Raw genomic sequence first — 121,896 nt, forward strand, 5'->3', positions numbered from 1 at the left:
GGGGAGAAAGAAAACCCTACAAAGAAGAAAGGCTCAAGAAATATCCCCCATGAATTTATTTTTATATCAAACTAATTAAGGAGAAATAAAATAAAACCAAAGAAAATTTGTCTGAAAAGAAAAGAAATGCTAAGTCGAAACATGAATAAAAGGAAGTAATTGAAGGGAAAACTCAGAGGATCTCTCCCACTGCAAACCAGTCAACCTATATGAACCCTAAGAAACCAACAAATTTAGAGCCAAATTAAAATCCAACACCATATGTAATGTAATGAAGAAATCAAAGCAAGAAAAAGAAATGAATGAGGCGATGAGGATATGAACAATGCATCTCCTGAAAGGAATTCATCCAAAATAGATATATAGTCATCAAATCATCATCATGCACTATGCGATGAATAACTGGAGGAATCTCGCGTTGCAGATCCTTCTGCCGTGTATCGGAATCCAAGGCTTTGGAGCTGCAATTCGTTCTCCAGCGGCGGCAAGTTCAAGTCCAGCCACCGAAGCTCCCTCGCACCACCTTCCCTCGCGGCATGCGCGTCCGGCGCCGCCGTCTTATGCCGCCGCATGTGGCCGCCGAGAGCCTGGCCCATCGGAAACACCAAGCCGCACACGGGGCAGGAGTGAAGCTTCGGCCTCATCTTCTGCACCGGGTTGCACCCGTCTCCACGTCCCCTCGGCCTTGTGTGGCTCGTCCGGTGGCCTCCGAGCGCCTGGAACGTCGGAAACCGGCGGCTGCAGGTCTTGCACTCGAACTGGCGGACCCCGCCGGCGCCACTGGGCCTGCTCGTGCCGCCGACCTCGCCCCGCTGCTTCTCTTCGCATGAGAGCAGCAGTAGCAGACTATCCATCTCCGTGCTCCGCGTCTCCTGCTCTATTCCTCCTCCGGCAGGGACGGAAGCTTCGCGAGGAAGAGTCGCCGAGGAAGTATCCGCTTCTTGCATGGAGTTTGGGACACGGGATGAGGAACAAGTGCATGGAGGTGCATGTTTTATAGAGGCATGACATGAGGAGCTGTTCGTGTCACGTTCGCGGACTAAGACGGGGAATTTGGGGAAGCAATCACGCAAACACGACTTGCAGTACACGACCGCGTTGTCCTCACATCAGCAACAGTGGCTGCTAGTGCTCAGTTTGCGTGTTGTTGTCGGCCCCCCTTCTCAGGCAAGCTTTGGCCATCGGGAATACCGATACAGCATTAACATGAGAAGCTCAATGATGTGATTAGATTCCCCGAGTTCCTCCGAGTGGCCTACTTAAGGTGTGTCTCGCACGCAAGAGCCTTTATTATTGTCGAGGACAGTTTCGTTGCAAGCCCGCCTTTCTCTGCTTCAATCAGTGCAAAGCCTAGCATTAAGGCACCACAAAAACGTTATGTGGTGTCAAGGTAATGAAATACCTCGGGTTGACTTGACTCTGCCCTTTTGGGCTTATGACCGCAGGAGTCCTTGCTTTCTCTTCTCTCTCGCTCGGTTCTACGTAAAAGAAGGTTCTCACAGCGTCAAATGGGTCAAGAAGTCAACTTGGACTAGCGAGATATGAGCTGTGATTTGCTTGGCCCGAGAGGAAACACACGGTTTACTGCTGATTGCCAGGAATTTGGGACAGTTGGTGCCAAAGATTTGTTGTCACTTGAACGCCTCTCACTACGCGTGGAGTGGACCTGGGAGTTGACCTGTGCTGTCACATTGACGTGTGGGCGGCATTACGTGGACAATCCTCGGAGAAGCGACGGTGAAGATATCTTGGAGATATCCGAGCGATGAATCAGCAGCAGCTGGTAATGGATTTTGATGGGTGTTGATTTGATGACGGTCTCCCTGATGGCGATCGCTAAGTGGGGAGGCACGCATTTAGATGCATATGTCGACCTCCAATTGGAACAGCGTACGCTTCACTGTCTCCCTCCCTCCCTCCCTCCCTCCATTTGGCATCGTTGGGCAAGCCTTTCCTCCAAAGCTAAAATGCCATGTCCTATTACACATTACTTTCCTTGAATCTACCGATTTTGTCGAACCACACCATTTATTATTTGACATCATCAATTGTTTCTAAGTTAAATAAATCTTTATTGGTTTTTATTTATTTTTTTTATGTTTTATAAGTTGTCACGTAGCGACATCTACCGTATTTTTAATCTATCAAGAACCCAACACTATCAAGTACATAAAAGAAGATAGGTTAAGAAGACGAATCTGAAAACTTAACTTCTCCAAATAAGTTAAGATATAATTTATTATTCTTATTAATTTATTTATTATTATTATTATTATTTCTTCTTCTTATACTTGGGTTCTATAAATAGGGGTCAACGAGAGATCATGTAATTGACTTCATTTCCTCATACTATGTGTGAGTGGTGCAGAGATTCCATCATCCACAGAATAGACATGTGGAGGTGCAAAAGATGCATTTTGAGAGTTTTCTTCTTTAGTGAGAATGAGTCTGATAACTATCCAATTATTTTTCTTATTATCTTCTTTTATCTCTTTCCGTCCTCAATTATCATTAATAAAAATAAAAATTATATGTGTTCATCCAATATTTGGTATTGAGAACTTTTGGTTGGAACAAAAAAAATTGTATCATTGCTGTTAATTCATATTTCAATTTATATAAATTCAGGATGAATTCCTCATGAACAAACAAACAAACAAAAAAAGAGACTGCGGATTGCACCTTTAATCTCTCTTCTCGGAGGACGAATTCTCACCTATGTTTCCAATTCTTCATGCATGATGAATAGCTTGGTATCATAATATATATTCACTTCTTTTTACCATGTATTTATTATCTTACATGGCAAGTGGAACCTTTGTTATTCCATTGCTGGATGATATTGTTGATGGGTGAAGACCAGTGGCACATTGTCTTTCTTTTCCCCCACTAAGGTTCACACCAATCTTGATGTACAATATTGCTAGATCAAAGGAATTGGATACGTGGAGCATTGTTTTTTGGGCGAAAGGCAGTCTCCACTTACCAAAAATATGACCATGACTCCACCAATTTTACTAGATTCTTTGAGGAAGCTTTCTTCAAATATTGATATGGTATAGATAGATAGAGAGAGAGAGAGAGAGAGAATCACATTTGTATTGCATGATTAAATAAAATCACATATTAGCAATATAAGCCCTCAAGAAGTATTGAATTAATCCAATACTTTAATTCTATTAGCTTGCAAACAGTGCTTGTGGTACTGATTCGAATTCAACGAAGTACTCCAGCGGTCGTCACCAGTGGTTGCCTCCCGACGGGCGCTCAGTTTCCTCAGAAGCTTCTTCCGGTCGTTGCTGCTTTCCAAGTTGTACATCCTCAGGGTCAGTTCATGCTGCTCCCGTTCTCATGTATTTTGCTGACTCAGGGGTTCTTCTAGATAAGCTTTGGCCTGTTGGAAGTCAACAAGTGACAACATTCCGGTGTCATATGCTCTCAGGACTTTGAAGCATTACTCCATTCTTCTACCTCGGTGATGCCTTCTGGTGTCTATGGTTTCAGATGTTTTGGCCAATGGCAGGTGTTCCCTTCCTCGGAAATCTAAGTCAAACCCACCTATGTTCTCTCTTCGTACCTTCCATGCTGTATAGTTATTGTTTAAGCAGCCGAGCTTCGCTGACTGCCACTTCAGTGGCAGGCGGTAACGTCGGCGATGACGCATCATGAGCAAAGCCATCACAGCACGGAAATTGATGATCTAAAATAATTATTCTTTCGGTTTCTGGATCAACCAATTGGTCATTTTCAATCAACTCTACCAGCTTATTCGGATCTGCGAATCTTTATGTTCAGATATATACACTGCGGCAGTGAATTCATGTGATGGTGTGGACGTGAAAAAAATGGCTATGGTAGAGCACAATAAGCTGATTGAGTAACCTGGAACACATGGAAAGATGCGTCATTTGTGGTTGGAGATGGGGAAGAGAAGAAGAGCGGAGGAAGGTGGTGAGTTTTGGAGCTCGGTAGTGGTTAGGTTGAAGACTTGGAAGAAGAATCGGAAGGCTGGTGTCGGGTATACTACATTGACACATCACCTGTACCGGATTTGCTCAGCTACCACGCCATGGATTCAACACACGTTTCCTGCGCAGCTCAGCAAATCCGTGCTTCCATCTCGTTGGGTTCTCTCGTTTCCGTGAGTCGCAAATCCAGTGCAGTAAAACCTCATATATCTATCTAACACACTTTTGCTGACTCTTCCTCTCTCCCTTTTCAAACTGCATCAGATCGAGACCACTTCACATTTCTAGAAGATAGGACGACCAAGTCACCTCTCTCGTCGTCGTGTTTGCTTCCATCACCACGATCTCATCCTTACCTCTCACCTACGGAACATTGTAGCCGAATTGACTTCCTCCCACAATTTATTGCCATCACGAAAACGAACACTTCTTTGCCGCTACAAAAAGTCACGACTGGCGAGTCCTGAGAGCCTAAAAAGCCATTTCCTGCCTCCCATCCGCAAGTGTGCTCGGAGCTCTTACCGACGTTTCGTCCAGCATGAAGAGAACTAGGGTCGCAGGGGAAGGAGAAGTGGGGAGCGTCCACACCATGGCTCATGCACTGATGCAGCTGTCCCATGGCAGCGCCGACGACGCCGACGTGTCGTCGGTGTCGCCACCGGCACGTGTTTTCGAGTGCAAGACGTGCAACCGGCAGTTCCCGTCGTTCCAGGCCCTCGGTGGCCACCGGGCGAGCCACAAGAAGCTGAAGCTCGCCGGGGACGGCCGCGGCGACGGCGAGGGGGCGAATCCGAGGGTGCATGAGTGCTCCATTTGCGGGCTCGAGTTCGCCATTGGCCAGGCCTTGGGAGGTCACATGCGGCGGCACCGGGCGACCACCGCGGCCTGCGGGCAGGGGCTACCGGAGACGAAGAGTACTGAGGGGAAGAGGGTGCTAAAGATCTTTGGATTTGAGCTTGTATATACAAACCCAGTGGCGGTGGATTGCTTGTATTGATCGATCTATATTGACCTCCTCATATACCTAATGTAATACTTTTCATTTTCTTACATGTTTTCTTTTTCCATTTGTTCATTGTGTACTTATTGCATGAAAATACTAAGAATTATACCGATAAATTATGAGATTATACATATTTGATGACAATAATTTGTCGTACGAGAATATCTCGATGTAAAAAAGACTAATCTATATATGGCTCGAGACTCCTTATCTATGTTAACGTAAAAACAAAAAAAAAATCATACGAGTATTTAAAGTGTTTTTTCTCTGTTTCTCATTCTTAATTTTAAGATAGATATGGTATTTATAAAATAAATAAATTATAATTCACAAAAAGATCTTTTTTCATACTTGAATTCTCGACTTTAAAGATACTTATCGATCCTAACATAATTTAAGTGTTAAATTTTAAACAAAAAATAAATAGAAAATAGGAAATTATAATTCAACTGTGGAAAGGTACTCTTCTTCTTGCTTTTGTCCTGTTTTACTTTTTGACATTTTCTTCTGCCCCTTTGGAGAAGCTAATGGTGCAATTTCCAGACCTCATTGTGTAACAGCTATTATGAGATTGACAGATGCATCTTTTTTTCCTGACAAAAGTTTCAAGTGACTTTGTTGGTTTGATTTTGTTGTATTCACTCTAATAGTTCATTAGCTTCAACCATACAACCCCTTTCTCTGTCTCATCTTTGGTGAGCATTTTATATCTGAATTGGGAAAATTTTACATCTTTGCATGAAAGTTGCTGTTACTAGAAAAATAAGATAAGTTTCATAAAATTATGCAAAAAAAATTCTTTTATCATACTTTTTTTGAAAAAATAAGAAGCAACTATACTTGTCCTTAAAAAAGGGTCCCTATTTTATTGGCAGTATAGGTGGCTTATAATGTTGGGGAAGTATAGTGCACAACACAATCATTCTAGAATCCTACAATTAAACACAGACTTGTGGACATCTCATACACAATCTCTGTGATAGTTAGAACAGGCTTTTTGCGACTTTAAAAGCATAAGCTGACATATTGGCATACAGGTAAGTTGTGGCCTAAAAGGTTGATGCTGACAATGCAAGCAACATACATGAAGTTTGTTAAAAATTAAACCAAAAAAATAGAAAGATGAAAATTGTAGAAGAAACTATGAAATGTATAAGATGTAATTATCTAGTTCATTTTGATAGTGAGCTCTTGATAGCTATTTATACACACTCGGGGAGATTATACACATTTAGTATGAAGGATTTTTCTCACCTGCTTAGAGATTTCCTCAATTGCAAATCCACAAATTCCACATACATTATTATTCCTCCTTCAAAACCTTTCAGATTGACAGTCTATGGGGTTGTGATTGGTTTTTGTTTTACTTTCTAAAGGAAGAGCTATGTATTACCTTAATAATTGACATGGCAAATGGCCCGACATGTGAAGTTCAGTTTATCCTAAAATGATAAAACAATCTATTATGATTTGCCACATTAGTATTAGTAGAAAATATTCTTTGAATAAAAATAACTCAGTGAATATTTCTTAATTACAAGCTATAGGGACTTGTAATTAATTCATGTGTCTTGTAGTTTTGATTGATTCATGGTTGTTGACTTGTAGCAACATTGACGCTTCAGAGCTTGACTTAAGCTTTGTAACCCTTATCACTCTTTTCGGTATACATCACCACTCCTCTTTCTTTAATGGCTCTCAGCAAATTGCCGGACTACCATTGCCATGCACACCTCCCTTTGTTAATATAGACTAGTAGGAACTAACTGCACACGTCCGATAATGGTCGTTTACCTCAAATATTTTTTTTTATATGTGATTGCACGATGAAAATTCGAGTCACATAAAATTAGTATATTTGAATTAATGATCCCCAAAACATGGCATATATATATATATATATATTTATCCAACATTAAATAAAGATTATAAAATAAATATTCTTTCATGAAATCCCAATATATATTGCATATATGAACACACCGTCACGTGCCCGACGCGTGCGATCTCCGTTCTCTCACGGCCTCCGCAGGCCGGGAATGGTGGGCCTCCCAATAACTCGTGCGGGTCCAGACGGGACCCGCCGGTTGAAGACAGTCACATGGGCTGCCGCGGCGAACCCACCCCTTCGTCCACGGGGAACAGAATACGGTTCCTTCTCCTGCTTAAGGGGACGCGTCGCTCCCACGCGATCCGCTAATCACTGTGATCGGGGCAATATGAACCATCGGATGTCACGCACAGGCCCAAAGGTGGACGCGTCACGGTGGTTAATCGTGTGCCGTGACGTGCCGGGTAATTGCACCATAGCACATCGACGAACGGTAGAGGCGCGTCGAGATCTCGGTGGGTCCCGGAGGCACTGTCCGAGGTGCGGTGGCATCGCCAAAGGTGCCGATTCCGATACCGTGGGATCTGTTTTAGACGTCCTATTTAGTGGGGCACAGCGGGAAGGCAGACACCATCTCCCGTTCTCTCTTCTTCCGGTCCTCTGAACCGATTCATATTTACTACGATTCTTCTCGTTTTCTCTTCCTGTCTCCGGTTCCGAGAGCGGCTCCAACTCCTCTGTCTGCGTTGCGATCTACCGATTCCGGTAAACCTCTGTTCGGAACACGTCGGATCTCTCTTTCTGCGTTTTGCTTACTGTTCGAACTCCAATTACATGTAACCTTGTTGTTGGGATCGGATCATTTGAGTCTCTTTGGGATTCTTTGTTTTAAGTTAAATAATGCTTATTGCACCGGATCGGAGCCACAGTTATGGGCCTCGATCGAGGATTGTATGCTTCCGTCTCTGTCTGTTTAGTTCTGAGCCGAATCGGATCTTGTTCTGCTATATATCAAGGATTTTACCTGCGCTAGTTGCTTGTGAATCCAGATATAGAAGTTTCAACTTTCATGTACTTATTTTGCTGGATCTTTTGTATTGGAGTTCAAGAAATATGTCTGATCTTGCTTTCACCATTTTCTTTCAAATGTCTCTCCTGATTAGGGTTCCAGATACACTAGTTCTATCTTCCTCGTAGTAGATCTGCAGGGATGACTCTGGTTTTCTAGAATATAACCGAACTTTCTTTTTCATCTAGACTATAGTATTATTATATATTGCTTTGTTGCAGAAAAGAGTTGGTGCATCAAATGCAGAAGTCACCATAAGTCCAAGTCAGTTGTGCTGTGTTTGTCCCGCATTTGTCCCACATATGCACAAAGTAAAGTTGGATGAATTTTGGCTGTTTTATTTCTTCGGATCTCGTGACTGGCTTTAAGATCCTAGAGATGTGATAGCGTTGCTGTTTCCTGATCTAATACTGTCCTTGAAGGTCATTGATCTGCCCAATCTGTTCTGATAGAGCCCTATCTACCAAATCATATCAATGAAAATAAACCTAATAATTTTCGTTAATTTTTTTATGCTGACAACAATGGCATTTTGCATAGGCTTCGAAGATTTTGAACCCCCATCGTGTGTTCTGAACATATCATATATCTGCCCTTTGCATATGGATGAGTGATGCCTGCAGGCTACTCATGCCTTTGGGCCTAATTTAATGCGGATGGGGGCAATGACAGTCACAATAATAGTGATAGTTATTTTATTTTCTTTGTAATAATAATTCTCAGTGATGGCTTTTAATGTTCGTAATGCCACAATCACTGTCCCATTTTTCAATAATGTGCACGATGTGCAGACTGTGTATGATACATTATGGATGTAGTTTAAAAATGAGCCATGGTTAATCTAGGGCAGCAGAAGTCTCAAAGAACGTTTCTGTTTGGAAGTTTTTGTCTGAATACTTTTTCTGTTTTTTTCTTTTTTTGCATTTTACTCATGACCAGCAACTTCTATATTCTTCAATGTTCCAACAAGTATACATTTAAGATAAGATGATGAATTGTTTACAATGAAAATTCATTGTATGTTTATCAGATTCTCATTATGGCTCCACCTCCTGAAGTACCAACCAAGGCTTCTGGCCTGCAAATTTCTCATCCACCACTCAATGAGAGAATACTTTCATCCATGTCTAGAAGGTCTGTTGCAGCACATCCTTGGCATGATCTTGAAATAGGTACTCAATCTCATAAAAAAATTTTCATGTGGTCATCTATTCATCTCTTTCTATGTTAATTCCTTTCTTCATTGGACTTTGGATTTTGCTTACAGGCCCTGGTGCGCCTACAATATTCAACTGTGTGAGTACATTATACCTTTCAATATTGAGTTGTCCTATCACAGGGTTTGATGCTAATAAAAGGACTTCAATGTGGTGCTAGAACATAAAATTTGGCAACTTTGCTTGTTTTGGCATGAAAGTAATTGTGTGTAACCTAGCTAAAATATTCAACTGATGGTGTCTTTAACAATTAATATCTTAATTCAATAATTCATTTTATAGGATCTTTCGGACTTACATTTATGTGGATGAAAAGGATACTATATATTTGTACTTGAAACAGGATGCTGTACCTAATATTATAAACAAAAAGTTTAATTCCTGCAGGTGGTGGAAATAGGAAAGGGAAGCAAAGTGAAATATGAACTTGACAAGAAAACTGGGTTGATAAAGGTATGCATGGTACTTTACCCTGTTGCTTCCTTTCTGCTTTCTGTTGTAAACTTCATATTTGCTTTGTGTACGCAGGTAGACCGAGTGCTTTACTCATCTGTGGTGTATCCTCATAACTATGGTTTCATCCCACGCACTCTTTGTGAAGATAATGATCCTTTGGATGTATTGGTTATCATGCAGGTTTGTAACACTTAGCTCTCATGGTCGTAATACTCATTTACATTTGTGTATAAAAGGAAATAGTTTCCCAACAAATGCCATCACATAAGTCTATCAGAAAATTTTCATAATTTTTAAGTCTAAATTTTTAAGTTATTTCCCTTGTATTTTTTCCTTTAACATTTGTAGTTGTTAGTTACTTAATGGAATCTATTAGAATAGTAATTGCTGATGCTGAATCAACAGGAACCAGTACTCCCAGGATGCTTTCTTCGAGCTAAAGCCATTGGTCTAATGCCTATGATCGATCAGGTCTTGTTTATGCATTAGTATGTTGGACCATTTGATTTCATAATTCAAGGCATTTGATTGCTTGACATTGATATAAAAGGTGCTGATGCAATTCATCATATCATAAACAGGGGGAGAAAGATGACAAGATAATTGCCGTCTGTGCTGATGATCCTGAATACAAGCATTACAATGATATCAAAGAGCTCCCACCACATCGTTTAGCTGAGATCAGGCGTTTCTTTGAAGACTGTATCCTTGTATATTTGTGAACATTTTTAAAAGGTTATCCACAAAACAAAGTAATATGGTCAATTAAATTTCCAGACTTAGGTCCGCCCTACAATCTACATCTATAAATGCTTGTCATGTATAATTCATTGATCACTCTCATTTTTAAGAAAAGGATAGACTAGTGTGTAAGACTCTGGCCAATGTAGAATATAGATAAAATTAATATTTGATTTCTTACATTTACCATAGTGTTTTCATGACTCGAACCTAGATCATTAGTAGGTAGGTATTTTGTGCTACAATTTACTTGTATTTTTTACTTATGCTTCTAGAGCACATGCTTGTAAGATATATCTTCACCCACTCATTGTCTTATGTGCTCTCATCTCCTTCGGTTTTGGTGTATCTTATGCAAAGCAGGAGACAAGTATTGATCTTATAGAGAAACTACTGATGGTTTAGCTCATGAAAAATGCAACGTTGTCCTCTATATCTGAAACTCTTCCCAGAAGTATAAATCCACAAGTATTAAACTCATCAAATTTGATTCTCCTTGACCATAGAAAATCAGATAAGAAAAATGAAAACAAGGACGTTGCCGTGAATGACTTCCTGCCTGCATCTTCAGCTTACAAAGCAATACAGCATTCCATGTAAGTATTATCATGTTTGTCATTTCTTTATATCTTTGGCTTGCTACCTACATATCCTCAATTATATTACAGGACTGGTATATCTTTACAATAAAATACTTACCTAAAACTTGATGTTGCTTTTTTCAAAATACATAAGAAATTAATCCATTTAGTTAGAGTCATTCCTGCCTAATGCTTGGGGAGACATGTGATCGGGGATCAAAATTCGGACCATTTTCACAATATGATCCCTAAGCACAACTGTTTATGACAAAGCATATAACATTGCCCTACATGTGATAACAACTTCAAATTGGACCGCAGTATTATCTTTTTTCTTGTTATGCCCTAATCAAATTTGCGGAATGTTATTCTTGGTCTTTAGGTTTTAGAACATTCAGACTGGAACAACTTGGACGGTCTTCATTTCTGATTGCATTCCTGTACTTGGGATGTAAATCATATTCTTTTATTATAAAAGAGATTTGTAGTATTTGCTATTTTTCACATAGTCTATATCCCCTTTTGATATTTGAACTTACTTTCAGGGACCTTTATGCTACTTACATTGTTGAAAGCTTGAGGAGGTAGGAGGCATTTGGAGGGGCGATTATATATATATATATATATATATATATATATCTAGGAGGACCATTCAAACAGTTCTTTGTTGATGCTTGTTACATGACACTTTGCCAATGAGGGTATATCAAAGTGGACACTGTTACAACGAAAGTGCTAGTTGTTTAATGTAATTGCGAGCCTGGTTACTTTATTAATCGCATAGGAAGTTGCTTGCTTATTCATGTGATTGTATAGACTAGACTGGAAGTTGCTTGTTCATGTGATTGTAAACACTTGGTGTCTATTTTTCTCCTATTATCAAAAGCCAAACAGTGTACTGCATCTCTGGTGATCTTTGCAAAATATGATAACCTGTATGTTTTGGAAAATGCTGGACTGGTTACCTCCATTATTTGAGTCATAGGAAGATCGACTAGTTACATTACTTTTGACATTAATGCTAAAATAGATTATAAATCCTTGTTAATGCTCTTGACATCATTCGGGATTGTTAAACCGAGCGGGCAAATTCTACTGTATGAGATGTGTCTTATGCATATCTGCCATCCCAAAGCCATAGTGGGTTCTGTATGAGATGTCTTGTGAAATCGCATAGTGCGAGTAAAGATGTTAGAGCTAGTCTCTTTGTTTGGTTGTCAGCCACATTTAATTTTGACCCGAATTGGACGTGAACGCTTCGGAGCTGGATTAGGCTTCGTAGTTATTTTAATTGTTCTAGTCAACATTGTTATAGTTATTTTAGTTGCTAGAACAACAAAACACACTTCATCCTTTCAACTTACTTAATGAGCGAGATTGCACCTTTACATTACGGCGGCAACGTGGAGCCATCACGTCGAACGGACGCGGGAACGCGAAGGTTCGAACTTAGCGAGGTTACAATAAAGCGCCAGAGCCCCTATTTAAGGGGAGGAAGCGGGAAGCCAAAATCCATCTCGTCTTTTTCTCTCTTCTGCCGGCCCGACTCCATTTCTAGGGCTTGGTTCTCGTTTTCTCTTCCCTTGCTCTGATCTCCGGCTTCGAGGAGATCCGGAGCGGTTCCAGCTCCTGTTCCGATCTACTGATTCCGGTAAACCTCTCTTTGGAACACCTCAGATCTGTCTTTTTACGTTTTTATTACTGTTTGAATTTCGATTACATGAAACCTTGTGTGTTGGGTTGGGTGTCTTTGAGGGTTCTTTGTTCGAAGTTTGATGATGCGTTTCGGGCCAGATCGGAGCCAGAGACATGGGCCTCGATCGAGGATTATATATCAAGGATTATATGCTTCCGTCTCTGTCTGTTTAGTTCTGAGCCGAATCGGATCTTGTTCTGCTATATATCAAGGATTTTACCTGCGCTAGTTGCTTGTGAATCCAGATATAGAAGTTTCAACTTTCATGTACTTATTTTGCTGGATCTAGTCTTGGAGTTCAAGAAATATGTCTGATCTTGCTTCCACCATTTTCTTTCAAATGTCTCTCCTGATTAGGGTTCCAGATACACTAGTTCTATCTTCCTCGTAGTAGATCTGCAGGGATGACTCTGGTTTTCTAGAATATAACCGAACTTTCTTTTTCATCTAGACTATAGTATTATTATATATTGCTTTGTTGCAGAAAAGAGTTGGTGCATAAAATGCAGAAGTCACCATAAGTCCAAGTCAGTTGTGCTGTGTTTGTCCCGCATTTGTTCCACATGTTCACAAAGTAAATTTGGATGAAATTTTGCTGCTTTATTTCTTCGGATCTCATGACTGGCTTTAAGATCTTAGAGATGTGATAGCGTTGCAGTTTCCTGATATAATATTGTCCTTGAAAGTCACTGATCTGCCCAATCTGTTCTGATAGAGCCCTATCTACCAAATCATATCAATGGAAATAAACCTAATAATTTTCGTTAATTTTTTTTTTATGCTGATAACAATGGCATTTTGCATAGGCTTTGCAGATTTTGAACCCACATCGTGTGTTCTGAACACATCATATATCTGCCCTTTGCATATGGATGAGTGATGCCGGTCGGCTACTTATACCTTTGGGCCTAATTTAATGCGGATGGGGGTAATGACAGTCACAATAATAGTAATGGTTACTTTATTTTCTGTGTAATAATAATTCTTATTGATGGCTTTCAATGATGTGCATGACGTGCAGCCTGAAAACAAATCCTCAGACATTAATAGCTGGGCAGAAGAGGCTCAAATTCTATACTGATTAATTAGCTTGTTGATTGACAAACTATTGTCTTCTGTGATACATTATGGATATAGTTTGACAATGAGCCATGGTTAAGCTTGGGTGGCAAAAGTCTCAAAGTACATTTCTTTTGCATGTTTTTGTTTTAATATATATTTTTTTTTTTGCATTTCACTCATGGTTAGTAAATTCTACATTCTTCGATGTTCCAAAAACTATACATTTAGGATGAGATGATGAATATTGTTTATGTTGAAAATTCATTGTATGTTTATCAGATTCTCATTATGGCTTCACCTCCTAAAGTACCAGCAAAGGATTCTGACATGCAAATTTCTGATCCACCTCGCTCAAAGAAAGAATACTTTCATCCATGCCTACAAGGTCTGTTACAACACATCCTTGGCATTATCATTAAATAGGTACTCAATCTCCTAACAAAAATTTTCATGTAGTAGCGTGTTCATCTCTTTCTTTGTTAATTCCTTTCTTAATTGGACTTTAGATTTTGCTCGCAGGCCTTGGCCAATAATATTCAACTGTGTAAGTACACTAAACTTTTCAATAATAAGCTGTCTTATCACAAGGTTTGATACTAATAAATGGACTTCAATGTGGTGCTAGAACATTAACTTGGCAAAGTTGTTTTGGCATTAAAATAATTGTGTAACCTAGCTGACATATTCAGCTGTTGGGTTCTTTGACAATTTATAATATCTTAATTGATCAATTCATTTTATAAGGTCTTTCAAATTTATATTTATGTGGATGAAACTGATACTTCGTATTTGTACTTAAAACAGGATGCCATGACTGAGAGTAAACAAAAAAATTGAATTTCTGCAGGTGGTGGAGCCGGTAAGGGGAAGCAAATTGAAATGTGAATTTGACCCAAAAAACAAAGTGGGTTGATAAAGGTATGCGTGCTACTTTTACCTTGTTGTTTCCTTTGTTCTTTCTGTTGGAAGTTTTGTATTTATTTTATATATACAGGTAAACCATATGCTGTACCATTATGATGTGTATCCTTATAACTAATGGTTTCATCTCACACACTCTTTGCGAAGATAATGATCCTTTGGATGTGTTGGTTATCGTGGAGGTTTGTGGCACTCTACCCTCATGGTCATAATACACATTTACACTTAAGTATATGAGGCATATAGTTTCTCCACAAATGCTAGTGCATAAGGCTATATGAAATGTTTCATAACTTTAAGTCTTAAGTCTCAAATAGAATTCAGATAAAATTCAGGCTGCAACCTTAATGCTCTTCTAATACAAGCTATTTTTCCTTGTATTGTCTTTTTATCATTTATAGTTGTCTCTTTATCATTCAGTACTGATGGCTTCTCTCAAGAAAATGTGTATTGATGTCCAGTTTATCTGAAACTCTTCCCAGAAGTATAAATCCATGTTTTTTGTCCAATAAGATATTGATGTTTTTTGTCCAATAAGGAGAACCAAATTTGATAAGGAAAAACATCAATGCAGATGTCCAGTTTATTTGAAACTCTTCCTTATCAAATTTGGTTCTCCTTATTGGACAAAAAACATCAATATCTTATTGGACAAAAAACATGGATTTATACTTCTGGGAAGAGTTTCAGATAAACTGGATATCAATGCACATTTTCATGAGAGAAACCATCAGTACATATACTCTATGAGATCAATGCCTGCCTCCTGCTTTGCATAAGATGCACCAAAACCAAAGGAGATGAAAGCACATACTAAGATGATGAGTAGGTGAAAATATATCTTAATTGTTTGTGCTGTAGAAGCAAAAAGTAAATGTACATTCTAGCGCAAAATACCATCCCATTAGTGATCTAACTGAGTCATGAAAATACTTATTTGCAAAAGTAGGGCATCAAATATTTTCTCTATATTGTACACTGGTGGGAGTCTTATGCACTAGGCTATCCTTTTCTAAAATATGAGAATGATAAGTGAATTGTGCATGACAAGCATTTAAAGATGTAGAGTGTCGGTTGGATCTAAGTTGGAGATTCAGTTGGCCATATATCTTTGCTTTGTGGATAGCATTTTACAAATAAGTTTATGTTTTAAGACTGTTAACAAATAGTGTTTTAAAACTCCTCAAAGTAACTGAACAATTATAAATGATAAAAAGACAATACAAGGGAAAATAGCATGTATTAGAAGAGCATTAAGGTTGCAGCCTGAATTTTATCTGAATTCTATTTGAGACTTAAGACTTAAAGTTATGAAACATTTCATATAGCCTTATGCACTAGTATTTGTGGAGAAACTATATGCCTCATATACGTAAATGTAAATGTGTATTATGACCATGAGGGTAGAGTGCCACAAACCTCCACAATAACCAATACATCCAAAGGATCATTATCTTCGCAAAGAGTGTGTGGGGTGAAACCATTAGTTATAAGGATCATTAACTTCCAACAGAAAGAACAAAGGAAACAATAAGGTAAAAGTAGCACGCATACCTTTATCAACCCACTTTGTTTTTTTGGGTCAAATTCACATTTCAATTTGCTTCCCCTTACCGGCTCCACCACCTGTAGAAATTCAATATTTTTGTTTACTCTCAGTCATGGCATCCTGTTTTAAGTACAAATACGAAGTATCCTTTTCATCCACATAAATATAAATTCGAAAGACCCTATAAAATGAATTGATCAATTAAGATATTATAAATCGTCAAAGAACCCAACAATTGAATATGTCAGCTAGGTTACACACAATTACTTTAATACCAAAACAACTTTACCAAGTTAATGTTCTAGCACCACATTGAAGTCCATTTATTAGTATCAAACCCTGTGATAGGACAGCTCATTATTGAAAAGTTTAGTGTACTTACACAGTTGAATATTATTGGCCAGGGCCTGCGAGCAAAATCCAAAGTCCAATTAAGAAAGGAATTAACAAAGAAAGAGATGAACACGCTATTACATGAAAATTTTTGTTAGGAGATTGAGTACCTATTTAATGATAATGCCAAGGATGTGCTGTAACAGACCTTGTAGGCATGGATGAAAGTATTCTTTCTTTGAGCGGGGTGGATCAGAAATTTGCATGTCAGAATCCTTTGCTGGTACTTCAGGAGGTGAAGCCATAATGAGAATCTGATAAACATACAATGAATTTTCAACATAAAGAATGTTCATCATCTCATCCTAAATATATAGTTTTTGGAACATCGAAGAATGTAGAATTTACTAACCATGAGTGAAATGCAAAAAAAAAAAATATATATTAAAACAAAAACATGCAAAAGAAATGTACTTTGAGACTTTTGCCACCCTAGCTTAACCATGGCTCATCGTCAAACTATATCCATAATGTATCACAGAAGACAATAGTTTGTCAATCAACAAGCTAATTAATCAACATAGAATTTGAGCCTCTTCTGCCCAGCTATTAATGTCTGAGGATTTATTTTCAGGTTGCACGTCATGCACATCATTAAAGCCATCAATAAGAATTATTATTACACAGAAAATAAAGTAACCATTATTATTATTGTGCCTGTCATTGCCCTCATCCGCATTAAATTAGGCCCAAAGGTATAAGTAGCCTGCCGGCATCATTTATCCATATGCAAAGGGCAGATATATGATGTGTTCATACCACACGATGTGGGTTCAAAATCTGCAAAGCCTATGCAAAATGCCATTGTTGTCGGCATAAAAAAAAATTAACGAAAATTATTAGGTTTATTTTCATTGATATGATTTGGTAGATAGAGCTCTATCAGAACAGATTGGGCAGATCAGTGACTTTCAAGGACAATATTATAACAGGAAACAGCAACGCTATCACATCTCTAAGATCTTAAAGCCAGTCATGAGATCCGAAGAAATAAAGCAGCAAAACTTCATCCAACTTTACTTTGTGCACATGTGGAACAAATGCGGGACAAACACAGCACAACTGACTTGGACTTATGATGACTTCTTATACAAGCTATTTTCCCTTGTATTGTCTCTATCATTTATAGTTGTTCAGTTACTTTGAGGAGTCTTAAAACACTATTTGTTAACAATCTTAAAACATAAACTTATTTGTAAAATGTTATCCACAAAGTAAAGATATATGGCCAACTGAATCTCCAACTTAGATCCAGCCGACACTCTACATCTTTAAATGCTTCTCATGCACAATTCACTGATCATTCTCATATTTTAGAAAAGAATAGCCTAGTGCATAAGACTCCCACCAGTGTACAATATAGAGAAAATATTTGATGTCCTACTTTTGCAAATAAGTGTTTTCATGACTCAGTTAGATCATTAATAGGATGGTATTTTGCGCTAGAATGTATATTTACTTTTGCTTCTACAGCACAAACAATTAAGATATATTTTCACCATACTCATCATCTTAGTATGTGCTTTCATCTCCTTGTTTTGGCGCATCTTATGCAAAGCAGGAGACAGGCATTGATCTCATTGAGTATGTACTGATGGTTTCTCTCATGAAAATGTGCATTGATGTTCAGTTTATCTGAAACTCTTCTCAGAAGTATAAATCCATGTTTTTTATCCAATAAGATATTGATGTTTTTCACTTATCAAATTTGGTTCTCCTTGAACATAGAAAATCAGATAAGGAAAAAGTAAAGAGGGAATCTACCTGCCTGAATCTTCAGCTCAGAAAGCAATACAGCACTCCATGTAAGTATTATCATTTTTGTCATCATTTCTTTATTTCTTCAGCTTGCTACCTACTTAATCTCATTCATATTTACTATTTGCATATAGTTTCTCTCCTTTTGATCTCTGAAGTATAATTGCAGGGACATTTATGCTACTTTGTTGAAAACTGAGGCAGAAAGCATTTTGAGTAGTGATTGATTGGTACTGCAGCAATTGGTCTTCGTTTGTTCTCTTCTTTACAAAGTGAAATTATATATGTAGTAAGATTTTTAAATTCTGAAAATTTTGCACGATTTTCTCAAGTAGATACATATACAGGAAATTTTTATGTTCTGAAGGATCTCTTTTATACAAATATCCCTTCAGATATACATGCTAATGGCAAATATTACATATCTCTTGGGCAGGATAGCCAATAATGGTGTATCGAAGTGCGCAGTCAAATGTTGCTTGTTGTTTAATGTGATTGCCAGCACTGGCTGCTTTATTAATAGCATATGGAACTTCCTCCCTCATGTGATTGTAAATGCCGGAAGTAGTTTGGATTTTCTCCCATCACCAAGAACCACATATAATATCAGAGACAACGATGTTCTATCAATGTGATGGATGATCAAAGATACAATTGTTGAATGCATGGCAGGAGTCTAATGGTGATATGTTCTCTTCCTGCCGTGGCACCTCAGCTATTGGTGAAAAGACCAGTGACCATGAAGCAGAAACATGCAATATCTAACATTTCAGGTTGTGTACTCGGCATTTATCTTGACATAATCGTAACTGAGATCACAACCCCAAGCCTTTCCGCATCCCTGGCCATTCCCTGTTATAGAGCATGAACAAAGGCATCAAACGTTTACACAAAAAGGAACAAGAATAGAAAGCCATGTTCTTCACATGACACGGGTAATTATACTGGATAAGATGCTGCAATGTGACTATGTATTATTAAGCACAGAAATTGCATTTGACACAAATCAAAAGAGTATAAACGTTTTCTTCCTATTTTTTTATATAACAGCAAGGATTGAAATTTTATACTGTAATAAAATTTTGAAATTCGCTCGGTACAATATTGTACTGTATACTGAACGATATATATATATATATATATATATATATATATATATATATATATATATATATATGTTGAGCGCAGGTGCAATCGTCTCATTGCCTTTTTTTTGACACATGGGGAGAAGAAACCGTTTCTTTCTCCCCATGCAAAAAAGGGCGATGAGGCAATGTCGTCGATTGCCTCGTTGCCTCGTTTCTTCTACTTGTGTGGGAAGAAGAAACGCCACCTCGACAATGCTCAGTTTCTTCTCCTCGCGACGTCACCGAGGACTCAAGTCGTCGATGACACCGAGGCCTTGTCGCCTCAGACAAGAAGGAAGAGCGATGCCGGATCTCTAGGTTCACTTCTCTCTCTTCTTTCTTCTCCCTTGGTTAATACCACCCGGTAGCGAGCGATGACGATCAATTTGGGATGGTAACGGAGCAGAAACAACCCTAATTGACGGTACTGCCCGGTAGCGGATGGTCAGCGTACTGGTCTGCTGGCGGATCAATACGTACCCCGAGACAAGCGGTATTATTTGAAATTAAAATCCTTGGATAGCGGTAACAAACTAGATTCTTATCCGATGGTTAACATTATACAGTATACAAGTGCATGTGCTGTGCAAGTGACCGTATACTTTTAATGAAGTCTCGTGCAAGAATGAACAAAAGAAAGTTGCAGCTTAAATTGTTCTACGTTAGTCAACTAAAACTTACCGACAGATACATGAATTTTAACAGTTCCGTGGGATTCGCCAGCCAGCCTAAGATACTTGCTAGCCAAAGCCCTGTAACATTTAATAAGTATCAATCAATACAAGAGTTACAATATTATACATTATAAAAATGGAAAATAAAATATTTCTTTCCCAGATGGCATATGTTGAATAAACGGTAAAATCCACCTCCACTGGAGGTACATATATGTTATGTATTGTACAAACTATACTGTATGCCTTGCAAATGCTAGACAGCTAAGCATAATATTTCGAGACATTTAGTTAAAAGCAAGCAGATGATAACATGGAGCAAGAGATTACAAGCAATAGGTGAACAGATGCCAATATAATCATGATCATGATAAACAACATTTCTAAGCAAATCAGGTATTATGCAATTTATGATGCATCATCTGAAAAAAATTTAGGTATCTTAAAGTTTTATGGTGCTTATGGATATAGGATTTCTCTAAGCATCATTTTGTACAAACTCTTATACTGGCTGGGCTATAAATGCTTTTTTGCTCTGGAAAAAGGTTGTGCTATCGCCAAGATATAATTATGATTGCAGTAAATCTGTTCCGCAATAGAGATGGAAGACAACTCTTGACCTGTCAAATGGCAGTGGCTGACCATCTCTCATGAGTGGAATATCTCCAAGTGATATGTGAAGTTCATTTGGATTGAAACGAATGCCCGCATAACCAACAGCACATGCAATACGTCCCCAGTTTGGATCTCTTCCATATATAGCAGCCTGCAGGCATCACTAAATCCGAGTTATTGTTGTGGCAAGTTAAGATAGTAACACAATAACCAGTAAAAATTGATGAAACAATGTAGAATTGTTTTTTATCATTCTCTGTCAACAGTCAACACGGTGCTGGACAACAAATAATTTGACAAAAAAGACTACCGTACTTTGACAAGTGAAGAAGATGCCACAGAGTGGGCTATCTTTGCTGCTTCTGCCTCTTCACCCGCACCAGTAACAGTAACCTAAAATCATGAAAGACGATTCATAGGCATCGACTATTTCATCCTTTATACTGAAAAATATCATAAGAAGAAAGTTGACGTTATAAAATAAAATCCATCAAATTTAAATAACAGCATATGTTAAAACTTTAACCAGCTGAACTTCAATTAGTTATGCAGTAAGTTGAAACTTTACTTCATCTGCTCAGGCCGTGTTTAGGATCTCATGCATAAAATATATATTGATTTATGACAAAGGAAGAAAAGAAAATTTTGCTTCATCATATGAAACCTCAATCAAGCATGTTGCGCCCTCCCCATCCCAAGCTATTGATTTTGCAAGACCTTGCATGACCTGGAATGAAACAAGAATTTACAATTCATAACTACAATAATAGATTCCTATACTGTATACAACCAATTTAAATTACCAGCATCCATAAACAAAAGGTATAATATAGTGGTCATTCCATGAGCAGAGAATCTGGGTTTAAATTATTGTTTGAACAACAACATATTTATGTAAAACAATCATAAGAAAACTGTGAATTTTAAAATTTCTTTAAAATTTCTTCATTATTCCCAACAAATTTGTGCATATGAAACACAAGTTTGATTGTTTAGGATGAACAATATTTTGTTGTCCTCAAATTGAGTTAAAAGTACAATCAGCAGATCCATCTTTTGGGTATCTCATACAGTCCAAAAGAATTTGCAGTAAGAACACTGAAAAAGCTTAAGAATTGTAATGATCTTATATCATTACGTCCACAGTAAGATACTATTTCATATTTTTTAGTTCAAATGAAGTTGCTAAAAGAATCATCAATTCAGTGCCCATTTTCTATAACAGCTATACAGGATAAATCAAATAACAACTCTCAATTTCAGATGAATAAATGTAAAGCAATAACACAAATGAAAGACAAAAACATAACAGTATCCAAAATGAATACATATTCTTCTAGAATTTAAGTTCAATATCAGTTTTGGCAACATATTGAACTGATATGGTACCAGCATACTAGTCAGTTTACCTTACTGTGACACCTGATAACACTAGAAGAAAAGTCCATAAGAAAATAACTCTCAGTATTTATCATCCAGTCGTCGTCCTGTACTGGGCAGTATTTTTTTTTCAATTTTTTTTCTTTGAGTACTGGATAGTACACGTCAATATACCATTTAGTATCTAGGTAGTTAGGCACTATATCAATCAGACTGATTATCAAAACCATTGAGATTTAGATTATTGGTTAACAGTAGATTACCAAGAGTACAACCACAAATCAAGTTAGTAATTTTTTCCACTTGTTACGCATTAAGTTATTTTCAATTATAAGATATCCTTACCATCTCAACAATATTATATTACAAAAGTGGTATTGTTCCAGTCCTATTTAATTACTAAGATAAAAAATGATTCCATAAAAATAGACATTCCATGAAACTTTACACTCTGTGACTAGAGTAAGTCTACTCAGGTTGTTGTTTGGTGGGGCTTATTTGATGGTAGAAGAAGATCCATGCAGTCAACCCAAAAGACTTGGTGCATTATAGCTTCTATAATTCTAGTCACAAACTCCCACCTCATTGAACTTTTAGCAAACTGTGTAATATAATCATTATGAGTGAAATTGGTTAAAGCTATTACACATATTAACACAAGATCAATGTGAAGTCAATGAAAAACAAAATTATTGCAGCTAGAGTCTAGAGATATAGCAGAAGTGTCATGCATAGCACTGCTTTTGGGATTCTCAAGCTTTCATGAGATGGTAATTATATTGTGACCAGAGGATTCTACATATACAGAGAACTACAACATAATTCCACAAAACAGGTTATCATAATGAAATTTTCAGAAAAGAACAAGGTAAATAGGAAAAATGGCATGTCTTATGTTCTGTAATCCAAAATCTTTATCATATAAAAATATATTAATCAACAATTTTCAGATAGTTGTGATGCATATTTAAACAAAACTGAATGTTAGTAGTTTGGTGGTAATCCCCTATCTATTAGAAATACAAACACAAAGTAGACTCAACATGTCTGATAAAAATGAAAGATTAAAAGCCAGGCCATTAGAAAATTACATACAGCATCCAGACACGCTTGAAGTTGAAGAGCCTCATTGCTATTAAGAGAAGAAATACAATTTGACCTGGATAATCCACTGGCCAAAGCAAGAACACAATCATTTGTACTTGTATCTCCATCGACCTTGAAAGATTGAATGTGAACTGAGTTAGGCTATAAAGAAAGTTCAATACACATGGCATCTCTGTGAGATGCCGAGATAACAAGGAAAAGGTAAGTAAAAAATTGCAGATTACTCATTCCATCATGACTTCAGTTCAAGATCTAGAGAATAATTGCATAAAATGAAACAGTTATCAGACAGTACCAAGATACTGTACTTACCATTAATCATTGGTTACATGAGAAACAATTTGTTGCACATGGATTCATATTCACATACTACACAATCATGAAAACTAAAAGTTCAATTTGAAAGGCTGCTAGCCCCCAAAGATTCTCTTAAAGTTGACAAGTAACAAGAAAATAGTAACTTAATGACTTACGGTGATTTGGTTAAAACTTCTATTAACGGATGTGCGCACCATGTCTCTCCAAATACCACTAGTGACCAAAGCATCAGTTGTTATAACCTAAAATATCACAAAGTAAACAACAAGAAATGAACGCACTTCTATGATTTGATTGCAGCATGTTTGCATGTATACAAGTGAGGAGAAATTACATACACCAAGCATTGTGGCCATGTTTGGGTTAATCATTCCTGAACCTTTTGCCATTCCACCAACTCTTATAGGAATTCCTCCAACCTTATACCATCCAGAAAAGCAAATAGCTAATTACCAACACATTTATCAAACTGAAACTAAGTCAATCAAATCATGGAACTACTTTATAGCTAGACAAAATCTAATAACTGAAGCAATCAAAACTTCAAACCTTTGTTTCAACAGCTACACTCTTGCTTACAAGGTCAGTTGTAGTAATGGCAACAGCTGCAGAGTCGGCCCTGCAAAAACAGAGAAATGATAGAGCAATACTAACAAGAAACGTAAATTTCTTATAACAGAAATAGATAAAGATCTAAATAAACTAATCATGTAGTAAAACCAATTTATTCCACTTGCAAGATTGATTTCTTACATGCTTGTTTAAAACATTGCCATAATCTTTTAGAATTAAGATCTAAATATCTGCTTATCAGGATGAGAATATCTTTTATAAGCATGTCTATAGTTCACATTTCCTATAATAATCATTTACAAGAAAACTTGAGATTCGATAGAATAAAAACTTGTATATCCTGCTTTTCAAAGCAATTGATCAATATTGAGTGTAATTAACATGCCACTTTTAAACCACACTTTTCAGGATACCCAGGATGCTTTGATGGATAAAACATTGTAAGAACACATCAATACCATGTAGCTAGAACAATATCGACAAACTTCATCATGGTTAGACTGTCCATTGGCACAAAGTCATTGATATAAGAACGTATTTTCATCTTACTATTTACAGGCTTGTAGTAAATCACACATCCACGCATCTGATATGGGAACACATATCTTTCTAATGAGAAAAGAGAATTCATTATAAAAAGGAAATATAAGAATATAGTGGTCGCCAAACAAGTGCCATGGTTAGAAGTATGTTATTCAATCAAATGCAAAATTTATAATGACAAGTACCCCTCAACAGTTGATGATAGTGAAGCAACAAGTCTTGGAAGCGAATTAACAAGAGCTTCCTGCACAAACATAACCAAGTATGAACCAGAAGGAAGAAAGTTTTGCAGAAGAAGATTCTCAGAAGACTTTAAAAGAAGGAAATATGTCTCCACTAGTATTTACAACATGATCTAGGTACCAAATTGCAGGTTATGTTTACCTTCTTTATCCGATGACCAATAACACCTGTGGACTGAAGCAAGACATCCTCTGACCTAATGTGAAGGAGCTGTATTAACAGAGTAAGAAAATCAAAGCCATGTATAAATATTTTGGACCAAAAGCTAAAAGTCCGAAAATTAGAAAGAACCTCAGCAAGAGCATTTGCACATTCTATGGTGTCCTGGTAGCCTGCATCTCCCTATAATGTACAAAGAATCAGTTAGCATCACAAATCTCAACTGATTAACGAACAATCATATTTACTGAGAAATGCATATTTCGACAAAGCTGATAAATGTACTTACTGTAGCAGCATTTGCTTGACCAGCATTAATTAATACAGCACGTGCCTAAACACAAAATAAAGCTCTATGCTCAAATGACTCCATGTACGGACTTGTTTGACAAACTCAAAAAAGCCAATTTAACCTTCATTTGAAGAAGAAAAGTGTCATAATGAGAAAGAAAACTTTTTACAGACCGTAGTTGAGGTGTCCAGGACATTTCTGCAATAGATAACTGGCGCGGCTGCAACAATGTTGGTAGTAAAAGTTCCTGGAGATAGAAAAAAAATTGGTTTTCATCATTCTATCATTGGTAAGAGTACATTTTCTTGTTTAGATATGTTAGATCATTAAGAGTACACTATAGCACCTAGGAATAGTGACATCACAAATATAGCATGGCTGGCAATCATAATAACAGTGAATTCCTTTTACTAAATAATATTTGCTGGTTATCTTCAGTCTAATAAAATTTTATGTCAAGTACCTATGCTATGATGGAATAAGTAAACTCACCAGCAGCAACTGCATCAACTTCACATGTCACCAAAGATAAATCAGGTTTATCTCCTTTTGCCCTCAGCCCACCATATATGCCTGCAGCTTTAAACCCTTTTGGTGCTGTAACACCACCTGGTATCTATGAGATAGTGACAGTGACAGTAAGAAATCTTATGATATGTATCTAAAATGCTTTTTACTTTTGCATACTACTATCTCTAAAAATTGAAGCTTAAAAGTAGAAAAAGGTATATGTGATGCTGATGTTAACCAGCAAGCAGCATCTAAGTACCATGAACTTTATTTGTCAAGCTCAATTTATACACAGAGAAACATCGACCTTCTAGGTGCAGGCTATTAACAACTACAACTAAAGATATAATTACAGCATACAGGAGAGATGAGTAAGAAACTCTGGAAAATTTTGGAGAAAGTTGCACTAACAAAAAGACTGGGGAGCAACCACCTTCTTGAAAGAAAGTTTTGGATCATGGAGTTCTGTATTTCATTTAATGGCTGATATATTTTGGTTTTCTATTTTCCAAATAAGCATTTTACTATGCCGTTACCAAGTTGATTTTTAATGAAATCAATTGGTGTTCATCCTGTCACACAGATGCTCAGAGAGAAATTAGATTGATTGGATGGTCAAGGCAGAAAGGGATGATAAAAGGTTATTCTTGCTATTGGGCTGGTAATTTCCTTCAGAAGAGTCATCCTATTCTACACGAAGATGGTATCAGGATTGCAAGACAACCTATTACATATCTATATCTTATCTTCTCCTTTAAATCTCCCCTTTATCCCAACCCTTCAATTCCTTTCTTTTCTGACTTTTTCTTTTCTTCCACTATAGCCACCAACCTACTAGACTAGCAGGTCCTCTAGTTCGATCTGCATCAACAGAGTGTTGGAATTTTGGAGATTGATGCGGATACATACAGCCTTTTCGGTGTGTTTTCTGAAGCTATGTGCCCTAAGTCACACGTTGAAAGGCTCAATTACACCATTCTATCGTGAGCCCTTTTTCTCTTCATATCATGGTCTCATTATCAACATGGCAGATTCACAACAGAATCTGCCAAATCCAATCTCAAAACCCTCAATAACAGTTCTTGGATATCAACTGAGATCAGCTTCATCCAACAATCCATTTGGTCATGCCTATTCCAGATACTCTGAGACCAATCCTGATCAATGTCCATCTGATCATATTAATTCCGAATTGGGATATACCCTCACAAATTTCTAGCATTTAAATAAGAAAGGTAAAAGGAAACTATAATTTAATTTAGCAATCTGCTTATTCATAAGTTCAAAAATCTATATCCTATGATAGTTGGAACTTCGGCTTTATTGTTTTTGTTGAACTTGTAATAATAATCAAGTGACCATGGTTTCGAGAGAGATTTTACCACTATACTTGTCCTTAACATCATATCCGTAATAGATTAAGATATCTTCTGTTATTCATGTCAAGTGCTCAGAGATAATCTGCTTTTTATATAGCACACGCAGCATAAAACTTTATATGTCCTAAACGGGATTTGTCGACGACAGGGAATACAGGGCACAGCAGACGATAATCGCATTGCCACACACGGAACCGGTCATTTCTCTACGGGCATCGAAGTACAGCTATCAAAATTTTAGGGCGAGAGAAAGGAAATGACCTGCGTCCACGGTCCCTCGGGAAGAAAAATCGGAGCCGCGGGGATATAGCTCGACGCCGTAACGGTCTCCGGAGAGATGGTGGCGGAAACTCGAAGCCGATGCCAAGGAGCTGCGTGGGTTCCACAAACCTGTAGGGTCGCACACCCACGCGCTCAAGAGATAGGCGAGAGATGCTGAGGAATGAAGAGAGATGAAATGACCTTAACGCGATGGAAGCGAGACGCCGGCAGCGAGAGCGGGTGGTTTAGAGCAAGAGCCATCGCCGGAAGATTACCCTTGAGTCTTTCGTTTCTTGGTCCGGGCGGCGCAAGTGAAATCTGTTTCCCAAGTGGAGTTTGGAGACCGGGAGTGATGAGTGGGTTTCAGAGGGCGCGATTAGGTTGGAGCTGCGCGATTAGTTATTCACGATCGTAGGGGACCGAATGAGGGGTAATCATAGATTAACCCCTCAAGTTAATTATGATTAATATTTTTGATTTTTATATTTAAAAAAATAGTTTTGGGATATCTGTATTGGTTCACTTTTCTGGAGTTTGACTCTACTGTGGCAATTTTCTATCAATCTCTTATTAATGTTAGAAGTTGTCACCTCTAGAGTTGACATCTTCTGCTACATTTGTATAGTAAAAATTGTAACTAAAAACACATATGAAACATAATAATCATAGTGGTAATTTTTATACAGTAAAAATTATTGATGAGCAGGTTGGAAAGAGGGGCGACGAGCGAGCAAGTACATGGGTAAGCGATAAGCGAGTCGGCACAATGGACAAGTGACATGTGGGTAGGTGTGACGGACGAGCGATAGTCAAGCAAATACAGGGAGGGGGGGTGAGCGAGTGTGGCGAGTGATAGGTGCGACAAGCGAGCAAAATCAACAAATGCAATGAGCGACGGGTGATACGAAGAGAAAATGAAAGTTTATGTATAATTAATAATTTAAAATAAAAATTATATTTTTATTCTTCATTCGTATTATTTTTGTACGTGACAATATATTTACTTTTTTTCGTTGAGAAAGTTAATGATGTAAAGAAAATCAAGATTAAATATTTGACTGACTCAATATTACTTTTAAAAATATAGATATTAGAATACTAATCATGATTAACTATAGGGAATAGTATATAATTATCCCTTGTTTCCAATGTAACTGTTAGCTAAAGATTTTAATTATATATATATATATATATATAGTTTCGATTGATGGTGAATAACTATGAAACTATGTATGTGTTATGTGTTATGCTGGCATGTTGTGTCCATTTGATACATTAGTAGTTCAAGTAGAATCTACATATTGACTTCTAATTGGTAATGGATGGCTTAAATATATCTTAAGCTTATTGATAATGGATTTGTTTTTCAAGCTTAATAGTAGAGAACATTATTGCTAATTAAAAAAAAGGACATTACATATCAAATCATATTAGTTTGTCGTGATTTTTTATTTATACAACTTCAATAAAGAAAATGTTTGTATTTCGTCATTGATAATTATATGAGTTTCATAAACATTTTAATAGTACATGATAGGATGTATTTTGGCCCTAGATGAATCTCCAACAAGCATTGTAAACTAACAATCGCGAACGCAACACCGTACTGACACGGACTTAGCTGGTTTTGCCTAAGTCGTGCGGCACCCTTGCGCGTCCGTCCGCAAAGGTCAGCCTCCCCGAAGCCTCCCATTGTCCCTTAGGACCAACAAAAGAGAGAACGGGTTAAAGAGAACGCCTCAAACGGGATCCACAAGCAAACATGTCCGAAAAACACTTCATAGACAAAGCAAATTACAAACAGACTTTACAAGCTCTGAACAGTGGCACAACAAAGGGTAAAATGGTCCATTACAGACCGAAAAGCTCTCGCACGTGTCTACATGACACAACCTTTATTTACAAGCCTAAAGAGGCCACCAACCCAACTAAAATGGGACTTATAAGCCTTCGGCTGCCCCTTTACATTCTGTACAAGGCATGAACATGCCAAACGACACGGACATACATAAGCATTACATCAAACACCTTGTTTAGAAGTTTGTCCGTGACATTCTCCCCCACTTATCCCTTCGACGTCCTCGTCGAAGCCTTTGTGAACACTGCAATTCTTCACCTTTGCTGAGTCTTCGATCTTCTGCTTTAGCTGCAATGCGCCTCCTGGCTCCCAGCTGCTCTCCGCTGCTGTTTCTGAGTAGTCGAACCTTTGATCCGCCATGCTGCTTCAACTCACCAATGACTCTTGACTCTGGTGTGGGGTTGGCTGAGTTGTGTTGATCATTGTTGATTCTTACGGATCCCCCAAATGAAGGAAAAAGACCATCCTTACTACGCCAGTCTCTCAAAATTTCCACATGCTGCTTGAACTGGGTGGATGCTTGTTGGAGCTTTAACGAGCATCGCCTCGCAAACTTCTGAAGTTTTGGGTCCTTCCTCCACAAAATCTGCTCATTGACTCTTTTTTCAGTTAGTTGTCACATCCAAGTAGGTTCGCATCACTTCCGCTTTCGATTGGCATTTCGTTGGGAAATGAGGCGGACAATCTACTCTCAGTAGCACTGATCACCGTTGGTGAGGATTTGACAACTATTGTCTTCCATTATCTTCGAAGGGTCTTTTGAACTTGTGCAGAGCTCCTCTGCTAGATAGATAAGAGAACTGGGGTACTCGGTTTCGCCCATTCTCTTAAGAGTTGAGAAGGCAAAGGTTACTTGACTTCGCCCGCCTCCTCGAGGTTGTACTTCATGCATCGAGCTGGTTACTGGTCTTCGCCTGCTCTTTGCTCACACTTCTGAAGCACTTGAAGTGTTTGCACTCCTTGCGTTGAGTTAGCTACTGTGATTCACCTTCTCAATGCCATTGAACTTCTGGAATGCAGGAAGTTTTCACCCCAACTTGGAGTAATTCTCTGATAGATGAGGTCGCCTCTGGGATTGTACCGTCTTCTCCATCAACCCTGCCGCCTACTACACTGAGTAGCAAAGGTACAGCACCGCGTACTGCTTGCTTCGTTCCTTGGTCGTGCACTCTTGCATGACCCGAAGTCCTTCACTTACGGCTATCTTGATGAGAAACTTGTTGACACCGGTCTTACGAAGTTTCTTGGCCTCTGCCCTTCAGCCTTGTCTCGGTACTTGGAGATTGCCTCTGCATGCTCCACCTCCTCGGCCCCTTTCACGACCAAGCACTCTCCCTCCGTGAGAGCAAGGGATCAATGACTTTCACGAAAGTCCCGCCTCTACGGTACCATGGCGCTGCCATGCCCATGGCGCTACTATCCGTCGCCTCGCCTCTGAATCCCTTTTCTTCACAATCAGTAGATATGTCTCTGTGATACTCCTCTGAGTCCACCTCCATTCTCACTGATTGCTTGATTTTGGGTAGCTAAGTCCCTCTGGACTTGTCGTCGCTTCCTCGCCCCTTTCGACCTCCTGCTTCAACACCTCTGTGTTCTCCAAGCAGTCTGTTTGTTCGATGGAAAGACAGACTGCAACTCCCATGCATGGCCTCTACCATCACATTGTAGGGTTTGCACCGATTCTGTTCTCCTTAGCTTCCTTGGTAGCAACGTTCGCTTACTCGACCTTGTCCTCTGACTTGTCGGGCTCCCTTAAGCGAATATGAGCTCTGGAGCAGTCCAACTCTCCAGCTGCTTCGATCATACCTCTGCATGATCAAGTCCCTCTCATGGGACTCACTGGTACTTGCATTCGAACTTTTCCCTTGGTGGAACCCAGCCCCCATATGCTGATGACCAAGGTTTTCATCCGATGCAAAATTCGGTGCACGCCCGGAAGACCCGCCTGTGCGGTACCATGGCCTTCACTCCTTGAATCCATAGCCCTTCTTGCCGTCGTGTTGTTCACCAAAGCGGAGCTCCCAGTAGCTCCCGATCATACCTCCATATGATCTAGTCCCTCCCGGGACTCTATCGTGTGTATCGCATTGCCACGAACTGTCCCACCACGATCCGCTGCACCATGTCGCCTCCTGGTGACATCTCCATTGCATTCTGATCCTTGTGGAATAAACTCGAATTGTGAACCCTCCATGTGTGGCCTCTGCCAATACATCGCAGGGTCTCCTCCACCTTCGATTTTGTTCGCTCCTTTGGCAATCGACCTTCATCCACCCACTCTTGGGTCACACCTAGATGAAGCACCGCTCTAGGACAGTCCGTCGCCTAGAAGCTCCCGAAGTCCACCGACTTCGCTGTAAATTGTGCACCATTGCCTGGATCCTGGGCCTCTGCCCCTACCAGCACAATCTCCGCTGCGCACCGCTTCCTTCATAGCAACTCGAATGGCAACACTATGGCATATTCTTCAAGAGTACCCGCCTCTGCATCCTCTTGCCCCGTGCTAAGGCCTTCTGAACTCAATTTCGCCTCCGCAAATTGAGTCGCCTTAGTTCCTCCATCAAATGCTCCTCCGAGATAAGGTGCATGTGCCCCGAAGCTCCCTTCGTCTTTGGCACCATGCAAGATGAGTCTGCTCCGTCAGAATGAAGGACCCATGGAACAACATGATCTTACTCTTGCCTCTGCAAGAGTTCATGTCCTTGACCTCTGTCTAAGGAAAGCACTGTGCCTCTGCTCCATGTTCCAACTTCTATGCTAGCTCCCTTCAAGCGGCTTGAGTACTTCGCCAAGTTACCCCCAAGTTGCTCCACTCCTCGTTTTTTTTGCATTGAGTTGATGGTGGCCCTCACGCCCACCATTCCACGGGTCAGCCCTCCCTTGAGTCCGATCTCCATATCGACTCTAAGTGTGCCTTCATTTAAGTTGCTTCAGGTCGCTCCCCCACTTGATCTCGCAATGCATCCACCCATGCATTCTCTCGAGCGATATCATGTGACAACTCCTCGCTGCTTGCTCGGTCCATTGAGCTTCGTGGAGTTGTTGTTTGTGAGGTACTCCTCCTCAACATGTGAAGTCCGTCTCACATGATTCTCCCTCTGGAGAGCCGAGACTTATCCCTCCTGGATAACTGTCCCGTTGGAGCAACATCTCTCTTCGTTTCGGAGACCACCATCCCCTTGGACTACTCCGATCTGCTAAACAAACTGTGCATTGTTCTGCCTCTTGCAAACGCACTTGCTAGATTGCGCCTCCACGTCAATACAGCCACCGCTGCACCCCTCCAGGCCTAGCAACATGCTGAACTCGTTGCACACTTCAGCCTCCTCCGGACGTATCCTTCGCATGCCGAAGAGAAAGTTTCAATGCTCCATGGCGCCGAGTCTCGGTCGCCTTGGGATGGCCACGAACAATCCATCGTCCGCATACAAGCCCATGCATGAGTACCGAATTCTTCGAGTTAGCAATTCCCCTCACCTCTGTGAGCTTTGCACAACTCTTTCGGTCGCTGAGCAACTCATTCCACTTTGCATGGTCTCGTCCTTTTGCCAAGCGCCTCGCTTGCCTTGAGCACCATCAAGTAAAGTTGTCAACGTTGAGCCGTAGCTCAAACTCAGCCATCCCAACCTTTGTGCGCTCCAGATTCTTCCAAGCTTGCCTGTTCTCGTGGTGCCTCTTGCGCGAAGGGTTGGCCATTCCTCTGAATGCCAATCTCAGATGCCCGCTCCTCTGAGCGACTCTTTTCCCTACATCTCCATGCCCATTTTCCCTCAAACGGTCGCGCATGTGCTGACTGCCCTCAACGCAGCCCCGCTAGGTCCCCCACGTTTGCATGTCAAGTGTTTCTATGAGTGCTTGTCCCGCTCTGATACCATATGACACGGACTTAGCTGGTTTTGCCTAAGTCGTGCGGCACCCTTGCGCGTCCGTCCGCAAAGGTCAGCCTCCCCGAAGCCTCCCATTGTCCCTTAGGACCAACAAAAGAGAGAACGGGTTAAAGAGAACGCCTCAAACGGGATCCACAAGCAAACATGTCCGAAAAACACTTCATAGACAAAGCAAATTACAAACAGACTTTACAAGCTCTGAACAGTGGCACAACAAAGGGTAAAATGGTCCATTACAGACCGAAAAGCTCTCGCACGTGTCTACATGACACAACCTTTATTTACAAGCCTAAAGAGGCCACCAACCCAACTAAAATGGGACTTATAAGCCTTCGGCTGCCCCTTTACATTCTGTACAAGGCATGAACATGCCAAACGACACGGACATACATAAGCATTACATCAAACACCTTGTTTAGAAGTTTGTCCGTGACAGTACGTCACCAGAACTGTGGAGTGCATGCTACGTCAAGCTTCAACTGTGCAACCTGACCACCCCAAGAGCTTGGGGTGGTGTCGTCTATTATTAGGGCAGTGCCGTCTGACGCTGCTCAAGCACCTCCGAAGACACTATCTCATCAAAGGGGTTGTCCCGCCCCCACGAAAGTCAATGGCCATGTCAAACCAGGGCCCAACCAACTCCCGCATGCAGGTATAAATACCCTCGGCCCGATCCCAAGAGGGGGGGGGGGGGAGGGAAGGGAATCAGAACCAATCTAACTTGCTCGTCGGAGGGGCCAAAGTCGGGAGTCATCTAACGAATGTCGTTTTGCAGGGAGGCGATCGCCATCAAGCTGCGAGTGTCTTCATCCCAAAGTCGTCACCCAATACGTAGAGAAGGGTGGCCCAGCGGTTCGGGACCCGACTAGCGCCAACCCGCACCTCCCATCTTAAGGAGACGCCCACGTCACGAGGAAGATCGCCAACTATCCCGGGGACGAGAGGACGCATCTCGCCATAAACAATGCTCGGGTTGATTGGCTTTGGAGTGCTGACCTCCAACGAGGACCCGACTAATCTTACCACCTCAACCCTCGCCCGAGATGCTCCAGGGGCGCAGCCACCTCATCAACCTACTTATCCCGTCAAAAGTTCTCGATGTCGGCAAGTGGGCCTAACCATGCTGACTCATCAGCCACTGTACTTTTGTTCATTAACCGTACAAAAATGAAAACTTTAAGAGTTTGAAAAATGTTGCACATATAAATTAGGTTTATCGACAAATATGCAGTGTAGATTTAAGAAGTATACGTATGCATATATATATATATATTTATAGGGGTGTATATATATATATATATATATATATATATATATATATATATATCTTTTTTGGTCACTGGCGTCGCTTCAGAGGAATACGAAACGATACACTCCGTTAAAAAATAAGCAGGTATTTACCGCGCGCGACGTCGTTGCCTGACGGCGTGGGTTAGGTAGAAACGTGGCATAATGTAATTGGCCAGACCTTGCTTTGCGTGGGCGCCTCTTGTGACGGTCGTCAATGATCCATCATTCCCCCAGACGAAAAAGGAAGGAATACTATCACCCCACCACCACTCTCCTTTCCTTTCCTCCCCTCCTCTCTCTGCCTCTTCGCCACCTCCGATCTTCAATCCCCATTTCTTGAGCCTTAAATTTTCCCCACCGATCTCTTTGCTCGGACCGCCGTCGCCCACAAAATGGTACGTTCTTACCGCTCTCCTCGATGCCAGTTTTTTCCCGTCCCTTCTTGTTTACCGATCAAGAAAATTCCGGTCTTAATGAATCGACCAGTGGTTGATTGTATAATAGTTCTGTGTTTCGCGAAATCTGTGTATGGTTTTGTGGAATTCTGTTTGATGGTCAGTTGTGTGTTTGATTCCGTGAGGCTAGGGTTTGTGCGTGCGTCTGATGTGATGCATGTCTGATTTGTGTCGATTTGATTGTTGGAAGTCCGATCGTTGTGTCCGATCTTGGTGATGCGTGGATCGTTGTTCTGTTTCACTTATCGTCCCATCTCGCGCTGTTCTTCGTTGGTTCTGCTTATGCCGATGGAAAGGTTGGGCCAATTGTGCTTTGGTCTTCGTGACGATCGGTGATGGATGGAGTGGATTCTGTTTTATGGTAGGATTTGATTGCAGTGATGCAAGGCTTGATTTTGTTTACTTGATCTCTCTATTTATATACACACGTATAATTCTGAACTGGTGGGGATTGGGACTGTCTTTTCCATCCTTTTTTAGCTCTTACTTTTGTCATCATAATATAGATCGATTTATGGCATGTTTTATTGATCTGACTCGGTGTCATGAATTTATAATGCTTATGCTGCTAATATATTGCTTGTGGCATGTTTCCTAGTAAATCTAGTTTCAATGTATTGTCTCAACCAGATCAAGATTTGCTTGTTGATCATGGTATCTGCATTTGTGGGTGTAACTTGTTATGTTGTGAAATGGCAGGCTAATGCTGCATCAGGAATGGCAGTGAACGATGACTGCAAGTTGAAGTTCTTGGAGTTGAAGGCAAAGCGAACTTACCGTTTCATAGTCTTTAAGATCGATGAGAAGCTGAAGCAGGTCATCGTGGAGACGCTTGGCGAACCCAATTTGACATACGATGATTTTACCGCCAGTCTTCCTGCAAATGAATGCAGATATGCAATTTATGATTTCGACTTTGTGACCGAGGAGAATTGCCAGAAAAGCAAGATCTTTTTTATTGCGTGGTAAAGTTACCTTTGTCTCTACTCTACATTGTTTAAGATCCATCTAATTCATAGATAATGACTTCCAATTATTTTCCCTTGTTTGGTATGAAGGTCCCCTGACACATCAAGAGTGAGAAGCAAGATGCTCTATGCGAGCTCCAAGGACAGGTTCAAGAGAGAGCTGGATGGCATTCAGGTTGAATTGCAAGCAACTGATCCTACTGAGATGGGCCTTGATGTTATAAGAGGCCGTGCCAATTGAGTGTGCCTATGCACCTCTCGCTTGTGTGGTCGAGTTGTTCTTCTGTGGTTGTTCGCTTTCACTGGAATGTTCATAGTTTCGTGGAACAGTCAGTTCCCTAGATATTGTGTGGGCTTATGGTTCAAGTTACCAAATAGAACCTATATGAGGCATCTTCCTTCTTCAGTATCTCTTGTGATTTCATTGATGGGATTGGTTTCTCTTCACTGATGTCTACAAGCTAATGGCAAGCAACAATTTGTGGGGTAGTAGGCGATAATTGTAGCTATTTCAATTATCTTCCCATGGATGCTTGACCCCAATTGATGTTCTCTGTCGCGCTGATTGCAGATTAATTATGTTGAAGTTTCCAGTCTTACTGTTTTTATATCTGCATCACTAATCTTTGTTTCTGTTTATTTTACTTGTGGGTCATCAGTTCTTGTAGCAAATTTGCTGGCAAACTTGTTACCAAGGAGACAACTATTAAGTATTTTGGGTCATCTTTCCTCTGTTTATATCCACAATTCTGTGGATTAATTTCTTGGGGAACTTTAGCTGAAGAATTGTTTCAAGCTGATCAAAGCAATGTGCAAATCTTCTTCGTGGCTCATCAAGTGATATATCTACGTTGTTGTATTTAGTATCTCTTACTGGTATATTTTGGCATCTTAGGATTCAGCTTCTTCATTGGTAGTATACGTTTCGAGCTTCTGTGTGTGTGTTTTGTGTGCCATTTGAAGGAAGCCCTTTGAGTTAATTCCATAAGCAATGGCTTCTTGAAGTGCACAAGCATTGGTCGTCACCATGTACGTGAAGCAATTTACCTCTTAAGGGCTGTACTTCCACACGAATATGACAACTAGGATTTTGCTCGGCGTGTTTTGTTAACCCTCCGAGAACTCACTGGCATTTTAGGCACTCGATGATTTTGTGGGCGATATTTCTTGAAGTGGTGCACGAAATGTATATATTTTAGCTTTTGTAGTTGACCGAAAAATCGTCTTTTAAAAAAAATATAAATATTAAATTAAAGAAGAGAATGGCGTCGCCCGGACTCGAACCGGAGACCTTCAGTGTGTTAGACTGACGTGATAACCAACTACACCACGACACCAGTTTGTTTTGGTTTTGTCATTCCTATATTAGTAAGTTTAAACTATTCTATGTCTCCTCCCCTCGAAACCCTATTCCTCATCGTCGCCGCCGCCTCTAATTGATTACAACCATCTCTTCACCCCCAAACCCTTTCGCCTATCGACTCCAAAATTCTCCCGCCCTTCTCCGAGGTGTTCGCCTCACGATCGTTCGGTGATGTCGAGCGCACTGGATATGTCCCTCGACGACATCATTAAGAACAACAAACAATCGGCGCCCGGGGGGCGTGGACGGGGCCGTGGCTCCGGTGCCGGCCCCGCCCGCCGCGTCCCTAACAGATCGGCGAACCGATCCGCCCCTTACTCTGTCGGGAAGGTATGCGATTAGGGTTTCCTCCGGCGCTCCGAACTTGATCCCGGCCGATCCGATCGAATCGCCTCCTCCGGTTTTCTCACTTGATCTCCGATCCCAGGCTCCGGACTCGGCGTGGCAGCATGACATGTTCGCGGCTCAGATGGGCGGTGTTCCTGCTCCAGCGGCTAGGGCGTCTTCCATAGAGACCGGCACCAAGCTGTATATTTCGAACTTGGAATATGGGGTTTCGAACGAGGACATCAAGGTGAGGACCCTTTCCTCCCTTTTATCGTTTTGCGGACATCTGGGTTTTGGTTGTTTGATCAGAATTTTGATGTATTGTCTTTAGCAACATGGGATCCATAGATGTTGTCTTTTTTTTTTTCTTTTTGTTTGTCACCCAGAAAGATTTCTGTATTTGTCGTGTAATAGATTTCATTATTTTCTAGCAAGGTGTATGAATCCGTTGATTCTACAACAGAAGTTATATCGTGGTTTGATTGACCTCGTGTTGGTGTGTTACAATATAGGCCCTCTTTTAGACCAATTTAACTACTTAATTTGTATTCGATGAAGGGATAACATCTTAGAACCCAAAGGTTGGAATAGATAGCATCATGTTGAAGGAAAAAGTTCAGATAGAGGTAGACAGAACATGATGATTAGAAAACTAGATTATTGCATATACATGATTTGTTGAATCACTGAGGCTCAGACCCTATTTTTCTATTTGTTTTAACCATAGTCTACCTAGACACCGTGTTTCTCCAACCAAAATTGCAGTCTTTCTTCCAACAAAATATTCACATCTTTTCGTGTGCATGATCATGTTTGATGTGATATCTTGGTTTTCAGATGCAAATTCTCTTCATAATTTTTTTGGTCCCATTTACTTCATAGTTAGGATGAGGATCTATAATGGTAAGCAAGAAAAAAAAAAGGAAATTTGATAATTTGATTTGTCTAAGAAGAGTTCTATGTGTACTTCATCTGCAATTCTGTTTATTAGTGACCACATACTTTGGACATGTTTATTAGGATATCCTGTTTAATCTAAGAGCTTGCTTTGTGGAAAATAAACTACTGTGTGCGTGACAGCAGAGTAAATGTCCGATGTTCGGTTGTAAGAATGCTCCATATCTTTAATTTTGCTTATTAAGTTCACTTGCTCTTTTTTCCTAGTTTTACTGTCGTGGTTAATTGGTTATGGGCCTTTCTTTATGATGTTATGTTTTATTTGTTCCAGGAGCTTTTTTCAGAGGTGGGTGATCTGAAGCGCTATTCAATAAATTATGATAGAAGCGGAAGATCTAAGGTAGTCCTTCAGCTTGACAGTAGTTCTTTAGTTTCAACGTGGTAGTCTCTTCTCATGTTTGGAATAAACAATTCAAGGGAACGGCTGAAGTGGTATTTGCAAGGCGGGCCGATGCTTTAGCTGCTGTAAAGAGATACAACAATGTGCTGCTTGATGGAAAGCCAATGAAAATAGAAATTATTGGAATGAATATCTCAACACCAGCTGCTGTGCCTCAGTTATCTAATGGCACTTTTGGGAATTCTAATGGTGCTTCCAAAAGGTTTGCTATACTCTTCAGCGTCTCAGATTTAATTTGATCTCTTATTTGATCAAGCCTTGTTATTTGCAAATATTATATATATATATATATGTATATGTATATGTATATGTATATATGTGTATATATATATATATATATATATATATATATATATATATATATATGAAATATGTTTAATCAATTTATTTTATCTTGTGCATTTCTTTCCTAAAAAGTTGTGGATTTTATAGACAAGTTCCGAGCTGATCATGTTAGCACAATCACCAATATATGATCACAATACACAAGATTGCATATGCCACCATTACTGTTTTATTTTTTTTAGCTTAATGAGTTTTATATACTTCAATACAACCATTGTTGTTTTGTCGTCATCACATGTGGACTACTCTGTAGGATTCTTGCTCCAGTGAAACTCTATGCCATCCCATCCTATCCCTTTCTTTTTCTAGTATGTAATGAGGAAGGTGTATATTAATGAGTAATTTTAATGCATGATTTAGATAAAACTGTGAATGGTGAACTTTATTGTTTAATCATCATACATGAAATCTCATGAATCCAAATTGCCGTTGTATAGGGCATGTGCTTTTTGACAGATATCAACCAAGTCATCTTTCTAAACTTTAAAATTCAGAAAATGTGTGATCATCTTGAAATTTGCAGCTATTTTGCAGTGCCAGAGGAGCTATTTTTCAAAGAAATTATAACTTAGGATTGTTCACCAAACTCCACATAAATATCAGATATAGTGTATTTACTCGAGTATCTTGGTTTGTTCCCTTATACAAATTCTAATTTGAGCTGATATTTCCTAATGTTAGTGGTTCCTGTATGAATGCCACACCTATCTAGTGATTTTTTTATTTAAAGTAACTCAAGCTAAATGCTTTATTTATCATCGTATATCTGGGTTTCTATTTTAGTTAGCATGACTTTTCTTAACTTGCTTTGGCATTGCAGCACTGGGCCAGGAAGGGGTTCTGCAGGATGGCCACGAAGTGGTGGCCGTGGAAGGGGGAGGGACCGTGGACGAGGTAGAGGTCGTGGTGAACCAGTATCTGCTGCAGCACTTGATGCTGAGTTGGACAAATACCATGCAGAAGCAATGCAAACCAACTGAGTGGTCCTAATAGGCTTCTTTAGTTTATAATTGTTGCTTGCTTGCGTGATAGGGCTTGCTAGTTTATTGTTCCGTAAACACGCATAATGTAGGAAGGGAAGATGATACTGTTAAAGTACCGACTGGGTTTGAGGGCTTTCATTTTCTTACTATTATCGCACTTGATTTCAACGTGCTACTGGATTAAAGTGAACATCTGGTGTCTGGCTTGGTGATTATTTTTATTTGGTCAGTCAAACTTCTTTCTCTTCAATCTCATTGTGATACGAGCTACTGGAGTTGGACTTTCCAAGAGGAACCCGCATCACAGACGCTCGGGCGGTCATGAGTTATGTAGCCTGCACAACATGAAGGTATCTTCTTGTTTGCATATGCATATTAGTTGCTGAACAAGCTTCCTTTTTCATATTGTGCTTTCTTGTTCAATAATGCTCTCTTTTGCTTTTTGGGCAGGCTGATCTCATGGATCCTTTCATTGGTGAGATAGACTTATATGCCTGCAACTTATTCTGGAAATTTTGTGGTATGTGAGGTTCCTTTGTTCAACACGACAGTTTGTTTGATTTGTTGTTCCGCCGGTTGTTATAATGCTGTTACCATACATGGTGCTGCACTGGGCTCTCTGTGAAACATCAGTTAGGAGAAGCTTGCTGCTTGCGGAAGTACTCACTTTGTGGTGCCCAGGAGACCTTTTTTTGGGGATGAATGACCAATTATTCTTTCTTGTAGGTGTCCAATGTTGATCTAATTTTGCATCGAATACCATTTTATTAAAAGATAGCTGCTGCTTAAAGTTTAGCCCATTTTTGGATTGTTCACAACTGAGATTCTCCCTACTCAGGATAGATCCACCCTGCCATTTTCAATTTGGTAATTTTTCTTTTGGCTGAATTATTGCTGTGAGAAGTCTTAATCTTGTTTGTATTGTACGGCAATCCAAAAGGAATATCTTATGTGCAGTTTGGTAGCAAGAAATTAAGTGTGGAGAATTTAGCAAAAAATACTTGTTCGGTTGAAAAGCGGAAACCATTGCATGCAAGCAATAGCAGCAGACAGTACAACATGGCTGTTTGAGTTAGTTAAAAGCTGTAGATTTAATCTTGTTTGTATTGTACGGCAATCCAAAAGGAATATCTTATGTGCAGTTTGGTAGCAAGAAATTAAGTGTGGAGAATTTAGCAAAAAAGACTTGTTCGGTTGAAAAGCCAAAACCATTGCATGCAAGCAATAGCAGCAGACAGTACAACATGGCTGTTTGAGTTAGTTAAAAGCTGTAGATTTAAGGATTGTTCTTTTTACAGTCAAATGTGCTGCCATACCGTGGTGTCTGCTGGCATTTGTGTTATATGGTTAGTCTGTGGTTTTGTTGAGGGAAAATGTGACAAGTGCCGGTTCACGCATTTATTATGCTTCGTCACAAATCTTCATCACCAAGGGCTTCGCTTTGCCTTTGCTGTGAAAATGCTTGGTGGTTAATTGCTCCTGTAGGTGTAACATGCTTGGTGGTTAATGTGCTTTGCCTTTGCTGTGGAAATGCTTGGTGGAAATGCTTGATGATCTTATGGTGTTCTGTCGTTCTCATGTTCTCATGTTCACTTTATTTTTGCCTGAGCGTCAGCATTATGGGCTTGGGTTTTTGGGATGGTTTCTAAATGCATGCATGATGACGGTGGTGGCTTGGAGTGGTCTCTGCAGGCCCGTTCATTTCAATTGCATGTCACATTCAAGATTATAGAAGGTGACTGTTTTCAATTGCATGTCACATTCAAGATTATAGAAGGTGACTGTTGCACACATGGAAGGTCTTGTGACCCTTCAAACCTCATCAAGAATTGATGAAACCCGAGTTGATAGTGACGGGTTTGCTTGATTGATGAAACTATGGCATTCTTGTGGATGCTGATGCTTTTGGCCAGGACGGAATCCGAGAAGCCTGTGTGTGGTTAGAACGACTGCCCGTGAATGACGCGTGTGCATCATCCGGAGGGCTTCAGGATGGGTGTGGCAAACCTGAGCCGTCCGATTTGCCGTTAGTTCAACAGAGTGGAAGGCCTAAACTAAAATATTATGTTTTGGATTCATATGCACACATTGATGAAGATTATGTCCATGTCATCAGGTTCGAAATGCCAACTTGATTCCTTGACCGTCCATGCCTCCCTGGAGGGACCCAAGCGATCAATCATGCCATTTTTATTGTCTGCTTAACGACACACACAGACTGCCCCCCACAGGCCAAGAGAAAAGGCAAATCAGCACCAGATCATGCGGTTCTCATGGTGCTTTCATTCAATGGACGACACTGATATCCGTGGCATTGGCCGACAAATAAATAATTGAGAGAGCTATCATTGCAACGATGAGAACAACGGTGAACATGCCTACTAATTCAAACAAATACCTTTGGTGTAGAAAAGAAGTCTTCTTCGTATAGAAGAACACCAACAAATGCACTGTACAACACCAAATTGGGCTGCTTATAGTTTCACCCTCAGGCATATAATAATTGGTCACCAACCCATCATTGTTCGCCTCACTCTATCCACAATCTGACTTCTGGCCTGGCTATTTGCCGGTGGCAGCTCCCCACTGTCATCCAAGAGAAACCTGTAAACCTCCCATTGCCTCCCAAAAGCTGTGTGCCTGCCAATCTCAGCCTGCGCATAACATGGAATGGTGTTTGGACTAGTCTTTGAACAAGTCAGGTAATGCAGGAGAGGAAGCTGCATTTTGCTTACTGAGAAAATGCAGATTCCGAGCAGTTTCAGTGCAAGCGTGACATCATGAAAGACACGGGGCCTCCCCTTTCCGCACAATTCGACAGGATTAGCTATGAGGAGTTCAGCATCGGGTCCACGATTGGCGATTACAACTCTCAAAGGATGAAGCATTTCTAGCTTCAATCGGGAAGAGAGGATATCCTGCTTGTCAGGATCAATTACCTTCTTTCCATCACTTTGCTGGACGAAAAGGTCCACCTCTCGTGAGCCTCTCTTGTCTGACAAAAATCGCCCATAAGCTACCTGCAGAACAAGCAATAGAAGACATTGGTGAATGACACTGCTGTCTAATAAGATGGATTGAAGACATTGATGATAGTGGCACCATTTGGGATCATTTAACAAGTATCAGAGCAAGTCCGCAATTATTTGTCAACTGGTCTTATCTAGTATCATGAAAGACGAGTAGACAAGTGATCGAGTTGAAGATGAAACATAAAATACCTGAATGCTGCAGTCCTTTAAGGTCCTAAGAATGTCGTAGAGGAGGCCCTTCTGATCAACACAGTGGATTTGAATTAATGTGTGGGAATGGCTCAAAGAATTGTCGATGTTTACATCAGCCTTCTTCAGCCTTTTCATCTCCGGGCTTAGTGTCTGCGAACATACTTCACCACCTGACATCTCCAGCCTAAATAATTCTTCCAATGCAGCTGGCGGAAGAGAAGAAAATCCCTGTTGAAAGCTTTCAGCAAGCTCAATCTCGCAGCTATTCACAGACTCTCCTAAAACTGCACTTAACCTCCCACATGTATCATCCTGTCTTGCTTTTGTGTGCAACAACTCCCTAATTACATGTAAAGAAGTCTTTAGAAAATTATGAAGAAAACATTATCTTAATTATTCATATGCCAGGGGATTTTTACAACCTATTTCCTCATAACAAAGAAGATTGAGTAAGGTTACAATCTATGAACTAAAAGAATTAAAACAAGATATTCAACACATGCTCTTCTTATTAGTACATCATCATCTGTAAGCCAGAAGATTAGTATTTATTGCAGCAAATCAGTAAGTAGAATGCAGTATATGGCAAATGAGATTATACAAGGGACAGAGATACAGATACGGTCGAATTACTGGTTTGGTAGACACGATATTATCTGTTCAGAAGCAGCAAATATACAGTAAAACTAGTCAGACAGAAGTTTAATGGACGATTACAAAAGTAAAGCCAACACAATCAGTCTCGGAAAATGAAGTTTTATTGTTGTAGAAGCAGTTCTTAGCTTCTTATGTGCTATGGAAATTAGGAGATCAGAGCAGCTACACAATTGCAGTCAACACAATCAATAAGCTATATCTGATAGATCCAACTTACACGGCATCTGTAATAAAGAAAAGGTCCACAACTCTACCATCTGGAGTTGTTGATACTTTTACTCGATGAATCGTAAGCTCGAGCTCACAGAGAACTTTAGTGACATCTACATTAAGATTTCACAGGTATCAGAAAAATCCAATCCCCAACCTGAGAACCAAACAGATAGGTTACAGTTGGTTACCGTGCAGCAATCCCTTCCGGTCGACAGAGAACAGCTTCAAAAGGTACATTTGTGATGTCATGGGCCTATTCGCCATGTCAAAGTAGAACGGGATGGAACAAGGTGGACAAAGAGACAATAGCCTGTTCTTCAAGCTCGGCCATTGGATGTTGCCGGAGGTCGAACGTGGAACGACCCAGAACACCAAGTAGCACCATTTCCCATCCGTCGATACATCTTTCAAAGAACACCACAGAGTTAGATCGTAAATTAGACAAGCAGAGCTGCCTAATTAGAAAGAAGCGAGCAAGTGCCATAAAACAGAGTAATCAACAAACCCTAAACCCTAATCCACGAAACACACCGTAAAATCATTACAAACAAAAGAAATGAGCAAAAAAAATCCTATTTTTGATAGAAGTACGGTGGAATCAGAAGTAATTAACTCAACAAGAAGCCAATTGAAAGGCAGATGGGGAACAAAAGATTATTGTCGAGATAGAGCTCACAGACGGACCTCCTCGAGTGATGTAGAGGCCGAAGTCGAGGATGGCGCGGCAGAGGTCGCACCCGAGGCCGGTCTGGTCGGGGCAGTTGACGGTAACGACGGTGGGCTCCCCGGCCCGCTTGGCCGGCTGGATGACCACCGCGTCCTCGCTCGCCGCCACCATCCCTCCTCCGGCGCTGCTCGATCCCGATCCGACGGCGGTCGTCAGCCCCCCGACCGCATAGAAGGCCGTCCCACTCGCCGGCGTCAAGCGGTACACTCCCTCCAGATTCTCTCTCTCTCTCTCTCTCTCCCACTAACTCGCCATACCCTCTTCCTCTCGCTTCTCCCCACCCGACGTCGCGGTGCGTTGTTATATGATGTGTCGGCCGCCGCTACATTCTCAGGCCACGTCACTATGGATAGCGTCGGCGCTGTCTACCAGGTGGCGCTCTCTGACACGTGGGCCAATGACGACCCAATTAGCCTGCACATGACGTGGACCTCCTCCTCCTGCTCCTCAGTGACGCGAAGAAGATGGGTTACGTGTTCTCAGACTTAGTCGACTTCCATGGCTCGCAAGTTACAGGGGGATGCCGCAGGGATGGCTGGCACAGTTCACTTTCTTTGTTTCTGAGGAGAGTGACGTTCATCGAAAATAATTTCGAATAGAGTTAAGTTGACAGACTTGTAGCAGAGAATCGTAATAAGAAACCAGTGATATTGCTTGCCCATCAAATGACGACCTAACAACAGGCGCAGTAAGCGACATAATAGCTAATCTAGAACAGAAGAAAAAATATATATTTGTGCATGGAACTGAAGCACTCAGAATACTTCAACATGGAGATTGCCTAACTCGACCCAGCAACATCTGGAAGTGGACTTTTGGTGCTTCATCCTTCTGGATCCATTAACAAGTCAACCAACATAAATGCTACTGTTTGGAGTTCGTATCTTTCTTCTTCCCCTCCACCAATCATGTTTGAATCAATCCATGGTCAACAAATGCTGCAAATGGTGCATCCACTCTATATAACATGCTGGGTGGCCGGCCAATGGAGCTCGCAGATCTTAGCCTTATCCAAATGGCTTTGTTTCAGCGTCTCCTCCTCCTCTCTCTCTTGCTTCCATTATCGGCTGCTGCTGCAGACTCCATCTCGCAGTATTGCAGCAAGAGCTTTAAGAGCAAGCAGACCCAGGCCAACATCGATCACGTCCTCGCCGACCTCGTCGCGAGGGCCTCCGTTGGTGGCTTTGCGACTGCTTCTTCTGGCAAAGGAGCCAGTGGAATCTACGGCCTCGCGCAATGCAGAGGCGACGTCAGCGCGGACGATTGTTCGACGTGCCTGGCGGACGCAGCGAAAAAGCTCCCCACCACCGCATGCCCGAGCCAAGCCGACGGGCGGATCTGGTACGACTACTGCTTCATGCGCTACGACAACGAGAACTTCGTGGGGCAGTCCGACACCAGCGTGGCCACCATTCTCATCAACGTGGAGAACGCGACGGACCCCGAGAAATTCGACAAGAAGGTGGGGGTCGTGATGGGCCGGGCGAGGGCGGACGCGGTGGCGCCGGGGAACAACGCGCTCGGGAGGGCCAAGATGCAGTTCACCCCCTACATCACCATCTACGCGCTGGCACAGTGCACGCGCGATCTGCAGCGGCTGACGTGCGCCCAGTGCTTGTCGTCGGCGGTAGAGAAGTTCCCTGACTACTGCCAATACCGGAAGGGTTGCCAGGTTCTCTACAGCAGCTGCATGGTGCGCTACGAGATCTATCCCTTCTATTTCCCTCTCGACTCCACCAAAACTACTGCCGCAGTTGGTACCTACTACAAGGCCACCTTGCATCCATAGGCCATCTTGTTTTCTTCTCCTGTTAATGGTGAAGAAAGTGATGATGCTACTGTAATCCATATGAAGAAGCGAATAAAGAGTTCTTGAACCTACATGTCGTGATCCATATGAGAAGCACCGGTAGCTTCATTTTATTTCTCTTTTGATGGATCTCAAAACAAAGTGATATAAACTGATCGTGCACAATATAATATGATATCAACGCAACCATGCAAACTTGGAAACATTATCTCTCTCACATCATGATTAAAGTCAGCAAAAGCTTAACCTATTACAATGGGGATCTCAATCGATATATCTATCTCTGTGCGTGAGTCTGTTCATCATGTGGGACTGAATCTCTTTGACATGTTCACTGTCTGTAACGCAAGAAAATGTAGGGATAAATACAGGAAAAATAAATGTTGAAGTAACTAACATGCATCTGCAAGAATATATAATACACCGTTCCACCTTATGGAACATGGCACTATCAATCTGAAATACTATTTGAAGATGAAATAAAGGAACAATTATCGAGTTCTCAGCCTTCATGGCTGTTAAAATGTATCCCACCCATCGACATGAAGTATGTATACGCCTGAAGAGATGTCTGGTAGTGGAATTGTTCGTGTCTAATGCCTAAAGTCAACGCGAATGCTGGTCGTCTTTCCATACCTGCTGGCAAAACCAACCAACAGTCAACAGAAACAGCCAATAGTATATAGTTATTCTGATTGAAATAGGTCGCCTTGTTTGACGAAAAATAATGGGAGTCAAAATTAGATCCAGTCTGATTAAGTAATTGGCTCAGGATGGCGAAAAGACTTTGGTACCTGCATGTTGAATACCCGGTTGGTACCTTACTTTTCATGGGTGGCGATAATGGCTCAACGTGAGCTAGTGTAGTGGCGTTGAGCAAGAGTAGCGTTATGATTCGTTTTGGGGTTTTTGTTTGTATTAAATTCTGGAGGCTCGAGCTGCACTCGATTAGAAGTAGTTCAACATTTACCCCTCAACCGCTCGAATAATTGCTCGGCTTCTCTTCTCGCCGATGTCTCTTTTGGGATGGCAATTATTAGTCCTCTCAATTCATCGCTCATTATCTACCTGATCAACTCAATAAATTATTTATCCTTTTTAACAAGATATTGATTATTGATCAGGATGTTTTGAATTTGTTATAATTATATTTATTGTGTGGATGTTTGTCGAGTTTATCCAGCTACATATAGTAAACTATTGTTTGAATTCTAGATAACTTTATTCAGCTACATATAGTAAACTATTGTTTGAATTCTAGATAACTTTATTCATTATAATCTGAGGAGAGATTAGAAGAACAATAATAATTCAATGTTATTATGATGATTCATTAAGATATAGTATGGAGGTTTCATATAAGAAAGCATCATTTTCTTCTCTCATGTAGATAAAGATTATGTCTCCTAAGCTAAAACTTTATATTAGGTTCTGGAAGACGAGTTTTGTTGTTTGTGAAGCATTTTATGTTACTGTGATCTACAGGAAAAAAACTTAGTTTTGGAGGTTTTAGTCATTTTTACTAGATTTAAGAAGAATATTAATATGATGATAACATATTAGAAATATTCTGCAAGAATTGACACACATCAGGTGAAACTACTTGCTTCTTATGAATTAGATTTGATATTTGTGGGAGACAACAGTGGAATGCTGCTATGGGTTGTTGTTGTTGACATGATTGTACTGAATGCTACTAAAGCCGTCTAGTGAACTAGCATTTGTTGGTCCAAATGGTAAAAGTCACATAACATGGTTCAATCTTCATGAGATTATGCAAGTAGAACTTCTTAAAATGCTCAAAGACGCATAAAAGAAATCTACTTGTTATTAGGTCTTCAAGTGATGTCCTCTATATCTTTGTCAAGTATTCAATACTAGTCAAAATTTTACAAGACATCATATAAATTAATTATTTGAATGCTATCGAGGATTTTATCTTCCTGACTTTTGATAAGCCTAGTGAACTATTTATCATATATTTTTTTCTTCTGGATGAATCGTGCACTTATCTGTCTTTTTCTTGTGATCCTCTAATTTTAAAGTAAAAAATTTTAAGACACATTTTACAATTAATTGTTCAAACTTCTGTTAGTTTGATTCCTCTTGTTTTATCGGTCAACATCATTTGCCGAGATTTCATGGACAGATGTGCCAGAGACACTAGGTGTCTCACTCAAGCTCTTCCTCCCTTATGCATTCAGTATGTCTGTATCATCATCGACAAAAAGATCTATCTTTTAAGTCTTGCTTAACCCATGGAACAATCTTAGAACCTCTTTTCCACAGTATAGGCTACAACCTTTGCACAATTCAGGTTTGTTTTCATATAGTCATCGTATGGTCAATGATTATATGTTCCTCATGTCAAATGTTTAGCTCTTCCTCTAAATCTAGCATCCCTCTCCTCCATCGTACCTCCATTACTATTGCTTTTTCTCTCTTTTTCTTTCTTCTCCTCTTATTCCATCATCCCGAGATGGAAGAGATAGAGACGGACATAGAGTTGACTTGAACAGGTTCAAAGATAGAGGGATGTTATGAGTAAAAATTAATTATTTGAGACTTTTCTAAATAAACTGCGCGAGATATATTGGCTAATATATTCATCATGTATTATTATGAGCCATGCAGAGTATTTCCTCTTGCTGAAGATCATAAAGAAAATAATATGTAATTTGTTGAGGTAATTGGGTTAGCTTGTGTATTGTTACTTCTTTTATATGACTATCAAATATGATAGTTATATGACTGTCATATATGTCATTTAATGTAATAAAATTATTTTTTTTATAAAAAAAATAATCATGTTATGGGGGTGAATTAACTTGCATTGTTCCTTTTTTTAATTTGCTAATCACAAGAATATAACTAAAAAAAGGAGACTCGAGTGAATACATGACCAGATCTACACTGTGATGGAACACAAATTCATTGCCAAGTCACACTCATAGAAGAATATAGCCATGCCACAGGGAACTTTCACTCTCAAATGCCTTAGTTATGATAAATATGAGGAGTCTTAGATCTAATTACTACTAAACATTATACTCGTTTAATCGATTGATCATAGCATAAGATGACCAACATGGTCGGTGTTCAAAGAATCTTAACTCCATAATTTCTACTCTTAAAGGTGTCCCTACTGCAATTCATGTACAGCTTGTCTCATGTACAGCTTGTTTAATCAAGAACAATGTCTTTGATTCCTTCTTTATATTCTTCCTCAGTTTGATTTCATCATTTGGATCTATATATTCATTATCTATAAGTCCTGAGACTTGAATAGAGTCTTCATCTTGGTACTCCAAAATTTATAACATTTATCCGAGAAGATAAGAATAAGGGGTTGTGACATAGAATTACCATCGAAATTCATAATGCCTAGTTTAGATTGAAACTTAACTCTGATATTACAAATGTTAAGGATGAAGAGCAAGAAAAAGATAAAAATATAATATTACGAAGTAATTAAAAAGAATCCTTTTGATCAAGAAAACTATTATAATATTTAAATAAGAGATAAAACAAGACACTTATAAGATATTATTATGTGCACACACATCATTTTTCTTCTTTATAAGACCTAGTGGTAACTACCTCATTTCTATCATGTCAGTTATGATTGAGTTAAATATAGAAACTACCTTATAACTACCTGTAACTATCTAGATAATTATTATTAATCAATTCAACACTCGGTGATGTAGAGGCCGAAGTCCAGAATGGCGCGACAATGGTCGCACTGGAGGCTGGTCTGGTCGGGGCAGTTGACGGTAACGACGGTGGGCTCCCCGGCCCGCTTGGCCGACTAGATGACCACTGCGTCCTCGCTCATCGCCACCATCACTCCTCCAACGCTGCTCGATCCCGACCAGATTTCCCTCACTCCCACAAACTCGCCATACCCTCTTCCTCTCGCTTCCCCCCACCCGTCGTCGCGGTGCGTTGTTATATGGTGTGTCGGCCGCCGCTACATTCTCAGGCCACGTCACTATGGATAGCGTCGGTGGTGTCTACCAGGTGGCGCTATCTGAAACGTGGGCCAATGACGACCCAATTAGCCTGCACATGACGTGGACGTCCTCCTCCTTAGTGACGCGAAGAAGATAGGTTACGTGTTCTCAGACTTAGTCGACTTCCATGGCTCGCAAGTTACAGGGGGATGCCGCAGGGTTGGCTGGCACAGTACACTTTCTTTGTTTCTGAGGAGAGTGACGTTCATCGAAAATAATTTCGAATAGAGTTAAGTTGACAGACTTGTAGCAAAGAATTGTAATAAGAAACCAGTGATATTGCTTGCCCACCAAATGACGACCAAAACAGGCGCAGTAAGCGACATAAAAGCTAATCTAGAACAGAAGAAAACACATCTTTGTGCAAGGAACTGAAGCACATAGAATAAATATTTCAACATGGAGATTGCCTAACTCGACCCAGCAACATCTGGAAGTGGACTTCTGGTGCTTCATGCTTCTGGATCATATTACCAAGTCGACCAATACAAATGCTACTGTTTGGAGTTCGTATCTTTCTTCTTCGCCTCCACCAATCATGTTTGAATCAATCCATGGTCAACAAATGCTGCAAATGGTGCATCCACTCTATATAACATGCTGGGTGGCCGGCCAATGGAGCTCGCAGATCTTAGCCTTATCCAAATGGCTTTGTTTCAGCGTCTCCTCCTCCTCTCTCTCTTGCTTCCATTATCGGCTGCTGCTGCAGACTCCATCTCGCAGTATTGCAGCAAGAGTTTTAAGAGCAAGCAGACCCAGGCCAACATCGATCACGTCCTCGCCGACCTCGTCGCGAGGGCCTCCGTTGGTGGCTTTGCGACTGCTTCTTCTGGCAAAGGAGCCAGTGGAATCTACGGCCTCGCGCAATGCAGAGGCGACGTCAGCGCGGACGATTGTTCGACGTGCCTGGCGGACGCAGCGAAAAAGCTCCCCACCACCGCATGCCCGAGCCAAGCCGACGGGCGGATCTGGTACGACTACTGCTTCATGCGCTACGACAACGAGAACTTCGTGGGGCAGTCCGACACCAGCGTGGCCACCATTCTCTACAACGTGGAGAACGCGACGGACCCCGAGAAATTCGACAAGAAGGTGGGGGTCGTGATGGGCCGGGCGAGGGCGGACGCGGTGGCGCCGGGGAACAACGCGCTCGGGAGGGCCAAACTGCAGTTCACCCCCTACATCACCATCTACGCGCTGGCACAGTGCACGCGCGATCTGCAGCAGCTGACGTGCGCCCAGTGCTTGTCGTCGGCGGTCGAGAAGTTCCCTGACTACTGCCAATACCGGAAGGGTTGCCGGGTTCTCTACAGCAGCTGCATGGTGCGCTACGAGATTTATCCCTTCTATTTCCCTCTCGACTCCACCAAAACTACTGCCGCAGTTGGTACCTACTACAAGGCCACCTTGCATCCATAGGCCATCTTGTTTTCTTCTCCTGTTAATGGTGAAGAAAGTGACGATGCTACTGTAATCCATATGAAGAAGCGAATAAAGAGTTCTTGAACCTACATGTTGTGATCCATATGAGAAGCACCGGTAGCTTCATTTTATTTCTCGTTTGATGGATCTCAAAACAAAGCGATATAAACTGATCGTGCACAATATAATATGATATCAACGCAACCTGCAAACTTGGAAACATTATCTCTCTCACATCATGATTAAAGTCAGCAAAAGCTTAAACTATTACACTCGGGATCTCAATCGTTATATCTCTCTGTGCGTGAGTCTGTTCATCATGTGGGACTGAATCTCTTTGACATGTTCACTGTCTGTAACGCAAGAAAATGTAGGGATAAATACAGGAAAAATAAATGTTGAAGTAAGTAACATGCATCTGCAAGAATATATAGTCCACCGTTCCACCTTATGGAACATGGCACTATCAATCTGAAATACTATTTGAAGATGAAATAAACGAACAATTATCGAGTTCTCAGCCTTCATGGCTGTTAAAATGTATGCCACTCATCGACATGAAGTATGTGTACGTCTGAAGAGATGTCTAGAAGTGGATTTGTTGGTGTCTAATGCCTAAAGTCAATGTGAATGCTGGTCATCTTTCCATACCTGCTGGCAAAACCAACGAATAGTCAACAGAGACAGCCAATAGTATATAGTTATTCTGATTGAAATAGGTCGCCTTGTTTGACGAAAATTAATGGGAATCAAAATTAGATCCAGTCTGATTAAGTAATTGGCTCAGTATGGCGAAAATACTTTGGTACCTGCAAGTCGAATACCCGCTTCGGTACCTTACATTTCATGGGTAGATATAATGGCCCCGCCAGAGCAAGAAAGAGTAGTGGCGTTATGATGCGGTTGGTATGGTTGCGGGGGCTACTTTCAAACTTTGAATTAAGCTTGAATGATAAACCATATCTGGTGGCTCGAAAGGCTGCCCAAGCCCATTCGACTTAGGTTGAGTTCAAACTCGTGAGTGTGACTGTCAATTTAAATCATTGGATTTGTTTGTACATGATTAGGCTTCATATCGAGTTGATTGACGCTCAAATTTCTATTTTTCCATCGCCTCCGGTGATAGTACAATCAAGAAGTCTCATTCTTGTCGTCGCCCTCGTCCTTGCTATAGAATTTGCTATTGAAATGAAATAAACCCCCCCTCCTTGTCTCTTTCATTTTAGTACTTTTGCACTCAATCAAAAGCAGTTCAACACTCGTTTCTCAACCGTTTGAATAATTACCTGGTATCTCCTCCTGTCACTATCTCTCTTGGGTTGACAATTATTAGTTCTCTCGATTCGTCGCCCGACCAACTAAGTATAATTATTTATCCTTTTTAATAAGACATTGATTATTGATCAAGATGCTTTGAATTTGTTATAATCATGGATGTTTGTCAAGTTCATCCAGCTACATATAGTAACTATTGCTTGTATCCTAGATAAATTTATCCATTATACTAGGTTTAAGAAAAGAAAGCATAATTTTCTTCTCTTATATAGATAAAGATTATGTTTCCTATGCTTAAACTTTATATTAGGTTTTGGAAGAGGAGCCTTCTTGTTTGTGAAGCATTTTATGTTACTGCGATCTCTTGCTTCTTCTAAGCTTATATCAAAGTAGGAAAAAATTTAGTTTTGGAGGTTTTAGTAAATTTTACTGGATTTAAGAAGAATATTAATATGAAGATAACATAGTAGAAATATTCTGCAAGAATTGACACACATCAGGTGAAACTACTTGCTTCTTATGAGTTAGATTCGATCTTTGTGGGAGATAACAGTTGACTGCTGCTATGGGTTGGGTTGTTGTTGTTGATGATGTTGTAGACATGATTGTACTGAATGCTAGTAAAACAGTCTAGTGAGCTCACAGAACATGGTTCAATCTTCATGAGATTATGTAAGCATAACTTCTTAAAATGCTCTGAGACGCATAAAAGAAATTTGTGTATTATCGGAAGGTGGATGTCCTCTATACCTTTTGGAGCAACTGAGTATTTTTCTTTTTCTTTTGGAGTAGCAACCTTTTAAGATTACTTTGCATGTTGTTGATTTAGTATTATTTCTTGTCTATGTTGCATTACATTGTTGTCTTGCCTCAAAAGACGAATGAAATAGGCCTTGGATGTTCAATTGAGTTGAGATGGATCAGGATGAAGCTGAGGGTGGTACGTAGGAAACTATATGATTATGCTCGCTCTGATATGAAGGTAATTGCTTTTCCTTCCTCTCTGCCTGACGCCTTACATATCAAGAGAGCGATAGTATATCTTGAAAGAAGCGTATAGACTTTATACTGCTAGCAAGATCGAATAATTATAAAAATATCATAAATGATGATGGTGGACTTTGTCAAGATAAGACTAAAGAGAACTATCAACCATGGAAGATCTTGCAGTAGCAGCTTGAGGTGGAATGGAGACATTAAGGCCTGTCCTGCAAATGTATATATGATATATGCCTCAGCATATAAAGATGGAGAGAAAGGGATAAAGCAAGCTATGGAAAGGAAGGAATGTGAAAAGTCACAAGCTTAAGAGAACGATTTAAAGAAGTTTAGTTGATATTTTTTCATAAAAGAAAGTTTGTCAAGTATTCAGCAGTCAATACCTAGTTAAAATTTTGTAAGATATCATATAGATTAATTATTGGAACGCTATCAAGGATATTATCTTCTTGGCTTTTGATAGACCTAACCAATTATTTGTCATAATTGTTTTTCTTCTCGATGAATCATGGACTTATCTTTTTCTTGTGATCCTTTATTTTTAAAGTGAAAATTTTTAAGATACAATTTTCAATTAATTGTTCAAACTTCTGTTAGTTGGATTCCTCTTGTTTCATCAGTCAAACATCATTTGCCGATATTTCATGGCTAGATTTACATGCCACAGGTGTGCCAGAGACACTGGGTGTCTCATTCAAGCTCTTCCTACCTTATGCATTCATCATGTCTGTATCATCATTGACAAAAAAGATCTATTTTTAAGTCTTGCTTAACCCATGGAACAATCTTAGAACCTCTTTTCCACAGTATACGCTACAACCTGTGCACAATTCAGGTTTGTTTTCATATAGTCATTGTATGGTCAATGATTATATGTTCCTCATGCCAAATGTTTAGCTCTTCCTCTAAATCTTTTAGCTTGATGTTATTAGGAAATTTTACCACTGTTTTTCCAGGATCTAAAAGTATATCAGTGTCCTTGACTTATGATGCATACTTCACCATGTATGAGGTCTGTGATGGCTCACATTGGTTTTTACCATATAATATATGGGCAAATTATCTAGAAAACCTTTCACTGATTGGTTTTACTGGATGACCTCCATCTTTTTTTTTTATAAACGAATAAATATATCTTTGAATTTTTAATCTTATTTTTGTGATTTGTGTCAAACCAAAAGATTAGTTCGATTCCATCTTCTCTCCTTTTTTTTCTTAGCACCCCTCTTTTCCATTATGCCTCCGTTGCGATTGTCCTTTCTGCCTCTTTTTCTTTATTCTCCTCTTATTCCATCATCCCGAGATGGAAGAGATTGAGACGGCAATAGAATTGACTTGAACAGGTTCAAAGATAGAGGGATGTTATGAGTAAAAATTAATTATTTGAGACTTTTCTAAATAAACTGTGCGAGATATATTGGTTAATATTTTCATCATGTATTATTATGAGCCATACTGAGTATTACCTTTCTTGCTTAAGATCATAAGGAAAATAATATGTAATTTGTTGAGGTAATTGGATTAGTTTGCGTACTGTTACTTCTTTTATATGACTATCATATATGATAGTTATATGACTATCATATATGTCATTTAATGTAATAAAATTACTTCTTTTATAAAAAAACAATCATGTTATGGGGGTGAATTAACTTGCATTGTTCCTTTTTCTTTATGTGCTAATCACAAGAATATAACTAAAAAAAGGAGACTCGAGTGAATACATGACCAGATCTACACTGTGATGGAACACAAATTCATTGCCAAGTCACACTCATAGAAGAATATAGCCATGCCACAGGGAACTTTCACTCTCAAATGCCTTAGTTATGATAAATATACAGAAATTTGAGGAGTCTTAGATCTAATTACTACTAAACATTATACTCATTTAATCGAGGATCATAGCATAAGATGGCCACCATGGTCGAGTGTTCAAAGAATCAACTCCATAATTCCTACTCTTGAAGGTGTCCCTTATCGATCCTGACTCACTTCAAGCCCCTCACATGAACATAGTAACAAACCAATAACTTGCAGATCGTCAGAGAAGGTGATCTTCCACCTCCAAACATTGCAAAGATACCATCATTTCAATAAACAGCACTCCGATTATAACTATGAATCATCTGTAATCAAAATCTGGCAAAGCTGGATTGCCCGACTGCTTCGCTAGTGCCTGAGCCTGAGCTTGAGCCACTCTCTTTTGTTCCAAGAACCTGTTCATGCGCTGGATCAACTGCGCTGCCTTCCGCTTGCCTCTGTCGGTCCCATTCTCTGCCATTTCCTGCATTAGACCCATCAGTCCTTTCTCGTGTGCCTCTGCCAGATGCTGCTGCTGCTGCTCCCCACTGCAGAGGTGCAACAGTGTAGCAGCTGCATTCTCCTTGTTTCTGGGTGACCCACTCTTGATCACCTCCACAAGCACAGGCAGCGCCTCAGCAGCTGCAATTGCTGCCTTGCCCTCAGAGTGGCTCGAGAGAATTGCAAGTATCGCGAGGGTCTCTTCCATCATGCCTGCTTCTGGATCCATCAGCAGTCCCACCAGTATTGGGACCACTCCAGCCCTCACAGCCTTTCCCTTGTTGCCTTGGTATATGCACAGGTTGAACAATGCTGTTGCTGCATCTTTCTTGCCTCTTGGGCTGCCCTCACGGAGCAGAGAAACAAGTGGAGGAATTGCACCCAAGTTACCGATTCTTACCTTATAATCATCCACCACTGAGATGCTAAACAGTGTGGCCGCAGCATTCTCTCGTGCTTCCATGCTGCCCCTCCTCAGCACATGCACTATTCCAGGCACAGCTCCTGAGATGATGATCCTTTCCTTGTTGTCCTCGAATATGGAGAGGTTTAGAAGAGCAGTAACAGCATTCTCCTGCGTGTGCACGTCAAGGGTAGATAATAACTTCACAAGGAGGGGTATGGCACCAGCCTCAGCTATGCAGAGACGGTTCTCAGCACTGCGCCGTGCAAGGAGGCGGAGCTCTGCAGCAGCTGATCGTTGATCATCAATGCTCCGTGATGACAGCTTGCTAATAAGATCAAGAACCTTAGCATGTTCTCCTGATGAGCAGGTTGGTCGGGACTTGGCTGTCTGAGCAGGGAGCTTGGGTGGATCAATACCATTCGCCTCGGACCATTGCACTATAAGGCTGCGCAGCACATAATTTGGAGTCAAGGATTTGTTGGACAGCCTTTGTCGAGTCTTCGGACATGTGTCATGTCCTGCCTGAAGCCATTTCTCTATGGACTCCCGTTCATAAGTCTGTGTAAGCAGAAAAAGAGAACTGAGTGCAACTTGTAGAGACACAAACGGAAAGCAGTAACGAAGTTAAAACTCAGAATTTGCATTTTAAAAAAAATGAAAGCCAAGCTTATACAGAGACCTGTCCGGTAGCCACGATCACTGGATCTTTCATTAGCTCCAGGGATATAGGACAGAGGAAATCATCCGGGATAACAGGAGGCTTGGCCCTTTCATTGGACGGGAGAGGGCCTTTATTTGTAGGTGTGCCCATTTCAGGGTTCTGAGTCTGCATGAAATCCTTTACCTTCTTTAGCAGCATTGACATCTTCTCTATTATCTCTCCAGGATCTCCATCGCTCGCAACTACCATCTCATGCAATGCTAGTGATTCTTGTTTGAGATCTGATATAGTTAACAGCTGCAACTTTTCAGCCAGTCTACGCAGGGTTGATTGGTCCACATTGGCATCAGTGCTCATGTTGTAAGCAGATAAAAGATCTCTGTGTAGATCCATGTCGATCATGTCAACCCGTTCTTTGGCTCTTTTGAATTGGGCATGCACAAGTTCAACCTTGGATGCAATTGTACACTTGGTGAGTATTGGATTTTAAAATAAATAACAAGGAGGTAGGGGGGATGGTCCTCTACTGTTACTGATAATAGAGGCTGTAAAGTACAATGGAATTCTTCAAAACAATTGAAGTTCCGTATAAACAAATACTTTACTATAATACTCTCAAAAAGCTAAATTTCTTGACAAATAGTTTTACCTGTTCTCTAACTTCATCTGATATGTTTAGCATATCAAAAGGAACTTCGCTCAGCGCCTGCTCCAGGTGAACAGTGACCTCCAGGAACCTCTTTGTAGTTTTCTCCCTTTCCAGAACCTAAATCACATAGGCACCCACAGATATGTACACAATTCTTACATGGGGACGGTCAAATTTAAACAACCCACTATGTATTTACGGTTTGCAAAACCTATAGAAAAACAGAACTTTCAAGGAAAAAATAAGTGCCAGATGCTCCTGCCAGGAAACGTTCATGTGCAAGAGCATAAAAAATGACTGTTTAAGCTAAAATGAAAGGCATCCAAATACAAACAGCATACCAAGCCCAACCAAAATGCCGTAATAGCGTATGCTTGACACGGGCAGCTTAGATGTCAATCATCAATCTCTTCCAAAGCAAAATAGAACTTATATCCCGGACTACCAACACTGTTTTAGAAACAATAGTGTATTAGCTAACACTATGTATTATCCATGCAGTTTGCCTTACGCATGGACTCACTCGACGCTCACAAAAGGTTGTATGTTAACATTGTTTGGTGAGTGCAGGTGTTAGGTAGCATGTCCTAATAATTGAAAATGTAAATCAGGTTATATGTGCAACTCTAGATAATTTATTCCTTGAGACATAATATCTGAGACTAAGGATCTTGTTGATAATTTATTATATATGCTGTAACAAACTTCTTATATGCACAGTAAGAAATCAGCAGCTGAAGAAAATCAGTCTTAAATTGATTGGTTACAGTTCGCTCATACACTTCATATGTATGCTTAAATACCTTATTGAATCTCAATGAACCAAGTGTCACCAACAACGCGATAACTCTAGGTTTATTTTTACATTCTACACCCTTCTGATGCAGAACTGTTAAAGACCCAAAAATATCCTTTAGCTGTTTGATTCGATGATTAATAGAAGACAAAACTATACAATTCAACCACTCTGTGTTCTAAAATAAGAAACACAATTACCCTACTTTGATTTGTTATGAATACTCTGAGCGATCAATAGATCTATTATTAACCTTTGACTTCTTATACTCCGTAATTTTCATCAGTGAGATCTGTTTTGCCCAAGGACCTGCGGTGGCTTAGTCCTGCTTCGTAATTTTTGTTCTTCTGCTGCTTTCATATCTGTGTATTTCCTTAATTTAACAAACCAAAGCAAACTTTTCTGACAAATTTGACAACTTTGAATATTGGTTTTCACTTGTATCATTTCTTTTCCTGCTTGCATAAAACCTGAGCATTTGGTTGCCAGTTTTCTTTTCTCTTCAGTCTTAAACATCATTTGGTTGCTTCTTGCAGCTTAAATGCATACCTGTAAGAATCATGTGAATCTCAATTACAACTACCATGCGCTTTTACTTACTAGGAGTAAAAAGAACTCTAGAACATGTTTTCATATATTATACCAATGCCGAACATATGTGTAAAATATCTCAGATATAGTTCAATCTAAATTATCATCTCGAATGCTCCTTTTCTAACATAATTTGAATTTTGATTGATATTTTTATCGTGAAAAGTATGGGAGCAGAAGAAAACTCCAACAAAGTATCAAGATGAATAATTTCCCCTTCGGATCAAGGCTCTAATTTTGATCCTGAAAAGCAGAAGCTTGCGTTCGGAAGAAACCTCAAACATTCCAATTAATATGTGAAACCAAAATCCATAATTTTTCTAACTTTTACTGTTGCTGCCATGGACATAATAATTAGAAAATTTCGATTTACGTGATCAGATCTAAAGAAATAATCTTTCTTGAACTGAAATCGACTTAGTTCTAAGAACAGCAGTAAAGAGAGAAGCAACATTTCAGTGGCAGGCTAAACGTACGAGCGGTCAACATACCAGGCATATCTTGCTTCCCTCGTTCCCCAACCGGAGGAGCTCCCTAGCGGAATCGAGCGCCCGTTTGAGCAGAACAAGGGACCGCACCGCCTGCTCCGGGATCGGGTCCTTGCTCTCCTTGAGCTCCTGGAACATGGGCTCCAACAGCTTCATCCGCCGGGAAAGGTCGCAGAACTGCTTCCTGTACGCGTTCCGGTAGTCAGAGATGGCGGAGATCTCCTCTGCCGCCTTCGCCATCCTCTCCACCAAAGCCCTCCCATCTACTACCGCCGTCGCCTTCACCTCCTCCGCCATGGACCTCCAATCGACCAATTCCTCGACCGATCTAAAGATCAGCCGCAGCTCAATAGGGAGACGTGGGGTGGAATCGCTCGGGAATCGACAGGCCCGATCAAATTCCGCGTGGATTCGAAGACATCGCCGCAAGAAATGGCCAAAAGTATCCCCTTTGGAACGCAAGAGAGGAAAACTCAGAGCAATCAGCTGTTGTTTTGTTTATGTCCGCATTAGTACTCGGTGCTACGTGGCTCAAATTGACTCGCTCTGTATAAAATATTTACAAATTGTGAGGCGAGGAAGACCCAATTCCATTGGCTGATGTCGTTATATATCTATCCTTCCAAAATATTAAATACAATACATTTTATTTATCTACATAAATTTTAATATTTGATGTTATGGAGTTGATGCCACCTCATCCTTTTTTTTTTTCCCACATCTAATCACGTTTGAAGTCAGGAAAAAAAGAGCTTTGGAGCCAAAGTGTCTTACCATCAAAGATCAAACATGATTCTTAATGCTAGGAGTGTGTAGTTGGACAAGCACATATGTATCTCTAATTGATCATTTATATATAGGAAATAAATCAGTGGTTATTAATTTTTGGAAATTTTACAGGAATATGAATAGTAAACTCATATTAACATATATGTTGTGGCGGCGATATTGACAGGAGGCCAACATTGACTCGCTATGTGATGGAGGTAAGCCGGTCTCTGTCAACAACGTGTTCCTATGCCTACTACTGTTCCTCGTCAACTATATGGGTCGGTTCGGAACCATACAACTCTGATTCGATCGTATATTTTTGACCAAATTCGAATCGAATATTAACATTTAGGGCATATATATGTATATATGGGAACAAAGCATCGCAAACATCCCTGATAATGTCTGCTCACCAAGTCACATCCTATGGAATAGAATTAGTCGGAGGTTTGCTTCCACGATCTGACATCTTCGATCATCTAAGCTTAACACGTCCTCTATTATATTAACCCGAGAATCGAAGAAGAAGAAGAATCACAACACCACGTGAATTGTTCAACGATCAAGGGAGATAACCATGTGTTTTGCTCACGAGGAGAAGACGATAAAGCTAATCTTCTAATGCTTTTAAGCCTACCTGCATCTCAAGATAAGTGGCCTAAGCCTCCTTGGTGCCTATCTTTTTGCAATAGATAGGAGCTTGTAAGCCCAAAGAACTTTGCTTGCAGCTAAAGGAAGCATTTAACGCGTGAAGTCCTCATAATTTTCTTGATTCTTCTTCTATAAAGTAAGATATCCAAGATCCATATCCTTGATATTTTCTTATAAAGCAAGACTCGACAGACTGTTTCAAGAACCTAATGGAATGACCAAATCCTGGCATTGACTGGGGCTAAGTAATTCATATTAAAGGTTTGGGCATGATAAATATGGATATATGTCAATAACAAAAAATAACATACCTTTTTTTTTTTCGTTTTCAGTGTGGGGTCAAAAGTGCATGACAGCAGCATCCTTTGGATTAAAGTTGCAGTAGGTTGGTGACCATCCTCTTCCCTGTACCAAAAGAAGGTGCAACTTGAACAGTCACATGAAGGGAACTTGTATTCAAGCAAGAGTAGAGGCATCCAATTCCTCTCACCATGTTCTACTCAACAGATCATTCCATTTGCGTGTCAATCAAGCTATCGCTGGAAATACATAACAGAAGGTTTTAGCTTCCCCCTAGCTTCAAAAAAGGTACCTAATTTTCGGACAAAGAACATTATAGAGTCATATGGTAATGCATCCAAAAAATGTTGCTTAAAAAAAACACATCCATAAATGTGTACATAGGTCCAGCATCAAGAATTGCATATGATGAATTACCTGGGCAGCCCTACATGAAGTTGCTATGAGAATTAAGGAAAAGAACTCATGAAATAATCAAGAAGTCAAACACAAATACTGAATTATGGCATTCGCTGTCTTTGCGAATCTGGCTGCTCCACACTTAAGGTGATCCACACAATATGCTGACAGAGATAAACGAACTCGGATGCAATTAAATCATGTCATGTCAAAATTTATGGTGGCCGAAGAAACTACTTCAGCAGTAATCGTCTGATTAAGTAGAAGCTCACAGAACAGAACACACAAAAATCATGTCACCGTTTCCTACAGAATTGGAACCTAGTGCCTCGTCTATTTCCGAAACTGTCTAGCTGCAAATCCACACTACTTTTTCTTCTCACTCACTCCAGCAGACCTGCATGTTGAACAACCACATTGGTTAGGATTAGTTCAGTATCAGTATGCATATTGGTTTCGTCAACCACATCCCAGTATACTAAAAAAGTATCCAGATACTAAAAAGAAGCATAAGAGTGAAGAGAAAAACTAACACTCACCTCATCTTCCTCAGAACATTAGCCATCTCCTCACGCTTCTTCTTGGCCCTCTTGTGTGTCCCTAACTTTCGCTTTGCCACTTTCAGAGCACGCTTGTCCTTTCCGACTTCGAGAAGCTCCGTAATTCTTTTCTCATAAGGAGCAAACCCAGCAACTTCCCTGATTAAGTTTCTGACAAAATGGACCCTCTTGCTGGTTTTCTGGTAAAGATGAGAGTACATCATTTCAGACATGAAAACACAGTACCATTTGATCCAAGCCATCACAATGAGTTGATATAGTTCAACTTGTCACCTAAGACTCTTACTAAATAAGAAATTCCAGCAAGCATGTAGTTGTTCCAATTACAGGATACAAGAAAAAATTTGAGCACCCACAGAGAAAGACATAGTTTAATACGAAAAAATAAGGTGGATGAGATATTCAAAAACTCCAAGCCAAATCATTTAATGATGAATCGTATGATTTAACATTGACATTTGGGAAGAACATTTGCCAGCATAATAGTTCTGGTGTTCTCACGTAGCAATGATTTTTAATTTCCGAACATGGACAATGTTGATACTCGTTTAAACCAAGCTGCCACAAGGAACACACTTGTAAACAGCAGCGCTTGGCAAATGCAACAAAGTACATTGTTATAGTTGAGCTACTAATGCAGATTGTACATAGTTGTATGAGCTACCAAATCAAGTTCGAGTTGGATATAAATGTTACGACAAAAAAGTCATTTTCCCTACCAAAAAGAGAACAAAATTATCTTAGAAGCCACGGTCCAAGACTCTCAGGTAACTATCCTTTTAAAAGTTAATCATGATGGAACTTGATTAAGACTAAACCTAAAAAGGAAGTGCTCCCAGACTATGTGGCTCCGTCCCCATATTCTTTCATCCTAGATGAACAACTACAGAGTACAGACAAGCAATTATTGAATCTGCATTGATGAAGCTATTTCCAAATCAACTGCAAAGAAACCATAGATGCTCTCCTATATCCATGAATGTAAATATGCAGCAAGCAAACATCTGCCAATAAATCTAATCCCAACATATTAACCTGGTTCAATTATTCATATCAAAACTTAATGTAGATTATGAAGCAATAAATAAATGGGCACAATATCAGATTTAGCCGAGGGAAACAAATGGCCATTCCTTGCATGCTTCTTAAAATACAACTAAATCCTAAATATTATGCCAATCAACAAGATACTTGTCACAACTTGCATTACAGATTTACTTCCCACAAAGAAACGTGAGCAAGGTTACAAGGTAGACATTCATTGGCAAACTAAAAGGACTTGCCGATCTCATTCGACTGAAGAAAGATCTAAAAAATTCTTGGGCATACTAAATCTGGCAAAAGAAACATCCATGTTAAAGGAAGCATTGCTTGCAAATGATTTTTCTGTCGAATTAAGTATCTCCTATGTAAATATCCCATCAACTTAAAATGGCTTGAAACAAATTGATTTAATGATTTATCCGCATTTATTAAAAGAATGAACCTCACTGAGAAGAAATCACTTTATTTCATAGCAAACCATCATTAGATGGATTCTCACCAGAGAAAGGTAATGTAATCTTAATAAACAAGTATGGATTTTCGTAAACTCGATAGGTAACTCAGACATGAGGTTCATGAACAACATAAAATTTCACATTATGGCTTGGGCTAATTCTGAAATGGTCATGTGAACACACAACTCACGATTTAAGCCACTATATTGATTCTAAACTTTGATTCTGAAGTCTAACAATGTGCTCATTTAAACATAAGAGCATGGTATGTCTTCGATAGGCACATTTATTACGTGGTATAATGCACAGTGACGTGACTGAAATGGTGCACCAGAAGAATGTATTAACGGAAGTGCCATTAATTCGATCGGAACCGTCCAGTTTCCTGGTTAATAGTTGGACGGTTCCGATCACCTTTCTATTTCCACGTCCGGTCTAAGTTTATTAGGAATGTCGAACTTCTCGAAAAATATTAATATTACTACTCCTGAAATAAACAAATATTTAATTTAACTTTTGAAAGAGAAGATGATGATTAATATTTAGATTCTCTCGTGCCAAGACTAGCCATAAAATTGGGTTACTTGTTGTTGGTGTAAATAACTTTTAGCCATGGCCTCGGGGCCGACGCGGCTTGGGTCAGATCCGAATGACGGGTCGCCGTTTCCTTCGGGAATGGGCTCCTTGCCAACGTGCCCGGAGAGAGGCGCCTCGCCTTCGTCTTTGCACGCAGGTCGGGTCGGGATGCTCGACCCAACCCCTATGATGATTAAGTTAGTCGATGATCGTGGAAGTTTTTTTTCCCTCTTTCCATTCAGAATGCAAGGGTATTTATAGGGGAATTCGGTGTTACCTGATGTGTCTGCTCGCAGGGGGTAGGATCGTACCTTCTGATGACGTCTGACATCGTTGTTGGCGTGGCGTGCGGAATCGAGCCTGAGCGGTCGTTAATGGGTCTCGGTTGGCGTTACGACCCGTGTCAGTCACGCGCTGTCAGCCCGACAGGGACGCGAAGCGTCAGCAGGTGTCACACAAGTCTTATCGTAATTATCACCCTCATCATTTGTTATGTTAATTACCTTTAATCAGTGATGAGTGAAGAATACTTAGAAGCCAATATTAGACAATTTATGCAATTATAATTTGATTTATCTAATTATCTTTTTACCAAGTTTAACTTAATTTTTTTATGATTAAATCAATTTTTTAATGAATCTGATCAAACCGATTTACCTAAATTTAACTATTTAATTTAATTAAGTCATGTATTACCCTTTTATTCTCTCAAATTATTTGTCTCCACCTTTACTCCTCCTTGCGCATCACCTTCTAAACCTCCTCTCACTCGACCTTCGTCTCTTCTCCTCTTTCTATTGATTTCTCCTTCTCATCCTCCGTATCTCTCTCTCCCTCGATTTCCTTCTCTCACTCTACCTCCATTATTATCTCTTCGATCGACTCCATCGTGTCTTCTCCCTCTACCTCCCCCATTTGGCTTTCTCCTCCTTATTTATTGTTTTTTTCTTCTTTTTTTTTCCTTGACTCCCTCTCCCTCTCTTTCATCCACTACCTCTTTCTTATTTTTCTTCTACTATTATTCACTATTTCATTCATTTTCTCCTCCTTCTCCTCTTTTGCCTCACAATTTACCTATAAAAACGGTTATGCTCGAGTTATACTCATTCATATAATATATTAAAAAAATATTTTTTATATAAAATATTTTACATTTATCATAAAACTAAAAAACTAGAGTTATCATAAAAATATATTAACTTTTATATAAAATTATTTTAAATTAATAAAAAATTGAGTTACATTTGGATTGTACTCATTCACATAATATATTAAAAAACATATTAGTTTCTATATAAAATTATTATAAATTAATCATAAAACTTAAATTATCCTCAAAATATATTTCATTTTTATATAAAATTATCCTAAATAATTCAAAAACATTATAATCAAGTTATACTTATTTATGTAAAAAAATTAATTATATATAAAATTATCTTAAATTTATCATAAAAATAATCATAAAATTCTATATTTTTCTATTTTCTATCTTCGTTACACTCAAAATTAAAATAAATTAAATTCGATTACCTAATATATTTTAATATTAATAATTTAAAAAAAATATTATTAAGATAATTAATTATCAAAACTTTTGGAATTCTACTTAAACTGATTTATAAAAAATTACTAATTTTCTATTTATATAAAAATTAATATATTTTAAGGAATTTTACGAATAAGTATAACTAGATCGTAACTAACTTGAATGTAAGGGAGTCGACTCGACGATCCGATGGGATTCGACTTGAATCAATCTGATTCGGATTAAACTGATATATAAATTTAAAATAATTTAGTTTAAAAAATATTATTAATATTTTTTTAAAAAATAAAATCCTTCATAAAAATTAAATATAAGAACACCATCCGATCAAAGTCATGCCTTTTGTTTTAAGGATTAATTGCTCTTGTATCTTTTAACACACATAATATTCAGAGTCGATGAGGCACTGGGAGCTACAGACAGCCGTCCGTTTGCTTCCGGATATAATCTAGTATCTACACGTGTCCCGGAGCAGCCGGAAACCCCCTTTATAGCCGTCCATTTTGGTTTCGAGTAAGCCAGAGAAAGAAAACAGTGGAAACCGGTCAAATGTCGCGGAAAAAGACGAAGGCGGCCAATTAGTCGGTTGCTTCCTCCCCTTCTGGCCGAAAGGGAAGAGCTTTATCCTCCTACTACTCCTCCTCGTCCTCCTCTTCTCATGGACCCCCTTCCTTACCATCCTCAGCACATGAATCCCCCGTCTTCCCCTCCGCTGCAGAGGGAGCCCCCGCATCCTCCTCCGCTGGCATCCAGAGATCCCCAACGGCCGCCAACAGGAGGGCAACCCGTAGCTCCCAGGAAACCCACGCCTCCCCCTCCGCCACCCATGGATCCCCCACCTTCCCCTCCGCAGCACAGGGAGCTCCCGGATTCTACTCCGCTGCCTCCTCCCCGAGAACCCCGGTCCGCCGTAGGGTGACGAGGAGTTCCACCACCGCCAACAGGAGTGTGGCCCCCTCCGCCGCCCAGGAATCCCTTGCCTCCCCTCCAGCCTTAAATGAATCCCTCGACTCCCCCTCTGCCGCACAAGAATCGCCCGCCTCCTCTTTTGCTACCCGGAGCGCCGCCGTCACCCGTAGAATGACCAGGAGCGCCACGATCGCCAACATGCGCGCGACCCATAGCGCCAGCAAGGCCGGTGGGATTCGGCTGCTCGATGGCCTGACCAACGAGCAGCTCGAGAAACGGAAGGCCACTCCGGCGAAGAGGCACTCCAGTGATCGTCGGAAGGGGAAGGACAATACCACCGACGATAACCATGAAAAGGATAAGCCCTCGGCCGGCGGCGCCGCTTCTGTCGGTCCCTACACCATCTTCGTCGAGGCGAGGTCAGTGGCTATCGTTTCTTCTAAGGAAGTTTCGCTTGTTTCCTATGCTGAATCAGATAAACCGATCAAAGATTCATGATATGGTGCCGTCTTCTTGTTTCTTTCCGTTCTAAAAGGTGGTTGATTTGATTTCTTGAACCTTGTTAAGATGCTTCTTTTCTGGCAAGAACTACGATCTTTAATGCATCTAAAGAGAACTCTTTTTTTTTTCCCCTTGGTTTTCTTAACTTTTATTCGCAATTTTGTTCTCGTTTAGCTTCTTTTTTCAGTTTTCTTAACAAAAGGAAAGAACTTTGGTTTTGAATTGGGATTTTTGGTGGGAGTCTATCTCTGCTCTAAGTTTCCTGTAAGAAAAAATATATGGTAATATTGATATACGGAGCAGAATATGCTATAGTGGACATGTTACAAGTAAGGCCGAAATAATTCAGATATTTATAGTCTAAGCTATCAAAACTGACTTATACTTCACTGTATAGGAATGATCTGTTTCTGTGCTTCATTGCAGACTCCATTTCTGTAAATTTTATTATCCTTAACACTATTTCAATATATTTATAGAAATGCGAAAGGAAATTCTCAGTTTTTTCGATTTATTCGCATAATTTTCATTGTTGATTAGTTGTTCATTATGATGTGCTCTGAACTGCATTATTCTCAAAATCCATCTTGATGCTCACATTTGGTAGTCACATAGACGTCTTCTCTTTTCCCTGCTGATTACTTCCTTTTCACCAAAGCAATCTATGTGTGCCACCGTAGATGTTGGTCATTTTAACATGTACTAACAGTCACAGGATCCTGAGTTTATCCCAGATACCTGATTAGTTCAAGTTCCACATGTTTGGTAGATGCAAATTTATGCAGATAAAAATACTTTATTGTGCAAAAGAACCAGTGATGGATTGTTCTTTGGTACATTTGTTTGGTTATTACTGAAAGAACAAGGTTTTATGACTGTAATCGTGACACACCCAACCCAACGGAAAGTCGGGAACGGTATAACGTCATAATCCTATAGGTTTCCCATAAGAACGCAAGGGCCAGAATCAGAACAAAATAATCTCTACAGTATAACTATTGCATAATTAAGTTCATAATTAATCAATGCTTAGGATATTAATAACATAACTCAATCCATAATCATTCCACCCATAGGACATTCAATAGATTCAAAGACTCTTTAAAATTCAAAGTATTCCAATCTAAATAACATATCTACAAAATAATCTCAATGTACAATAATCTCAATAAATTAATTACATAATTTATCAGTAATCGATCCATCACGCTTCTATTGTGCAACTATAAAAAATCAAGAGAGAATCATATGAGCAAATCACAGCCCAATAAGCAAACTTATCATAAATAAACATAAAAAAACACATGAATTCTTTATGCATTTAACACATGTTTTTGAAATATGCATGGATATCAAATACTTTTTTCATTTTACATGCATTTCAAAATCATGACTTGTTATCATAAATTGTTTGAAGATTTTTCAGAACAAAATGCATGCATTTCAAATTATGAAAGGAACATACATTTACATGTATTTTCATAATGAAAGCATAAGTATAGTTAATGTCAGATATCACAGCATAAAACTTTGTAGTGTGAAAACTATCATTCATATAAATAGAACTAAAGGTTCATAAACATGAATACATTTAAGGTGTACATGTCTGAACAAAAGTCGCATTAGTATCAATAGCTGTGACCAAGTTATGTTTAACCCTTATGGTATAAATAACACATCTGTCTGTGTTAGGGTCTAGAAGAAACTAGTTTCTGAAACATATTCCGTTGTATAACCCTCACTGGTGGACCACATTTGTTTGGTTATTTCTGGAAAAGCAAGCTTTTATAACTGTAATTCAACATGCTGAGCTGAGACCTTGACAATCGAGTATCAATTGAATGTATCAGCAAGTATGTTTTGGTTGCTTGAAAGTTAGCTCTCTAGTGCATTGTTTGGACAAAAGTTTATCGAGTCCTGAGAAGCAGTAGATAGAGGATCTTAGTGGAAACTATATGGTGGTGATTAAATTAGCTTTAGAAGTAGCAGACTGAAAAAAGATTTGGTTTTCTTAAACTCTACTAGTGCCTTTAGTGTATCCCACCCCAGTGGTCAGAAGCCTTTAACCTCAAATCCTATATGTAGATGCTACTTTTTTGACCACTTATGATTAACCACTACAGGTATAATCCGTTTTAAGATCTTCTTTGAATAATTCTTGTGGTTAATTATAAGGTGCTGTTTGGACACAGTCATGCAGCGCATTCCAATGATTGTTCTCACGTAACTGAATGTATTGGCATTCTGTTCAGATGTAAACTTGTCGAGTGATGGACAATGTGAAGCATGATCAGTGTCTTCCCGCATTATTGTAATGCTGAATGAAATGAGTACCTTTTTTAGGCACAATTAGAGAAACATATTATCATGATATGTTAAGTATGGTTAATCTTTATGTTTCATACAGTCATTCCTTATTAAGCCTCTCATGTTCTTCATGCAGCAACCTAGATGGCAAGTTCCTGAAAGCAGCCAAAAATGTCACATCTGCTTTGAACTCTGCTTTTCCTTCAATATCTACAAAGGTGGTGGTCGAGGTATGTTTTTCCCTTTATATTATTTTCTACCTATATTAGTTCTTCATAGCATTAGTCTATTATGTGCGAATTAAGTGATGGGAATGAACATAAAAATTTGTCGTTATCACCTGTGATATGCTGTGAGAGGAAACAAGAAATCATCATACAAGTAAATATTTTCATGACATAAGCTAAGGCACCTAAAATTGTTAATATGATGTTTCTGATAAACTATTATGTAAATTAATGAACTACTTATGGGCTTCTTCTGTTTATGTCTGTTGATAGTTAAAACAATATCATTCAAATGTCTTTCCAAACAGGCAAACCCATCAAAAGCCTCAATATGTGCGAGTCAGTGTGTGTATAGACAAGTCGAAGAGAAGTAGCAAAATTAGAAGACTTGAAACAAGGAGCGGTAGCGGATGGGAAAATATAAACAGAAAGAGAAAAAAAGGAACGATTAATCTGGTCATGTAGAACTTATCCATTGGATCTCTTACTAGAAGGAAACTTCTTATGCTCCATCTTTTACCTATGCCTTTCTCGATGATTAATACCTATCGCTACCTGTACCTTTGAATTGATACCATTGATTATTTCAGTTAGCTATCGTTTCAAGTATTATCTTTTTATATATTTTCAGCCAAGAAAGGGATGCTTCAAGGTTCACGATGAAGAGGGTGAAATTTTTCTCCAATATCTGGTAATCCTTCTATGCAAACTCTAAAAAACTATTGATTTGTGCATTATATGTCTGCTGCACATATGAAAGAATGGAGTCGTGCAGCCTAAATTTAGCTCTTGGTATCATGTCATTCAGGATTTAGAAGAACCATATTCTGAATTGGAGTCCATCGACATACCCAAAGCCGTCAAGGATGTTGGCAGGAAGATTGGTTGATCAAGAGGCAGAGATATTACCGTAGCTGCACCAAGATTCCTCTTTTGACTGCTAATTTTGCTAGCCTTTCAGTGGTTGGGAAGCATAGGACGGGAGAATACTTTTCTTCCACCGACACATTCAGATTTGTCGTCTTCTTTACTGGATCTCCTCGAAATGGCTTAGCCTTGTTCTTGTGGCAGGCTCTGGACCATGTTCATCTTTCCACCATACTTCTTCTTAGCGAAAAAAGAACCTCTAACGTTAACAAATAGCTGTTTACTGTGTCGGTGAATTCTGATGAAAAGTTAACGATAGAAGATGTGCCGTATTCATTGGACACTTTTGTGGTACACCATATGAAGCCACTATGATTTCTTCTTAATTTGCCGCGTTCTTGCATGCTATCATAATTTCATGTTCCAATGTGAGAGATTAGGGGAGGAAGTGAGATGGATTTACGTGAACTATGATGTGTTTATCCGGCAATAATAAGTGCATTCTCCTCTTCTTTTTGTTGTTTTGAGGGTGAATCGTCTCAGCAGATACCATCAAAACGCAAAGATGGAAATCGTAGTAATAAAAGATCATTACGATACTCAAATGTCACTTGAGGAGAGCAACCGTTACATGATGATCCAATATGGCTCTGCTTGTCCTCTTATTTAGATATGTCACCATGCCCCCTCCCAAATATGATTGATTCTGAATGACGCTTACGAAGCAGGGCATGGCGTCTCCTTCCCACGTCTCTCAGTTACAGCCGCAGCAAGAACAGCTGCACTTGCCGCTGCACTTGCACTGGCTGCAGTTGCAGCCTCCTCCTTCGGACTCAGCTGCCATCTCGAACCCTTCAACGCTCCTGCAACAGTTGGTACGAGGAAATAGAATCATTTCAATGGGGTTATGATAGATCCTACTCGTCTTTTTGTCTCTCTCTAAAACACTGATCTTTGTCTTGTTAGATAGAATTAGAGTAAGTTTGGGAATCACTCTGACCCTGTCATGGCACCAAGGTTGATGATGCTTGCGGTGGTGGTGCCACGCTCTCCGCCCAAGTCAGGGTACATACTGCACCTGCATCCAGAGAAGAGAAGAGAAGAGAAATGTTTCGTGTCTCGTGATCTTTCGATTCATATGGTTTGAAGAAACATGGAGGAGGTGGTTCCTACCCTCCGCATCCACTGCCGCACTTGCAGCCAGAGGTACACCCGCAGTTGCCGCCGCAGCAAGACATCTTCTGAACTCCTCGGTCAAGTCTTGAGAGCTTCTCCTGCTGTGGCTTGAGAGATGGTGGAGACGAAGAACTCCTATTTATAGCACCTCCTGAGGAGAGTTCGGTCAATTTACAGTCACTGTAGCCTCGACAACATCTTCATCCTTTTAGACCCTTTCCAGCGTATACACATTGTAACACCTCAGACTTAGATTCGATGAAACCGATACATATCTTGTGGTCGACAGTAACAATACATAAAGTGGAGTTAAGAGTAAATGAGCGGATGCTGAGAATATTATGGCAATGCACACTGGGAGGGGGGGGGACTAAGGAGGCATACAGATTAGAGATGAATCGTTGTCGTTCATGTTCTTCCTTTGTGATAGGGTTTCAGCACTTCAAACATGAGCTTCTGCCGTTCAGCTTCCCAAAAGAAACTGAAACTGTAAAGAACGATTTTGTTTTGGTATTTCTGATTTGCTGAATAGCAAATGGAAGTCATTAGCTCTCATGATTTTTGTCCCTTCTTAAAGATATGTAAAGCACAGTCAGATGCTTCCTCTCTGATAGCACATAAGCTGAAAAGCTTTGATGCAAATCTTGTATGATCATGGCCTGTCTTTTTTAATGACGAGAACCTTGAAGTGACACCACCATGAACAACATGAGATGGGAACAACTCCTCCTCACCACTGCATGCATGAATGATGGGAAAGGACACTGAGAGCTACGAGGCTCTCCATCTGCCATTAAAGCACTCCTAGGTCAGGTCAAGGCACAAGCACCGAGGAGGAAGAAGATAAATTAAATGTATGTGACGGAAGAAACAGCAAGTATAGCCCGGGAAGCTCAATGGATGGTCTAGTGCGAAAGAGAGAGACAGGAATCTCATCCTTCGTCAAGCCGTAGAGAAGGGGGCAACAAAGAATGGCTGAGGAGAGTTCGTCCCCCACATGGATGAAGCTTTTTCGGTCATCAAACGATGCTGCTCCACCATTTCCAATCTAAGTGACGTCATATCCTGTCGAGGGTAACGTTCCCAACGGGCATACACGGCGGTGTAACGTTGATGTATAATTCATTCATATCATCATCATCTCCATATCAAACAAACAGGGTGCAGCAAGCAGAATTAAGGGCATTCTGGTCTTTTTAGCCAAGCATCGAACGATAAAAGCCGCGGGGTTAGGGTTTCGGTGGGCATAGCCGTCGGCGAAGCACGTCTTACGCTGTGGTTGGGTTTTTCGTTTTCCTTTCTCGTCTTCTTTTATTCTTCTTGTTATCAGTCGTCCGGGGGGCGGTGATTAGAAAGAGAGAGGGCTGGAGTGGGGTTGGAGGGCCCCCGCGATCTGTTGTGGCGGCGACGGGGGTGGAGGTGGAGGGGGCGGAGGGGGGGAAGCTAAGGTGCCGCTGTATTGGCTTGGTATCTTTCCTCCTCCTCTTCCTCCTCCTTCTTCCCTTCCCCCTCGTTCCCGCCGTAGATCTCCGGGCGTCCGCCACGATGACGGCTTCTCCACCAAATACACTTGATATGAGCCCCGTGCTTGCTTTGTTTCGGTTATTCTTTTTCTTGATTTTTTTTCCCCTTTCTTTTACGTTTCATGCGTGTGAGAAAACTAATCCCATATTGATTGATGGTGTTAGCTCTCCTCCATCTTGAATACTTGTGATCACCTGATCACCCACCCCTCCCCTTCTATTAGCATGTCACATCTACTGATTTCAATTTTTATGCGTAATTATATTGATCGATATCAGAAAGAAACATTTGGGTCATGTTTATAATGGTTTTCTTTAAACTGTGTCATTCACTCATGAAGGGGGAGTCAAGAATATTTTTAAGAATATAAATTAATAGATCATGTTTTATCTACTGATGTAAGTTTTTAATGTAATTATATTGATAAAAAATTAAGATCAATTTTCCCCTTTGAGGAGAAGGACAATTGATTCTAGCAGATCAACAGAGTTGGCAGATATGTTAACATCAAAGTAAAGGACATTATGCTTTTGTCAAAAGGTGGATGTGAGGATGATGTTTCTCCAGCCTCTTCCACTATGCTGGCCTCTTACTACTACCATCATGGCTGCAGCCACAACCATGAGAAACAAGTTTTCTTGGCCTCAGACAGAGATCATACAGGAGAAATGACAAGCATGAACAATCACAACTTTTCATGCATAAATTTATTCTGAAAAAAATTGTGTAGGGTAAATCTGATAACTGACTTTTGTACACGCATGTATGTGCTAATTAAAAAAAAAAAAAACAACTGGTAGATCTGAATTTAAATGAGTATACCAAATAAGAGACCAGTAGAATGGAATGAGTGTTGCTTGCTAACTGCACAGCTGATAACACAGGTCATCCATAGATTGAGTTGCATTTATGAATATTCGGCTTCTCCCACTGTCTTGGCAGGTTATGTTCCATTGGTTACCACTTTCGAAAACCTGCAACAAGAAGACATATATGAGAATTATCAAGTGCATGAAAACACAGATTTCTGTCATTAGGTTGTGGATGTGTCCAATTGTCCCACAATGTGGCCCTTGGAATGATAACAGTGGTAACCGGATCAACCTATTCTCACGAAGTTAATAAACAGTGCTTCGGCTGTCTTTAGGATTTAGATTACATTCATGTGCAGAATTTACCCCTGAGCTCAATCAACTAAAGGAAGTATGCTTTGCAGATTCATTTGCTCCTGTCAATGTATACTATGCTTGTCCAAAAAGGCATCTGCCAAATTGTGGTGCTGACCAAAAGTCCAAGGAGCCATAGCCTACTAACTGATTTAAGAGACAATCTTTGACTTCAACATGGAACTAGATACCATCAACATTCTTCTAAATAAGATGGGCATAATAAGACACCCTACCTGGCATGATTCTGTTCCTTGTTTGCAGCTCCATTTTGAAGTGGGTACGCAGCTTAGATAATGGCACCATGAGCAGTGATCATTTCCATTGAACCCTCTGAACAGCAAAATCAGAGATACAGTCAACCTGCAGATATTGTACAGCAGCTTATTAGAAAACAGTGAATAAATGGACAGATTCTTTGAATAGGAATTTAGTTTCTGATAAAGCCATTAAACTGGATGGATTATCTTTGGGCACATATGTGTTAGATATAGACAATAACTAATTTGAATCAAAACATACAGAACACAAAGAACAGCATAACAGCAGAGAAGATGGATTTCTGATCGTTAAACTTCTTTGCCGTTTTCCCAATGATGCAACAGGTAGACATAATAACGTGCACAAAAGTTTTGCAGAATATTAGTGAAAGGAATGGACTCCAGGCTTGACTGTAAAAACATGTTTCGGATAGTTACCCGACAATTAATAAGATGGCACTAGCAACCCATAGCACATATTGGTATATCATGTGTTTGTTCTTTGCTGGGCCATTATATCCGAGAGGATTGTACTTTTGGCTTCTATATCCATATTGTGGGCGGATTAGAAGGACAAATCCAAGAAGGAACCCTGTAATGAATCCTCCTATGTGAGCAAAGTTGTCGATGTGGGGGAGGATTCCGAGACCCAAGTTAATCGAAACTATCAGGATGAGAGATATCAATGCGGCAAACTGACATAAACAAAGGCTTATTAGATAATTGGTTGTAATAAGGCAAGAAATTAAGATCAAATGAACGTCCTTACTCTCATGCATTGCAACATTTTTAGATACCTTATTAGCATAAATTGTCCAATTTGTTATAAGTTCTGAAAGCATGGCTCCAAGCAACCCAAAAAGAGCACCAGAAGCACCAACAGAGACACTTGCTTGGACAAAAAGAGCAGACAACAAGCTTCCACCAACTCCAGCGATGACATATAGAGGGCCAATTCTCACTGTCAAAGAAGTATTAATTTGGTTCTCAGATGATGCATCATCATTCAAGTGATTCAAAACACAGTAGAACAGACAAACAAAACAGTATAATGCTTTATGTGGTCAAAAGACCAAAAGATCAGTTATGATAATAATCACCTGGCATATACTTAATCAGCTACCACAGGGTATGATGCTAGAACAAAAGATGAATCCAACATAAACATGTTTTAATTTCTGCTAACATTTATAGCCTCACATTTCAAAGAAAGTGAACTCCACATGTGTTAGGTAAATTAACCTGTTGCAAACAGCTAAAGGGGATGATACAACTGGCCGTTGCTGCTAATCAAGATATTACCATACTATGTGTTAGTAAGAACTTGTAAACGAGGCTGATTACTTTAACACTTACTAGTCCCAACCTTGTCATGCACCAGGCATGAGGCTCTTACGGTTAGTTCAACTGAAACCTTTACTTGCAACTGTTAAAATTGATAGTACATAAATACCAGAAGTAGATAAGAAAATTGCAATTTACCTATATCATTGTGGTGTTATAAAATACAGGATCAGATGTGTGATCGACAACTCAAATATGTCTGAGATGCTGGAAGGCCAATCCCAGAACCAGAAACCAAAATATTTGAGGTTTTCTATGCAACCATTTGGTGAACACTGCCATGTCAATCCTACTCTTAGATGATAAGTGCGCACTTGATAATATCAACCGCTAAATATACAAGGACGACATATGGTAGGGGCAACAGAATTGCTTATCTTTCAGGGATATATTACCATTTGTGCCTCTTGAGCATAAAGTATAAACTATAAACCTGAGTTACTGCAATTCATTAGTTAATTAAGTTCTGCAGCAGCAGGCAACAAGGTATAACACTATAACTAGGATGACTAGAAAAAGCCATGAATGATTAAACATTAGTTAATGCTCCTCCAGTGTCCACTTGCAACAAATGTTTATTCTGAGATAACAATCGTAATAAGTGCTTATAAAAATGATCCACAATCTGAATTAACAATAATTCCAATGTATAATTTCGTAGCATACCGAATCCAAATTCTTGTTCGAGTCTAATTCCAATCAATAAGAGGCACAACATATTAGCTAGTAGATGGATGACTCCACCGTGTAGCCAAATGCAGCTAATGAGACGCCATCCTTGGTGACCATGAACTACTTTGTCAACTACTAGGCCTCCCATCTTTTGTAGCCTGCATCATTGGAAACAGATGATGTCACTAAAACTGTATCGATGGAGGAACATCAACACATGCCAGGAAATATCAAAGGCGATCCACTGATATAAATATACTCAATATTTCTCAAATTAACATATGAAGTAAAACATGGCATGAGCATTACAATTATTCATTTTCAGTTTAACAGGAAAGTAACTTAAAACGACAATGCCACCTAAAAGGACGAAACATAAAGAAATGGGTATAATCACACTAGATATGCATTAATCAGCTAAAAGGAAGTGCCTCAGGATGCAGAGAAAATAAGCGTTCTGTATAAAGTGAAGAAGGAAGATGGAAACAGTATAACAAGAATGTGAAATCATGATGTAATGCGAGAAAAGCTTGCAGGAAAAGGATCAAACATAACACACTGACATCAAGCACAGCAACAATTCACCAACAAAAACCCTTCGCATCTACCACCATCATCTGGAAAGCGGATTCCAGACCACATAATAAATCTAAATAAACAAAACCATGTAAATTTGTTCAGCGAAATAAAACGCTAAAAAGGGAGCGGAGATGGGGGATTGACGTTTTGGCAGAAGGGCCGAGGAGGGGGTTCTGCTTGAGGGGCTCGAAGGAGAACCGGCCGAGCGAAGGGAGGACGCAGGAGCGGATGGAGTTGTTCTTGCGGCAGTCGTTGACGTACATCGTGATCACGAACATCGCCACGTTCGCCACGAAGATCGTGGGCACCAGCCACGGCCGCCACCGCTCGTCCCGCTGCCGCTGCGGCGGCTTCGCCCGCGCGGTAGGCGGAGCCGCCACCGGGTGCGGGGGATCGATTTCGTGCTGGTGGGCGTCGCCGCCGTCCCCCCGCCACGGCTGCAACTTGGCCTCATCCTCCCTCGCCGCCGCGGATGCGCTCTCCTTTCCCATTCCCTCCCCGACCAAGAAGTGGTTGCGGTTGAGAGTCGAAGAACAGGATTAGAAGACTTGGTGGGAAGAGAGAGAGCAGGAAGAGCACCGAGTCCCTCTCAAAGTCAACCGGGGGTGGTTGTGGCTGTCGTCGTCATCAGGCTCTCAAGCAACCTAACCGGACTCGATCAAATCCGCTCAACATCTTCTACCGACTCGCCGCCTTGTTTGAAGTACTGTCCGTTATATATATATATATATATAAGCAACAATTAACCATCGCCAATATACCAAAGGACACGTGGCTCGATTTCAAATAATCATTGTGATTCGGTCGATGCTCTCCTCGGTGATTATAATAATCCTTCGCTTAATGACATAGTTTTGGTCAAGAAAATTAACCCTTTTCACATGTAGACTTTGTCGTGCGATCGATGACCATATGTACGGCGCACAGTCAAACACGTGTACAGCTTGCTTTAACGCAGAATTGGCAGATTTGGGCCAACATGGGCCAAAAGAGAAACGTTAATGGGCCAATGTGGACCAATATGAATCGTGATTTGGTATTTGATATGACATCCGTTCCAGTTAATTATTAGGTTAAAGCACTGTTTCGCCAATGGCGAAATGACACGTAATGGTAATAAGGATTACTCCGCTGGTCATTACTCCCCATCGCAAGACCTGCGGTCAAGTAGAATCTCCCAGCCCTGACGGGAATAGCCAAAGCAAACCCTAAGAGTTCCTTGCGGTCTCCCGGAGATCCGATCGAAGCGTACGCTCCTCGCTTGGCAAGCAGCGATCGGATTCGAACATGAAGAAGGTCAAATCAACCAAGCAGCGGCAGCAGAACGGGCACGCCCTCCCCTCTAAATTCGCTAAATTGCTTGATCCCGAGGCTTCTTGGGATAAGGTACGCACGCGTCCATCCCGTGGGGTGGTTGTGTTCTTACTTCGGTAACTAAACAAGTCGCGCCAGATTTAGGACTTCTGTTCGGTCGAATTTGATATCATCTTCTTCCTCTGCGAGGCGCGTAGATTCGATCTGTTGTCATTGTGAATCTAGCGTGATTTCTGTAAGCTTCTTGTTGTTGTAGGATCAACTGGGGGATGTTCTGCACTGGATCCGGCAGGGGTTGGGCCTCGCGTGTGGACTGTTGTGGGGCGCCATTCCCTTGGTCGGTGCTATCTGGATTGCTTTGTAAGTTCCGCGGCTCACCACCCCAGATGTCATATTAGAGATAGACCGTTTTAGTGATTTGTTCCAAAGAGTATTTCTTTCATCGGTTAATTTATCAAATAGTTTGTATCCGATACCTAATTTTGGTAGCTTCGAAAATAGTGATTCGTATACTGCCACCAAAGTTCGATATGGTATGTTACTCTGATGAAAAACTGAATTTTCAGTTGATATGTAGTAGGGAGGGTACGATTTTATGAGATACCTAATTCTGTATTGTATGGATAGTCAACCAGCAGTGGATTAGCTTGTTCATTGATTGGTCAGGTTTAATCTAAAGCATGTTTGATAATTCAAGATGTTTATTAGTTCTAGCAAGAAGCTACGATTCATTCATCCATGTTCTGATGCAGAAACTATGCATTTTTTATTTAACATATTTTAGTTTTTGTACTTGTTAATGAGTTATTAGCAGGTTTAGTTACTCTTTCTACTGAGATTTTTTATTGACATTTTATGAGATACTTTCAAACATATAAGAAAAAAAAATTACAATGCTGTGTCTCATTGTTCCTAGCTCGGCAATTATGTGATGACTGGTCTGCCACAAAGTAATGGCAACCGTACAATCTTGCCTTTCTGTATACTTTTTGCTTCTTCAAGTCACCTTTTTGTGCTTGCCATTCTTCATCAATTGATTATGCTAATTTATAAGACATAAATACTTTTAGTTTCTTGTCACATAACTGATTAGATGCATGCAAGATACTTTTGGGGTATGTATTAGATGCATGAAAGATACATTCGAAGTAACTAGTTTTTTAGTCATCGTTAAAGAGATCAGATGTTTTAGGAACTTGGCATAATATATAAGTAGAAATAATAGGTTAAAGATGTTAGTTTAATTACTAAGTAGTTAGATGAACTATACTATATTACTACTTACTATAGCACTTTAGACGTGTCAAACTTTGTCATATATAATATTATAGATTCAAAATATGTTTATTGCTGCATCCATTTCATTTCATATCCTTTCTTTTTCCAAGATTTAGTGTATGGGGGGGCATATCTATGTTGTGTGTTTGATTGGTGTGTTGTCTGGTATTCACACTTCATAGGTGCTAATACCACTTATCCTAATTCAAAACCTTTTTTGCTCAATCACTTTACCTATCTATTCCAAGAATCATGGCCTGTTCTTTTCAAGGGTTGATGCGTTAGAGTATCCACATAGTATTTTATTGATATCCCGAATCTGTATTGATGCTTCTTCGCAACTAATTTCCTGTATCCTTGTTTACCCAAATCAAACTCTCTTCCTTTCTAGTGCTAGCTTGAAGTTGGGGTCTCTATCCCAATCCCATCACCTGTCTACTCAAAGACCTTCGGATAGGAAAGTTTGCTGCTTACAGGATGCAATGATGCAGTGTTAGGTAAGACCCACCAGTTTGGCATTGACTCTGATGTGGGCCTTGGAGTGTTTTGTATCACAATCTAGAATGGTGGTGTCATATCATAAGGCTGTGACATCCTTTGGGTACTTTAGACTGCAATGATAATGATTGTTCTCTTAATTTATTACTCTTTATTATATAGTTGATTTATTATTTTATTGAAGTGGTTGTACCAGCCTAGTTGTGACAACGTTTTTATTCAAAGAGTGAGTTCTCTAATAAATAATTAGCAATCTCATCTCCTAGCTTTTGTTCATATTTCTCTTTTTATTGTATAATACAAATCTTTTATGACCCTTGCATATGTCATCAATTACCTGACTTATAAATAGTGGAACTATAAGAAGGGAATGCTATACATATTTCCACTACTGCTCTTTAGAATTTTATTTGATTAGGCACTGAAATTTAGAGATCAAGATTTGTTCTAATATGGTGATCAAATGACAGATCAGTATAAAATATTCAAATAGCTAATATTTGATGCTAACAGCTAATTTTCTATTTAGTAGTCCAGAACTATCCGTATTTTGTTTCTGTTTGGGTTTTTTATTAGGAGGTATTGCTCTTCTATCAGGGATTGTTAGTCCCCTAATCATGCGTTGTATGTCCGGTACAAGGAGGTCAATTGTGAATTCTTCCTGGTCCTAATATTTATCTTGTTTTAGTTGTGCTTTAGATCTTCTTATAGTATTAATTCAACTTCTGCAAGGAAGGGTTTCTCAGTATCTGGATAAAATTGTTCGAAGATGCTTCCATTATCTTGATGTGTATATATAACAACCAGATGATTCTACAAGATATATTCAATTTTCATATTGCTGCTCTGTGGTAATTAACTGATATAAGCAGTCGAAACATATTAATGTAATATTGTCCATAAAATGTGGATTCTCTGTTGCTTTCTTAAGGTCTGGCATGCATGAGAGGAAGTTGTAGATTTGTGCTGCAGCTACTAGTCATTCTTTGCACTTGCAACAACACAGACAACATAGCAGCCATAATGTCCCACGTATTTGGGTATTAGTCATACTTCGTACTTGTTTACGTATTTTGTGGATTCTTTTTCTTGGATCTGGCAGTGGGATCTAAATTCCAGGTTAGGCTTGTTGTTTCTGTATCTTATGTATGTATGTTTGTTTTGACTATTATCATATTAGTTGTTCTGCTGGTTGAAGTTCCTGCAGTTTGCTAATATTATATGCTTTGATTTGAAAAATCTCTAGTTATACAGTTTAGAATATAGAAAAGAAAAATTTTGTTACAAAGAATCACAAAAGCAGTATGAAAAATAAATGATTCATCATGGTCATATAATATGGTGAAGCGTTGACTTTTCTCTTGATGTGGCTATGTTTTCCTATTATGAACATAAAGAAGAGAAATGATAATTATCAGCAGGCAGAAATAACAAATTATCCGTTATTTTTTTCTCTTTCATTTTCAGTATCTCTTATGACAATTTTTTTTTCTGTCACTATCTACAGATTTTTGCTGCTATCTTCTGGTATTATATATGGGTATTATACATATGTGCTGAAAATTGATGAAGAAGATTTTGGAGGTCATGGAGCGTTACTTCAGGAGGGGCTTTTTGCTTCATTCAGCCTGTTTCTGGTATAATTTCTTGATCTTGTGTTTGTCATTTCTATTCAAGAATCACAATTACACCCATTGCTAGGTTTCCATGTTATAGTTCTAAGATGGCCACAGTTCATGCGACAACTAGATTGCGCAGGACAGCCATTCTTGGCATCATAACTAATGCCTTGTTAAATTTAGCTTGATCATAAGAAAGGCCTTTTTGGATGCAGCTCGCTTGGATTCTGGTATACAGTTTGGCACACTTTTGAATAGTTAGAGTGTAATTCCAATTTTATCTGGAACCTGGATACGAAACTGCTGAGCTACATGGAGCCCCGCCATTTGGCCTTAAAATTAATTAGGAAAAAGCAGCAGATTTATTGATTGGAGGTGTTCTCTGTGATTTGTTTTATTTTCCACCAGAATGGATGGAGAAACAGTACGTGTAACTGCAGCATTTGGTTTTATAGTACATTTTCAGTACCACGGGGTTCCTGTTATTTTTCATCTTCCAATCTTAGACACTGACATTTCAAGCAGTAATAAGGTTGCACAAATCGTAGGGGATTCTCTCATGACAAATCAATGAAAACAATTTGCAAGTTAAATTCTTAGCATTATGAGGTCATTGTTGCTAATCTTCCTTAAATTGGATGAAGGATTCTGTGTTGCCATTGGCTTTTTTTTTCCTCTCAAAAAGTTGGGAATTTTGGTCTGTTGGTGTTTTATTTTTTAGTGATATGGAAGTCTTATACGGTGTTTATGCTTTCTTTTTTTTTTCTCTCTCTCCCTTCGTGGGGTTGGTGGTGGTGGTGGGGGTGGAGAGAGAGAGGGGGGGGAAGTGGTAGCAAAGGAGACAAGGGAGAAGGCGAAGGGGAACCAGGGATGGTAGTCGAAACAGAGACGAGGGGAGGGGAGGCAGGGAAGAGAAAGTTGCTACAAATGAAAATGAGAAAACCGATCGGCAGTGATGGATACAGGCAGCGGCTAACATGAAGCGAGGAGCATGAGAGATCATGGAATTAGGCATTAGGGTTTAAGAGGCTCGTCATCCAATCTCCACTGTTCCAGAATTGGCAGTCTTGGTTTTGCCAAATTTGGAATGAGAATTTGACCGGTTTCAAGTCATTTCAATTTCCATTTTGAAATACCGTGATTCCGATTTCATAACCCTATGATCCTGTTCCGGTTTCATCCAGAATCGTGATCATGGAACCATCATGATGTTGTTTCCAGTTCGATCTCAATTCGTTGAACCAGATTTGGTTCTGACGTATCAAAACCGAATCAAATCAGATCAGGACTAAACCCAGTTATCGACACAGACAATCCGGTAAATATCGATCAGCACATATTGAACAAAGTAAAAAAATTAAATTTCTTGGTTTTGCCATCCACATAGTGATCGATAAGTTTATTGATGTAAATATCGATACCCTATATTTGATAATGACACGATGGAACACGAGAAGAAAAGATGGGCTGCGTCCACAATAACAAAGCTCAACGCTAAACTGGTTCTAAGATACAGGGTTACAGCAAGAAAGCAGATTGGCACTCACCAAGTGAAGAACAAACAACAGAATCTCAAGGAACAAAACGACAGCAAGTTGGAATGTGAAAAATGCAAATGTATGTCACAGTGTGCTAACCCCTGTTTCCAGATTTTGGTGGTCTTAGAAGATTCCAGTCCAGCTTTTCACGTTTCTGCTGCTTATGAGAAGCTCTCCTATCATTACTGATCCTCGGTTGCCCACCGACCTCACTTGCACTTTTCGGTAACTTCTGAGGAGTTGTTTTGTCAGTCTCTGATTCTGCTTGCTTCCTCTTGAGGTCTAGGTCAGAAACATTTTTTGAACTACCTGTTCGCAAGTCTGTTGCAGCGGAGGCTTCGTCCATTCTGCATTAACAACAGCTAAAGTTCTCAGAATGTATGCACAGGAAGCCAAGACTGAAACAACACAGCCAGAAAGAAAATAACTCGAGATAAGATACCATGATTTCCTAAGAGATCCATTATATCAGTAAGTAGTCTACAAATACAATAACGCAGGTCAAAAAATATTGGTACTAAGTACATACATGGAACCTCCTCATTCGTTCAATGTATCAAGTTGAATGTATATTAATGAGAAACTCTAGATGCTACTTGGACTAATTGAATTGTCAATTAACAATCAATTGGGTAATTAATGCTCCCCAGCATGTAAGCATTTTATCAAATTAACTTGATGCCAAGGTGTGTCAATACGTTGCAAACAAACATGATAGCAAATATATTAATGGTCAACCATTATCCGATAGATAATTGCCACATAGAAGCTATCATGGAAGGAAAAGGTTCAGGTCACCTTCCACCCGTCTGCCCACGTGGACAAAAGTCCAAAGCATGTCGTTCAGGGTTGTCTCCCTTCTATTGCTCACATGGACCAAACGCTAACAGGGGGACGTTGGGGCGATTACAGATTGTCCCCTCTAAAATCAAATATAAAAGTTAATCTCTGGCGCTACGCCAAAGGACTCTCTTTCCAAGAAAAAACCCACACCCACTAAGAGACCTCGGTCATTAACTTCAACATCTGAAGGACCACGTCGGAAAATTTCCCCTGATATCGATTTTAGTGCAAGTGACGCCTCAGGAGCTCACTTCTCACTCGGAGACACCTCAACCACCACCTTGGACACTCCTACGCCCTCAGGTTTGGACCATGTCGGGTTAACTCATACGTCAACAACGATTTCCCCTAACACAACAGGAGGGCAAATCTCAAACTTTCTTTTATATTCTATCTTCACTCTACCTTGGTTATTTTAATTTAATCAAGGTCCATCCAAATTATCCAAATTATGCATGTGTCACAAAGTTCATGGCAAAGGAATCTCGATTATAGAAATTCTATATATACTAAATTGAACAATGATGCAAACATGGTACAGGTCTCCAAATTCAAACTTTTACAAATAAGCTTAGGTAAGAATAAAAATTAACCACCATGAACAAAATATGACAAAGTCAATCTCATGTTTCCAGTTTTCTTTTCTTTTTTTTTTCCTCACTCTCGCTTGTTTTAGCTTCGGAGGCCCTGACAAGTTATGTGCCAGATATGTTCATGGTGCAAAGGACTAGCTATATATACATATGTACACACACATACACATACACAGAGGGAGATACAAAGATCAACTTAGGTCTGTTTGGTTGCAGCATAAAAGGTGGAAAGTGATTTTTCACTGAAAATATATTCAAGTGGTTTGGTTCATAGGAAAAGGAAAACTATTTTTCTACTCTTCTTGTATTTAAAATAGAAGGAAAAAATAAATTACTATGTTTTTGAGATGAGATCTTTAAAAATTAATTTAGAAAACATTTTTTTTCAATTCTTTTTAGTTCCATCAAACAAACATTGGAGAAAAGATATTCCAAAGAAAGATAACTATGCATCATATAATTGACAGTGAAGCAACTTAAGTGTCAGTGTAACCAATAAAACACTAAATGCAGAATTCAGATGTACTAAAAAGAAAGGACAAACATTGCACCTTTTAGAAATTCCACCATTATTTGAGGTACCAGATCTATTTTGCTGGTTATTTGCAGCCTCTTCATTTAGTTTCTGCAAGACAATCTTCTTTTAGGGGTGCCAAGAAAAGGATACAACTTTTTAAACAATTTTTCATGACTCACATCTATGGAAGGATTGAAACTCTGAAACGACATCCGACCTTTAAGGGCTGCTGGATGAGGATCCCCATCCATGATAACAACGCTGCAGAGAGAGATGTGTAAACATAGAATAGAGAGGAGAATGGGTGAAAGAAACAACTGGCAGCTCAATCTCAAATAGTGAAGGCGGAAGGCAGAAGTGGCAACACATCCTAGGGAGGAGGGTAGCAATAGAATGAGGAGAAAACAAACACATCATGAACACAACCGCAACAAGTAAATGTGAAAGTTAACTAGATTGAAAATGAAGGATCTTAGCCCAAGGAGGCAAGAATGTTTTCTTCCCTAGTACACTTCAATACCAAGATTGTCTACACTGGGATGAGAAGCTGTTCGGTAACCTAGAAAAAAGAATCGGAAAGTAGTCTGACATTCCATAGAAACGTATACATCTATGGTCATGTTCAGCAGAAGTGGCAACACATCCTAGGGAGGAGGGTAGCAATAGAATGAGAAGAAAACAAACACATCATGAACACAACTGCAACAAGTAAATGTGAAAGTTAACTAGATTGAAAATGAAGGATCTTATAAAGCCCAAGGAGGCAAGAATGTTTTCTTCCCTAGTACACTTCAATACCAAGATTGTCTACACTGGGATGAGAAGCTGTTCAGTAACCTAGAAAAAAGAATCGGAAAATAGTCCGACATTCCATAGAAACGTATATATCTATGGTCATGTTCTGCAGGAACATGATAAATACAATTTTCTCCAACTAATATTGAAAAATAAATTAATTGAAGGTGCATCAAGAATCAACAAATTTTCCTCAAAAGCAAAAGCAAATGTCGTGAAAAGAAATAATTGAAAATGATTCGATAGATCATTACAAGTTGGTGGTTAGCCAAGATTTTCAACAAAAACCTCATTTTAGCTCCCCAAAAACCCCTGAAATCTTGTCAATGGGGATAAAGAGATAACGCACATCAAATGTGAGATAGCTCAAAAGGCTTGAAAAGATCAAGAGTAGGATGATTAAGAATCTTATCGAAATCCACATCTGACTAGCAGCCATGATCCCAAGACATTCTTTTTTTTCCATCTATAAACGAAGATAAACCTAATTGTAAACATTTTTTTATTCTATCTTTTCCAATAATCCCACACATACATCTCGATATCCTCATTTTGAATTTCTTAACATGTTTCTAAACCTCCCTATTCTGATCAAATTAGCCTTACAACTGTTTTTTATTTCTTTCAATTTAAGGGAACATAGTGACGAGCACATAGTGATCATGGAGAGCTCCTGATGACTTTCTCCACATTAATCATCCTGTTCCTCTGCGAATAATGTATCTGTTAGTCTTCCCTTCTCACTCTTTTCTTTTTAAATAAAAGCTCTAAGATATATATATATTTTTTTTTCTTCTAGGGACTTTTATGAGACATACACATTACAAAAAAATGACTCATAGGATGGTTCCTTTAGTTAATAAACAATATTGACAACAATTGTTGATAATTTCCTCGCATGCATTATGTAAGATCTCCTAGTAGGATATAGTGTCTCTTACAGAGTGCACTTGAAAAGCTACAAAGCAAATGTCCTGTCTCAGCGCTCTGAAAAATGCTGTCACCGAGTGCTTCTACAAAAAAATACCATGAGCAACAGAATGTTCAATCATGTACCAAGACCAACCGACCACCACCAAACCTACTTGCTAATACACCCTATGGACTTCAAACTGAAGACTCTATTCATCGGCATGCAATGCAATACTAGTAGCTTCATATACTTGTTTATATGGACACAATCTACCTCCTGATACCCCAATATTTCGATGCCCTTCCAAGCATTGACAAGACAATTTGCTATAAGAAGTGTTGATCGCTCTGCAAGGGAACTCCACATCAACTTTGCTTTCTACATAGCATGTCCGAAGCAAGCATGGCAGATAAAACCCGGAGAGAAGCATAAATATACTTGTTTGGCAATTAATTGGTTCGAGATCAAACTCTAATGAGATCAATTTAAAGACACCGGTCCATTCCAGGAACAAGAGGGGCAAAACCCTAAAGATAAGCGGAGCGTACCATCTCCTGGCAGGGGAGGGGGGAGCGCCGAAGTCTGCCCCGGGCGTTGCCTTCTCGACTTCCTTGGGCTTCTCATCCTTCTGGGCAGCCCTTTGCATGAACTGGAAACCGAGAAGAAAAGGTTACGTCAGTTTGGGGATAAGAGCTGAGAGAGAGAGAGAGAGGCGGGGGAGGAGTCCTGGAGATGGCGGAGGATGTCGAGGGCTCGCCTTTAGGTTCTTGAGGGTGCTCGAAAGCTCGCGCTTCGCCATGTCCTTCCGTTTCGCGTCGCCGTGGAAGCCGCGGCCGACAAGAGGATGACCTCCTTGCTCGGCGCCGATGCCGAGCACAGGAGAGAGACACACACGAGCACGTTAGGTTTTAGGTTCGACCGTGCTCGGTTTGATGCGGGAACGTGGTATGTACGAACAGATCGGGTTCGGATCATGGGTCAGTGTATCAATCACGACGTTGCACGTATCTGAAGGCATGTGATCTGACGACTCCGCTTGAAAGTGGCACCGAAGGGGCGTCAATTAATCGAGTATTATGAATAGCCACGTATAAGGAGATCTATCTTGGATAATTTGGGGATTGGGCACTATCTATAGCTCTATATGAAAATATTTATATTTTATATCTTGATTTCTATGAAGTAATATGTAAGGGTTTATTTAATAGAATTTCTTCGTTAGTATATGTTCGTGAACTATTATTGTGACTAGGTGGGGACACTACAGCTCGTATGGCTTAATGGATCCAAATCCATGAATTCGATGAATCATTCACTGTATCGTAATAATACGAATATGTGATGAATGTGGAACCTTATCAAGATGCAAATCTGTGGGCCATGTTTGTAGTCCTTGTGATGCGTTGCTACATGAGCTAATCCACATCCAACGATGCCATGCGTGCAACGAAATCATGCATCTTAATTAGGACATTAGCTTGCCGTCGCCGCACGGCAAACCATCGTTGTTATGATTATTGGGTGTCTTTACATATCTAACCTTTCGATGTATGCCAATAGCATGTCTGTCCCTTTCAAATCCTGATTAAAAAAATTACCCTGCAAAATATTTAGATTTGCATATGTATATATATTCTTCAAGTCTATAAATTTCTAGTATATTTGTCCAATAATTTTAAATTAACTATGATGATCGCTAACAAGGTCAAAAAATATTAAAATTTAAATATCTAAAGTTTTCTTTTTTTTTACAAACGAACAAGATGGATATGATATATGATTCTCGTAACTATGTAGTATAACTATGTGGTATCATCATATGCTCGAATCGGATAGATGCTATCGCATTCCATGCTCGACATGTCATAATTATAATTAAGTATAAGATAGGAGCATACATCTCCGTCAATATTGATCACAGAAGTAATAATACTATGAACTTATTATAAGATGCTTATCGGATACATCAATAATGGTCCCTCATAAATGTATATCCTAAATCCTTTTAACTCATATTGCCTAAAGTATCATAAGAACATTATCGATCATCAATTAAGTATCAATCAACAAAAGGAGGCGAAACATCTTAGTTGGTTTTTCAAATTGACGTCTAGCTCGGATTATCAATCATAAAAAATTATACTAAATCCTAATAAATAATTTTTTATATCATAATCGAATTAATATTTTATATATCAAATTAATCTATTTTAATTATCGAGAGATATATATGAAAAATAATAATTAAGGGATACATAAAATAATTTCAAGGGACAAGAATGTCAGTCGCATAACTATTAGTCTGAAAATTAATTAATGGATGTCAATCATAATAGTATTTTAACAAGGTTTTGAGTTTGATGATATTATATCTATACATATCTCTAAATGTTAAATTAAATCGACAGCGACGCTCAACAGAACACCTACTTTTCGGAGGGGATATATGTGTAATTTTGCGCTATTATTGTCACTGGTGGACCCATCGGGGAGACAATCCCGCGTGGCATGGGCCCGCAAACTTTACTTGCCGGGCCCGGCACGGAGGCCGCCACAAACGTGGTTGCGGCCGGAATCCGTTCCACACCACCGGTCACCCTGAAGTCCACCGCACACGTGTGGCACACGTCCGGACAAGTGCGCGTGTTTGAAGTAGCAGACCTGGAATCGGCCAAGTCAAATACATATGATATCGTGTTCTAACCGAAGGATCGAGCTCAGTTTGCTGCTATTCATGATGTGCTTGTCGGACTCGAGCCGATTCGTGTTCTCCATCAGCCATGCGATCATCGATGTGCGTCTCGAAGATATCGATCAAAGCTCAACGCGCATCTCAAAGCACGAGGAATTGTTTGACAGCAGAAAGACAATTATTTGGGAACAATTTTATCGATAAATTGGTATCGATATCCAAACATTTTGTAAAATATTAATTTTTTTTTTTTTTTTTAACAAGTATTAATAAGTTTTTATAAGAGGTAAATAATGAAGAGGAGATTCCATACATTTAATATGGGAGGTTAATTATTTAAATGAAAGTATATCCAATGCAAGAAGGGAAGGGGGAAAGCTACGCGCAAGATACCCGTTATCCACCACCACAACGCTGTTCCGTCTCCAGCTGTTTCACATACATGCATACATACACCTTCGCCTTCCTCTCCTCCTCCTCCTCCTCCTCCTCCTCTCTATATATACGCAAACGCCGCTCTTCACCGCATCATTCATCCACACATAGAGAGAGCCTCGTACTCCAGCCTTATTTGTGGAATCCTTCCATCCGGTTTTGCTTTGTACTCCGGACATATGAGTTGTGAGTGAGGCATAACAGGAGAGAGGCCTCGATCGGATCTAGTGAATCAGGAGGGGAAAAAGATGGAGCTGTACATGGAGGAGAAGTGGAAGCTGTCCAAGAAGGGAAGCAGGAGCTGCAACGGGAGCAGAAGAGTGATGGGAGCAGAGGGAGTTGGGCCCTTCTTGAAGGGTTCGGCGAGCACGAGGGAAGGGAGGAGAACGGCCGCACCGGGCTCCTTCTCCAGCCGCTTCGCCAGCCTGGTGAAGGAGCAACGAGCCAGGTTCTACATCATGCGCCGCTGCGTCACCATGCTCATCTGCTGGCGAGACTACCCCTGAGGTTTCCGCTCCTCCCAACCAACAACAAGGGAAGGAAAGGAAAGAGGATGTGGAAGGCTTATATAGATAGATCAGAGAGTAGAAGTTCTATTTTTCTTTCTTCTTCTTCTTCTTCTTCTTCTTCTGGATGTACAAATCGATTACTTGGTTTGTGATGTTAGATACACCGGGTGAGGTTTTGGATCTCCTGTAAAGGGGATGAAGGGCTCAGACGCCCTGCTGTAAGCTACGATGGTTCTTGTTGATTATTCCCTTACTGCAGCCGAACAAATGGTTCTTTAAAGATGGACTGTGTTCCCGCAGGGGGCTTCTTCTTTTTGGCTTCCATTTGGAGAAGGAATATATTCCCAGTGTCCTGCAACCCATCTTCACCGCTGCTGCTTCGTCCTCTTTTGCTCTTTCCCATGGTTTTTTATTCATTTCTCCTCTGCCGTGAATTGATTGATGGATGGAGAGAGAGAGAGAGACAGAGAGAGCTGTGAATGAATGAATGAGGGGAGCGATGGCAGCCACTGACATGCTGAATTATTGCTTTACCCCTTTGTATCCTTCGTCTACAAAAACGGTGAAGGTGGTGGCGTCACGTTAGCGTAAAAATGAGAGGGTAAAAATTTATGAGCATACGAAGCTGCGAGGGTTGGAATCGGGCAACGTGAGGAGGCGCCACTGGACCTGGCAAAGGGGCAGCGGCGTTGGCCGCTTCCCTCCGTCCAAATCTGCCATTAAACTGTTGTTGGAGTACCACTGTGTCAAACTTATTATGAGGAAGAAGACATTGATGGAAGTGCCTTAGTAGTATCTTTTCCACAGAAGACTGACCCAAATTACCCCTTTTCTTCTTCCTTCACGCCAAATCCATAAAAATTTCCTTGCATCATTTATCTTCCGCAATATTCCAATGATTCATTCGACTACCAGCTGGCCAGCAGCGACGCTGTTCCTCTCTACTTAAAGCCCTTTTGTCCTGCTCTCTTCTCCATCAGTCACCCTGCCATCACATGCTTTTCACGTGCGAGATACCAGTGCAGCCAACGGGAAGCGATGCTCCTCCCACGGTGGGCGGTACGGTTGCCACTTAGACCGCAGAAATCCTCACATGGTGCTCGAGTTCCGAGAAACAAAAAATAATGATAATAGAAAAAGTAAAATTATATCCATTAATCACGTAAATTAAACCTATTATTAGGGCCTCTCGATTCATAATACTTCGTTATCGAGGAAGACCTCAGAACAACGGGAAAGGAAACAGGGTTGGAGCTTCGAGATCCATGCTCGACAGGTCACACCCACCGATGTCGCTGTGTCGAGAAACATTTTGTGTGCTGCCAATAGTGGTTTTGTCGACGCCATCTACCTAAATATCGTATGCGATGGTGTAGATTCAGAACACGAAAAAGGACTCGATGACTGTGCACCTTTTGAATTCGTGACATGGTTAACCGGGGTGGGTGTCGTGATTCGTGCTGTGGTATGGTAATCCATCAAGACCCTGGTGACATTGGACCGTGACCGCGTCGGATCGAACCGGGTCCGCATTGGGCCCGAGACCACGCCGAAATAATTAACCGGTGAGCTGTTTTGATCCGATGTGAGTCGGTCGTCGACATGCCATATGGCTTTACGCAGTACGACAAGATGCCATCGCGAGCGACAGACAAAAAGTAGCGGATCGTGATCGGCCGAACAGGAGTTCGATGAGATTAGGCGGATAAGGAATCCCGAGTGCATCCGATTGGAGCACATGTCCTCCACAGGTTTTAGATGAGGGAGGTGAGTGGGTTGGGCGGGGCGGGTGGCGAGTCCGACGATTCCAACCCGGACACCCGATGGTGGGAGTGGGACAGACTGGACCGCACGTGGGGCGTGCGACACCCACCCACCCATCATTGCGATTTGACCCCCGCGAACCGGGCCTCACCCGTCACCGCCGTCGGATGCCGATCGGACGGATCCGTTCGCGTCCAGATATGGCCGGTCAACGGTCACGTCCGCCCGCAGCAGCCTTCGGCCCCGCCGCGGCGCCATCCATCGCCCTTGGACGCAGGCAGCTTCACGTGGTGGCGGGCCCCGCGACACGTGGCTGTGATGGGACGCGAGAGGTTCACGTGGGGCTGTGGGGGCCGTGGGCACTGTTCGTTGACGCAGGTGCGGCGGGATTCCCATTCGAACGCGACCGTTGTCGTTATGCCTTCTCTCACCGCCGTGGATGTATACGCGTACGTATAAATCGTAGGTGCGCCTTTTAGCTCAAATGTCTTCACTATACGTGTCATAATTTTTATTATTTGGCACGTCATAATTTCTGAGACTCTTCTTATGTTATTAGACCCATTAAAATTGATCCGAGTCAAGCGACTCTGAAACACTGATTTGGGCCGATTTGGGACGCTATTCTCTCGAATTTTTACTGTAGTCTTGATGAGTTCGATTGAATACTCCAAAAAGTTTTATCTTCTGGCAAGGTTTATGGTTTCAGTCAATACATCCAATTTATTTGATGCGAAGCTATTTATAATTATCTTGATCTCCATCTTCTTGTAGTATGCATTGGATGCTGAAATCTCTCACATTTTAAATATACTGTCTTTATTCATATGATTATCTTCACACATTCACTTCAACATTCTAATTTAAAAAAAAATATTATATATATTATCTTAATCATCTAATATTAAGATTTATAAAGTGTCATTTGACCATGTAAAAAATTTAGTGATCACATAAAACTTATAACGTGTGATGATAGTATGTATAGTTCTATTTATATAAAGACGCGGGTGTTGGGCCTGTTATAATCGTCGATGAATCTTCTTCTTCCATGGATTACTATCCATGACGCGGGCTCTTATCTACCTCGAAATTTGTGCTTAAGCAATGATTGATTGATCCTGATCGTGCAGTAGCCCAACAATCTATATATATATATATATATATATATATATATATATATATATATATATATATATATATATATAAGATTGTTGGGCTGGGCTTCAGAATCAGGCCCTAACGTAGTCCCACGAAGCAAAGTCCATGGCACCGGCACACAGCTCATTGATGAAGCTCACAAGAGACCACATGGGCGGCCGCATTTGTGTTAGTTGCCGGTCACTGCACTATACCATCACCGACTCGCTTCTTCCCACCTATTATCGTGGCTCACGATCGCGGGCTTCGTAGTCAAATCGAGTTACCTCGAGCGGGAGCAAAGGCACGATCGATCACGATGGCAAGGAATAAGACCACGAGTCACGTCAGGAATAAGACTCGATTATTAGCTGCCTCGACGTAGTACATATATACACGCCTCTACACGTGGACCCACTGCGCACGTATTTACACTACCACAAGACGGATCGTTAATAGTGATCACGGGCTCGCCACACCGAGTTGCCGACTCGCCTGGTCGCACCGCGCGGGCGCGAACCCGACCCGAGCGTTCTCCAGGTCGTACTCCACCCATACGTTCTGCTGGTGATGGTGCCCGATCACGTACGCCGACAGTGGCACCAAGTCCGAGTTCCCGAACGTGAAGCACCACACCGCGTCCGCCCCTCGCACCTCGCCCGGCACCCGGTACAGCAGCGTCTCCCCCCCCACCGCCACCTCCGCGCCGCCTCGCAGCAGCAGCACCACCGCCGGCAGCCCCGGTGGGGGCTCCTCCCTTGCCGCTGGCACCCGGAAGCAGAGGTCGAACGCCCCCTGGAACACGAAGTCCGGCTCGCCCAGGGGCGCGAGCGCGCCCCTGGTCTGCCGCGAGAACTCCGCCTTGAGCGCGTCGTAGGCGGGGCCGAGGAGGAACGTGAACTGGCTGCCGGAGTCGACCATGGTCTGCCCGGCGCCGGTGTGGTCCGGGACGAGCACGGACTTGGGGATCGGGAGGAGGGCGTGGCCGACGCGGATGCCCTCGAGCTGGACGGAGTAGGCGACCCGGTCGAAGTAGGGGAGGGGGAGGGTGATTTGGATCAAAGGGGTGTAATTGAACGGCAGCGGGAAGGGTGGCTCCGCGTTGCCGAGGAGGAGCAGTCCGAAGGCGTCGTGATCCGGAATGCAGTAGGAGAATCGGCGGATGCCGCTCTGGGTCACGAAGGAGAGGGATCCCCTGTTCATCCCGAGCAGCCCGGCGGCGTCGGTGTCGCCGCCAGAGGAGGAATAGGCGGAGGCCACGCAGGCGAAAACGGTGGGCAGTGAGGGCGAGCTGCCCACGAGGAAGGAGTCGGTGGCGATGGCGCCGTCGGCGGTGGAGGCGTCAGCATAGGAGAGGTAAACATGGCAACGACCGCCGGGCGAGGAGGCGTCGCAGATGGGCGGCATGGGGAGGTCGCGGCCGCGGTCGCGACAAGTCGGGGAGGAGCAGGGGACAGGGTGGTAGGATGATGACCTGTTGGGGTCGAAGGAGTGGGCAGCGGAGGAGTTGCAGAGGAGCCAGGAGAGCTCGCTTCCGGTGTCGAGCACCATGGAAACGTTGTGCGGCGGCGTGCCGACGGCGAGTGGGACGGTGAGGCTGACATTATGGTGGAAGAGGAGCTTGTTGGATGGCTTGCGGAGAGCCAAAGATGGCACCTTTTGGACTCTTAGCGGCAGTACAAGAGACAAAGATGAGGCCTTTGCACCACCCGTAGTACTCGAGGAACGGGAGGTGAATGGCTGGAGAAGAAAAAGCAGCAGAAATAGAAGAAAACACTGAGAGTTAGAAGCAGAGGAGATCATGCCGTCTGATTTCTTCTGGTTTCTGCGACTCTCTGGATTTGGATCGAGAAGGAAACTATGAAGAGAAGCGTCGTGTTAGTGGAACTCGGAATGCCGTAGAATCGAAGGAACCAACGTTTAGAACAGTAGTGATGGGTGCTGATGGCAGAGGAGGGGGAGGCAAGAACTGGTTGTGAGATATCTGTGTAGTATACGGTTAAGAAGCGTCTCTGTCCTGTCCTTCCCGTGCGCTGGGAGATTAAGGAGACAGCTTTGAAATGACAATGAGAAAGAAGGTTGCAGATTTCCATCTGATTTGACTTGATTTTGATGTTTGGTGACAATGCGATGATTCAGAAAGGGACGTCGTCGTGTTAGGCATCCAAAGTAGGTTTGCTGGTTCTGCATCACTGCCACTTCGTCAAAGAAGAGCACACCCTACAAGAAAAGCCGCAATACTAATGGTGTCTTTATGGCTGTAGAACTACACACAAAGCATGGCGACGGATTCAAGTAATGGGAACATCATGATTCGTGCACAACCTTCTTTGACTCCCTGAAAGCTCGAATGTCGATCGTCATCATTGATCCCTCGTAGAGAAGCAACTCAAGCTTCGTCACCAACTAGTGTGTTGCGGTCATGTGGAACACCAGCATTGTACGAAGCTTGACAGGATCGCAAGGTGGCCAGTCCCACGCAGTGATGTGGAAGGAAGGCGATGGCAGAGCAGTTGAGGTCCACAGCTTGGTGATCCCAGCGAAATCGACTCCATAGATGTGCTGTTGACATCATCCCAAGCTCACGAGGCTTCAAAAAGTGGAGGGTTTTCCAATCTATTTAGAAGAATTCTTTTAGCGTCTAATCATACTTTCCTTCACATTAGTTAGTGTTATTTTAGATTTTGGTTATCTCACATTACAAGCGAAGGTGAGACACAGGTGATCTTGCAAAACTAACCTGAGACATATTTGATGAGGATGCATATCTAATGCTTGAGTTATTGAAGTCACATGATCCAAGAAATAGATATGTGAGTCAATATGATACACCTGAAGGCTTTTTTTATAATTGAGTTTGAGCAACAATTGAAATAAAATAAATATTTAATATGCTAAATACTAGAAAAAATCATTAATCATTATTCAATCATGAAATTGTGCATCGAAAGCTTTCATGTTGAGATTAATGAATCTCTATATTGGTACTAAATATAGACTACTGGTCGAATTCACAAAACTAAAAGTGTTTAGTGAAACGTGATATAATATCCCTCAAATTATCCATACATCAATCCCGCTTTATCAGTTGCATACGAAGAAGAAGACACCCCTTTATCGAGGAAGATTGTACATTGTATTCAGCTGTCACTTTGGACTATGGAGTTTGGTCCATAAATCAAAGATGACGACCGCAGCAAAACGCCAACCCACATACATGCCAAAGTGACAACTGTTGCACTGCTCCACACGATAAAACCGAGCACTAATCGCTTGCCTTCGTTGATTGCATTGAAGGATGAAACAATGCTTCGAAGGCAGTGAGCTCAAAAGATTGAATAGCGAGCAGTAAACTCTCTTGCATCCGCTGCTTTGCATTGGAATGCAGTTGGGATAGATTGTGGAGGTCATACATGACCTACCTACACAAGAAAGCAACAGGCAAGTGATTTCAGAGGCCATGTGATTGCAATGCAGATAGAACCACGCAACCATTAAAACTTGCCGGTGACAGGACAAGCACTGTCTGCAGGCATCAGCACACATGCTTAAAGCAACCAAGCTTTTTTGGCTTCTGCTGGTGAAGTAGTGCCGATTTAGCAAGTTAATAGTATCTGAGCTCATCAACTGTTCTACTGATGTCTTCTGCTGTGTCTCGATCATCTTTACATGGATAAAAGTCAAATTTCCAAGATGATGAGGATCTTCAGAAGCCTTTTGTGTGTGATGACAAATCATGTGGAAAATGACGGGTCAAGTATAGCAGCTACTGGGCCTCATGACACTCCTTGGGTAAAATTTCTTTTATCCCCTCAAACATCATTAATTGCCTCTTCTGTCAACCATGCTTGATGAGTACTGTTGCACCAAACAGGTGGTCTAAATTCTGTTCAGGAATACCAGGGAAAGAAAACAGAGTATTATGATGCACAGTGCTATAAGAACCAAAAGAGGGGAGGCATTCTGTATAGCTCACATATTCTTGATAGCAGTTGGTGCTCAGGTTCTTCAATCACCTGTCAGCATATCAGAATCTGATACATTGATTTAAGCCATCATGTTGAATAGAAAATCCAGCAGTCCTTGCAAGACAAAGTCATGGGTCTAACATGGAGGAAATCTTGCAAGAACAGACATCATAGGAATCTCTCCTTCTGAATCTCTGTGAATGTGCAGCTGGACTTGATAGCTTAATATATGTGTGTTGTACTATCCTGGAGCTTAATATAAAATTCATGCTAAACCCACTTAATGATTTGGTACTATGGTGCCATGCTTGACTCACCTAAGCTGTTTGCATTATTGTCTTAGAACAAGTTTTTTGCAAGCAGCAACTCCATGAGTCACTCTATTCTACTGCAGAACTGTTTCAGGTGCTGTTTGAAATCAGTACTGCTTTCCTGGGTTAGGCAAACTTATCAGCTGTCCACTTATCTGCGACAAACTATACATATACATATACACATACACATACACATACACATACACATACACATACACATACACATACACATACACATACACATACACATACACATGTAAGATGTGTAAGATGTTTGCTGGGAAAAATTCTTACATGAGCCTAATAGCCCCACTAAGTCCAGCCCACTCACTAAAAGCCTCCATTCACAAGATTGGTGGCCAATATGGACCCGAAAGACAGACAAAAATATAATATTTGAGTTATCAATAATGATGCCATATGGCTTGGACTTCATGTGCGGGTTTATGTGATGAAAGAATCAGATTTGCTAAATCCATTATCTAAGTTAGATTTACTAGATTGTATCACTAACCTTCCATTGTAGACATCGCGAAGACAAGGGATGAAGACAACATAAATTATATCTGCTAATAGGCATCTTTGTCTTCCTGGTATTGTGGTGCTTGCTGCAGTAGAGACAAATGATCAGCTTTGTCTAGCAAGATACCATGTCCTCCCTTTCTTGTCTATTTGTCCTGCTCCTAGTTTCCCATGCCCATGGCAAGCAGGGCAAACTTTGATCACCACGCAAGATTCCTTCAACAAATCATTTGAGAAGACAAAGCAGGTTGCATGGAGAGGTTGAAAACAATATCCTGATGCAGCCAGCTGCATTGATCTCCAACCCAGTGCACAGCAGCAATCAGAGACTTGGTCAGAGGAACGCATTTGATACGAACAAGTTCAATGCAATCCGAGTAGTCATGCTGGATCGCATTTTTTGAGATTTCAGTCTCCAACAACCTAACTCTTTTGGAGCTGACCTGCCACCCACCTTGATGGCACCTAAAACGTGTCCCCATGTCTCAGTCAGTGACTCAGTGTCCTTTGAATGATGCACTATGGGAAGTGGGGACAACATGGTTATGACAGCTTCAGCAAGTATGTAACGTAGTAAATGGGGAAAAGATGATGCTACTCCTTAAATGCCTGTTGGATGTCCACACTTCACGGTGGTCAAATGGACTTAAGTGCTGTTTGGACTTTGAATGGGTTTGATGAGAGCCAAACCATCAGATCCTTACAATTCCACAATCTGAAAGGCAATGCCATGTAGTGAGCAAGAGTCAGAAATGCATACAAAGACTATGAAGTCAAAAAGTTGGTCTTTTAGGTTCAACTCAGTAACCTGTAATCGCTAATCTTCGGCTTGGGTCAACCATTTTTGCTGATCAGAAGAAATGTTGTGAGTTCGGCTTGGGTCATTACATCATCACTGCATCAGAGACAAGACAACAAGGCATTAGAAAAGATTACATGTTGTAACTGCATGCAAAGAATTAAAACCAACATCAGCAAGTAAAACTAAGGTGGTGTAATAAAAGATGCATTGAACACTTTGACCAGGTTGAACAAAAGCTACCCATAAGATATTTAGTATCAAGTCAACTAAAGAATGAAGAAACCCCTGAGACATGGTCCACTGAACATAGGCACTTCTGGTGAAAGGTGGAACAGAGAATCATATCTTGCCTTGCCTTGTATTTATGGGCATTCCATGGAATCTCTGACAAACTTGTTCAAATATAAGTTCACCTGTACAACAAATAAAAAAAAAAGGATCATACAATGTACCATGCCACAGAAAGGACTAAATCCATATGTCACATTCATCTAAGATTACATCTTGACCATGTGAAGAGAGAGAGAGAGAGAGAGAGAGAGAGAGAGATTTGTTGTGTCTGCTTGTGATTTTTTACTATTGCAGCTGTCCTTCCCAATGCCATTAGCATGTTATCACTGTTTAATCAGTCTTGCTTCATTGTTAACAAGGATTTTCCTACTTACTAGAGCCTTTTCAACACTGATTATATTCACAATGCACTGTGAGCAAAGCTACAACTTCTCAGTTCCTGAGCCAATCATCCAAAGTGATGATTATAGGGAGGAATATCTTGGCATCAAGCTTTTGTTTACCTGAAAATTCATGGAAGACTGTACATAAAGACAGCATGCTACAGAACATAATGTATGAAAGTATTTAGTATTCCATCACCATCTTAGTAGTTCAGTAGATCTGATTTCATAATTACTTTGAAGAACTATATTATAGCCTGTCTCATGCATCATGAACGGGAATCAACCCATAACAAGAAGAAGACTACTCAAGCATTTAATTTTGAGATCAAGCAAAAACTTGTCTGCTTACAGTCTCACAAAAAGGATTCCAGTTTAAAAAAATTGTTTTACAATTTCTATGGTTCTGTTAGAAAAATGATACATCATAACAGCTAAGAATGATATAGACGGGAACGAAAAAAGAAGCCTATCACTCTAAAATATAAGACTAGTTCTAAAGCAGCCAAAAATCCAATTGTAATTCCTGATTTAAAGTTAACAGGCAGCTACATTTCAGTCAACATACACAAATGCTCACTAACATAGCTGGAAGAGAGAGATGAATTTTGAACGGAAAAGAACCAACAAATCCCCTCCTCAATGATCAACGAGAAGACAAATAACAAACAAACAGATTGAGGAAAGCCAACCACCAGATATCTGCCCGTGTAATCGGATAGAAAGATTTCAACAATAGCTTTTAAAAAGTCCAACCAAAAAGAAAAAGAATCATAAATTCTTCATGAAGAGTTATACTAGTACAGGTCAACCACCCATGAGAACATAAAATACTGCTCCAAACTATACTGATGCTAATGATATGGCAAATGAAAGGCTATAATGTATAAACATGCACTTGTAAATCTCTTCATGAATTGTAAAACTAAGAACTTCACAAACAAAAGAAGTTAGATACACCTTATACATGATATTAAACTAATGAGTGGAAATAATTCAAACTTTTCTATTGAAGATTGAACAACGGCATAAATAATGAATGTTTAATTCCAAAATAACCACACTTCAAGAGGCCATAAACCTTTGTAATATCAGAAAGCTAGACTACAGAATAAAAGCCACTTACATGTGGACAAAAGAGCAGAACCGATTAGGAAATCTGAAAGGATATAGAAATCAAAAGATGATACATTTTTTTTTAATCTTCACTAGTCACTGTGGAATTATATCCAGAAAATTACCAGCCAGCAACCATTTGCATCCTTTTTGCAGAATCAAGTAACTACAGTTTTGCAGAGGAATTGGATTGAAGAGCAAAAAGTTGAACTTTTCTACTCAGTTATCATCATCACCATCCTCCAATACCCTACTTGTGCTCTGTCCCCGATAGCTCCTACTGAAGAATGGATATCTCCTGTGTCTAAGAGAAGTGGTTGAGAAAGAGCGAGACTCGGAGGTCAGACTCAGTGAAGATGTAGGAGGAGATCGAAGACGCCTGAAGAAGGAGAAGAAATTGCGGAATGCCCGAACAATTCTTCCACTCTCTCTGGATCTATTTCCTCTTGAGGACCACGATATCCTTCTCGGTGTGCCAGCGGTCCTAATTCCTTCATCCATCTCTGTGTAAACCATAGGAAGCTCTCTTTCCGTGCCTCTCCTGCCACCAGTGAACCTCCCAACAGCGAACCCACCACCTGGAAGCCTCCATATGGTGAGCCCCACCGTCTCCTCCTCGTTCTCAGCCACATGAGTCCGCTCGTCGTCCTCCATTTCTTGCACATCCGTCGGCATCTCATGGCGACAAAGAGGGCAGGAATTTCTTAGCGAGAGCCAAGGCAGGATGCAATCCTGGTGGTAGATGTGTTTGCAGGGCATCTCACGGACCTCAGTTCCGAGCACGAAGGGGTCCTTGCAGACGGCACAATGGGACTCCATCGAGATATGGCCATCGGCGATCTCGATAGTGGGCATAGACTCGATGGCGACCTTCGAAGCCGGCGAGTACTCGAAACCAGGCGCACCGCCGATTCCGTCAACCTCAGTCTGGGAGAGCTGGTCGAGTATTCTCTCCAATCCCGAGCCCATCAAGAACTCCGACATGCTTTCCGGCAAGGGGCGGAGACCGGATCGGGTGCCGTCATCGTAGTAGAGCTCGAAGCTGCTGTTGGTGGTCCAATCCGCATCGCGTCGTCCGCCTACGGGAGGACTGCGAAGAACAATGACGGGGTTGAAGGGAGAGCGGTCGCCAGTGGACGCACGATTGTTACGGCGGAACCTAATTTCCGAGGACTGGCGCCGACGGCCGACGGCCGCGGAGCTGTTGTCGACGGCGGAAGGGACGCGGCGGCGACGAGGCTCGGTAGCGGTCTCGGAGGCAAGAGGAAAGCGGCCAGGCGCGTCAAGGAAGCCACCGCCACAGTCTGGGCAGATGACTGCGTCCCAGGGCCAAATGAGGACGAAGCGACAGCAGTGGTGGCACCAGTACGTCGATGCCGTCTCCATGGAAGCCATCAACGACCAAACGAAGATGGCGATGGCGTAGGCTGCGGCGCCGACGACGAGGAAGCACCGGAGGAAGAGAGGAGTTCCCTTAAAAAGATGCAACCATTGAAGTTTGATCCCAAAGTCGAACCGATCTTGGATGGAAGCCCTAAGAATCCGAGTTTCCGAGAGATACAGCACCCACACCGATCAAACCATTCAAGAAATCGCTTCGATCCAATCTCCAACTTGAAATCCCAAACTATTCCTAACCAAATAGAGGGGGAAGAAACCCGAATATTTTGAGGAGAATCGAGAATCCCTTGCTTAATTTGCAGTCATATCCCGCAAGGATTCGGGGATTTGGGAGGATAGAGAAGGAGGGGGGAGGGAGGGAGGTTTTAAGCGCTCGACGAAGCTTCAATGGCGGAAGCTCGTGCGCGCGGTGGCGTGCTTTGGACGGTCCGTTCGCGGACACAACCGGAGACGCCGTTATTACGATGTCATTCCTGAAGCGAGTTCGCTTGGGTTATGATATCCCGACGGCGTTAGTCAACGTAAGGCAGAGCGGGAAGCGGACCACGTGGGGTCAGAGAAGGCGACCCGGGTCGGGCCGAGTCGGCGGGGGGTAGGGTGCAACGACTCGGTCCGGTGTCCGAGTACTTTTGCAGCCAGAGTCCAATTACTAAAATACCCCTGATATAGATTGGACAACCTGTGGTCCACTAACCCGGGTTTAGTGCCACTTGTACAATTTCAAGTACAATTATTGGAGCGATAAAAGAAAGAAATAAAAAAAAGCCAAAGTGTTTCTATGTATATTTATACGCAAGGGAAGAAAAGCCAAAGTTTTCTTCTTGGTGGAGAAAAGATGAGGAAGGGGATAATGCCCGTCCTTAGGAAGACATCCATGACGTGTGTCAATGGTTTAGGTTGATGAATGGCCTGTGGGACTCAATTGGTGCAACTCACTCAGCCGCCCTGAGTTGGTCAATGATTGGTCGACTTAACAAGATATGCGAGTGTTATGTGGATCTACGACCCGCTCCAAACGGATCTGACACGAGCTATAATTTTGGGTCGGGTTGGAGTTATTGGGCCGTGATTGCAAAAAGGATCGGCCCACGTCGTCGCCCCATCTTCTTTTCCTCTTCTTGCTATTTCAAGGAGCATCATGGTGATCTCATCAAATCCTGCTTGCAGCATCAACACCTTGGGAACTTCTTGCGATGCATTGTTAGATCAGTGTCCAAATCCTTCGTAGTTTAGGGCGTTTGCCAGTCATATGACGAAACCGAGATCATGCACAAAAGAGATCCACGAACGTGAGAAACACACAAATAGAAACTACGAGTAGAGATAAATCCACGGATTTATGGGTTGTTTATCCAAGCGGTGCCAACATGGCACCAATCATTTCCCAAGAGACAAATTTAGCTTCTTTCAAAGTTATTTCCCAGATCAACTTTGCTTCTAAATCTATTTCCGAAACTGGACACTAGAAAATCTAATGAATCCTTTGTTGCATAAAGAAAATCACATAAGAAACAGTTCGGTTCTGCTGTTCATTTAGTTCAAAGATCTATAAAGGCATAAAACACAAATTTAAACAGCACACACTATAATTTGCATGTTGAACGTAATATCTTGTAAATATAGAAATGATGATGGAAAAACCTGGTTAAATTTTTTTTACTGAAGCCTGTAAAATTCCCCTCAAAATCTCTCACCGAACCTAAAGAATACTGCACCGGTACCAGAATTGTGATCCATGGCGTACTCAGCTCTCACCATCCCAAGCTTCACACCGGCACCATAGGAGGAGCCATGCCCAGCTCGGCGGAAAAATTCAGTCGGGTTTCCCTTTACATCCTTCGAACTGCCAAGGTCATTTCCATGCTCCGCAAACAAATATACATGGGTGTTCTTCACGGGGATTCGCAGCTCAGTGGCAAGCTACAGTAGAACAAAAGTCATGATTTTGAATTATATTGGATAGCATAATCACACAAATATTCGTTTCTTCAGAATATAACACCCAAGAAAAATGGAACAATGGATAAACAACAAACCAGTGTGTCCTGCTCACCTCGAGAATGTTCCTGCAGGCACCCAATTCTCCCATGTTGTAGCCTCTCACTGAGTAGGGACCTCCAAGAGTGAAAGCATCATAGCTTGGGAGGTCTCCAACACAACCACCATAGTGTCCATGAAGAACCAGAACAGGTGGTGGTGATTTACCTATGCCTTCTTCAACGTTCTTCAATGGAATGAACCGGGTTAATGTGAGCTGGTGGCGGTTGAAGAATGGAAAGTTGCTGCCGATTCCAAGACCTTGGTCCAGCTACCATCAAAATTCAATATGATCATTAGATGAGCATGTCATCATGTCTAGATGTTCTACTCCATGTCACACAGAAATTTTATATGAATGGAGATGTCAAATATCACCGACCAATGGCAAAAGGGAAAAGCGTGAATGGTCAATAGAAAAGTTTTTGACTCGAGAAAATGAAAACTATGATGTCTCCATATTCCTTGGAGTTGTGCATACTCGAGTACATGAACTAATACATATCCATAGCTCAAAAACATACAGGGCAAATGAGAACTACATAATCAGACATGCATCAATTAGTTGTCCATGTATAAAATGTCTAGGATAACCTGGATTAGCTGTGACTTACAAGCGCACTACCATCCAATCAGTTACGAACAAATTACTTTAAAAAAAATCTGGAGGAGATGGTGAGGTTGAGGGAAATGAATCTTTATGAATTACGTGGCCATATACCATATATGCTAAATGGTCCAAATATTCAACTCTAAATAAGAAATTATCAACAAGCCTCTAATGGATTACTTTTTATGTCTACAATAATGTTAAAAATGTAAATCTACCATCATATCGACACCTTTGATTACAGATGCATGCAAAAAACCTTTAGTTGACAGCAAGACTAGATACCTGGAAGACATCTCTCTCACCAACGGTTGCACCATTCAGAAACTTTGTGTTGTCACGTGTAATATTCGCTTGTGCAAATGCCATGCGATCAATGCCAGTACCGCTGAGGGTTGTTGGAGGCCCATCCATGCTTAAACCACCACTAGGTAACACTCGAGCACCATGGGTACAAATGCTAGTAGTTTCATCACGGGTTGTGATCTCTTCCATCACAAGCCCATAAGTAAATTTGCTTTGTCGGGTGAAGCTCTGAAATGTTAACAGTGAGTACTACAGCAGTGAAGAAATGGATCATGGAAATAAAATGAATGGCTATGTCAACAATGATACCTCGGTTATATTGGCTTTAAAGCCCACTCTATCAATCCATACAGGTGGAACTTCATCTACACCTGGACCACCAGTGAAGACAGGACTTAACTTCCGGCTGTTAAAGCAGCTGGTGCGGAAGGTTCGGTTGCGAGGGTTGGTCACACCATCTAGATAAGGGTGCACATATTCAAGCTTGAAAGACAAATCATCCTGAACAAGAGTGAGAAAATTACATAATAAGTCAAACTAACACAATAAATCACTGAAAGCTCACAAATATCGCACGAGCATATGAAGGTTTGTGTTTATCTCCTAATTCTCTACTCACATTTCCAACAATAACTAAATTGAGATTAAGGAAAAATGAATGGAAGAATTGCTTTTTTCAAACCAGTTCGATGTCAGAAGAAAGCAAACAACCACTGGACACACCAACAGACAAAAATTTCTGACATGGGCTAAATAACTTTTAAATCATTATAATCCACAGAGGAATAGAAAGTCCTTACTCCTGAAAATAAGAATAACTCCACCAGAAAATTGAAAATCCTGACTCTTGACTACAATATAAATATTATTGCCATCGGTGAACCCTTTAGGGCAACCATGAACAAGCTCCCACTATTGCCAATGTTCAGTTTTACCCCTACATGCATGAGGATGTTTACAGTGATCTCAGTGCAACCTCAAGGTTTTTGATCAATTTCAGCACTTTAACAAAACAAATTTAATCAAATCCAACAATTTGTAATTCTACAACAAGGAAATCAAGATTTACACACCTGAGGATTGAGAAGATTGCTCGATGTAACCGAACCAACAATTGATCTGTTCAAACCATTTATGTTGCGATGTTCAAATGAAACAGTTCCACCAGGTTGAACTGAAGCCTAACAACAATAATGCACACAATGTGAGGAATCAATCTCTTTGAAGAAGCATAAGACAGTTTCAATCTGAATACCAGCCCATTCTTACAAACTGAAAGTCATGTCAGCATGGACAGAATTACCAGTGTTGGTCGTCCATCACGTCCAGGTACGATACTCCATTCGGTGCTTACTTCAGCTGTCTTTTGATCCATTTCTCTGAGTTTGATTTCAACTATTATGCCTCCTTCATTCTTTTCATCTGGTCGTGGGTTCACCTCTATATTGGAGAATAAAGCAAGCGAGTTTATGTTCCTCAAAGCTTGCTTTCCTGCTTCTATGTTAAAGACATGCCCTGGTCGAAGCTGCACTAGATCAAACATATTATAATATATTTATAATATTACAAAAATAATATTCCAAAAATTAATACAACAGGTAAGAAATAAGAATAGCAAAGTCAAATCCTTTTAAGATATGATGATATGTCAGAGAACCTGGAATTGGTGGAATACAATGTGCAGAACAAGCAGAAATGTGATTTATGACATACATGTTTGACAATTATATTAATCTGTCAGCCTAATTTATGTATAATCTCATCAAGAAAACCCTCTCCAGGACCTCAATGGATATTTAATATGTACAAAACAAACTCCAGGTTCAGAATGATGATTGTTCACAATAGCAAACCTTTGCATATATGTCCCACGTTGCTCTTGGAATATTTATCTTAATAACACAATAACCAAGCTGGTTGTCGGAAAGTCATCCTTAAAAAGTGATACAGATGCTACAGGCAAAAAAATATTAAAACCAATATGGTAAATGGCCATCGAAATATTAAAACTTGACAGTTTCAACAGAAAAATTAGCCAAAAATGCTAGCAGTTTATCTAAAAAATTGCAGATGTGTTCTTATTAAAGAAGATATAAAAAGAAAGAAATGAAGATGAGAATACAAAGAAGAGAAAGAGCGAGAGAGAGAGAGAGAGAGAGACTTGTGTTGAATCCTTATGAGTGAATCACTTCCATTTTTGCCTTAGCAAAGAATAAGAAGCAACTAGCAAGAAATTGCTATCCAAACTGCCAACATGAATGGTAGTTTTCCACCCAGTACGGGTATCTTATCCCATTGCCAATTTCTAAGATCCACTTTCTTGAATTAATAAAATATACAACATGATGCTGACCATTACTTTTGGCAATTTTTTTTCATATATTCATTGGAAATGTTGGTGTTTTTCATAACCAGCTAACCATTCATAATCGGCTAACTCATCTTGTATCAGATCAGTGATTATTCATTTGAGGTTTAATTTTTTATGTTTCTTTCCTTCACTAGTACAATTGGATTTATAAAACTAGTGAAGTTTAGTTTGCCATGATTGCGGTTGGAGATTGGAAATCTCTTTTTCCATAACATTAGCTTGCTGGAGAAAGATATCCGGTAGGCATTCCTTTATACTCATTATTGCTTATATGTTTAGCCTGTATTATAATTAAAATGTAACAAACTTGATGCTCTTGAGTATCATGCTGAAATGTACATTGTCATTTTAGACATGCAACCTGTCAGCCTTTCCTAATAAATGAGATCTTATTTATGTTTTAAAAATTGTCAAATATTGATGTAGCTTCAGTAGTTTTTTGTTGAAATATACACTATGCGTGTGCACTTACTAGTTTAAAGTTGGAGGTGAAAGAAACCCTAACATAGATTCCGGCCTATGACATAGGTTACAACTCTGAAGAGCTTTATCACAAACTTAGTGCAATAAGGTATTTTCATTTGAGCAAATCCCAAATTTCTACAAATTAGCCTCATACATAACAAAATGATAGTTAATCCTCATGGAAGACAAAGAAACCATTTAAATTTTAGTCAAATGATAAGTCACTCTAAATCTACACTTTTTCTGTATCCTGACCACTTCTTTATATCATCAAAATGCAGTGACTAACAAAGAATAACTAGAATAATCAGACATGTGAACAATCTCCCTAAAGGAAAACATCGGATAACTTATTATTGTTTCAATTTAGAGTTGTATTCTAACATTCCTAGCAAGTCAGTCTCCAGCAGCAAACAATTCAGACAGCACTATGGTTTTCTCATTTACCACTAAAGTTTTACATTCTGTGATACACTCATCATAGAGCATTTAAGTAGTTATCAACAAATGAGGGCAACAATGTGACAACTATACCTGTCTGGGCAGCTCCCGGCGAATGACAGCCAAATGAGTATTCCCTTCACATAGATTTCCAAGCTTATCCAGGAACTGGATGTCAAGCTGAGTAATATCACCCTCCACGACCTCACACACCACCTCCTTTGTATTCAGATTCCCAAAATTGACAACCTGGGCGCAAGCATACCCCTCATCCTGGTACCACTTCTGCACCCGGTCCCGAATCCTCTGCAGCAACCTAGCACTCACTTTCCCCCTCTCGCGGAGCATCTGCAGCACCTCCCGCCGGACTGTCACAGGCAACAAGCATGACCTTGAGCGCTCGATCCTCCTCCTGTATTCCCTCTCCTGGCTTCGAAAGTACTCTAACTTCTCCCTCTCCGTCATGTCCGGGTCCATCTCCATCTGCTTCGTCTGCGGCATCAGCCCGACGTTGATGCAACGAAATGCGTCCGCAGACTGCCACGTGCTCTCGGCGAACGACACTGTGAGGGCCAAGGTGCCATCGGGCTTGGTCTTGCATTGGAGGTCGACCTTCTCAAACATGCCGGAAGCGGCCAGGTTTTCCAACTCTGACTGGAGCTGGGCCTTGGTGTAGACGCCACCGTTGCGCAGCGACACCATCTCGAAGAAGGAGTCCTCCGTGCCGGCGACGGTGGTCGAGCGCCGGCGGTCAAAGAGCAGGATGTCGGAGATCTTATACCGCTTGAGGCCGCTCAGCTTGTTGAGCTGGACGACGATGTTAGCCGGTAAGCCATGGGGGTCCCACTCCCGGCCGGCGCCGCCCTCCTCCTTCGCAAGCGCCACCAACGGGGAGAACAGGTTAGACCAGAAACCACCCCCATCGCCGCCGCCGCCTCCCCGGTACCAACCTCCGCCACCGCCGCCGTCAATGGGGGGAGGGGAGGACGAAGCAAGCAAGATGAACCCGCCACCAGCCGCGGCGGCAAAGGAGACCGCGGAGGCGGAGAAGGCTGCAAGGGATTTCTTGCAGGCACCAAAAATGGAAGGTTTAGGGGCCATGGATCTGTCGGAGGAGGGATGCTTGCCCCTCCGTGGTGCAGCAGAGGAGTGGATCTGGGGCCGAAGGAGCTGCTTGGGGGCGGTGAAGGCCATGGCAGCTTGGAGATTGGGAAGGGAATGGAAGGGGGGGGGGGGGGGGGAGAGGCGGCGGTGAGGGTTAGGAAAGCACAAATGGCTCCTCCAAGAAAGGCACCACGAGTTAGAGGGTGCGGGTGACGAGCCTCGATGATAAAAGTAAAGGGTTTCGCCAGGGTTTATGTGATACCGGGCTCACTGCTCACCGCCTGGGTTGGACTCACTCATTAGGGCCATTTCTAATATTATTTTGGATATTTATTATTATTATTATTATTTATTTAAATCTCAAGATTTTATTTTTTATTCTTTTTTCAAAAAATTATCTCTACCTTTCATCACATCCATCATCATCTTTACTTAATTATCCGTTATCTTCACCACGGATAAAGAATAATATTAATAAAAAATATTATAATTTAATTAAAATTAGTTACAGTATTTTTCAATTGAATTTTTATTATATCGATTAAAAAAACATTATAACTCAATTAAAACATATTGTAATCAGACATATCGATTCTTGTTTAGTATCCTTCGTCATCGTCTGAATCGATATTCCTCTCTCCGAATGCTCATATTATAATCCTATTAAAAAATAATATAAAAAGTTTTTTTTTTTGCATGTTCTTATTCATGATCGATAAAAATACTTATTTGAAATCAATCAAAGTTGATAAACCTTCTTTGGCTATAATATTTTTGTATAGACTTGTAAGATTTTTATGAATGCATAAAAAAAACACTATAATCCTATTAAAAATTATTATAATTGATATAAAAGCCAAATTATATATACTGTATAAAAGTAACACTTTCATCTTCGGTTAATGTATTTTTATGAATATGTCAAAAATATTATAATCGTGTTCAAAAATACCGTATAAAAGTCAAGTTTATTACATGTTCTTATTCTGAAATGAATAAAAATACCTATTTGAAACTCCACACAGGATGATAAATTAATTTATTAAAATGTCTAAAACATTTGACGTTACTTCCATGATCAAAGTGTTCTGTGTAATGCATCCTCACTGAACCAAACACAAATGTTTTTATTTATTTATTTATTTTTTAATAGATTAACGATTTTAAACGTTATTGTTAAACCATGGAGCGATCTAGCTAAGGGCTCATAACCGAGGTGTATGGCTCAAGAGAGAGTTTGTTTGAATGAGGTATAGATATCGGTTCGTAGACTCGTTAGGAATTATCCGCGATGGAGATACCCGTACGATTTTATTTTTTTTGAAGCATATGAGTTCAAAAGATATTTTTAAGAATAAAGGAGACCCGATGAACTTATGAGCCGTTTCATACTCCTCAACTAAAACTAAATGACCTTATCAATTGGATAAGTTGGGTATATAAGTTATTAGAAAACAGGAGGTATAGATGTTCATGTCGAAACATAAATTAGCCGATGGAGTCTACAAACATGAACTGCAAGTTATCATGCATAACCGCACTGTTTGGCGAAAAGAATCATTAGTTAACTAAGATTTCATCCTTCGGTTTCCATATTTCATGGTCATCGTGTGAAACAATCATAGTTAACTACCATGGTACTAATCACCAATGATATTTGTGATAGAGTTCGGTGCATGTGGGTGGTGTTTGAAGGTATAGCTAATTTTACTTTGCCAAAGTAATATACACATCCATCGAGTTTGCTCTTTCTCTTAGAGATCGACTTGTTTTTCTCACATTAACAGGTGGTGTTTGCTGCACATCAGATGTTCTAAAAGCTATACCCATTCGTTCTAAAGACAGCTTATGGAGATACCATGCGAAAGGTTTTGCATGTAGGTCCAGACAACTTGTGTGCAGTGGTTTCTAAACTGTTGAAAGAAGAAGGTACTGAAGCATGGGGTGTGGAACCATATGATTTCGAAGATGCTGTAAAAGCTTTGTGCGTGTAGCTTACTGATATCTTCCCACTACCATACAGGCCAAAATCATTCTCCTCGTTTAGAAGATGCTGCAAAAAGCTTTGTGCGTCTAGACTGATATCAGAGGACTGCTGCAAAAAGTTTTGTGTGCGTTAGTTGACTGATATCAGAAGAATTCACTAAAAGTAAGATTCTAGATGGACAGAGCTCTCATGATGATTTATCTTAGACTCTTTACACTCATCTATAAATAAACATCATTTTTAGGGATTGACAATAAGAAAAAATAAAGGGCTTATTTTTCCTAACGATCTAATTTTTTTTTTTAAATTCACAGTGATTTTGGATTAAAGACGGTGATTTTACAAATTAAATAGAGATATTTTTTCAATGACATCAAAAGATACATATTATTAAATTAGATATAATCATTTGATTTTAATTCTAGCATAAAAGATTATTTTCGTATTTAATACAACATATTACATATTTTAGATATTAGAGTTCTTAAGATCAAATATATTAAATCTATTATTTTGTTTATGATACATGAATCATACGTATTTTTCCTTTATAAAGATACCTTTGAATTGAACCTTAACCGAAGAAGACGAGCTCGCCAGGGAAGGCAGAAAAAAAAAAAAGGGAAACTCTTTTGACGATCATTGAAGTATGGCGAGCGTCAACCTCGACCTTGAAGAAGGAGAAGGGAGCAGCGAGCGGAATGGTTTGATAGAAAGAATCAAGCATGTAACACCTTCCTTCCTTCCTTCTTTCATTCTTTACTCTGCTTCCTGATTCAGCACATTCCTCTCCCTCATCTACTGCGTTATCTGATGATGACAGATTACACGGATCATTCTCGATTGCACCAATCCATGTGTTCCGGCTTCTCTCACTGCCACGAAGGACTCTGTCATTTCCAAACTGAAGTGGTGCAAGCAAAACAAGTTACAGGCGTGCTTTTACGTTGGGATCATCCTTTACCCTGGTGGTTTATTTGCTGCACAAGGTAGCTACTACCTTCGGATGGTCAACTACGTCGCTCCATGTCTCACTGCTCTACCCGCTGTAACTCGATTCCACGAACACTTTAGAAATCTCGAGCAGATCAGAGACATTGGCGACAATTTACAGAGACTGGAACAGTCGATCAGAGAGTTATCAGCTTCACTTGATGGAGTGGCGAGTGTCGGAAGAACAAATCAAGTCGTCGAAGAAGTCGATCCAAACGGAGTTGGAAGATGCGAAATGTGCAAAACAAACCAACAGTTGGTGTGATGTACATCACTCCACAATTTCAAGTCATCGGATCTATGATGTTATATATCAACAGTTAACAGTTAGTGTCTTGCTATATTTTACCAAGTGAAACATTAACTTAAAATAAGGTTTTGATTTAAGAGTTGTAGTTAAGATAGGAGTTCCTGTCATCTTGGATTGATCCCTCTATGAATAGAAGGCTTATATAGTGCTCTCTATTTGATAAGTTATCATTTTTAATAAGAATTTTTAGTTTTAAAGTTATCATTTATGATTTCTTTATAGCCACCACCACTTTTCAAGTTATTTTTAAACAAACAAGAGGATTGATTATTTTAGTTTTGTAAGCATTATTACCTAAGAATAAATCGTAGAGACTATCAACTACTTTGACTACTGATAAAATTAAGACTTGATCATATTTCTATAAAATAAAGGGAATGTTACAAAGTAGAGTGGTTAGACGTGTTTAAGACAGGTGTGAGTTTTAGACAACACGCGTCCAAGCAATCTACTTTGTAACATCCCTTCGTTGCTCTTTGATTGGAATCAAATGGAGCCATACGCTTACTTAGATTGCAAGCAATACACAAACGAGCAGCTCTTATGCGAACGGAATGCGGTCCTAATTGTTCTTTAATTTTCTGTTCCTCGGTAATAATGCTAAAATTATGTTAAAGATGAGATATTTTCTAATCATTGATAAAAACAAATTATCAACAACGGATCCCTTCTCCCGCTCTTGTGGTCGAGCCAGAGCTCGCTACAACGAGTCCCTTCTCTCGTTCACACGGTCGAGCCCAAACCCACTATGATGAATCCTTTCCTCTCGCTGACACAATTAAGCTAGAACCCGATACGATAAGTCTTTCTCTCGCTTATGCGGTCGAGCTCAAACTCATTTCAATGGGTCCTTTCCTTCCACTGATGTGGTCAGCCATAACCTGCTACGACGGGTCCCTCCTCCCACTCATGTAGTCGAGCCAAGCTGATGAGTCCCTCCTCTCGCTCATGTAGTCGAACCAAAGGTCTACTACGACGGGTCCCTTCTCCCGCTCATGTGGTTGAACCAGAGCATACTATAATGGGTCCCTCCTCTCACCCATGGTGATCGAATCAAGCCCTGCTACAACAGAAGCTGCTAAGGTGGATCCACTCTCATGCCCATAGCGGTCGGATCAAGATCCACTACGACAGGAGTCACTAAGGTAGATCCACTCTCTCGCCTATAGTTGTCGGATCAAGACCCTCTAAGGTGGAGCCACTCTATCGCCCATGATGGTCGAAACAAGACTAGTTATGACGAAAGCCGCTAAGGCGAATCCACTCTCCCACCTATGACGATCGAATCGAGACCCGCTCTAATGGAAGCCGCTAAGGCATAGCCACTCTCCCGCCCATGACGATCAAATTAAGACCCTCTCACCCATAGCGATTGAATCAAGACTCGCTATAGTGGACTTATACTGATACTCCCACTCCCATGGTCAAATCAAGACCTGCTATAGCGGATTGATACTGATACTCTTGTTACGACGGATTGATATTGATACTCCTACTATGACATATTGATGCCAATACTCCCACTATAGCAGTCAAATTAAGATCTACTACGATAAAGCCACCACGATGGACTAAAATCAATTTTCTCGCTCACTCGATCGAGCCAACACCTACTACTATAGACTTACACTCCCACCTAGGTGGTAAAATACCTGCCTCTAGAGGTGGAAGAAGGGGCAGGACCAAAAGAAGACTCAATCTCCCATGTGAAAGGAGGAGGCAAAAATGGAGAAGGAAGCCCCTAGAAGCAGAGGGGGGGAGGGAAGGAGGAGGTAAAAATAGAGAAAGAAGCCCTCTTGAAGCAAAAGGGGGGTAAAAAAAGAGAGTGAATGAACTCACGAGCAAAAGGGGGGAGAATTAAGATAGAGAGGGAGTAAAAAAGAAAGGGGTCCCTTAAGTTAACACACATCTGAATAAAGAATTACCATAGCAAGAAAGCACAACCCACCCTAAGAGGCTTCACGCCAACCTCCACGATACCAACGATGACCCCAAAGATAAACAATGTGATCACGTTATCGTGCAGGAATGCATGAAAAATGATATCATTCGAGACCACTATTCGAATCTTCGAAAAACACTTTTATTAGGGGACGAGTGATAGGGATAAATCCTGGTACCCCCCCTCGCCAGCTTCTCTCGCCACATAAGTAACACATAAACAAAACCTCGGTAACACCTATTCCTTATGATCACCTCTTTTACCTTGACTTCCCGAAGTGGGCCCACATGAACCACTTCTCATCGATCCCGCAATTGAGAAAATAAACCTGACTCTACATTGATGGTGAACGACATAGCTTGACTTTACCATCTTTCCCTTCCGAATGAATGACGAGGGGACCACACCTCGCCTAACTCGAAGAAGCAAGGAAGCCCGATTGGAGGCATCATTTTGACAGTCCCCAAACGTTGCTTCTAAGAGTACATATTGGTTAGCAACCTACATTAAATGTTTTTGTCATGTGTGGTAAGAGGGATATTGATGGAAGCCCATCCACTTTACCCATTGCCTAGGTATAAAAGTCATGCCCTGAGTTAGGGCAAGCAAATAAAAAAAACTCTTTACTCTCTTAACTCATTGCTAATAATCTTGTTGTCTTTCTCCCCCTCTACTTTCCTGACTTAAGCATCGAAAATATCGAGCCAAGACACCCTTGATGCAGGCTTGTTGTACAAGTTCATCAATGTAACTTAGAGGTACAGCCAAAATGCTACCCAATAGAGGAGATCCCCTAGCTCCCAAACCAAGCTTCATCGCTCAAAGATTGAGCTGCACCTAGCGAACCGTGTCTTTCTACAACTTCCTTCATCTTACCCGTAATGTCTACTTTCCACGTTAGCTAGGAGGAGACATCATAAGAGACCTACACTTTTGACAAAGAATTAATCGGGCTAACTCATATGGTATATATGTGTTAACAATCATTATTTCAATTGTAATGTATCATTAGTCAATGTGATACAATGCTAGGTTTTCAATTGTATCAATGAGATTTTTTTAAAGATTGTAATACAATTAGACTCTATGAGAAATTGTGTTGTAGTAATTGCTTATCAATTGCGTTTTGATCGAATATTTCATTTTATAAGATGTTACTGTGTTTTTGCTCCCACTGTATTGTGTTATAAGTTATGATTTTATAGGGCTGTATTAGTTATGTTTTGATTATATTTCTCTATCAATTGTGACTCGATTCGATTATATTATTTTTACAATAAGTTGAAAGTACTTTCAACGAAAAAATATTATAACTTAATGAGAAAATACTGAGTTATCTCATAGTCATTTTAAATATTCTTCTTCAACAGCAAATCAAAGCTACTACACTATGGTAGATGCCACTGAATTATATGCATAAAAAAAATTGAATGGTGGATATATTAACCAAGTTACAGTATTTTTATCAAGAAAAATATTATAACTAGCTTTTTTAATGCTAATTTTGAATATTTTTTCTTCAATAGTCTATTAGTAAATCAAAGCTGTGCCAATCAATCTGCCAATGAATTCAATGATTCAAAAAATGACAAGTAAAACTTTTAATTAAAAAATAATTCTCTTATAATATTTTTATTAATATTATAAAACACAATAACTTAATGGAAAAAATACTGTAATTGGTCTATAGCACTGAGTGAGTTACAATATTTTAATTAATATCACAAAAACATTCAAATTCAATAAGAAAAATAATATTATTTTTGAGCCAAATTTTTGGATAATGGCAGAGATTTTGGGTTCAAATTTGATCTATTACTGGATATTATTTGTAGTTATCACAACCAAACGACATCCTTAAAACAAATTATTTTTTTATTTTTATAAAATAAACTAAATCCTCGTTTTTCGGGGGCAGTAAACGCAACACGGCGAACAAGCGACCCGAGAGAGGGAGAGCAATACCCGCCGGTGACAGATGGGAGACGCGGCGGGCAGCAGCAGCGGCCATGCGACCACGAGATGGTCTCTCGGAGGAATGACGGCCCTCGTCACGGGCGGAACCAGAGGAATCGGGTCCGTTTCCTTCTCCATCCCTTCTTCCCATCCTCCTCCTAAATCTTCCTTTTTCCTTCCCCCTTCTGAACCCTTGGTCTCCTCGCATTCCAATTCCCAAAGGCACGCGGTGGTGGAGGAATTGGCGGGGCTGGGCGCGTCGGTGCACACCTGCTCCCGCAAAGAGGCCGACCTCACCGAGTGCTTGAGGAAATGGGCGGCCAAAGGGTTTCGCGTCACCGGCTCCGTCTGCGACCTCTCCTCTAGGGAGCAAAGAGATCAGTTGATCCGGGAAGTTTCTGCGACCTTCAACGGGAAGCTCAACATACTTGTACGTCCCGGCTTTGTCTCGCTGTTGCACCTAAGGAATCTACAACTAAACCGTGTTACCTAATTTTCTACAGGTAAACAATGTTGGGACAAATATAAGGAAGCCGACTGTTGAATATAGCGCCGAAGAGTACTCATTCCTCATGGCCACAAATCTGGAATCTGCTTACCATTTGTGCCAACTTGCTCATCCTCTTCTTAAAGCATCGGGAATGGGAAGCATCGTGTTCATTTCTTCTGTTGCTGGGGTGGTAGCTCTAAGTAGTGGTTCCATTTATGCAGCAGCCAAAGGTATTGGTTAGTGATGGCTGGTATTCATATGCATTGATTCCTTTTAGTAGAAGCGCAGCAAATTGTCATGGTTTTCATATATAAAACACTCGTTAACAAAGTGCTCCTTTCAGCTGCAATGAACCAAATGACGAAGAACTTGGCATGTGAGTGGGCCAAAGACAATATTAGAACCAACAGTGTTGCACCATGGTACATCAAGACTAAACTAGTGGAGCATGTATGTTCCTCCTTGCCTATTCATTTGAAGTTATGATACTTATTAAGTCGTGCGCTTCTGAAAATTTTGCATTTTTATTGGATAATTAATATATGCATTGCATTGTGACAACACGCTTACACAGGGAATATTGACAATGTATAATTTACTTTAACTTGAGTGCTTTTGAGTGATTTCACATCGCCTAAAGTGCTTTAAACTCCTCTCATGGGAAAATATTCACTAAGATTTATATGGCTATTTGCAACTAGCTATTGGAGAGACATTTTGCAGTTTTTAGCTGGGAGCACTTTGTCAAAGCTTAATGACAGGAAAAAAATCATGTAACCAACTCCAAATAGTTGCAGCATTACAGCCTGTTGTTGTTGTAAGTTGTAACTGGGAGCACTGCTTAACATGGAATTTGACTTGTAGGATAAGCCACATAGGTGAAATTTAAGAGTTTGCTAAGAGGATAGAAACGAGTGCTCCTATATTGTCAAAATTTAGAGTATAGTTTGTCGCATAGGTTCACTAGAGAGTTATGAGTTTCTAAAATGTTGAGGAAAATTGTGTCCATTGGCCAAGGAAATGAATGAAACAAAATACAAAAGGAACTGTCATAGACTCCCAATAATATCAGAACAGAGAGAAGAAAATTAGAACAAAAGACACGAGTCAAGGTTTGAAAATTAGAACACAAGTAACAGGATCGACGATCCATTTCTTTGCAAAAGAATGATTTGAATCTGTCATAAATTCATAGATTGGTCATACAGTTACTTCAAAGGAATCACATTTTCTGTTGCTTACAACTAGATGAATGCTCATCTTTATGGTTATTTAAGGGTGTTGCTTCTGATACTTCCATCTAAATCATTTTTGGCCTTCCCTTATATAGATAGCTATTAACTTCTAGAACATCCTATTTACTCAACCCCTTTGCTTTTCTCTCTCTTTTTTTTTCATTTTTAATTTGACTTCCTATGCTCGAGTAATATTTTTCCAAGAATGGGACACAAGCTAAACAGCAATGCTATCTTCTTTGGATATTTTTGAAGCATAACTTTGTCGGCATTTGTTTTGTGAATTAGTTAGGGAAATGTTCCTTTTTGGTATTTTACATTATAGTGTTCTAACTAAAATGAAGCAAACATAAATGCTTCTTTTTAACTTTTTTCAATAGATTAATGATTTCAAGCGTTGCTGTTAAATCATGGAGCGATCAAGCCATGTTGTGGCTACGCTAAGTGAAAGTAGATTTTGCCAGAAACTCAATTGCATCTTTGATGACAATTTGATTGGATAAGTTGGGTATATAAGTTGTTAGAAAGCAGGAGCTAAAATTTTGGTTGCAAATCCATGCATTTTTTATTTGAATTGAGTTATCAGAAAAGAACTTGCATGCATGTTGCATTTAATACAGAATATACTCATATACTTTAGTTACTAAAGTAATATGCTTGATTCTTGTGGTTACTCTTTCTAATGTTTTTCTTGGTCTGACAATGGAAACAAATTAATCCTGTAATAGATGGTTTTTTGGTACTCGTTTTAGAATTGGGTTTCAACTAATAGGTTATGCAAATCTGGTGATGGAACATTAAGGGAGAGGAACAATAAACGTTCCTCATCTGTATAGCAAAAATTGTTCAATTTCTGTTTTCTTTATTGTAATGTTTTATTGGTATTATTGGATTAGAAAATAAGTACTGTATCATATATTCATGAATTTATATCTTCGTGGCCAATGAAACTCTATCTCATGCAACTTGTTTAGGTTTTTTCAAATATTACCATTTGCAATTCTTTTGTCATACAGAGATGTAGTTATGACATGTAGTGAATGTACTTGGAGATCTAATGTGCCACTTACAGGACAAGAAATGGAGGCTTCAAGACTGCATTTATGCTGCTTGTTCCATAACAATTGTTTTGATGAATTCACTATTGCTGCTTAGTCGGGACATCACATTACTGTTGCTGTTGTATTACCTATTATGCTCGAATCAAGATATCTTTCTTCACCTCCCTCCTAGGCTTCAATAACATCTCCTTTCTCACAGCTACTCAATGACAAAGATTCTCTGCAAAGGATAATTGATCGAACGCCCCTCCGCCGAGTTGGAGAGCCCGAAGAAGTGTCGTCGCTGGTCGGATATCTGTGCCTACCTGCTGCTTCTTACATAACTGGGCAGATAATTTCAGTCGATGGCGGAATGACTGTAAATGGCTTTTATCCAAGTGGGTAAAAATCAAGGCAGTGTTGGGCTTTGTTTGCTTCTCAGCTTTTCTTTACTTAAATCTGCAAATGTCGAACTGCTTCGATCATTTGAAGCGAGTAGCTCTAGTATCAAGATGAATTCATGTCTAAGTGCAAGACATGGTGCCAGTTTCTAACCTGCAATCCTTTGTAATAACTCTAGCTGGTTAGACATCTCCAGCAGCACTTGATGGCGAAGTAAACTCGAGTTATCTTTGTTCTGCTTCTGTTTTTTCAGTATAATTGTTTACATGCAGCTCGTACTAGCGTGAGACAATGGAATGGCATTAGAAACTGCATAATGATTAAATTATTAGATATCATGTAGTCACTACCAAATATTTTACAACATTATAGCTTGTTGTTGTCCTAACTTAAATACAGAGTTTAAATGGAATATGGATCATATAAACTTATTGGTGAACTTGGTCGAGGAGTCAGCACGACTCGATCTGATCCCGGATACATAAGGTTGCTCACGCGGAGAATTCCGGATACGCAAGGTTGCTCACGCGGAGACTTAGGAAGCAGAAGTGCATGTCGGGTTAGGTTGAGTTATGAGCCTTGTTGCTTGCTTCTTCATCGATAGCACCTGCACATAAGTTAAGGTTGA

The 121,896-nt window shown here is 40.4% G+C and overlaps 19 protein-coding genes, 4 long non-coding RNA genes and 1 other non-coding gene across 38 annotated transcripts; 12 read left to right on the forward strand and 12 right to left on the reverse strand.

Annotated features, from left to right (window-relative positions):
• Positions 1–380: 380 nt before the first annotated feature.
• Positions 381–854, reverse strand: LOC135594774 (zinc finger protein ZAT12-like). Its single transcript, XM_065085283.1, has one exon. It carries the CDS (start codon positions 852–854, stop codon positions 381–383), a length of 474 nt encoding a protein of 157 aa, XP_064941355.1.
• A 3,432-nt stretch (positions 855–4,286) lies between these two features.
• LOC104000919 (zinc finger protein ZAT12-like) lies at positions 4,287–5,098 on the forward strand. Its single transcript, XM_009423073.3, has one exon. It carries the CDS (start codon positions 4,507–4,509, stop codon positions 4,963–4,965), a length of 459 nt encoding a protein of 152 aa, XP_009421348.2. The 5' UTR covers positions 4,287–4,506; the 3' UTR covers positions 4,966–5,098.
• A 2,311-nt stretch (positions 5,099–7,409) lies between these two features.
• Positions 7,410–11,769, forward strand: LOC104000918 (soluble inorganic pyrophosphatase 4). Its single transcript, XM_009423072.3, has 9 exons — positions 7,410–7,567; positions 8,902–9,043; positions 9,139–9,167; positions 9,476–9,541; positions 9,617–9,724; positions 9,950–10,015; positions 10,126–10,246; positions 10,800–10,881; positions 11,412–11,769. The coding sequence occupies exons 2-9, from the start codon at positions 8,911–8,913 to the stop codon at positions 11,452–11,454; spliced, it is 648 nt and encodes a 215-aa protein (XP_009421347.1). The 5' UTR covers positions 7,410–7,567; positions 8,902–8,910; the 3' UTR covers positions 11,455–11,769.
• Positions 11,770–15,122: 3,353 nt separating this feature from the next.
• LOC135595602 (uncharacterized) lies at positions 15,123–18,693 on the forward strand. The gene is made up of 2 exons (XR_010480521.1): positions 15,123–18,292; positions 18,415–18,693. It is a non-coding gene; the product is annotated as an uncharacterized LOC135595602 (long non-coding RNA).
• A 98-nt stretch (positions 18,694–18,791) lies between these two features.
• LOC104000917 (arginine biosynthesis bifunctional protein ArgJ, chloroplastic) lies at positions 18,792–27,854 on the reverse strand. The gene is made up of 17 exons (XM_009423071.3): positions 27,628–27,854; positions 27,427–27,555; positions 25,769–25,892; positions 25,450–25,523; positions 25,274–25,318; positions 25,117–25,167; positions 24,967–25,035; positions 24,768–24,826; positions 24,016–24,085; positions 23,805–23,885; positions 23,622–23,708; positions 23,137–23,259; positions 21,326–21,388; positions 20,977–21,054; positions 20,667–20,812; positions 20,054–20,124; positions 18,792–19,097 (listed from the first exon to the last, which is right to left on the reverse strand). The coding sequence occupies exons 1-17, from the start codon at positions 27,685–27,687 to the stop codon at positions 19,015–19,017; spliced, it is 1,413 nt and encodes a 470-aa protein (XP_009421346.2). The 5' UTR covers positions 27,688–27,854; the 3' UTR covers positions 18,792–19,014.
• Positions 27,855–34,674: 6,820 nt separating this feature from the next.
• On the forward strand, positions 34,675–36,492 carry LOC135595604 (actin-depolymerizing factor 7-like). Its single transcript, XM_065086755.1, has 3 exons — positions 34,675–34,856; positions 35,616–35,881; positions 35,975–36,492. Exons 1-3 carry the CDS (start codon positions 34,854–34,856, stop codon positions 36,123–36,125), a joined length of 420 nt encoding a protein of 139 aa, XP_064942827.1. The 5' UTR covers positions 34,675–34,853; the 3' UTR covers positions 36,126–36,492.
• A 655-nt stretch (positions 36,493–37,147) lies between these two features.
• Positions 37,148–37,221, reverse strand: TRNAV-AAC (transfer RNA valine (anticodon AAC)). The gene has a single exon. It is a non-coding gene; the product is annotated as a tRNA-Val (tRNA).
• Positions 37,222–37,280: 59 nt separating this feature from the next.
• On the forward strand, positions 37,281–40,449 carry LOC104000915 (THO complex subunit 4A). The gene is made up of 5 exons (XM_009423069.3): positions 37,281–37,577; positions 37,675–37,821; positions 38,803–38,871; positions 38,949–39,133; positions 40,097–40,449. The coding sequence occupies exons 1-5, from the start codon at positions 37,419–37,421 to the stop codon at positions 40,254–40,256; spliced, it is 720 nt and encodes a 239-aa protein (XP_009421344.2). The 5' UTR covers positions 37,281–37,418; the 3' UTR covers positions 40,257–40,449.
• Positions 40,450–40,469: 20 nt separating this feature from the next.
• LOC135595605 (uncharacterized) lies at positions 40,470–41,059 on the forward strand. The gene is made up of 2 exons (XR_010480523.1): positions 40,470–40,609; positions 40,710–41,059. It is a non-coding gene; the product is annotated as an uncharacterized LOC135595605 (long non-coding RNA).
• A 1,526-nt stretch (positions 41,060–42,585) lies between these two features.
• LOC104000914 (ACT domain-containing protein ACR9) lies at positions 42,586–45,336 on the reverse strand. Its single transcript, XM_009423068.3, has 6 exons — positions 45,038–45,336; positions 44,542–44,757; positions 44,358–44,463; positions 43,481–43,823; positions 42,995–43,279; positions 42,586–42,913 (listed from the first exon to the last, which is right to left on the reverse strand). Exons 1-6 carry the CDS (start codon positions 45,189–45,191, stop codon positions 42,767–42,769), a joined length of 1,251 nt encoding a protein of 416 aa, XP_009421343.2. The 5' UTR covers positions 45,192–45,336; the 3' UTR covers positions 42,586–42,766.
• Positions 45,337–46,076: 740 nt separating this feature from the next.
• Positions 46,077–46,961, forward strand: LOC104000993 (cysteine-rich repeat secretory protein 55-like). The gene has a single exon (XM_009423160.3). It carries the CDS (start codon positions 46,096–46,098, stop codon positions 46,867–46,869), a length of 774 nt encoding a protein of 257 aa, XP_009421435.3. The 5' UTR covers positions 46,077–46,095; the 3' UTR covers positions 46,870–46,961.
• A 4,564-nt stretch (positions 46,962–51,525) lies between these two features.
• LOC104000912 (cysteine-rich repeat secretory protein 55-like) lies at positions 51,526–52,417 on the forward strand. The gene has a single exon (XM_009423065.3). It carries the CDS (start codon positions 51,552–51,554, stop codon positions 52,323–52,325), a length of 774 nt encoding a protein of 257 aa, XP_009421340.3. The 5' UTR covers positions 51,526–51,551; the 3' UTR covers positions 52,326–52,417.
• Positions 52,418–56,379: 3,962 nt separating this feature from the next.
• Positions 56,380–60,999, reverse strand: LOC104000913 (protein spotted leaf 11). Its single transcript, XM_009423066.3, has 4 exons — positions 60,501–60,999; positions 58,623–58,739; positions 57,992–58,423; positions 56,380–57,870 (listed from the first exon to the last, which is right to left on the reverse strand). Exons 1-4 carry the CDS (start codon positions 60,792–60,794, stop codon positions 56,728–56,730), a joined length of 1,986 nt encoding a protein of 661 aa, XP_009421341.2. The 5' UTR covers positions 60,795–60,999; the 3' UTR covers positions 56,380–56,727.
• Positions 61,000–62,252: 1,253 nt separating this feature from the next.
• LOC135594998 (uncharacterized) lies at positions 62,253–63,352 on the reverse strand. Its single transcript, XR_010480257.1, has 3 exons — positions 63,158–63,352; positions 62,410–63,015; positions 62,253–62,324 (listed from the first exon to the last, which is right to left on the reverse strand). It is a non-coding gene; the product is annotated as an uncharacterized LOC135594998 (long non-coding RNA).
• A 3,999-nt stretch (positions 63,353–67,351) lies between these two features.
• Positions 67,352–71,999, forward strand: LOC104000992 (uncharacterized). Its single transcript, XM_009423159.3, has 4 exons — positions 67,352–68,130; positions 70,656–70,749; positions 71,378–71,437; positions 71,555–71,999. Exons 1-4 carry the CDS (start codon positions 67,883–67,885, stop codon positions 71,633–71,635), a joined length of 483 nt encoding a protein of 160 aa, XP_009421434.2. The 5' UTR covers positions 67,352–67,882; the 3' UTR covers positions 71,636–71,999.
• A 189-nt stretch (positions 72,000–72,188) lies between these two features.
• On the reverse strand, positions 72,189–72,922 carry LOC104000909 (uncharacterized). Its single transcript, XR_010480525.1, has 3 exons — positions 72,787–72,922; positions 72,614–72,691; positions 72,189–72,476 (listed from the first exon to the last, which is right to left on the reverse strand). It is a non-coding gene; the product is annotated as an uncharacterized LOC104000909 (long non-coding RNA).
• A 2,060-nt stretch (positions 72,923–74,982) lies between these two features.
• Positions 74,983–79,027, reverse strand: LOC104000908 (RHOMBOID-like protein 2). Its single transcript, XM_009423062.3, has 6 exons — positions 78,479–79,027; positions 77,750–77,913; positions 76,537–76,700; positions 76,178–76,434; positions 75,716–75,842; positions 74,983–75,287 (listed from the first exon to the last, which is right to left on the reverse strand). The coding sequence occupies exons 1-6, from the start codon at positions 78,823–78,825 to the stop codon at positions 75,174–75,176; spliced, it is 1,173 nt and encodes a 390-aa protein (XP_009421337.2). The 5' UTR covers positions 78,826–79,027; the 3' UTR covers positions 74,983–75,173.
• A 458-nt stretch (positions 79,028–79,485) lies between these two features.
• LOC104000907 (uncharacterized) lies at positions 79,486–83,642 on the forward strand. Its single transcript, XM_009423061.3, has 4 exons — positions 79,486–79,720; positions 79,905–80,008; positions 82,932–83,061; positions 83,259–83,642. Exons 1-4 carry the CDS (start codon positions 79,622–79,624, stop codon positions 83,295–83,297), a joined length of 372 nt encoding a protein of 123 aa, XP_009421336.1. The 5' UTR covers positions 79,486–79,621; the 3' UTR covers positions 83,298–83,642.
• Positions 83,643–84,427: 785 nt separating this feature from the next.
• On the reverse strand, positions 84,428–89,174 carry LOC104000906 (uncharacterized). Its single transcript, XM_009423060.3, has 5 exons — positions 89,000–89,174; positions 88,791–88,891; positions 86,714–86,795; positions 86,569–86,642; positions 84,428–84,928 (listed from the first exon to the last, which is right to left on the reverse strand). Exons 1-5 carry the CDS (start codon positions 89,039–89,041, stop codon positions 84,676–84,678), a joined length of 552 nt encoding a protein of 183 aa, XP_009421335.2. The 5' UTR covers positions 89,042–89,174; the 3' UTR covers positions 84,428–84,675.
• A 2,443-nt stretch (positions 89,175–91,617) lies between these two features.
• Positions 91,618–91,875, forward strand: LOC135594775 (small polypeptide DEVIL 11-like). Its single transcript, XM_065085284.1, has one exon. It carries the CDS (start codon positions 91,618–91,620, stop codon positions 91,873–91,875), a length of 258 nt encoding a protein of 85 aa, XP_064941356.1.
• Positions 91,876–95,129: 3,254 nt separating this feature from the next.
• LOC104000904 (aspartic proteinase PCS1-like) lies at positions 95,130–96,824 on the reverse strand. The gene has a single exon (XM_009423058.3). It carries the CDS (start codon positions 96,583–96,585, stop codon positions 95,245–95,247), a length of 1,341 nt encoding a protein of 446 aa, XP_009421333.2. The 5' UTR covers positions 96,586–96,824; the 3' UTR covers positions 95,130–95,244.
• A 972-nt stretch (positions 96,825–97,796) lies between these two features.
• LOC135595606 (E3 ubiquitin-protein ligase RDUF1-like) lies at positions 97,797–104,005 on the reverse strand. 15 transcript variants are annotated; one of them, XM_065086767.1, is made up of 5 exons: positions 102,189–104,005; positions 101,054–101,182; positions 100,744–100,801; positions 100,395–100,481; positions 97,797–100,301 (listed from the first exon to the last, which is right to left on the reverse strand). In XM_065086767.1, the coding sequence occupies exon 1, from the start codon at positions 103,571–103,573 to the stop codon at positions 102,398–102,400; it is 1,176 nt and encodes a 391-aa protein (XP_064942839.1). In that variant the 5' UTR covers positions 103,574–104,005; the 3' UTR covers positions 97,797–100,301; positions 100,395–100,481; positions 100,744–100,801; positions 101,054–101,182; positions 102,189–102,397. The 15 variants fall into 15 exon arrangements, with proteins under 15 accessions (XP_064942839.1, XP_064942832.1, XP_064942837.1 ...); XM_065086760.1 differs by having other exon boundaries at positions 100,739–100,801; XM_065086765.1 differs by having other exon boundaries at positions 100,629–100,801.
• A 1,037-nt stretch (positions 104,006–105,042) lies between these two features.
• Positions 105,043–111,129, reverse strand: LOC104000902 (protein TOC75-3, chloroplastic). Its single transcript, XM_009423055.3, has 7 exons — positions 109,903–111,129; positions 107,836–108,057; positions 107,606–107,713; positions 106,842–107,033; positions 106,512–106,760; positions 105,633–105,887; positions 105,043–105,499 (listed from the first exon to the last, which is right to left on the reverse strand). The coding sequence occupies exons 1-7, from the start codon at positions 111,001–111,003 to the stop codon at positions 105,260–105,262; spliced, it is 2,367 nt and encodes a 788-aa protein (XP_009421330.2). The 5' UTR covers positions 111,004–111,129; the 3' UTR covers positions 105,043–105,259.
• Positions 111,130–118,005: 6,876 nt separating this feature from the next.
• On the forward strand, positions 118,006–121,520 carry LOC104000901 (tropinone reductase homolog At5g06060). Its single transcript, XM_009423054.3, has 5 exons — positions 118,006–118,221; positions 118,324–118,531; positions 118,605–118,821; positions 118,935–119,041; positions 121,087–121,520. The coding sequence occupies exons 1-5, from the start codon at positions 118,124–118,126 to the stop codon at positions 121,270–121,272; spliced, it is 816 nt and encodes a 271-aa protein (XP_009421329.2). The 5' UTR covers positions 118,006–118,123; the 3' UTR covers positions 121,273–121,520.
• The last annotated feature ends 376 nt before the right edge of the window (positions 121,521–121,896 follow it).

Source organism: Musa acuminata, chromosome BXJ1-10, assembly GCF_036884655.1.
Source record: "Musa acuminata AAA Group cultivar baxijiao chromosome BXJ1-10, Cavendish_Baxijiao_AAA, whole genome shotgun sequence".
Taxonomy (NCBI): domain Eukaryota; kingdom Viridiplantae; phylum Streptophyta; class Magnoliopsida; order Zingiberales; family Musaceae; genus Musa; species Musa acuminata.

Coding starts and splice junctions, on each gene's coding strand:
- LOC135594774 (XM_065085283.1), bottom strand. CDS start 854: ATGGATAGTCTGCTACTGCTGCTCTCATGCGAAGAGAAGCAGCGGGGC.
- LOC104000908 (XM_009423062.3), bottom strand. CDS start 78,825: ATGGGAAAGGAGAGCGCATCCGCGGCGGCGAGGGAGGATGAGGCCAAG. Junction 77,914..78,478: donor CTCGGCCCTTCTGCCAAAAC/GTCAATCCCCCA, acceptor CCAATGATGCAG/GCTACAAAAGATGGGAGGCC. Junction 76,701..77,749: donor CGAACAAGAATTTGGATTCG/GTATGCTACGAA, acceptor CTTCTTTGACAG/TGAGAATTGGCCCTCTATAT.
- LOC104000992 (XM_009423159.3), top strand. CDS start 67,883: ATGACCAGGAGCGCCACGATCGCCAACATGCGCGCGACCCATAGCGCC. Junction 70,750..71,377: donor CTACAAAGGTGGTGGTCGAG/GTATGTTTTTCC, acceptor ATATATTTTCAG/CCAAGAAAGGGATGCTTCAA. Junction 71,438..71,554: donor AAATTTTTCTCCAATATCTG/GTAATCCTTCTA, acceptor CATGTCATTCAG/GATTTAGAAGAACCATATTC.
- LOC104000919 (XM_009423073.3), top strand. CDS start 4,507: ATGAAGAGAACTAGGGTCGCAGGGGAAGGAGAAGTGGGGAGCGTCCAC.
- LOC104000993 (XM_009423160.3), top strand. CDS start 46,096: ATGGCTTTGTTTCAGCGTCTCCTCCTCCTCTCTCTCTTGCTTCCATTA.
- LOC104000907 (XM_009423061.3), top strand. CDS start 79,622: ATGAAGAAGGTCAAATCAACCAAGCAGCGGCAGCAGAACGGGCACGCC. Junction 79,721..79,904: donor CCGAGGCTTCTTGGGATAAG/GTACGCACGCGT, acceptor TTGTTGTTGTAG/GATCAACTGGGGGATGTTCT. Junction 83,062..83,258: donor CTTCATTCAGCCTGTTTCTG/GTATAATTTCTT, acceptor TTTTGGATGCAG/CTCGCTTGGATTCTGGTATA.
- LOC104000901 (XM_009423054.3), top strand. CDS start 118,124: ATGGGAGACGCGGCGGGCAGCAGCAGCGGCCATGCGACCACGAGATGG. Junction 118,222..118,323: donor GGCGGAACCAGAGGAATCGG/GTCCGTTTCCTT, acceptor CAATTCCCAAAG/GCACGCGGTGGTGGAGGAAT. Junction 118,532..118,604: donor ACGGGAAGCTCAACATACTT/GTACGTCCCGGC, acceptor AATTTTCTACAG/GTAAACAATGTTGGGACAAA.
- LOC104000912 (XM_009423065.3), top strand. CDS start 51,552: ATGGCTTTGTTTCAGCGTCTCCTCCTCCTCTCTCTCTTGCTTCCATTA.
- LOC104000915 (XM_009423069.3), top strand. CDS start 37,419: ATGTCGAGCGCACTGGATATGTCCCTCGACGACATCATTAAGAACAAC. Junction 37,578..37,674: donor CCCCTTACTCTGTCGGGAAG/GTATGCGATTAG, acceptor CTCCGATCCCAG/GCTCCGGACTCGGCGTGGCA. Junction 38,872..38,948: donor ATAGAAGCGGAAGATCTAAG/GTAGTCCTTCAG, acceptor AAACAATTCAAG/GGAACGGCTGAAGTGGTATT.
- LOC104000913 (XM_009423066.3), bottom strand. CDS start 60,794: ATGGCGGAGGAGGTGAAGGCGACGGCGGTAGTAGATGGGAGGGCTTTG. Junction 58,424..58,622: donor CAGATGAAGTTAGAGAACAG/GTAAAACTATTT, acceptor ATTGCATCCAAG/GTTGAACTTGTGCATGCCCA. Junction 57,871..57,991: donor TGATCGTGGCTACCGGACAG/GTCTCTGTATAA, acceptor CTGCTTACACAG/ACTTATGAACGGGAGTCCAT.
- LOC104000906 (XM_009423060.3), bottom strand. CDS start 89,041: ATGGCGAAGCGCGAGCTTTCGAGCACCCTCAAGAACCTAAAG. Junction 86,796..88,790: donor CCCTCCCCTGCCAGGAGATG/GTACGCTCCGCT, acceptor CTCTCTCTGCAG/CGTTGTTATCATGGATGGGG. Junction 86,643..86,713: donor GTTTCAATCCTTCCATAGAT/GTGAGTCATGAA, acceptor ATTGTCTTGCAG/AAACTAAATGAAGAGGCTGC.
- LOC104000914 (XM_009423068.3), bottom strand. CDS start 45,191: ATGGTGGCGGCGAGCGAGGACGCGGTGGTCATCCAGCCGGCCAAGCGG. Junction 43,280..43,480: donor TAAAGGACTGCAGCATTCAG/GTATTTTATGTT, acceptor CTTGTTCTGCAG/GTAGCTTATGGGCGATTTTT. Junction 42,914..42,994: donor TCGGAATCTGCATTTTCTCA/GTAAGCAAAATG, acceptor TGTTATGCGCAG/GCTGAGATTGGCAGGCACAC.
- LOC135594775 (XM_065085284.1), top strand. CDS start 91,618: ATGGAGCTGTACATGGAGGAGAAGTGGAAGCTGTCCAAGAAGGGAAGC.
- LOC135595606 (XM_065086770.1), bottom strand. CDS start 103,573: ATGGCTTCCATGGAGACGGCATCGACGTACTGGTGCCACCACTGCTGT.
- LOC104000918 (XM_009423072.3), top strand. CDS start 8,911: ATGGCTCCACCTCCTGAAGTACCAACCAAGGCTTCTGGCCTGCAAATT. Junction 9,044..9,138: donor TTGGCATGATCTTGAAATAG/GTACTCAATCTC, acceptor TTTTGCTTACAG/GCCCTGGTGCGCCTACAATA. Junction 10,016..10,125: donor TAATGCCTATGATCGATCAG/GTCTTGTTTATG, acceptor TATCATAAACAG/GGGGAGAAAGATGACAAGAT.
- LOC135595604 (XM_065086755.1), top strand. Junction 35,882..35,974: donor AAGATCTTTTTTATTGCGTG/GTAAAGTTACCT, acceptor TTTGGTATGAAG/GTCCCCTGACACATCAAGAG.
- LOC104000902 (XM_009423055.3), bottom strand. CDS start 111,003: ATGGCCTTCACCGCCCCCAAGCAGCTCCTTCGGCCCCAGATCCACTCC. Junction 108,058..109,902: donor GCCGGGAGCTGCCCAGACAG/GTATAGTTGTCA, acceptor GATCTAGTGCAG/CTTCGACCAGGGCATGTCTT. Junction 106,761..106,841: donor TTAAAGCCAATATAACCGAG/GTATCATTGTTG, acceptor TTAACATTTCAG/AGCTTCACCCGACAAAGCAA.
- LOC104000917 (XM_009423071.3), bottom strand. CDS start 27,687: ATGGCTCTTGCTCTAAACCACCCGCTCTCGCTGCCGGCGTCTCGCTTC. Junction 25,036..25,116: donor GTGCAAATGCTCTTGCTGAG/GTTCTTTCTAAT, acceptor CTGTTAATACAG/CTCCTTCACATTAGGTCAGA. Junction 24,827..24,966: donor TTGGTCATCGGATAAAGAAG/GTAAACATAACC, acceptor ATGTTTGTGCAG/GAAGCTCTTGTTAATTCGCT.
- LOC104000904 (XM_009423058.3), bottom strand. CDS start 96,585: ATGATCTCCTCTGCTTCTAACTCTCAGTGTTTTCTTCTATTTCTGCTG.